The sequence below is a fragment of the Danaus plexippus genome, chromosome 24, assembly GCF_018135715.1.
Source record: "Danaus plexippus chromosome 24, MEX_DaPlex, whole genome shotgun sequence".
In the NCBI taxonomy this organism is placed as follows: domain Eukaryota; kingdom Metazoa; phylum Arthropoda; class Insecta; order Lepidoptera; family Nymphalidae; genus Danaus; species Danaus plexippus.
Genome location: NC_083552.1, coordinates 424,326 through 546,221, shown reverse-complemented (window position 1 = coordinate 546,221; position 121,896 = coordinate 424,326). Strand labels below are relative to the sequence as shown.

The following is a 121,896-nucleotide window of genomic DNA, read 5'->3' as shown; positions in this document are numbered from 1 at the left end:
TTCAGATTAACAAATGTTAAACATTAAGTGTCAGGAGAGCTTTGTAAAGCTTATTAAGTAAGTTATTGTCTTATACTAATTTGTCGTGGGAGTTAAATTTAGATTGTACAGTTTTATTTCATTTTCTAGTTATGTTATTTAAAAAAAAAGTCGTGGTGGCCTGGAGATTAAAGGTGCGCCTTGTATACGTGAAGGCGCGGGTTCGGAACCTGGCAAGCACCAATGTGATCTTTTTCAAATCATATGTACTTTCTAATTGTAAGAGTATTTAGACATGACTGACAGACGGTGAAGGAAAACATAGTGAGGAAACCTGGTCTTATAATTTCAAATTATGAGATTGAAATCGCCAACCCGCCTTGAGCAAGCGTGCTGATTAATGCTCTAACCTTGTCCATGTGAGAAGAGGCCTTTGCTCAACAATGGGCACCGATAGGCTGATGATGTTGATACTGATGTTATTGAATGATCCAATATTCACTTTGGCTCCAAGCGACAAGGGGGAGTAGAGCAAACAATAATGGTAGCAATTAATATCCACGATATCTTTTTGTCATCATGAGACATTGAGAGAAGAAGGCAGATATCGTACCATAGTAGGTAGTCGTATGTACCATACTAGCCAGTGTACCATGCACTTCAACGTATCCGGATCTAATGCGTACTGAAGAACTGATTGCAAGGTGTTATATAGTGAGGGGAAGTCTGGTGGGGATGACAGTGGGAAGGGATGATTGTTCGGTGCACATTCCACTGGCGTCCGTAAAGCCCTGTCTCTGTCAAACTTGACAGTCGCCGTCATATGACCATATTTGTATACTGTTGTTTCCTCATACAATTTTCACAAAACATTCTAATTGTAACTAGTGACTCTGTATCTTGTTTAGATGTATTATTTTTATTCTTGCTTATCGAGGGTGATTGCGATAACATTGTTTGTTATAGCTAATTATAATATTCCTGTCATTGATATACCATTTCAATTTTTAATTCTTTTTTTGTATGGAATTACCAGAAGATGGCCAGACAACTACTACACTCGTATTTGAAATCGTGTTTTTATTTGTAAAAATATATAACTCACTCGACTGTGAATTGCATCTTTCTAACACATAAAGAGATGGACTCTTAATATATTTTCAATGCGATAAGGTAAACGTGTGGTTATTTTTATGAAATAAAACTAGTTAATTAAATAATATATTTCTTTATTACACTTCGTTTTTATTGATAAAGACCATAATTGATGGGGTTTTATAAATAGTTCTATTTTATGTGACAGAAGTGACTAATATATTAAATGGACTCTTCATATAACATTTAAACTATAAATGAAACAAATAATTTCAAACCTTCTGTAAACCACATTAAATATACTATTATATTTCATTTAAAATTTAAATACATATATGTTTATCATTGAAAGAGCCCTTACGTAAGACTAACGGTTATTTATGAGTTTTATCGATATTCTTCTTACTTTCGTCTGCGTGCCTGAAAAAAAAAATTTACTTACTTCTGGGTTTAAATGACTTATATTTAGGTGTTTGATTTACACCAATAAAGTTATTTTTATATGTTATATAATTTATAAATGAAAGGGATTTTTCTTTGTTCTTACCGCTTCCTTCCTATCTTTAGTGACGCAGACGGAGCGAACCCTGAAGGGGTCGGAATAGGTGCATGTGCAGGTTTGGACCAGGTTCTGTTGTGTGAGGCGAGAGATCACTGCAGCTGCCGCTGTCTGCAGCCACTGCTTCTGCTGTCCAGGGTTGCAGGCGCGGAATGTGCTCGCTGAGAACGTGTAGCCGCCAGTCTGGGGGAAGATTATAATTTAGGTGTCAATTAAGTTTGAGGTCTTTAAGCTGTGAGGTAAATCAGATGTCCTGTTTAGCTAGCTGTCTAAACATGTGAAAATTAGAACGTTCATCAATGTTCCGTCAAGAATTTTAGAAATATCATAGTTATGGCGTTATCAAAAATATAAGATTTGAGTTTAGTAAATAAAATAATCTTGTAACACTTACTTCTTGTGCGAAATCAACGCAACCATCTTCATTTTCCAACTCAAGAGTTTCTCTCAAGGCTTCGGTGTCCTTTTGTTTTTTGTCTCCCAACAGCAGAACGGAGTGTTCTGAGAAACCTATACAAAAGAAATAGCACGTTACAATTTTTTTTCTGGGAGCTATTAAGTAACGGGTCCTTCGTGTGGCGATAAAAATACATACCGACTACTTGGTTGACAGATTTACCGCCTCCAATCTTAAGGTCCGGAGTGTTAGCTACGAGCGAGTGCGTCAAACCGATGTTTTCAAACATTTCTTCGTAAACAGCAGAACGAAGGACGGTCAGCTGCACAAAATAAATTTATTAAGGATATTCCCTGTTTACTGTGTTCATTTTGATTCTCCTGAAAAATATTTGTAAGTATCATTCTTACCAGGAAGTCCTGAGGAATGCACTTGTCTCCAACGGAGCTGATGTAGTGTTTTACAGCCGTTGGCCTCAAAGGCAGGTCGAAGATGGATTGATATGAAGCCATAACATTGGTGATACCTTTGAAATAAAATATTTAGTAACATATTCTAATGAAGGAATTTGACGGATAGATAACTAACTATATTCATTAACTAAAAAAATATGATAATTGAAAACGGTTTTGCTAATAGACTTTAATCTACTATTTTCTTTCCAACAATAAAGTTTATGATATATTATAATTAATATAAAAAAGTACTTACCAAGTTTATTCTTGATCATGTTCACGAGAGAAACAAGTTGGTCTACAGCCTTGTCGACCTGATCGTGGTGTACTCGAATCGGTTTGATGTCATTGTAGCGACTTTCGTCATCGAATTGAATCTTCGCGGTCTTTAGTTTCACTATAAAATAAATATTTGTTAGAAATATGATAAAAACTTGTTTGCATTGTTATTATTATCAATTATTATTATTACTTACTGTCGGTATCATACAGAATTGGGTACGGCATCTTGGAAGTAATTCCGACGAGGTAAACCTTAACGTCGGTAATACGTTTAGCCTTAAGACCTTCAATGATATGACCAACCAGGGGCACGACGATATCCTTGTAGTTGTTTTCGTTGGACTATAAAAAAAATATTAATTAATTTAACAGTTCTGAGAATGTAGTTATTCATCTATGAATATTATTTTAAAAATAAAAAAAAATTTGGGGAGGTTTCAAAATTTATTTATATTTTTACTGGCCCTTCAAATTTTAAAATATGGTCAACACTACTTTTTGATGGATAGTAACAAATTAAAATAATACCTTAGTGACTTCTACGGTGATAATAATATCAGCCTGTTTTTCGGGAATCTTGACTTCATAGATGTCACCGACTTCTTTTTTGACGCCAGAATCCATACACGAGACGCAAGCGGAAGGCAGAACGGCTGGTAGTAGACCGGTTAGAGCAAGAGCTGCGTAACCTCGACCCAGGTCGCATGCTTGGACCATAGGGTCTGACGCTCCTTGTACCGCGTGGATACAAGCTTGTCTGTTGACGTTTAATTTACGTTAGGAATATGATACTTTATATTTTTTTATATTCTAACACAAAAATATATAAATAATCGAGTATAAACATCTTATTTATTTAAAGACTGATGTTGGTGTTTGAAAGTCGATACTGAAAATATCAGATGATCTTACATTTTTTTCAGAGTACAAGTTAACCCCATCACGCTTAGCATTTTCTCTATTCTTTTATAATTGAAAACAAAATATCAGTGAAGAATGAAACTACATCGTAGGATGACAACATTGAAAGAATAAAAAATTCTTATCAATAACATTAGCTAACTAGGAACCACGCAGAGTAGAAGACTATATATGAGCTAACGTTAGTATGCAAAAGTTAAGCTAGACCTAATTCTATCACAACTATTTATATATTACTCACTTGGTACTTGGCGAATAATATAACTTAAATATACAAAGTGAAATCTTATAGTAGAACTCACCGGAATGGTGCAATGTCGAGCATGAGAGACAGCGGTCTCAAAGGTGAAATTCCTCCGAAAACCTCTTCACAAGCAGCAGGCAGAGCCTCGTGCATTTGATGGTGCGAGTGTTCCGGACACTTGGCTGCTGGACAGCTACTGGCCATTTTGTATGCGTTTCCGAATTCGCTTTCCGAATGAGCAATCTATAATTCAATAGGAAGAACATAAATTCAAGTCTATTATTTATTTCATGTCTTATAAGTAAGACGAGTAATGGACGAACCTTTCCGTTGGGCAGCCTGAAGTCATCGTAGGGTTCATTGTTACCATCTCCAAGGAGGCCGCGTAGTTTACCGAGATAGAAGCCAGAAACTTCAATGTAGCACACCTGATTGGAGATAAAAGTATATTAAATATGTGATTGGGATGTCAAAATTTTTGAATTGAATCCAGATTCATAGACAACATAGACACCTACCTCAAGTTTGCTGGTACAGAAAGCCATTAGTCCGTATAAGGAGCCCATACCGATACGTCCATTCGCCTGTCTAAACGCAAAAACTTCCTTTTCAATCACAGGGTAACCATGGGCAGCGCCATTTACAGCAACCTTAATACAAAGAACGTTTAGATTAAAACATTTATAAATACCAAATATTGAAATAAGCGCAAGATTTTGACAAACCTGTCCATTCTCCTTAAGTTCAATCGTCATGCCGTGTTTGTCTTCAAGGATAAGTGCTTTTGGACTGCCGTTAGCAAGTTGGATCAACAAAGTGAAATTTCTGTCAACATGGTCGTGTGCAAGGACATAGCGACAGGAGCCCGGGAACGTAAGGTGACGGCCGTCGAATGTGAAGATGTGTTGGCCATTGACGACTACAGCTCTCACTGCGAAGGTAATATTTTTTTTAAAAAAACAACTGAGCAGAAATTAAAATGTTTTGCTTTGTAAGCCATTGAAGTTTTACTAACTTTTGGATGGTACTTCGTCGAGTGGGTTCAAGCTGCGTGGACGGTATGTCTTGATCAAGGTCCAGGGGTCTGGAATGTCACCACGTATTAACTGAGAGAGCACACTCAGGGCAGCCGAGCCTCGGAACGATGGCATTGATACTGGAGAGGATCCCCACATACGGGCCTGTAAAATAAAAAAAATATATTAATACTCATCTGATTACATGTTTACTGAAAATATACTTGTTTAGTGTAAAATATATAAATAACACATATTATATGATTTAAATCAATATAAATTAAAAGAAATTACGATTAATAATATTTCGTAAATGTGTTTATTTATAAATATTTTTTCGTTGCAAAGTGCGTCTTTCAGTGTTCTGCCTTAAAATTTGTTTGTATTATAAAATGTTGTCACGTGACAAATGTTGTCAATTTAAATGTGGTATAAATTGTTTAATCTCAATAGTACTCACATCTGTAATATCGATATATTGTCCAAGACCAACTTGTCCAAGATGGCCTCTCACGAAGTTCACTAATGAAGTCACAGCGGAGACGAATTTGTCGAAAATGGCCCTCAACTCCGCGCTCTCATTGCAGGGCTTGTTGTTAATTTTCTGTAAACATTTTGAGAGTTATTTAAAATATCAAATTATAGGACTAGATGTGTTGAATAATTTTATAAAAAACATTATGTTTGTAATTGTTTTAAATTAAATACTTTATTATATTTCTATTAATTTAATTTCTGAATTATATTTTCTTAATAAAATTATTCATTATTCAAGTTAAGGAACTTGCATATGTTATAGGTGTATCAAGAGTTATTCTTTTTGTAACAAAGATACAGCATATACAAAAAATATATAGAAATACTTCTATATTAATAACCTTTTCAGCGTACTGCAGGAGTGCATCTAGGAACTGCTTCATCTCTTCGGTGGGTAGAACCGAGCGTATGGTCCCGTGGACTCCGTGTAATACGTTTACCATCTTCACTGGCACCTCCAACTCCTTCCACTGAATTATCCACATTATTACTAGTTTTTACTTCTTCGTAAAAAACCTATTTCTACTATATTAAGTCTTCGTTACTAACAACTGATTCCATGTAAAGTAATGCTTATGACAACTAACTTTTAAGGTCTGATAGTTTTTATCGTCAAAAATTTATAATAATATTTTGACTTGTATTTCAAAATAAACTAAATCTGGGTATCAGTGGAGTATAATACTATTGATTTTTATTTTTATTACCTTTTCACTAATAATGTTAAGGATTGGCATTTCTTTCAACTGCTGACTGAGTTCGCTGAAGAACTGCGATGACTTGGCACGCCATTCTTTCAGTTGAACCACGATGATGCGGGTTAAGTCTAAAGAGATAATTATAGTCTTTACATATATTCGAAATAAGTTTTGTTCAAAATTGGGGATGCCAAAAAGAAAAGAAAGTTAATAAAAGATATAAAATAACAAACAAATAAGGGCAAAGTTTATGAATTTTTCACTTTACCTTTGAAGATTTCTGTGAAAATATTAGCAAGTTCCTGAAGTTCGGGCTTGTGACGTTCGAAGAAGTCGATGACGATGGCAGAGAAATGAGCAGCCGCGTCGATTACTCCGCTCAAATACTCCTCCAGTAAATGACTTACAGCTTTGGCCAGCTGTTTCAGTTGTGGTTCGATCTAGTTAAAAATATTATTAATATATAAACTTATATATTGTGTATTTTATACAATAACATATTCAATACTTATCCTATTAAAGGACCTACCTGTTTTTCGTAAATGTCAGCAATATTTTTGGAAATATCGGTGATAGTCTCGACAACTTTGTCCACCATGGGCTTGAAGACGGTGATTGTGTCATCAATCATCTTAGCTACGAGTTTCACAATGACGTGCCTAAAATAATGAACAGGCATTTAATTAAGAAAAATAGGAGTTTAAAACGGTACTGATGATAACTAAGCTTAGTTAATTATATTATATAGTTATAATTTATAGATTATAGTACAAGCTTTCAAACTATATTTGTAGCTTAGATAAGAATGCAAATAGAAAATAAAGAACGAAGTATTCATCGACTCGAGATATTTTCTAACATAAAATCCTCCGGAATATCACGTTCCAGTTGTTTTTCAAAATTTCTCTTTGTTTCTCTTATTTTAGTAATATATTAAAATCATTATTGAATGTATTTATAACTTTATTCTTTTTAATAAAAAAAATAACTTACAAGCTTTCCATAATTTCCTTCAATGATTTGTCATTTTCAATTTCCTTAATCATCTTTTCGACATCTTGTTTGTATTGCTGTTCGATTTCCTTGTACGTTGGCTCTACTTTCTTTAAAATCTTCTTGAAATCTTCATTAGCCTTATCTCCGATTCCTTGAATCCGAGATTTCAGGTTTGCCAAATCTTTTTTCAATGCGTTCTGAAAGTAAATTTAAATGTAATATTACTTTCGTATTCTTTTTTTGCTTATAGGTAATTTTTATTGATGATAAATGAAATGTAATAGTTAATAATATATATTAAATCTTATCTACTCACCACGAAGTAGTTAAAGTTGTCTTGGGATAGCCCGTAGTCGCTTTTAACGAGATTATCTTGTAAGTACAAAGCTCCTTGAACAATGTTCTTCTTTTGTCCGGGAACAACAATGTCCACAGAGATGTCAACACGTTTCTCAGGGTTCAAATGGCTGACGATAGAGAGTTTTCGTTCTGATTCATCTGAAAGATATTTAAATTGTCACATTAATTCCTAATAATGAGGAAATATTATAAAATATTATTCGACCCATCACAAAAAACCTACCACTGTATCCTGTAGTGAATTCGTAATATTCGAAATCTTTGACAACAGCATACACTGTTACTGGTTTTCCTTGAAGCAGACTGAATCTAAGGTCAGCTTGTTGTAAATTCTCCTTAACTGTCGCCGATCCTTCTAAATCAATTACTTTAACTAACGGGGTGTCGAGCTGAAAGTGTTACATAAAAATGTTATGTAAATTATTGCAATACCAAAAAAAAAAATACTTATTTTACGTGTTTTCTATATGGAGTGCTGTTAGAGTCGGAATGTAAACAATACGTACCATTAACTTGATGTGCACCGGGTTTACTTCCAAATAAAATTTAGCTTCACGGTCCTAAAAGAAAGAGTAGTAAGATGAATTTTTTTTATTCTGTGTGATTTAATAATTTCTTTTAAATGATGTTTGTATTTTATTATATTTTTTATACTCACGCTTCCTAGGATAGAGCAAGAGACGACGCTTGATGTTTCAATTTTTAAAGCGTTCTCAGCAGGCCTCTTCATTGATCCACGGAATTTGATTAACGCTTCCTACAAGTGTACGGTAATGCTTTAGTAAACAAATATAAATTAGTGGAAATAAGGATAGTTGTTGAGTAAATAAAGGTACATGCCTTTCCAAGTCTTGGGTGGCTAAAACCAATAAGTGAAATAATTTGTCCTTGTTCATTATAATTTCCTTGGACATCAAAGCTGAACCTGGCAGCGGTCTTGGTTTGTGGCTTATTTTTGTCCGGGTACAAACATAGCTCTCCGCTAACTGGGAATGGTAGGCTCTTGTCTGAGGGATACCGGATAAGAGATTCTAAAGCGATGACTCTCTGGGGGAAGGTCAGAACGATACCAGCAGGGAATCCTGTAAAAGGCGTGGTATTTAAAAAAAAATTACTTAATTTCTATTTGAGTAATCAAATTTATGTTAAAATACTCACGGCCTGGTTCGGGCTGGCTGTAAACATGGAAATGGTATTTATCGTTTTCTTTGTTCACGTGTAAGTTCAGGTTGTACTGGGGAAGTTTCTTTTCAGAGAACTCGTTGGCGATCTGAAGACCGAATTCAGTAGCGAGACCCAGTTTACGAAGGTCAAGTCCAACGTTGAATAGATGCTTGAGAGCACCAGGACCTGAAATAAAAATATAGCAATTGATAGATTTGTGCATTCCTAAAACACTATTGTGATAAAAAAAAACTTCATAAAAATTTGTAAAAAAACTATAACATTCGAAAATATTTATTCCTTTTATTTATAATTCTCTTATAATTTTTCTTCTATGTATGTAAAAAAAAAACACAAAATAGAAATCACAAGCTTTATCTGCACGTGTATCCATTACCTAACACATAATTTTTGTTTAATTGCACAGATCGTTAAAAAAGAAAGAAAATAATTTAACCAGGCATTACTCTACTAACCTGTAACGAACTTGGAGTTCAGTTCAGCGTGGGCGCATTGTTTCTTCTCTTCGCAGTATACGTAAGAGGTCTTGTATTCGATGTTGGTGATGCGAGTTTCAACAACGTGGTTGCGGTCACCAAAAGCAAGGTTGATAAAGGTCTGTAAGAAATGTTATTTATTAATTACTATATATCCAACCGAAATACCATGTTCTTGTCGATGATTTATTAATTCTATTTCTAACTTTATCTTCAATGTAAAAATATGAATGTATAATTTTTACCTCTATTCCTTGTTCATTGCCTTCAGTAAGGATGGTTCGGATGTATTTAAAGTTGGCTGGTTTCTGTTCATCTTTGATCTTTACAGTTCCTGATCCTTCGATAATGGTCTTCTGACCTTCCTGTTTGCTGATGTATGATGTGCTATAAAGAAACACCATATTCATTATTTGTTGCTTAGTTGATAAATTTGGATTAAAGTTCAGATTTTTAAATTTTATATGTAAATGAAGTATGTAATATAATATTCTAGTATATTATAAAGTAATATTCTAGATTTATGTATGATTCTTACCTTCCACTTAGCACATTCTTGTTGTCGTTTACAGCGTGGAATTCAAGGCGTTTGCCGCTACCCGAATCCTTGCTTGAGATGTCAATTTTGTAATTCTTCAGGCCTAATTTCTCAGAGTTTCCAAGGAATTTGACGTACAGATCCTTCTCTAAGTTAGCTTCTAACGTTGACTCCAAATTGAAGTCCTTGATGTTTTCTATCTTCATTTCAAGGCGGCCTTCCTTTGAACGGATCGATATTCCCTTGAAGTAAATTCTGTAACAGACAATTTGTTAAGGAATATGTTTTGTTTAAAATATATATTACTTTTATATAGAATTAATCATTTACCTTGAGCTCTTAGGGTTTGAAGGGCTTGTATATTTAATGTCAACAACAGGTTGTGTGTTGGAGTACACAACGAAGCTCTCACTTCTGTACGAGCGACCATCTGCATCAACTGTGATGAGAGCGCTATATGTGTCGGGGGATGGACTCTGTGAAAAATTAAATTCTTATAACGGCCAACTTTATTTATTTTACTGGAGTTCAAAGTCTGTTATGGTGCTAAATACTTTCGTTGACTAAACTTTACCAAAAGAATGTAAGAGCCTTTGAAAACAAAATTTTAAAAACTTTAAAGATCTTTATTTACCTTAGCTTGTAAGAAGAGTTCAATCTTTTTGGCCATTTCACTGCTTGGGCAGTTTGATACAAACTTAAGTTCAACTTCTCTAGGGGAGGATGAGCCGTAAATTTTGTAGTTGGAAACTTTGCCTTTGCCATATTGAGCTTTCAAATCAATGTCAGCGGTGGATTTTTCTTCTGTAACACGCATTAAAAGGTAATTGTTTATTTCTAAGCATATTTTGTTGTTTTATTTTATTTATATTATTGTAAGTTAACATACTCGATTCATGAATTTTGTAGTCGCTGTCCAAGATAACGGGTTCATAATGAGGCACGATGAACTTGAGTTTGGTGTTGCCGTTCTTAGGACCGTATTTTCCACTTGATTCCAATTTATAAACATCAGCGTTGACTTGGAATACTTCAACGAGTGTTACCTGGGAATGAGCATTAATAATAAGTTATAGATATGCCTAATTACTTTATTTCAACATCTTTAATGTTAAAGGGGACTAAAAAGAATTAAATAATATTTCAAGAACATCATCATCATCATCATCATCATCAGCCTATCGGAAGCCCACTGCTGAGCATAAGCCTCTTCTCGCATGGAGAAGGTTTGAGCATTAATCGCCACGCTTGTTCAAGACGGGTTGGCGATTTCAAACTTATAATTTGAAATTATAAGTCCAGGTTTCCTCACGATGTTTTCCTTCACCGTCCGTCAGTGGTGTCTAAATACTCTTAGAAAGTACATATGACTATGAAAAATCACATTGGTACTTGCCAGGTTTCGAACCCGCGCCCTCACGCATGAGAGGCGGTCCTTTAACCTCCAGGCCACCACGACATTTCAAGAACATTTCCCATAAATATTAAACTAGGAATTAACAAACAAGGATGGCGTGACATAGTTTATTATAAGTGTAAATTTAACTATTATCAAACATTTATATTGCTGTTGCTGATCTCACCTCTACAGCCTTGTTTTCTGGTTCCAAATACATAAATGATGAAACCCATTTCATATCATGCGCCTTTTCGAATGGAAGACGAACATTGACCGTGAAGTCGTCGACGAATCTTAAAGTGAAGCGTAAAAGTTTTAGGAACATCCAAAATAAGGTGTCATTAAGAAATGTATTATTTTTGACTTTTATCATTTGTAAGGTGTATAATATATCATTTAGTGAAGCTTCTTATTCGCAATATACTAACTTCTTGTCTCCTTTATCAGGAACGATGATTTGATTGACCCCATTTAGTTCAAAACCGATGTCGTCTCCATAACTGGCTTTCACTCTGTAGGTGTCATCGGTGTTAGATAATTCCGAAGTATATACCGAACCGGCGTCAATAAGAAGTTTCTTGGGCATCATGTTTCCTGAGATTTCATTCTGCGATAGAAAATGTATACAATAAGTTTAGACGATAAAATTCATCTATTGTTAATATTGTTTAGGATTTCTCCTGTCTTAGCCAAATTTTTTTTTATGTATAATACTTTTCTATTAAAAATATAAACATATTAAGCTTACTCTGAATGCGACGTCGTATTTATCTCCCTTAGGAACATTCTTGAATGAGAACGAATCCACGAGATTCTTGCCGTCGCTCAAAACCATTTCGATCTGACCGTCATAGTCGATGCTGAACTTGTCAAAATTGGTATTGACAAGTTTGGCTTGGTATTTTATTGAAGAACCGGCTTGACCATTAGGCGTGTCCGACAAAACCGCTTCAGCGTGTCCATTGTATACCTTGAGTAAGAAAAAAATATGATCTATTAATATCCATATAGAAAGATACAATGATCAGGACAATGATATAAAAATCCAAATTTTCTGAATTATACCCTATGTTAATAAAATTATCTTACATCATTATTCAATGAAAGCTCTCTGTCAGCTTTGAGCGTGATGCATCTTTTATCTGGCAGCACTAGTTTCAGGTTGAATTGTCCTTTACCAACACCGTATATAACACCATCTCTTAGAACGTTTACTTCGAAGCCCTTTCCGCAATATTCGAATTTATTGCTATAAAATATTATTATTATTATTATTTTCATCATTTATATATTTAATTAATCACTGTTGAATTTTATACTAACTTGCTGTTCCATTGTTTTTCCGATACTTTGCTGTTTGTGCTGAAATGTAGTTTTTCATCCTTGTTTTTATCAAAGTTCAGGTAAAGATCAACATCAGCATTATAAACAGGCTCCTTCACTTGGAATTTCACGTCTCCTTTGATAATGCGTTCCACCTAAAAACAAATAAAATAAATAATTGTACTAACACATATAAAAATTCTGATCGTCTAACAGAGATTTTAATTGTCCTTAGAATTAGAATATTTTTTTTTCTTTTACCTTTTTGAAATGCACCATAATATTTCCGTTACCCTTTCCGTCCTTGTCAGTGACTTGGTATTGACCATTTGCAGTTACGGCATCTTTTAAGTTAAATTTCAGTTGTCCGTTAGCGTTAGCTCCACAGTTTATCTTAAGCAAAAAGTCCAACATTGGGCCCTTGCTGTTGGAAATGGTTGCGTGGCTTGAATATAGATTCGCATTTTCAACGGCACCAACGTCAAACCTGCAAAAACGTTGATTTTACCATATTTGTCTTTTTTAGTTCATAAGGTTATTAAAAAATAATCACATACTTTATGTCTTCTTCCTTGCCACCACCTGATACTTTAAGGTGACCGATAGCACCAACATTTACGTTGTTTGTTTTCACTCTATGTAAAACGACACCTGACAGTTCATATTTGAAGAAGTTCTTGAATTCAATATAGTTTTCTAAGTTTGATTTATCAGCAGACACGATATCCCTCTTCATCAAAGCTTCTACAGATTGTTTGTCTAGGTCCAAATTAAATTTAACACTGTAGTCCCCAACTTTTTTAATTTGAGTACGGGCCTCAAGATCTAAGTTAGCTTTCTTTTCAAAATAAACTCCACCCATTTCTAAGTCAAACTTCTTAGGATCCATTTCTAGGTCCAGATTTACTTTGATGGGCAGTGCGCAGAGCTCAACTGGAATTAAATTGATAAATCTCGTAAGTCTCATATAGGAGTCAAATAAACGTCACAAATATAATATAAGTTACGAACATTTATTTTTAGTCATGACGTTAAAACCATCAGCCGACTGGTGTCGTTTGTATAGCTGATTGAAAATGACGCGGTTACGTTGATCACGGAGGTCGCCGCCGTAGTACAGATCGATGTCATTGTGAATCATCTGAAAAAAATTATTATGGTGAATATTGGATCGAGACTTTAATATCATGAGTAAATGTTTAATTTTAAGAACTTACGTTTTGAGTGTTCTCAAAGTGACCATTAAGTTTGAAGTTAACGAATGGATTGAGAGTGTTTTGTAATTCAAGTTTAACGTCATAGCCCTTTAAAGATCCGCTCAACAGGACGTTCTGAGCTCCTAGTCTTCCCTTCAAGTCCATCTCAACACCCTTAGGATCTTGATTCAGATGACCTTCAATATTCATCTCGTTTTGCTCAGAAAGTAAAACCTGAAATCAGAATTTATTTCATATATTTACTATAATTGCTATAAAAAATATTAGATTAAGAAGTTTAGATATTTATAGTTGGAACAGACCTTAACATTTTCGAGGGTGTATTTGACAGATGGTCCATTTGATTCCTTAACGATTTGTCCATCGACCTTGAGGCTCTTCTTTTCATTTTGTCCTGGCATTTCGTATTCTATTACGGGTTTCCATACAGATCTTTGTTCGTTGCCTTGAATATCAAGTCCAATGCGACCATAGTATTTATTTTGATCCAGTTTCATAAGCGCCATAAGGGCATATTCGTTGGATTTCGTGACGAGTGAATATTTGGCTACTATAGTCTTAATAGGGGATTCGAGTTCAATGTTCACAGATTTTTCTTCGGCATTATAAATAGCATCAGCGTTGATTTGAGTTCGACGGTTTTGAGATCCTATAAAAGCAAATAATTATATTTAAAAAACATTATGATTGTGTATCAATAAAAATTCTTTAACTTCAGTAACAAAAAATAAGGTAATGTACCTTCAGCGTCGAATAACAATCCAAGCCCGTATTTGCCCTTAGGGTCAGATCTTACAACACCCTTGATGTGGTAACCTTTTAGGTCGTTCTTCTCCAAAACAAGTTTTACTTTAGACGATCCTAGTAACGGCAATGCTCCTGGGAATTGTGCGTAGGAAACTTTTCCGCACAATGTCAGACCTAGTACTCCAGATAATTGATCGAAACATCCAGAATATTCCTTCTTTTCACCTTTATTAACACAGGCCTTTTCTTTTTCAAGCTGACCTTTTTCTGCTGTTACAAATACTACATCACTGGAAGCTGTGATGATTTCTTGTTTATCTATTGGCAAGCCCCATTGTAAATCAAATCCTTTGCCATTTTCAATAACTTTTGCGATAACGTGACTTCCAGTAGAAGAGTGCAGATTAGTCATTACTTTAAGACCAGTAGATACTGAATCTGCGTCTACTGACATGATAAGGGCTATCTCAACATCAGAACTTGGGACTAACTTGATGTCAATCTTTGCAGATTCTGGGTTACGTAGACATTGGCGGATATCAACAGCAGAGGAGACATCAAGACGACCAGTAGCAGCACCAACAGCATCTAATTTAAGAGGAAGACCAGTGGATGTTGGGTAGGCAAGCTCGGCGTCCATAAAGAGGAAGTGTCCACGAAGTTCTTGCTATAAAAGAGAAGAAAAACATTCCATAAATCGTAAATATACTTTTATCGGTCCTTTTTGCTCCTTGTAAATTTAATCTCTAATTTCATGTCATATTTACCTGGAAGTGCTTCATTTTGTTAAAACCGCCGTTCACAAAGGATAGAGAGGCGTCTAGGAATTTGTTGAAATCGAATCCTTTGTCATCTCCAAGCGATAAGAAGACAGCATCGGTACCGAAGAGTTTAATGTAAATATCTAGATCTAGTTCATTGTTGTATTGTATTGATTCAGCTTTCACCTAAAATAAAAATAAAAAAGAAACAATATTTTAGGTTAGTCATAATAAAAATATACAGAAACATATTGTTCATTATAAAAAATATATTCATAATTAAAGGTTGCCCAATAAACAAAACGACAAAGGTATATGGCATCATGTAAACTTATAGAAATACTTAGAAATATAGCTTACGTGTTTATCAAAATTGTCCACTTCACTCTTGATGGAACGGCGACCACGGACACTACCTTCAACTTTGTGATAGGACTCTTCGAATTTTTTCTTCAGGTTGTCATAAATTTCCTGAGGTTCTTGTGTGCGAAGGAAGCTTCTTGGTCCAAGAAAATGTTCAATCACACGGTCCAAATTACCTTGACGACCTCCGACCTTTCGAAATAAATAGTACGTATGTTACTTAAAATATCTATGTACATATATATAAGTTTCTTAGCTATTTTTGAATAGATGTCATAAGCAGGGTATGTGTGTTTCATTTTCAATATTTTTAAATAAAGCTTACCTCGAGAATATTAACACTGTGACCAAAAACTTCAGCAGTCAGGTTAAGGCTAGCTGACCTTGGCAAAAATGAGTCTTGCGAGTATATAACAGTTTGCTCCATGTTACCGCCGACTCCGATAGCATCGACATTGTAGCTTAATTCACGGTAGAATGAAAACTTTCTAAAAAGTTTAAAATTAATTTAGATTTTGATACTTGATTTTAAACCAAATATATATTTTTTACATAAGTCCAAATTCTAAGTATATATTTTTGACATATTATCATGAGAAATATCACAATCAAAATTTTGTCTAAAATATTGGAAGTAAAATTATACCTGTCGTCAACTTTGAATTTGTTTGGGGTGCTGATAAGTCCGTAATGTTGGCGAGCCAGAAGTTTGTCAGGGTTGGCAGAGGAACGAATGTGACGAAGTGATGTTGTGATGAACCGTCCGACTATAACGATACATACAAATTAATAATTATTTTAAGGATTAAAGGATACGTTTTTCATTATATCTTGAGGATTAAATTGCTAACCTTGGTGTACTGGTTCGGTTTCAAGTAAGTGCTTGATTTCGTTAGCGGATTTACCACAAGGACAGTCTATAACAGCCAGATATGCCTTGATGCGAATCTCGGAGTCCAGGTTACGGTTTTTCATAATATCCAAAGCAGTTTTCTTGAGCTATGTTGGACATGAGAAGATTTATATTAAGTATGCTGAAACGAATTAACAAACATTTATCTCATTTTATTATTTCTACAAACCTTGGCAGCACAAGGATCAGCGGAGAATGCTTCAAGAGCGCTCACTCGAACTCTTGCTTTAACGTTATTATCAGAAGCGCACGAAGCGAGTTTGTCGATTAAGTTATTTTCCAAGTGTCTTATATTTCTAATACCTTTCAGAATCGCAACTACCTGTAATAAATATATCAAAATTAATACGATGACATTTTTACTTTGTTAAATTCTTAAATGTGGCAAAATAAAGAAATAACTTACATGATCTTCTTCTTCTTTAGATTTTGGTTTACAGTTTCCTAACTTCGCAACAAATTTTTTACTCAATTCAGATATTCCAGCGGATGGGTCGCTATGACAGTTGTGATCTCGGCAGTAGACACCAGCAAGAGCTCCAACTCCAAGGTAAACTCCATTCGGTAGGTGAGCATGATCGAGGAGATCCTGTGTATTACATAAATGTTATTTTCATTTAGGTTAAGCTTACTTAGTCAAAAAAGTTATAATTTTAAACTATTCTGGTCGAAGATCTAAAGGAAAATGAAAAACACGAAAATACTTACAGCAGCAGCCTTAATAGCATCGCTGTTAACATGTCTGGCATTGCCTAATGATAGGAGGATAATCGTTTCTTCTAATGTAGACAGTTCTTTGTTTTTCAAAATCTGGATAGAAGCGTCAATACTGTAGCCTGTTCCAGCACGAAGTAAAGCATCTAGAAACACGCGCCTGTAAAAAAGTAATTGTGAAGTTACGAAGTGGATTTCAGTTTTTCTCTCAATTATGAATAAAAATTGTGGTTAAACAAAAAAAATGATGTCTTTGTTCACTGTCTAATTAAAATGAGATAATTTACTCTAGGATATATTTAAAATAGTTTTAATTTTAAAGTAGAAGTGCTTACTTTTCTAAGCTATTGCCTTTGACTTGTGCAAACGCTTGTAGTAGGTCTTCCTTCTTGGCCGTACGGAAAATCTAATAAAAGAAAGAAGTTAGATAATGTACTAAAAGGAATAATCAGTTTTCTGTAAACTATAGATAAAGATAGTTACCCTGACAAGTTGAGCGAATGCTCCTGCTGACTTAAAGCCAGCTTCACTTCCGAGATTTTTGCTGGTTTCCTTCACAGCACTCAAAACATTCCTGGCATCACTGTGTTCCGCTTTACCTTGGTGTGGGTTTTCGAATATGATGGACCGACGCTTATTGCAAATTCCTGGAAATAATTTTGTTAATTATTATTAGTGGAAGCCTTAGGATGACTGCTCATATTATATATATTTATATATATAGGTTACCAGCAATGCCGCCAGCGTTGGTTCCTGATAGTGTCAATTTTGTGTTAACTTCAGCCTTTGCACCATTGTCTCCCACCGAGAATGGTTTGTACAGGTATTGTTCCACGGCAGATATTTTTTCAGGTACACCATTATTGACTTTGGATTCTACATTCAGAGTCGATTGAAGAAGCTGAGTGCTCTTAATTTCCTTTGAATTAGAGAAATATTTCCAATTTTGTTATCGTTTAGAGGTTAAAAAATAAAGAATTAAAAGAGTAAGTGAAAGTTAGAAACTACTTACAGAACTGGGGTTGTACACAGCGGTAACAAGGTCGTTTTTGCTTTGTTCCCGGTAGGCGCATCTGCTTAAGTCACGGGTTCTGTGGAGCAACACTGAAGCACCTTCTTTTGATGATGAAACATCCGTCGGACATGATCCAAAAACATCAATCTGTAAGGATGATTTAAACAGATTGAAAATTGTTACAAATAGAAATAAATATGAAACGTGAGTTTAAAATATGTATTTGCGTATTTATGTACCTGCGTAGACGATTTCTGTTCAGTTTGTAATAATGAAATGATAGCCCTCTTGATGTTAAGAGAAGCTCGGCTATCCACTTCTTCAGCGCAGATTTCTGGACCTACTCGACCATCTTGAAGACTGAATCGGACAACCTTCTCAATGCCCTTCGGAGCTGGGTATTTCTGCATTTGGGGTAATCCAAATAATTAAAAAATTTAGTAATTATATCGATTTTGTCATAAAGATGTTAAAGTTGTGACTTGGGCTCGCGCTATTCGCTGATCCGCCAGCTTTAGTCAGAGACTGTTGTAGATTAAGATAATAGCTTTATGAGTATTTAAATACCTTGCCATCGGGTCCAGCAATTGTCAAAGATTTAACCATAAGTGATAACTCGCAGTTATCATTCGGTGAAACTGAGACCTGTCCCGATATCTTCACGCTAGTCTCCTGTTTGTCGGCCCCGCTCAGGTAAATTGAAACGACTCCATCAACTCCATAGTTGTAAACTTTTCCTTGTAAAAAGCTGGGTCCGTTTGCTAAACACAAAAAGCAATGATCATGACCCAATTTCGTTAAAAAAATTTACTAGTACTATAATGATAATGAAATATGATTCAAAAAGTAATATTTTTAGTGAAAATAAAATTAATGATTTAAGATATCTTTTATTTCTAATGTGATAATACATTTATTACTATTATGGACTTACATCCTTTGCAAGACAATTCGCATTTATCTGAAACAAACAATATGCATTCATTAGTAATTTATTGTATCGTAATTAGAAGCTGATAATATAAAAATATACAAACACAAAATTCAATAGACTTAAAAATGCAGACTTTAATTATTATTAAAACCCTTAGTAACAGTATTATTTTTATGAGATACATTTAAATATAATATTTTAAATACGCTCTTGGCGCATTTTGTTTCCTCAGCGGAGGGTGGTAGGCTTTGAGCTTACGGACAAAAAAAATTACTCAAGTCACATGTCAGTTAAATCATAATTGGAATCCAGATTTAAAAGTAAACAATCCAATAATGCTTATTTGTTTCATAATAATATAATTAGATAATTAAGTGAACTTAATGATATCTTTATCTATTGTAAACATATTACTGTAAACAAGGTTCAAGGTTCAATACTAAGTAAGAGTTCCGTGAGATATCGGGTCAGTCCGCGCAAACATGTGATTCATATTTATCTAAGTTTGAATAAAGTTCAAAAGGTCCTGGCACTTTTCCTTTGCACCAGGATCTATGTCATCAAAATGTTTACTATGTGTTTAAAACATTGTTTTATTAGAAACAATCATTTGATAAAATCTCGATCTTGACATAAAATATAAAAGCTATAAGCAGGCGCTTTATATTTTTGAATGAATTATTACGAGTTTCCCCTTGGTGTCCTAGTTAAAAACCTCGTTTTTGACTTTATTTTAACCATTTAACGAATCCAAACCAGGCCAGCCATAAACTTATAAAAATGTATATTTTAAAGAGAAGACGTTTTCAAAATAACTAAATATTGAAGGAAAGCACTATGTTCTGTCCCAACAAATGTGCGCAATTTCAAGTGGGGCCCAAATAAAGCTATAAAGATAATCGGGTCCCCCAACAATTTGAGCACATTAAGTAATTGATCTGAAGTACTGGATGCGTCCAACCGCTACTGAGTGTCTGTTGACTTTCTTTTCATTTTATCGTCTCTTAGAAAAAGTTGGGAAAGACTGTGTATAAACAAGAAAAAATATTTGTTACAAAAATTGCTTGAATCCCTGTGGACTTCACATAATCCAAATAATCGTACAATTCAACTCATTTTTAATGTTCATATTATTGATACAAGAATATCATTAAAGGAAACCTATCACTAGCTCTATTTGACGCCAAATATTATTCAGCTAATATTTTACAATGAAACATTGCAGTAATATAAACGAATTTTCTAGTATGTTCCAATATGTCTTTCAGACCACTTGTGTACGGATGCCATCGTTTAGCAGATGACATCGAATCAACTGCCACGCCATCCGTATTGACATACAACGTGGGAATGCGTTTGTTATCATACAATATTACATTAAGAAAGTTACTTTGACCGTGGTTAACTTTTATCTTGGTCGATTTTCGACCACACAGAAGACCATTTAAAAAAAAACAAGTGTATTATCTAAAGCTATAAATATATATAATTATAATAACGATGTTTGTGTTATTTAAAAATTCGTTGTTTAAGACAAAGAAACTATTGATAATGTGTTTATCAACAATTTGCAAGAGGTTGTAAGGTTATCAAATGAACGTTCACAGTCAAGGCGTTTTGTGTTCGAAACGAGCTTTTCATTGAACTTGACACAAGGTTATAATTAACTGAATTGTGAATAGAAATGCTGTCTACGAGGGATTCAACTTTTGGATGTCATTTTTTTTTTTACAGTTTATACCCTACAGTTTTTATGTATGAGCTGATAGAAGTAAAATATTAAGGTAAACTAGGCTGACAAAAAAGCTTCTGATTTTTACGAAATCTTGTTTGTATTCTTTATAAATTTCTTGATTTCTACACAGTACATTACTTGCTTTTACTTTTTATTCGTAACACAACCTGCTAATAAATTTTAACTATAAATTTAGATAGCAATTTGTACGCCCTCCATTCCTCTGTATGGGATAATATTCTTTTGCACCCTCTGTATTGATATTGAAATCTTTTAAACAATAAAGATGTTTTTTATTGAAGCATTACTTATAGATGGTTTATGTCATTGTTGCTACGGATGATAAAACAGAATAATTGGCACTGTTTAATGATAAGGTCCCCTTTGAACTGTGATATCATTTATCATATCATTGCCAAGTTTGTACCTTGCAATTAATATACAGCGATAAGTAAGTATTGTGACGTAGCAATTAACCTACGAACAAAATAAAGGAGTACATTTTTTGTGTGCGTTTTTTATGATAGTGAAGATCTTTAGTGATATAAAAGTCCAAGCATATTATAATACAATTTAAAATAATTAGCTCAAGGTTACACGATTCAACGATTTTTACTGTTTATTTTGAAGTTGATTAAATTCTTTCATACGTCTCATTTTAAAAATGGAAAGAGCAGTTTTAAAACAAATGTAGCTCGTGTTTTAAATATAAGAGTAAATACTATAATTGTTAATAAATGAACTCATGGTACAGAAGTAACCGTTCCTTACTTATTTATTTTTATGTTTTAGTCTAGTGAAGGGAAAGAAAATTACGTAAACAACAGATTATTATTAATAATAATTATGTTGTCCTAGAATTATGTTCCCATGACGTAGACCGTGTTTTAAAGGAATTTTTAACAGCTGTATGAATTAAGTATAAAAATATTTTATAAAAAAAATTTAACACGACATAAAAATATTTGAGATATTACTTGTGTGCAATGAAAATTTAACTTTATCTTTCGGTTATTTTGCTCGTGATAGTGTTGTATCTTTCATGTTGTCTGTCCGTGATCACGGTTGCTGTTAAGTCAACGCAACGTCGGGAAGAAGTAACATAAAATAATAAAATTTCCTATTTATAACCAAAACATATAGTTAAATTATTAACAAAGAGTAAATATTATTTTCTTTTTGTTACTTTATCGTTTTTGTAAGGGGAAAAAGTTGATATAACAGCTACTGTAACATGATTTGGGACAGTTATTTGGGTTTATTTTTAACAAAGTTAATAAGTATAAATTTATTTAAACTGGTCTTCTTTGAACTATCGTAATAATGATTTGTTGTGAAAATTAAACTTTTAGATTGACATAAAATATAAATATTTATCTTCTTAAAACCTAGCTTTCTTTGGCAGTAAGTATAGTTCATGAATATTGTAAAATTCGTGACTTGAATTTAAAATCATAAATTGAATGCCAAGAAATATTTTGTACTATTAAATAGGGACGCCTCTTTTTATTAATTATTTATGGGAATTTTTTTTTATTGTACTACTATGTACTGTTCGGTATTTATTGAAATTTATAATAACGTGTTTTACATAACAGAATAAAGTTCATATATATTTAGAAAACAACTAATTCTATACATAAGTAATAAAATTTATCTTCATCTTTTCCTTTAATGAAGAACGTTTAATTATTTTATTCGTAAAGGACATGAAATAAATTGAAGTGATTTAACAGCGAATTATTTTTTTAATTTGAATATTTTTTCCTTAAATATACAAAATATTATAAGCGTTGTTTGACGAAATGCAGAGTTTAGAAATAATAAAGCATTTAAATGAATAAAACTCGCGAAAGTCTTAGATGTCGTTATAAAAAAAAGCAACTAAAAATTACAAAAGTTCAAAATGAAGATTGAGACCTCGAACTTTTAAATATTTTTTTTGATATGGAAGATAGCTGATTCCTCGAAATCATTTGCTGTTTGGAGAAAACCACATCAACACCATCACACATGACATACTTATTGATTTTTTATTATTTAATTCACATACTTATAACATTTCAGTATTTTTATTAAGTATAATTGAACAGGTTAATAATAATTTCTGTATCCAAATATATCTCATTGCAAAATCTTTTCTATTTAAAAAATACAATTAAGTTCATAAGTTACTTTAGCGTTACTTTAAGTTACAGAAAATAACTTACCATTTGAGTAAGCTGGCGTCCATAAAACAGAAAGGTATAATATAACACTAAAAATGCTTAAACTTAGTCTATATGTCCCCATGTTGGCGGGGTAAGTGTCACTACGGTGTCAGTCTGATAACTTATTCTAAGAATACTTCGAACGACTCGCTACCACCACGTCTGGATGGTAAGTGCACGGGTTCGCGCCCCTCTACCCATTATATAGATGCAGCGCCCTCTATTAACCAATCAGAACAATTCGAATTTTAATTTTATAAGAATGTTTACACACGATAAATGGACATTTAGGCGTAGCAAAGGTCATCTCTACGTTGGTTTTATTCCAATAGATAAATTTTTAGAAAGTTAAGAATTCATGTGTATAAGCCACTGATATGTCTGATAGATGCAGATTTTTAGTTAATATCATACTGCATGTAGGTAAAAGTATTTTGTTTAACAAGATACATACTTTTTTTATAAAAAAATTATTACTTATCTTTTTAAGGGCTGAATTACTGAATTGCTTTGTCATATCAAAAATTTATATAAGAGCTTTTTTGTTTGTTAACTTTGAGTAATATTTTGGAAATGAATTAAGAATAATAATGAATAAACTTCTTGATAAGGAAGTCTTTGCCATAAACAATGCGATGAAATTCAAATAATTCGTTTTAATATTGCAGCAACGTTGCTCTAATACTTAAATTAAAAATATCAATATATTTTATGCGACATTTTTAACGATTCATTATCGAGGCCTGCTCGTATTTTTCATTATATATTTTCTATTTAAAATGTTAATGTAAATATTATAAAATTACAAAATACTGTAGAGAACCTAAAAGTAATTTAGATATCTTTTTTAAATTATATTTAGGTCAATATTCAATCAAAGTTAAGATGCAGCCATCTGCATCTGAACAAGTAATAATTAAGAATTATTGCCTAACCTATTTCTTAAAATTAAAAAAAAAACACATTTATTACTTTCCTGTTAGATAAGTGAACTATTATTTAGAACAATCGCCGTTGTAATCAACAGACGTTGCTAATACCAAATCAGCTTTAAGGATTACTTCTCAGAAGAAATACTTATTTACTGTTTGAATACAATCAAAACAAACAATTGTTATCTTGTAATTAGTTAACAGGAAATGTTTAGATGTTTATAGCTAACTGGTGTTTCAGTTAAACCTTAGAATTATTTATTATAGTTTTGAGAAATTCTTAAATAGTGTTAAAACTTATTATTATTCTATTTTATATAATGAAAACGTTAATGTACCTCATGCTACGGAATGTTTGGTAGCTACAGTTTTAATATGCAAGTTTTACCACCCCAGGCTGTTTAGGCCCGAATTTAACGGGTCCGTCGGACCACCCACCTCAACCTTTAGCGCATAAAAAATGCAAGTTTAGTTTTGGGGAGTGAAAAGCTTGGTAATTTTATAATTTTTTTTATAAAGTGAAATTTGAATGACTTTAAACTATTACATTGTATTAATTAGGATATTTTCAGGTTGTTTAATTGTGAACTATTATTACAAATTAGATAGATAGATGGATAGAGACAGAGAGAGACAGAGAGAGAGAGAGAGAGAGAGATAATACTCTTGATATACGATTTTTTTTGTTTTTATTGTTCAATAGTGTTATTGAAAGAGAATACTCTTAATAGTCCTACCTACCTTACCTTACCTAGTCAAACTAGTGAACTATGATATTGGAAGTTTAATATTCCATTTCATAAAAGAACACGAGTTATTGATTTGTGCTGGTTTTTGTTTCAATATTTGTTCAATAAATGTTCTCGAAATTTTTATTCTTTCCTCTGTGATCTGTTTATATGTTTTAAACTATACTTTGGCAAAAAAAGTTTAGACATAAAGTATTTTTAACGTATCTAAAATAATATTCATACCTAACTGTAGGATATTTTATTTAATAGATTTGTTGAGTGAAAATTGATGAGTTTGTGCGTGATGTGATGTGATGTGATGTGATGTGATTATGTTTAGAATGATATCATTAAAATCATTTAACTTTCTAATGTCATATAAAAAGTAAGTCAATTTTATTTGTTACTTTGTGGGAATATGATTAATATTTTATTAACATTTGAAATCATACAAACAAAAATATGGTGAAAAGGTTCCTGTGTTAAAATTATCTTAAAAAAAAGATCAATTTAATTTTTCATAGAATCTTTTGTTTGTGATTTTTCAATGAAAATCATTATTATGAAGGAAGCAACACGAAGAGTGTTAAAATTAATTATACTTACTAACTTCAAAGGTTAGCCGAGTACCATTTATATGAAAATTTCGAAAATTATCCCTGCGAGTATAAAAGTTGCAATAGGTTTGTTTTGGAGACAATGACAGATAAGATATTAAAGAGCTTTACATACTCCATTAAATACATGTTACATTGAGATAATGGCAAATAGCGCTCGTATAATAATATTGTGCTATGTTTATGAAATAATTGGATGATATAGTCGAGAATAACTTTCTATTTAACTTAAATAATTAAATATAAATGAAGCTCTGTTTTTCGGTTACTAGGCGTTTTTTTTATCCCGATCCCGAAGCTTCGAGACCTTTACAGCAACCGTGATCACGGACAGATGAGATGAAAGTGTCTGTCAGTTAGTCTTGTTATTTGTCGTCAACCGCCCACGATTTCTTAATATCCTAGCGCCCCGCTCTGGATGCACTCGGAATGAGCTTACTGTGTTTGAGCTCTTGAAGATGTTAAATAATAAAAACGCGTATTCTAAAAACTTAATTCCATTTACATGTAAACGCAAAATTCTTACGTATATCATATTATCAATAAATACATATAAGATTTTTTTTTTTGTTTAAGTATAAACAGTCCGTCAAGTTACTTTTGAATTTATAGGAATTTATCATAAACTTAAATTATATATCAAAGTGAAGTCACTTGTAATGAAAGCAATATAAAATTATAACAGAATTCTTAATCAAGATGTTTTGTTTGAGAAAAAATATATATCGATAAAACCAAAAGTTATTTAATTAGTGACATATGTTAGGTGAAATAGAATCACAAATCGCTTGTACTCAACATTATACATTGATAAATATATTATGACAAAAGTACGTTGACCTCGCGACATAGACCTCGACGTAACTGTCTAAAAATATATAATATAATCTCGAATGTCATCTGTTACTTCATATAACTGTAAAGATGAATTAAATTAACCGACTATTAATATTGCCAAATACAAGAGACACAACCTCTCAGCGTTCCATGGATTCACCGTGCTGGTGCCTGGTCCATCGTTGCAGGGAGAGCAGCTTCAACGGCGCCTGGGACTTGCGACCCAAGTGTAGGTTTAAGGGGCCCAATCTAACGCGCGTTAAACGCTCGCCTCCACTCTCTAAGCTCCTCATTTTATTCTGAGTTCGAACACGAAAGGTGTTTTCGTTTTAAAGTTTTCCATAAATATTGATAGATAATTTAAAAAGATAGTTGATCTTGATCTTTATAAAAAGATAGTTTTTATTAGAATTGAGTGGTGCTTGGATGTTAGAGAAAAATGGTAAGTTAAAATGTAGCCGTAGTTAATAAGAGCACTATCTTACTCAGTCATTTCTATTGTAGAAAATTATCTTTAAAGTTTGAATTACATAAACAAATTGTGTGAAGCTAAAGGTTCAATATAGATAAAGATTGCACAATACGATGTGGCATTGTGTTAAGGAAACATTAGTAAAAATTCTTAAGATAATGTTTCCTTGACGAAGGTTCCGTTCCCCATCTTCTTTTCAGCTGTCCTAAAGTCCTTCAACTCCTATATGACGTCCTCCCCGTCAACATTCCCCGTCCTTTAAATACCGAATTTTGATGTCGTTGGTGTTTCGTCCCTTTAGTAAATATATTAAAATGAATAGAATTATTATTATATTTTTCATACAATATATTATATCTCCTATGTTTGAATCTTATTGAATTTGTGTTGTCTTAGATCTACTAACAAAGTTCCTAACTGTGACTCCATACGAAGCTGTTAAATTTTATTCCATTCTGCACGACACTGGCAGAATATACTGTGCACGACCTCCAACGGATGAAGGCCGCATAACCAACCAAATCCTTAAGATTAAAATTTGACAATACCGTACAAAAATAGTAAATAATAAACAAGTGTATAGTAACAAAAATGTGTGTATATCTAAATCACTTCAATAGTTACATAATCTTTATAATTCCTTAACGTATTATCTAATATAATTGAATCAATTAAATTAAAACACTTATTATAAATAAAGCACTTCTTCCCCATGTTGTGTGATTCATGCAATACAATATATTTTATTGACACGTGCAAGATAGTGTTGTATCCGCTATGGCTTGAGATAAAATGTTGCAGAGTTTGCATTTAAAATGTTTTTCTTAGCTATTATGTGTGATTATTTATAATGAATAAAGATATCTGGAGGATTGTGAAACGTGAAATAAAAATATATCACCTATATATTATCCAACGGTTGTCCGAAATTTAAAATTAGCTTGGCCTTAGCGTTGGTCTTGGATAATTTTTAAGTTGTAATAATGCTTATTTTTATTACAATTAACAATGAAATAAAACTATCGTTATACGTAAATGTATAGTTTATTAAAAATATACATTTTGTACATAACATATATAAATAAGTAATATATTACGTTGTTTGAAATACGTTTCATAATTATAAAAGAGTTAACTTAAGAAAGCTTAATGCCTTCAAGAGAAATGTTGTTTAAAAAATAGTTCATAAAAAATATTGATTCAACAAATTTTAATAATACATTTATATTTTTAATAAAAATATACTATTTTATTAATAAGAATAAAGTTATCTTCAAGAATAATTTCCTAAAGTGTATGGAAAATTTAGAAAAAAGTTGTTATTGGCGATCCAAATTAATCATTGCATGGAATATTTAACAAAAAACATTAAACGTTAATTTAAGTTTAAGTCTTCGTGACAATTCGACAGTTCAAATAATAACTTAATTTCTAAGGCTTTAGATTTGAGCATTTACAATAACTATGATATATGTTTTAAGAAAACGGTCGCAGTCATCGGGTCACATATGACGGCATCTGAAACAAAAGTCAAATAAAATAATTAATTTCAGAAATTTTCTAATAAAAATATGTTTTTTAAATTAAAATTTATCATTTTAGAATAAAACAGGTCCCATTGAACATTAGAATATGATTCGTTGATTGAGAGGGAAACGTCCAAATCAATTCAATCTTATTCCACGTTGCCTCTACTTTTATGTACGTCTTTTGATATATAGATATATAAATATGTTATTATAAGGTGTCTCTATTTCTATATACATGAAAATGTTAGTTTTTCAACAGAAGTTTCTTAGTCTGGACGAATATATAGTTTTTCTTATATTTGAAATATTATTTTACTAATATTTAAAAAAATGCAATTAAATGCAACTATTGTTTTTAATATTAAAGATATATTTAGCTAATATTTATGAGGATTTCATTGACACGAGCTGAATTTGAACCTGTAACCTCCGGGATAGCTGATTTCACTTGTTTTTCACTTTAAGCTATCGCGTCCTAACTCGAGTCGATGAATCAATCATTCTATATAATATTTTTAAAACCTAAATGAGTTTTCTGAACTTTTTTTTCAATAAGAAAATTTATATATATACAGCCAAAGTCACCTTAATATATATATACATATAGAATATACAAAATTAAATATACATTTTTATATATATCATCTTCTAGCTGTTTCCGCGAATACAGTTTAATGTTCGCAAATAAATAAATAATGGCATCACAATCGAGGCGTAATCAGTGTCCGCTATCAGTGCCGTGTAAACATCCAGTACAAATAAAGTAAGTTCAAAGTGTAATTAAGATACGAGGGTGGACGATCTCGAGTCACTCGGGAGTTCATATGAATATAAAATGATCTCTTCAGTTCTACATTTCTGAATTTTCCTCTTTGATTTTAAACTATTTAGTAAAATATTTAATTATACTAATCGATAAAATTTAACTGTCCTTTTGTAATTTTAGCGTGTTTCGTTTCACTCAATTCCTAATGTGACAAATACCTGACAACTACAATATTTTACATTTTTGTCTGCTTGTCCTTTTGTTCGGACTAATCACTGAACCGAATTCGATGGGAATTTCACCCGCATGTAGGTTTTGTCATAAAAAGTGATTTAGGTTACTCTGTGACTGATTTCAAGAAGAGGTAGTTTTGATTTCGACCAAAGTATTACTCATTTTTAAAATTATTTGTTTTTCACAGACAAGGCTTTATTCTGAGTCAGGATCTGATTAAAAGATCTTCGAGAAATTGGATGATACCTCACAAATGATAACGTGGATAAGAGAGTTTTAATATGCGAGCAAAAACGAAGACAACAGCTAGCAGAAAATAAATTGATGTGTCGTTCGGTTGTAACGACTAAAATTGATCTTCTCAAGACACTTCTACGTTATTTATTATTCAATATTAAACGCCAACTGTTTGGTAATAGTTCGCGAAGGTAATAAGAGTCAAATAATTTTGGGTTATCGTAATATATTGGCCATCACGGGGGGATAAGCCAACATGCGAACTTGTGAGCAGGATCATAAACACTATCTATGACGGCCTCCACTTGCCTGTTCCATTCTTGTGTATAAATAATTATAATAATTAAGTATTGTTTATAAATAAAATTGTTTCAACACTGAAACTATAATTTTATAATTTTTTTAATCCAATCCACATAATAAACGTTGGCAACACTGAAAACTATAGGATTTTTTTATAGTTTTATTTGTTAACAAGTGTACAAGATGTTGTGCTATAAAAATACACGTGTTTATTCTAAGTGTTATCAATAATAAACCGGTTAATTAATCCTCATTAACAAAACAACAGTGTTTTATTTGTTGACGAAATGATTTAAACATTAAGGGTTAAGGTTCCTCGTAAAAGCATGCGATAGTGGGAAAACAGACATTTAAAAGAAAGAGTTTTATACTTGATAAGGACGACAAAGGCGATGACTCAGGAGCCATAAATAAAAAAAATAATGTTAAAAATTAAAACTTGGTACTCAATTGCACAAAGCCATACGCACCAAATAAACGTCTTACAATAATTAAAGTGTAAACTAACGATCATGACATTAAAGAAATTTTTGATATCTAAGTTTTTTTTCTTATTATTTTAAGCTACACACTCGTCTGTCCGTGATCACGAAACGTCGGGAGCATGTGGGTAAAATAATAAAAAAGTAGTACATCTGAAAATATTAGTTTTATTTAAGACAAATTTTTATTTAAATTTCAATGAAAGGTCAAACTCCCCGTTTGTGGGAGTCAATACGCCCATTATAGTCCAGGCGAGGAAAACCCGTATCTTCCTTAAATTTACTGCCTTACGCCGGGCCATTTTGAACGGGGAAGGTCTTTAAGAGGCACCAATTTACGATTGCACTACGGATTTATATATTGCAGTGGACGTTGTTAGTTTTGTACTTATATTCAATAAATTGAGATTCCAACTCTACGCTTTTATTTGGAACAAATTTTAATATAAGAAATAAATATAAAAATTATAAAGAAATGTAAATATTGAGCCGATACTTAATTTTAAACTATGTCAAACGGAAAAATCGATGTATTCATTTTATTAAATGAGTTATTAATTTTTTCTTTCTGATAACATATGGCACAACGCGATAAACAAAATATGATAATGATGTAAGAATTACTTTAAAATAATAAATTAAAATTAAAATTGAAGAAATTATTTTAAATATATCTGATAATTCAAGAAACAAATATATTGAAGGATAATTTGACAGATAAAAAAAATTTAACGATTAAGAGAATACATTTAATTACGATACATTTATAACTTTAGTTAGTCACATTTTAATGAAATTAGCGCTAAATATCAGACAGTGTGTCCGTCTGGTCAAACGAAAAGCGATGAAGAAAACGTGAGCAGACCAACCGATTTACGTATAATTTAATTAGGACGTAAAATGCCCAATGGTTGTTATTTATTGAGACTCAAAATATTCTATGCACGGAAGACTGAAATGAACTATCTCATATAGTCTGGAAAAAGCATAACTAAATATTGTTATGCTTTTGTATGGTCATTGTAATGATTAAGCTAAAATTGAGAACTTTTTATGTAAATTATGTGCAGCTAATTTTGTTTATTACTACAATAGTAAGATTTTATTGCTATTAAGGCTACTAGCTCAAATTTTACCTGAGGCCAATATTTTATAGCGAATCCAACGACAACTTTCTATGTTCCTAATTGATTAAAATATGTTATACAACTTTAAAAATTATATGTTTTGGCTAAAGAATGGCGAAAAATATTATATCTATTATAAATAATATATTTTTCTATAATCAGCATTGACTGTCTTAGGAACGCTAGGCCCAAGTTTCTTGCCAATCATGTCATGTCAGGAATTTATAAAGAAGAATAGTTGTTATAAATGAGACTTGAAAATATATATTTAATATAGATGAATTCAAGATGACGTGGACTTTATTTTATATCATGATCATCATCATCATCAGCCTATCGGCCCACTGTTAAGCAAATGCCTCTTCTGACATGAAGAAGGTTAGAGCATTAATCATCACGCTCGCTTAAGACGGGTTGGCGATTTTAATCTTATAATTTGAAATTATAAGACCAGGTTTCCTCACGATGTTTTCCTACACCGTCTGTCAGTGGTGTCTAAATACTCTTAGAAAGTACATATGAAAAGATCACATTGGGACTTGCCAGATTTCGAACCCGCGCCCTGACGTATGAGAGGCGGGCCTGTAACCTCCAGGCCACCACGACTATTTTATATGCATAAAAATAAACAAAACCCAAGTTCTTGAGTCATGCTAAAACTTTTTTAATCCATTCTGCTCAATGAAACTCTTAGTCTTTTTCATTTCGGTTGTTGTATGCCAAGCGCTTAAAAAAATGTCACAGATTATTTACACCTAATAAATAAAGTAATGCCAAGTAGGATGAACTATATACAATAAATATTCGGGTTTTCGAGACGTCTTTTATTTTTTGCTGAAACTTGGCTGCAGTCATAACTCGTAGAAATTTGAATCATTTGACTGAACTATAAGAATATTCAGAGGCATTATAAGTACGCATTCTGTAAAAAGTTTAACATTGCAATTTCTTTTTTCTTAGTGGTCTTAACTACATGTTGTGTAAGATTTGACTGTTTATACATTTCGTGTTTGATTTCTATCAAATGTTTTTAAAACTCATATCTTCATTTTTTTGTCGTAACATAAACTTTTTAAGATATTATACAGAAGCGCGCGCATCGCTGGCGTCTCGCCAAATGTGATGGTTGCACAACTATATCTAGTGTACGTTTAGGGATGTTTCACAAACGTACATCCAACATTCTCGTACAGATGATCATCACGGAGCAATTCTTTATATCATTGGCTGTTTCGTTTTGATGTTAGTCCATCATCAACAGTCCTGTCATCAACAGAAAATCTTTTATGATAATCTTTACCAGGATTACTTCGTATTCGTCCACTCCTAAAGATTGTACTGATAAAGCAAAATAGCTACTTCAGGAGAAAATCAGCGTTGTCGCCATTATAAGACAGATCCTGATTATATAAGACAATTTTTAATTATTCTTTAATTTATATTGGCAGCAAAAATACGATATTTTTTTCAATCAAACGATGTCATATGAAATAAACCAATCAAAAATAATGAAGTTAAAATAAAAAATACTTCAAAGTATTATATATATATATAGTTTTATAATTATAAACATTAATGTTTAATAAAAAAATACGCATTAGACAGCGTGGTAAAAAAAAAATTTGAAGGAAAAACCGGTATTCTAATATGCTAAAAAAACAAATGAGTTATGTCCTTAACTAATTTATTTTTTATACAAGTAAAATATTATAAACGTTAAGTATTACGTAAACTTACAGTCATGTGTAATTTCTTCATCCGGTTATGTAAGCTTTGGTAGTAAAATCCTGAAATTGAAAACGATATTTAAGATTCTTATGCTTCGTATTCCCATTTTGTATAACATTACTTATATTATCTTTCAATTAACTCATAGAACAATAGTTTTTTTTTTAAGTAATTGATGCTATGCCAACACTTTTTAATCAATGTGTATTAATACGCTTTCAACATAGCCGTCTACATCGAGCGATTCAATAGAAAATGTTGGAGATTTATTTTATTTACATTTATGTTTATAAGACATTTATATATTGTTGTTATAATTTGTTGCTTTAATTCATTTTTCTTTCTAATTATATTCTATATAGAATAATGTAAATACTTACATTGTTTACGTTCGGAAACCAGTAATGTCATACCTGAAAAATCGCTTAGCACAAACTTTCAAACAAATACCTTTTATTCAAAATACACAATAAACCAAATTTTTATAATCAGGAAATTAGTCATGAGAAATAGAGTCATTTCGCCTTAAGTAATACTATCTGTAAAATAGTCGTTAATAGAATAAAAACAACACCATGTACAAAATACTTTTCAAAGGGCCTTAATATTTGAGATGAATTACTTAATTTTTTAAATAACAATAATCACCCAACAAATTATCAGCCAATAACTCATTGGGCAATAAAAATAAATTTCAAAATAAATAATTAAGTAATGTGAACTACGTTTCATACAAAATATATGCTTGGATTAGGACGAAGATAACAAAAAAAAAAAAAAAAATAGGTTGTGGCAAATAAAACAGAATTTAATTTTCATGTTTTTGATAATAATGGACTAAGCGTCAATAAAACAAGACAATAAAGCATTATAATACATTTGTTAAAATTCGTCGCTATATTTTTTAATGAGGCTCCGACCTATTGATGAGTCATTGAAACTATCCTACCAAACTTTTGGCCCTTAAAAAGTACTCTGTTTTTATACGTCAAAACAAATTTAATGTGAATATCTCGTGTAAGTAGTACCTCTGTGTGCTATTGCAATAATTTCTCTCATGCTCTGTTCCGGCTCGGGTTGGTGTTCGGGCTGGTCGTCCGCCGCCCTAGCTAATATCTGCCTCACGACGTCACGTGGTGGCGCCCCTAACGGCGTCGGTCGCTCCGCCAAACCCAGCTGCAAGACGAGATTTCTTGAATTGAGTGGCCGTCAATCAAGAAAGTGAGAACTTAATCTCATAGAATTAAAAAAATTGCTGTCAATTTAGAATTTTCATGAATACTTTAAGTGCTACCGCAATTTAAGTGTCACTGCAACTATAGTCCCATGAAAGCCTGGATATTATTTCCGTTTTACCAAAGTTACCTACACGGACTGTGTCCTCCCACCATTATCCAAAAGGCTAGGACAGGTCCCTCTGTAATTTATTAGTTGACCGATTTTTTGTCATATCTTTATAATTATATTTTATTAAACCTCTTTATTGAACTCAAAACAGTAAAATGTAAGTTAATATCAATATATTTCTTGATAATATTTATTACATAAAATATGAAGTCTAAGAAAATCATTCAATTTCATTTTTTCTTGTCGTCTTTTTATTAGTAGATGTGCTTAGTTCGGCCAACATGAAATGTCAATTCAATTGTACACCAAAATAGTGAGAACAGTCCAAAAAAATATTGTAGTAAGTGGTTTAGTATATATGCATATGCATGCAGAGGGTTATATAATGTATGCTTCTGAAATACAGCATGTCCTGAAATCAAAAAAACTTTCGGGCTGCCCATAGGCCTCATTTCCAACTAAACACATGAAGATTTGCCTCCAAATACTGAATAAAATTGTGGTTCATACTATCTATTGAAGGCCCAAATATCTTGGAAGGAGAGTAGATTACAGTTATAGTCCATTAGTTGTTAGTTGTAGTTGGTAGTCCACTTTGATTAGCCATATATACATATTTCAGGGTTTAAGTACACAAAATGTGTCGTACCCAAGATAAGAACAATGCCTACATATATTAAATAAAACCATAAAACTGATCTAGCTCTGGCCCATACATCTTTATCACAATAATTATCAGACCCACTCGTCTATATTACATCGAGGTCTACAAGTGTTTTAGAGCAAACTTTTAAAGAAATCTTATGGAAACGGAATCCTAATCACGTAGAATTGAATTATATGCAAGGAGTTTGTCAACAAAGTCGTGGTCTTCTTTTTCATCGTGGGATAACGCATCATCTCCAATATTTTTAACGGAACATGTTTAATTTTATAATGTGTGCCTTAATAAACAGTCATTACACTAACTCCACACTCGAATGGAAAATAAGTTCTATGGTTGTTTGTCACTAAATTACAAAAACAAATTTAAATATTTTAGATGTTACAGCCTAGAGGTTAATGTTTTAAAAACTTTATTCCAAAACATGATTGCATTACCTTGGCAAGTATTTGTGTTTTGATGTGTTCTAGTCTCGCCGGCTCCTGTATCTCGTGTGAGCCGTGCGTCTCGTGCGTCCCGTGTGTCCCGTGCGTCCCGTGTGTACCGTGTGTCCCGTGTGTCCCGTGTGTGTGCTTGTGCGAGGCGGCGGCGGCGCGCGGCGTGAGCGCGAGCGCCGCACACAGCAGGAGGCAGGCGCGCATGGGCGCCTAGCCGAGCAAGTTCACCCAGCGCCATCGACACCCAGCCCGGTCGACATCTCTTCGCCTGGAATTAGTTACATTTAGCAGATCTTTTATATGATCATGGTGATTATAGTGAAAGACACGTTCAATATGTCATAGTGATTTATAAATATAGTATTACTAATATGGTTATCACCGGTAAGGGTGATGATAGTTGTGACTGAGGGATTGCTTCAGTCAGTTATACTGGATTTGGTATGTAAAAAAAATCTTAATTGAAGGTATAAAATATCTTCAAGAAGTAGTTAATAAACAAACTTTAAAAGATAAAATACTCGTAGTCTTGGATTTATTTCATGTTAAATAACGACGGTCTAAATTGTTCTGTGTAAATTAAAAACATTATAGCATTTTTTCTATTCAAATACGGCCTTAATTTTCTAACTAAAAAGCCAAGAGTAAAATATTGAATGGTCATTTTTAAAATACCCTTCAATTTTTATAAAAGTAGTTCCGTGACAAACCTTCCTACTATTTATACTTATTAGATTCTGCGATCTACTTCCAATGACATTGAACAACTTTTTTATTACAATAATGTTACGTTTTGTTAAAATTATGAAGAAAATATTTGTAGTTAATTTTCCAATATTAATCCGGGTTAAAAACTTCCTGAATATACAAATTTATCTTTTATATTAGGCCCCGGTTTCGATGTTTCTTAGTTGTCATTTCTTTTCTTAATCATGAAAACGACAGACGTTACGACACGTGTTTATTGTAAGACAGTTTAAATGTTTTAATGTTATACACTAATCAGCCGTAATTGACTATAAGTGTGATAATTATATTGCAAAAATAATTAGCGAAAAGTAAATAACTTAAACCTGGTCGAATCAAATGTAAATTGCAGGGGAGACATTTTTAGCTTTGAATAGAATTGTTATATACTTTCATACTTTCTAATACAACTCTTATCACGAAAAGAAGAAACAAATTCAAAAAGATTTAAGCAAAAGTCTGCGACTACTAAAGCTTTGAATATTTCACGCTTTTACTCTCATTAGCCAAGGTACATAATATAATTCCGAAATCCTCCTTCGAATGTTCCGACAGTTTGAATAGTATTGAATGAAATATAATTTTTTAACAATTTCGATTTTTGTTCCTTTACGTATTTTCAACGTGTAAATTTACGAGCTCTGTTTTCTGTTTGAAGCCAACATACTTTGCATCAGATTTTAAAATATCTTTAACTAGAATAACGGCTGTTTCAATATGATTTTTTCAAACAAAATTTAATTAAAAAAAAATTATTCTACCATTCTCATGTTCCCAGAGAAAGAGGTGTATTTTATATATAATTTTTTATACTAAAAAAGTAAATTTATTTTATGTAAAATATATTTATTACTTTACTTCCAATTGTTATTGTTTAAAAATTTTATAAAGTTAACTTTAGTTAAATTAATGAAGAGTAAAATTAATTAAATTATGATAAATATAAAATTAACTTAATGTTATAATTCCATGAAAATATAGACCGCCACACCATTGAGGGCGTGTGGTTATCCTAACTTAATCAGTGCGACGTATCTTAATGTACTCCACACTAAAATCACATTTTAGGATTCAATGCAATTCAAAAAACACATGTCCTTTATTGAATTAAACCGTTACAAAAAAATGTTATAATAAAATAATAATAAATAAGGGAGTTCAACGACAGGTAAACTCACCCTCACGAGTTAAACCCATTACTCAAAGCCCATGAACTGGGCTTAAAGTTCAAAGGCGAAGGGCGAAACAGCGGTGACACGTGATAGGAGAAAAGCGTTTATTTATATGCGACTGTAAACATACTCATAGACAATTATTACTACATGTCTTTTTTATATAGGAGTATGTTATGATAAATTGGTAATGATTATAAAATAAAGCTGTTTCTCAAAATAACTACGAGATTGTATTATTTTATATTCATAATTTTCGGAAATTTCGTCACGTAAATATAGTTACATTTTATAAGTGTTACGCGAAAATCTTACACTTCATAATCATTATATATGGACTAAAAAAGAATTAACGAAACATTAACTAAAGAAGAAACGAAAAAGAAGAATTGATTTTGAAAATGATATTAGTTTCACTGTGAGCGCTAAATTGTGTAAGTATAAATTGTCCGCTGTTGCTCGGACGTTTTAAGTTTCGTAACATTGAACTGAGTTTAGAAAACTGAATTAGAATTATTTCATATTTTCACATACAAAGAGGAAGAAGAGAAATATCCTTCTATGTCAGTTTTATTCTAAGGCTACGTTAATAAAATTTTCAAGGTATTTTTGTACTCATTACATGTAATACACGAATGTGTTAAGCATAATTCATTCTCTTTCTAGTCTTATACAAATATATTTATTCTATACAAATATATTTATTCTTATACAAATATATTTATTCTTATACAAATATACAAATAAGATATTTGATAAAAAAATCCTTCTTCACAATTCATAGTAAAAATAACAGTAAAAATGTATAAATTAAAGAGATATGAAAACGTTCTCGTTTCTTTTTTGGGACAAACATATTATTTGCGGGCTAACTGTTATCTTTAACGGCTGCAGTGACAAATTGTATTTTTATTACGAAGGTAACGGAAGGCCGCTAACATTGCGATACCTTTAATAGAATTACTGTTTTGTGGTTAGCGTGCTTTTCAAGAAAAATATTTCTGACTTCTATGTTTTCTGTGTTTTTATTTTATTTAGAATATTTTTTTGATGTATCCCACTTCTAATTATTATACACGTACAAATATTTTTTATCATTTATTACTAGAAAATTGTTTTTTGTTTTATTTCAAAGGAAAATATGTTTGTAATATTTCGGTTTCGTAAATAAATGTAACTATTAAAAGGCTTGACCTAAATGCAACAATACGTTCGTACTGATGTGACATTTGTGTGTGACGTTCCAGATACAAATGATAGGGAAGAAGGAATGAGAAGGGAATATTTGTGTTTGAAATATTGTTAAAAGAACTATAATAATTTAAGTTCTAAGAGATAGATAAAAGTATTATTTAGGCAAACAGTTTTATTGAAAATCCAATATAATATTTAAGAAATGATGGTTACTATTTTTTATTTACACGGAAATACATTAAATTAATTGCAAATAAACTTATACGTGTGGACTTGATACGCAAGTAATTTTGAAATTCAATCCTATGCTCTGATTACGCTGAAGTGATTTAGTTCACGGATAGACGAAATGAAAATGTCTGGAAACAAAACAACAGACATTTTCTAGAGAACAGATGTACTAAGATTGATTGGATGGGCTATTGGAATTAAAACACTCCTTCAGATAGATTCCTGACGAACATCCAATATCTAGAATAACATTCAGACAATTCTAAATGTCATAGCCCACAACATAATTTTAAACCTCATTAATGAGGAATTAATTAAACAAATGTTTTGGAGGTAGATGTGAAATAAGATGGAAAACTGGTCAACGTTTTATTCTTTTAAACTTTTTGGTAAGCACTATTATTAATGCTAGCTTATTAATAAAAATAGTAACAATTAAAGTTAATAATAATATAAAAGTATGTATGTTTAGGGATGTTAAAATATATTAATTCACATTCCAGTGGCTAACGATCAAAAAATTGTTCAAAATACTTCAATTTCGAGGTGAGAAGATGGAATTTTTTAATTAATTGATAGAATATTCTTAATAAAAACATGTAGTTATTAAGACATTTATAGTTGAAATAAAATGGAATCCGTTAAAATAAAATATAATAAAAATTATTAATCATCTTTAAAATATTCACACGCGTTTGCTGTCGACTCACCTTTTTAAAAACGTTGGATTAAATTTAAAACTCCTCAAGTAATTCCTTATTTTTTATTAAACTATTAAAATAAACGTCAAGTTTTTATATGAGCACCTTAACTAGGGCTGTCCACGATCGGATCTGTTGAAGGAAGTTTGTTAACTGAGAGGTTCCAGCCCTAACGCCCAATATATACCGTTGTCATCCCACACAGTAATACAGCTTTTACCAAAATAATGTTTGATCGATACACGAACAGTCCGTATAGAATATGGAAGTGTCTTTACAAATTAGTAAAAATATAGAGTAATGATGGTTGCTTATTACTGAAGATTATGGTTCGTTGTTGGTGTTTTAAGGCTCAAACGTTTGAAAGTTTTAATTTTTATTTTATTAGGTTATTATATATATTCTTTTTTCCAAACAAATGAACTAATGCCATCAATTATGGATACCTCTAGTCCTTAGTTCCTAGTACAACTATCATACATTTTACATGGTCTTCCATGTATAACTAATTAAAAAAAAATTCAGAGATAATTTATATAACAAGTGTTAATTACTTGTAGTGAACGAAAAAAGAAGTATCTTTTCCTGTATAAAGAATCTACATTTAAATAAAAAAAAAATCTTTAATTAGTAGTAAGTATATATCTTATTGAAGCTAGTTATTTTTAAATACGTTTTCTTGTATTATTTCATTATGGGAAGAATATGAAATAATTCGCTTTATCACAGAAATATCTCCTGAATGTACGCCCACGATCTATCAATAATAATCAAGGGAATTATTATTAAGGTTGGTTGGACATTTATTTTTGGTAACAGCCTTTATAACGAGAGCTTCATTCAGAGCATTTTTAAGTTATTTATTACACTCGGGTTTTCAATGTTAACTTCATTTTAAAACTTCAAGATGGCTATTTATTTGTGTGTTTTAATTTATTTCTCAAGTAAAAATCAACAAGTTTTTTCAAACTCGCCATTTTGTTTTATGACCTCTGCAGCCACTGCGACCCAGTTCAAAACTTTTCACTCAATAAACGAAATAACTCACAACTTCAGTATGTTTTAATGTTAAACTAATGTCATTTAAATTAAAACAATTTATAAATGCGAGGTCAGATGTCCAGTTGAGGATGCTTTTATAAATATCAATTTTAAAGCAATAAAGATGTTATTTAATTAATAACTTCAACAGTGTTTATAAAAACTGTAAAATAACATAATATATACTTTATTATTTCTAAACCGAAGGGAAATCCGTGTAACTAGCATTAGCTTATACCGCGTATCTGCATTAGAAGCAGCTTTACTAATAATTTTCTAAATTTAATGACTTTCAAGGTAATTTTTTACAGAGTAATATACATATATGTTTAATTTATAATCAATGTGAAACAAAAATGATTTTAATGCAACAAGCTCTTTACTGTACTGAAGTTATATAAATAGCAAACTATTGTAATAGTGATATGTCGAGTGAGTTACGAACGGTCTGTTAGAGTAACTTACTTATGAATATGTAGTAAAGTTCCTTATCTTACGTTGAATTAATTTTATTGAAGCTCACGATCTGCTGATCTATATGTATTTTTGATTTTATATATGATGTGATTTCGTTAGATAAATGAGTTCATCTTATTTGATGCTTATGATATCAGACTAATCTATTATTGTTGCATTCTAGTAAAATAAAAGAAGCCATTTAATTTGTTTTTTAACTGGTAATTATTTTACACATTTTCTATAACTGTTTTTCACCTTGAAGTGTTATTACCAAGCGGATTCTGGATCTAATCGTGAAGTCAGGCATACGAAACGATTAATGTGTAAGGAGGTTGATTATAAAAAAAATAATAATAGAGAAGACGACTGGCAAATATTTTAGATATAACATTACTACATTAATACGTATATTCAATACGGTCAAAGTGATCAGCAGGTGACTAAAATTATCGTTTTCCAGATATCACATATGCTGTATAAAAATAATAATAAAATAAAATGACTACCTCAATCCATTCATAACGATACTCTTAAAATTTATAAGTTCTTTGACAGTCCTAAGCATCGGCAGAAATTCACCAATAATAGCTATTCCATCTAAATTTTGTAAGTGGGCAACCACGCTCGAGACAACCCAAACATCAGCTTCAGTCCTTTGACAACACCCACGAATATAACAAAAAATTGATCTAACATCTGTACAAACTAATTATTACAACGGATACTGAAATTTGTATGAAATGAATATGTAAAACAAATAGCAGCTATCGTTGTTTTATCGAAATTTAAATCCAACTTAATACACGTACAATTTAATTTCATGTAAATTATTTCCGATGTTGCTATATTGTATGTTGAATTTAGTATTTAACTATATTATTTGTAGCTTCAGTTGTTATTATTTTATTAATTATATTGAAGTATTCAGATATAAAATCACAATTTCTTAGCAAATTGGAAGAATCCAGATCATTTTAATGACATCTTTCAAGATAAGATAAGATAAGATAAGATGTACTCTGTGTATCTTTCAGTTACAAATGAACATTGAACGTGCATCATGGATTCAAGACTCAATATAACTTTGCCGCGTAACATTTCCTGTTAATGTCCGTATTGATGTGACGGTTACATGTCATACAAAAAACTTACTACATACAATATCCGTGTTCAGCGGAGTTGGATACAGGCTAAAGTTATCCAAAGTTGCTTCACCTATGAATAGCAATTCTGTTCATAATGAAATGTATGTTTCGTAATTTAACAGGCTTTAAACTAGTTGTCAAATACTATCTATATGAAAATATTACAAACACATGTAATACAATCATATTATTTTATTCACAAGGACGCTGTTATTATATATACATATATATTAAATATTTTTCTTTAGTTAGTCTTACATGTTATTACTATTAGTTCCACCTTTCACCTTTAACACTATCACCCACGCGGTATTTACTATAATGGTTCACGGCTATTGAAATCTGACAGACCGGTGTCGGAGTATTATGTGGAGAGTCTAATTTACGTCATGTTAAGGGTAGAATAAATAGGGAATATTAACAAAGGATATTAATGAAATGTTTTAGTTAGATTAATAACGGACTGGAGGGTAGATTTAATATTGTGCTATAAATAGAAAGTAAAGATTAATAAAGAAGCTTTTAAATTACAAATAGGATTAAGAATGTTGTAATTTAGGTTCTGAAATGTCGGAACTTGGAATAGTAACGAGGCATTCAAGACATGTAGGCATCGTAGTAATGTCGCTAGTGAATTTGAATTCCTTAAGCCACAGTCCTGTTGTTGTGAAGTGGTTCCTTATCACTTTTCTTAGAATAATGCTGTTTGTTCCATTTTAAATGTAAAATAACAAGACGAAGTAAACATGTTATGTTTTGGTGTTAAAGGTAATTTACAATGAAAAGAAAGAAAAAATATTATACGCTACCAACGTTTTATATACTGAGGCTCTACACTGAGTTATATTCTGATCTATTCTCTAAAACTGTATTTAAATCCGTCGATTTGCTTGTCTTATTTAGTCATATACTAATACATTTTAGTTCTTTTAAAGATTTTATTATAAAAACCAATAAAATGTTTCGTTTTCATTAACCGCTTCGTGTTTTGAGTGGTTTTAAATTTTATTCACTGTGGTTGCTACACGACTGGAATTATTTGCCTTATGAGATACGAAGAGCACCGAGTCGCAACCCGACAGCATCTGTTTAAGAAGCACTTCCTTGCTAGACGCTTCACTATATGAATGTGTCATGATTTTATAAACTTATATCAAAACTTTATAAGTCAGTATAATTACGTAATTGCAATGTTTATACATGTTTGTAAAAAGTATTATATATAACAAAATATAATATGTATTATATGTTTATTAATATAAGAAATTATTTTACGTTGTCATAAAAATTAATTCTAAAAATTGCACGCACACTTTCTATACAAGCCAGGTTGGCTGGTAGAGATTGCTGTTTTAGCCTTAAGCCCACCTTTTGTGTGTTTATCAATTTCATGTGCATGTGGAATTAAGTAAATAATAATCAAAGTAATTAATAATTAGGTTTTATTAATTTTTAGTTGTTAGGTAATGCTATTTTAGTCAATATCAACGTAAAGTTTTTGGAACAGAAGAAAAAAAGTTTAGTTTGTAATCAGCAGTAACAGATAAACCTGAGTGTTCCTTATCTTATAGTTTTATTCTACATCTCCGTATTTCCAAATCTTTCTTAAGAATATTACTCGGCTTAAAGTAATAAGGTAATCAGCTAACTACATTTTTTATGAGATTGGTGGCAAACGAGCGGACGGCCTACTTGATGGGCAGTAGTCACCGTCGCCCATGGACATAAGCAAAATCTCTGTTGTGGATGCGTTGCCAACCTTGGTTTTTAGGAAGAGGGAGGGGTGGTAGTAAGAAAATGACAGGAAAGGGTAGGAACAGGGAAAGGGCAACCGGCTCTCTCACTCATCGGACTACTAAGGTAGTTCACGCCGATCTTCTGTGAGAGGGTGGTACTTCCCCGGTCTGGCCAGCCCATGTTTGAGCTGTAGTTACTTTCCCACAGCTAGGCCCTACCATCTAGAAATACATATGTGGGTATATGATTTTGAAGTGTCGATGAAAATAACTTGGAAGGACAAATACTACGATCTTCATGATATCTACAACTTTCGCGAGTACTCATTTAAATAAAACTAATATTTTCGTACGTACCATTTTTAATTATTTTAAACTACATTCTCCCGACGTTTCGGTTACTTTGCAGCATCCGTGATCACGGACAGACGAGATGAAAAATTTTATTTACTACGATCTTTTGAATTGGAAAGTTTTTTTAAAATTAAATACGATATGCTATTGTTGCATTTAAATAAACAAAGGAGTAAATTATACGTCTAGAGATAAGGAAAATAAACATACATGCTAATACTTAGAAATAATAAAACATTTGGCTCTTTCAATTCTAATTCAAAATTCCAGGACAACAGATATAAAGAATTGTTAAATTAATTAATTAATTAAATAATATTTTATTTTCTTATTAATATTAGTTTCATTATATTTTAAAGCGTTCGACGATATTATTGCTCATATTTTGTAAGGTCATTGCAACAAAACCAGCTAGCTATATGTAAATAGTATTACCACATGCGGGTCGGAGCTGATACATAAATGAACCTCAATCTATAATAACCCACAATTATTCCAATTAATTATATTATTAAATATATTACACAATTTTAATTATTTTTAGGGCAATTGTCGTGCAATGAAGTATAAGAATTTCCTCTAAAGGTGATAAACTTTATTATTGTAAATAAATTTTACGATTAACTTCGAAGGGTTTAAAACAACACAACAGCAGTCGAATAGTTATAGTTTATAAAAGATGATCAAACAGTTATTTTTTTTATTAATTTATAACAAGACTACAAGAAAGAATTTTTTTTATACGCAATTTATGTAAATTCAAACGTATTAAGGAAAAAAAACAGAATTAATTACGAACGGCCTAATGTGGCTAATAATTTGATATTGTCCCTACAACAATAATAACATTTAATGATTTAATTTAATGTTTAAATTTAGTTTTTGTGAAGAAATTTATTTAAAATAAGACCCAATACAAACATTTTCACTTAGTTTTTAAATCATTGAAATTAATAATTGTCTTCACTTGAAAAATATTTTTATTTAACAAACTTCTCCATTAACTATATAACTGTACAGAGTTAGAAAATAATTAAAAAGTTTTGGTAAACTTTCATTTGTTTATTTGTTACTGCTTCGGCTTTCTGATTGATATATTTGTTGTCTATTTTATCGTATCCTTGATAGTTTCTGTTCAGTGTTTAAGTATATCTATGCTTAAACGTAATAGCGAATTAATTATAACTTATTAAATAAAAGAAATAATTTTTATGTAATTAATTTTATAGCCAATTGGTTAAATCGGACGTCAATGAAAAGCTTAGCTTTTTAATTAAACAATACCGTTTAACTGTCTTATGTGAGATTGATATTTAGCCGTTTTCGACAAAATTTAATAAACTGGCTGATAATATGTGAGCCGCTCGTAAAAAAAACAATACATGTTGAGACGTGCATTAGAAATACTTTATTTAATATAATCAAAATACAACATAGTAAGTACTGAGGTCTAAGACTATCGCGAGTTTTATTAATTTAAATGAAACTAATATTTTTCGGATCTACTACGCGTGCTTTATCTTTGTCAAAACTACATGCTCCCGACGTTTCGGATACTTTTCAGCAACCGTGATCACGGCTCACTTCTATTTAAAGCTTTATTCAGAGATCGTCTAATTATTCGATGGAATCAATTGAAATCATAATTTCTATTGCTCGAGTCAGTCACAGCTACATTCACGCCGTGAAGGTCGCCACACTCGATACTGTACTATTTTTCACTTAACTTTGAACGTGCGAGTTAAGTGTATAAATTGTAAATGTTATCGATCCAAGTCATTTGCCTATCTGTTTGATCTATCGGTTATCGTTCAGGCAGCTCTTTACTTTTCTTTGAAGATTTTTCTGTTGATTGGTCGGCTAATTTAGCTATTTGGCTGCGACATATGTACATATATAGGTTAAATGTAATTGGCGGAATATTGATTAAAAATAAGTTTGCTTTGCCAATTTACTTATAATAAAAATTATAATGTGAAATATTTTGAACGCATACTTCATAATATTTGCAGATTGCGTTACAGGCAGGATTTAAGCAAAAGAAGGAGAGTTTCTCCTGTATTATTCTTATTTATTAAATGAAATACACATGAAGCAGCTGATTTATGTCCATCTACATGAGAGAGAGGAGAGAGAGACTTGAATTATAATATTATGAATGAAATTAAATAGCATACAACTATATTATAAAAATTTATTTGTTATAAATATTTTGTTAAAAAAAAAAATAAACACTATGATTTAGTGATATAAATATATGTTGACGCCTATATTATAAATGAAAAGGTTTTCATCTGTGTTTTCCACCAACAAAGCAAATTTCATTCTCATTTCATAAATTAACTTAAAAACCACAAAATCGTGTTTTAATTCGAATAACGCACTCGTTTTAGAAATTTTAATGTATGTAGAGATTGGGTCACATATTTTTGGTTTTTAAAATCATAACAAACGTGAAAACAGACAAACATACTTTCCGAGTGAATTTTTATATAAAATAAATTTAATTGTTATCCCACAGCTTTCAATTACAAGATAATATGAACCAAATTGGAGCGTTTTAAATTAGTTTTATTCAAAAAATACAGGCACATTATACATTTTATCAAAAGAACAAACGAAAGGTTTCTATATGAAGGAGTTATAGCAGAAGTATTTGAGTTCTGTTTTCTTTAGTTCACATTAAGAAAGAAAAATAAAGGAACGAAATTAGGACGAGGGTACTTAAGACTGGTTAATCACTCATCAATAGGTCCTCGATGCTAGTTTTCTCTAAGATGTCTTAACTATAAATTGAGTCTGACCAGATTATAATTCTTGCTCATTAAATTGATCACGGCTAATAAGTTAACTTTTTTAACACCAGCTTCATTCGTATCTCTTTTGCGACTGCTAGGAAGAGCGATGTCTGAGTTACCCGAAAGCTATTTTAATATTGTGAATGATTCAAAGTATGTGATTTTTTAATTAAATATATCAAATAAACACCGAAGGCTGAATGTCATTAAAATGTTAAAATATGAAGTAAATTAACTTTTTAATAAAGTAACATAAATTACTGTACTGTTATGTGTCGATTATTAAATAGTTTTATTTGCTGATGTCTTTGAGTTTTTCTTGTTATTAATCAAAATAAATCATCCCAAAGCACAAAAGTCCTAACTTATAATCAAATTAACGGTAATCAAAGCTTTATCTATATAAATTATCTTAATTACACGCTATCAGGACTCTATTATAGCTTGAAGGAATTACAAGCTATTAAAACGTCACCACGTATTAGGTCCAAGCTATTGATAGTGGAGTCTCAATCGAACTGATGCTATCAAGTGACCTAGAAAACGCAGATTGTTTATTGATCTGTCTGTTAAATTAAGATTTACTCCGATTCTCTACTTTATACAAGTACAAACTACAGTACAGTACTTTACATAAAATTGTTAAGTTGATGTCTTTGATCTGTTTTTTAAAACCTGATTTTGATCAGCATCGCTCAGAAGAAGAAATATTTTTATATACGTACTGAAAAATGACACATAAAGTATGTATAGGTAAATAGTTTTTATTTTTGGACAAGAATCAAATTAATCAAAAACGTAATTTTTATAGTCATGTTAGTAAGAAAAATAATTTTATTGGTGTTGCTTTCTAATGGAAAAGGATAAATCTTAGTTCCGCAAAGCACTCACTTGCATGAAAAAGGGATTAATATTTTTTGGAAACCATTTTTTTTTCTTCCAATTCCAGTCTCTAAGTGTGCATCGATAGTTTAAAGAAAAATATTATCAATAGTTTAATGATATATATTAGTTTCCATGAAAGTATTTCAGTGTAAAAAAATAATGAAAGAAAAAACCTAACATCACTATTAGTTGCGATCAGTATAGACATGGGCCTTTCAAACCTAATTAAAAAGACAAAACAAACTTCTATAATACTCAAAAATTTATGTAATTAATTAGAATAAACCATTAACATCTTTTATAACAATATACGTTAATAATGAACACATTGCAAATAGTTTCTATATTACTAATGAAGTTTATAACACGCCAGTAATATATCAGTTTTATTTCAATACAGAAAAGTTTGGAGGAGATGGAAAAATAACAATTTAAGAGTTATCACAGAACAGGCCAACTTTAGTGTTTATATCTTAGGAGAGTAAGAAAAGATTTTATCAAAGAAAATAGATAAATTCCTGATATCTATTGTTCATGGTCCATAAAAAATCTTTACATAAGAATTGAAGAAACGCTAAGCTGAGTTTGTTACATAATAACGCTTGATAACTCGTTAGTTAATTTCTTTGGAGAGTAATACATATTTGCGTTTTTAAATTTTATATATCTAAAGACGGAAACAAATAGTTTTCTTGTTTATAGCTCAGTGGAATTGTTAATGTAAATTTACTTGTCTCATTGTTTATAATCTCTGTTCAGTATCTGCCAAGCCTGTGAGACAAAACGTATTTTTTCCGTAAAATTTTTATATTACAGAGAGACTTAATTTTGTAAGATTAGTTCTGTGCCTCTTTATTAACACTGATGTTATTTCACCTATTAGACGTGAATGTTCCTCAGAGAAGAATCTTCTTTATTTCAATGAAACTAATATTTTTCGGATTACTACGCGTATTTTATTATTTTAAAAGCTACATAATAGTTACTTTGCAGCAACCGTGATCACGGACAGACGAGATACCCGTGTAGTTTTTAAAATACAAAAATACGCGTAGTATAATCTGAAAAATATTACTTTCATTTTTTGTTCATATGGGCTCACAAAGAAGAATTAAATCCAAAAAATTTATACGATTAAATATGTTTTTTTTTATCTCATTCAAATCCTATTTATTAAATCGTCATTTTAATTTTCTATACAATTAAAAAAGTAATTTTAAAAAAGATTAAAAATAATGTTACCGTTCTTTTCGTTGCTAGTATTTGTAATCAACATACAGGGGCAATACTAATAACTTATATTTGAAACGTCCTCCACGATGTCTGTTGTCACTCGACGTATCGTGATTATAAAAATTATTGTTCTATAGGATATATAACTATATTTTTTTATGTTCGAAAAACTTATAGTTTTCAGTGCATAAGTGCCCTACCACTAACTATCCTAGAACATCGGTAGTGACTATAACATACTGGTGATGTTATATACTAGTTTTTAAAATAAAAAAAACCTTAGGTAATAAATTCTGTGTTGACAAAATTTTGTTTTCTAATTTTACTTTCAAGTTATTTAGAAAAAAATGTGACCTACCTTTTGTTAATGTCGATTTTTTACTGCTAAGTTATGATAAATAAGACTCAAAAACAAGTCTAGGAAAATGGCGCCTTCAATGACATTTTCATCTAGTCTGCCCGTGATCACGGTTGCTGAAAAGTAATCGCAACGTCTTGAACTTGTAAAAATAAAATAATATAAAAACACGCATCCGAAAAACTTAGCTTCATTTAAATATATACACGCAGTACATATAAAGAGAAAAGTATTACAACCAAAAGAGATCTAAGGTGTACAACAAATATTTATCTTATTTTTCCTATACATGTATGATGTATTTTTAGATGGCTGCAATTACTGATACTACAATATCAATCGTCCGATAAAGTCTATTGATTTCTGGTAATTAACTTACACATGGTTTGTTAGTTTTCATCGGTAATTTGCTTTTAGTTGATATTTGAATAACATTCATTAATTAAAGTATATATATTCTTTAATTTTTATAATTATTAAGATATTTTGTACGTAATAGAAGTGGGAGCGAGAGGTCAAACAGTTAAATCTACAACCTACTAAAAGTACAGAACTAACAAAATCTATTCTTAGAACGTGTTTCGAAGGCAGCCCTAGTAGGTTCGTTTCAAATTTTTTTAGGTAGAGTTTGGACGGTATAGGTGAGCATTTAACACGCTTTAGATGGGGTCCCTAAACCTACACCTGGATCGCAAGTCCCAGGCAATGTTGAAGATCCTCTCCCTGCAAGGCGATGGACCCGGCACACGCACGTTGAATCCATGGAATGATGAGAGGATTCGTCTTCGAAATTTCTATTTGGCTAAATCTTTGGCTAAATTGAACATAGAAGTAAAATCGGTAGTAATAGTAAAATTTTAAGTAATCCCATATAGTAAGGTCAATTCTTATTGTAAGCCTCGACCCTTCAAAGGGCATCCGTATATAATTTTCCGATTCCCTTCGGTTGATCCAAACGACCTTGAGTATTTGTGGATGTTCAGACGTATTAGAACCTGGCAGTCCTTAACCTTACTCTGTAGACAGCCTTGGATGGCGCCGCAGTGTCGCGGTGACGCTGAGGGTGGCGGAGTATGAGGTATGTTTGGGTTGGGACTTGGGTGTACAGTTTTATAGAGGTTGATGTCAATATGTTTAAAATACATAATAAAATAATACTAACGACAGACTTAACAACTTTTTTTTATTCATATAATTAAATCTTTGACTTTTTTTGCTAGAATTAAGAAAGTTTCTTTTTTATTAATTCTATGTAAAAAAAATATATGTGAAAAATTGTATTTTAATCACTAACAGTAGTCGCCAATTGTCTTGTTTTTTAGTATCGTAGCAAGTAATATACCATAATGTCTTATGTGTTTATTATCTAAGCATAAACCAAAATTAGAATAGCGAAATATTTCATAAAAAAATTGCAAGTCGTTTTAAAGACCAACACACGTCCGTCAGCACAAACGTTAACGTCTATAATACTTATACGACTATATATTTGAAAGGTAATGATTTTATTCATAAAATAACGAAGAGATTGTCCTGCTAAAATTATACGGAGACATTTAACTACTTTATATTTCTAATTATTTTCCAAATATATATTTAGGTAAAATAATTTCAAGGCATATCTAAGACTATGTTATTAAAATATTTCCATCTTTTAGTAATATTAGGAAGTGAATTTTGTATTTTTATCTTTTTAAATTTAATAGAAACATGCTATCGTTAATGCGATTCTTACAGATTGGCTTATAAATTAACTTTTTTAATAGCCTGTAGAGCTATATAAAAAGTAGGCTGTTCAAAAAGTTATATAAAATAGCTATTAGAAATCAAATTTTAATGAAAAAAAGAAACATTTTATGAATTAGAACAGACGTGGAATAATATTATCTAATAATGGCAAGTTTTTTAGGGTTTTCGCGTTCAATTCATCCGCTGACATCTCGGTTCTGCAGAAAACTCCGTCGTAAGACTACCTCCATACACATTCATGACACAGCCGTAGTCATCTTTTTACTGATTCACATAAAATACGGCATTTTTCTCGTCTAGACTTTGATACTAAAAATTCTATCAATACGTTATGATTTCATGAAAATATTGAGGATCCTTTGTCTATTTTATTGTTATGGCACTTCGGAAGTTATTATAAAAAAGTCAAAAGAATTTTCGCAGGTAATAAATAGTCTTAAAACTATTTAAATACATATATAAAAAAATTTCAATTGAATTCGGATCATATCGGGATGATAGTGCTTTAGATCGTAATATTATAACTGTAAAATAACTAATTTAACGATAAAATAACTAATTTAACGATAAAATAACTAATTTAAAGATAAAATAAATAAATTAAAGATAGATTCAAAGAGACGTTATTATAAAAGTTTTCAAGACTGGAATGGTTCAAAAGGGATATGCCCTCTTAGGACTTCAGTAACCACTTTAATAACTAATATTTAGTTAGATAAATATGGCTTTTATTTTATATTATTACGTATTTTTCTATAAACAAGAGATTTAGCCATCCTTCAGTTCTCCTGAGTATCCTTTATCAACTGGCTAAAACGACCGAAAAATCATCCCATCCAAAAAGTATCAGTACTAAAGAATCTAAATCAAAAAGTATATATACTCCATCATAGTTAAACAAATGCCCAAAGAAAACGTATGTTGCTATATAAATTATTTTGTTCAAGTCTGTAATAAAAATAAAACGAAATATAAAAATAATGTTCCATTGGCAAGAGCAGTCTCATTAATTTGTATCGCTAATAACTGGCCATGTTTAACCTACTTAGTGAAATATTGGTTCTAGATATTCAGAGCAGTCTAGACGATGTTGACCGCCGTTATGGTGTCGAGAGACACCAATGAAACCTAATACTTATTATATAACATATACATATATATAATTAGAAATGTAAAAGTTTGTGAAAGGTTGTTGCTTGTAAAGTTTCTATGTAAAAAGCTACTAATGGTAGTATATTCTCATTGCAAATCAGGGGTTAGTCAGCAATGATCGTGTTCACGAAAAAGAAACGAATTAAATTCATATATATATATATAGGGTTTTCCATTAAGAGCGCTTGATCTTTGAAATGCAAAAAAAAATACATGTAGGAAAGATATTTGCAAATTTTTTTTTTATTTGGAAGGTCTATCGACCCCATTATGTATGGAATATGACATCATTCAAATGACCGCCACGGCTTCGGTTGGTGGCGCGCACACGAAAGGTCCAATTTTCGATGACTCTGGCGCACAAATCGGGCTGTATTTGATCGATGGCGTGGCGTATGTTGACTTTGAGGGCATCGGTGGTTTGCGGCTTGTTGGCATAGACCTGCGACTTAAGAAAACCCCACAAGAAAAAGTCCAGCGGGGTCAAATCGCACGATCTCGGTGGCCAGTTCACGTCGCCTCCGCGCGAGATGACCATGTCCAGAAATTGCTCGTGCAGAACTTCCATCGTAGCGTGTGCTGTGTGGCACGTAGCGCCGTCCTGTTGAAACCACATGTTGTCCAGATCCATATTCTCGATTTCAGGCCAAAAGAAGTTGGTTATCATCGACCGGTATCGCTCACCATTGACGGTGACGGCCACACCATTATCGTTTTCGAAAAAATACGGACCAATCACGCCTCCGGCCCAAAATCCGCACCAAACAGTCACTTTCTGCGGGTGCATTGCCACTTGGTGAACCTCGTGTGGATTGGTATCGTCCCAAATACGGCAATTTTGCTTGTTGACATAGCCATTCATCCAAAAATGCGCCTCGTCGCTGAAGATGATTTTTTTGCCAAAATCGGCGTCAACTTCCAACTGCTCTAATGCCCAGTCAGCGAACACACGGCGCTGTCTATGGTCATTAACCTTGAGCTCTTGGGTCAGCTGGATCTTGTACGGGTGCAGGCTCAAGTCACAACGCAAAATTCGCCAAGTTGTCGTCTGCGAAAGGCCGAGTTCCTGTGCGCGACGCGGAATTGACTGCCGCGGGTTTTCGAGGACACTGTCGCGCACAGCGGCGATATTCTCGGCAGATCTCGCGTTACGTTGACGCACGGGAACCGGCTGATTGTTAACTGACCCGGTTGACTCGAATTTGTCCACCAATCAACGGATAGTCGACTCGGCAGGACGATCATCGCGACCGTAAAACGGGCGAAGTGCGCGGAACGTTGCTCGAACTGAAGACCCATTTTCATAAAACAATTTTATGATTTGCACGTGCTGCTCGACACTGTTACCTGCCATGGTGGTTTGGAAGGACGGAATGAATATAACACACCGCATTTGACAGCTGTCACTCAAACAACATGGCCGCAATCAGCTGTCAAAGTTCAAGCGTCCCTATTGGAAAACCCCATATATATACACGGGTAAACTGCTTGTTTATCTGCTGTTGGACTGTTCTCAGCATGACCGATAGTTTTGCTTTCTTACATATTTTATTATAAACAAAACGGTATTGCACGGTTTTTTGTAAATTTTCTTAGCTGGAAATAAAATGTTGTCCTGAGGATCATAGATAAGCTTCTATTCTTTTAGAAACCGAATATTTTCTGATTCGCCAATTCTCAAGCAACTTTGACTCCAACCGTTACATTATTCAAATGACTATGAGATATGACTTCTGATGGACATAAAGGTGAATCCTGCGAGTGATATTGAAAAGATTTGTCGGATATGTGCGACAAACGGGAAGATATGAATATAATGTTATGCAGACTTAAAACATTTTAACATTTTACTTTTTATGAAGGATGCTTCAGATAATACTTTAAGAAATGGTTGAATTTTCTTGTACTTTATTTGCCAAACTTGTTTTTAAACTAAACTTCAAGTTTAGTCCAAGAAGGTGCGAAAAAATCGGTTACCAATTTAGATCTATTATTTTTTAATCTCAATGTAACTTACCGTGAGGACGGATTATTGAGTATAACAAAATAGTTCCGTCTGAAATGCTTAGTATTTAAATATAGCAAATTATAAATAATTTATTTATAGGAATAATTTAATGTTATGAGCAGATTATCAGATTAAACAGAGAAGATGTTAAAATGGACCTTAAAATTTAGCTTTATTGGCCAAATTTTTAGTAAACTATTGGACAGTATTAATTTGTATTTCACATATATGTATAGTACGTGGTAAAAAAGTGCGTCCTGTTTCCCAAAAACGAATAATATTTAAATAATTTAAAGTAATCTTATTATGGCACACAACAATTAAAAGTTGCCCCTAACTTCTGTGAATAATATTTTTTTCTATTTTTTGCCTTTTGGTAAAGGAATTAAATTATTTGAAAACATTGAAATATAGAATGCATTTATTTCGTTAATTTCAAATCATAAAAGTTTACGGACAAAGATTTTATGTTACATGATAACAAAGTGGGAACTAAAGATGTTGCGTCTAATAACTGGCTGCATAAACATAATATCATCTTTTCATACCTCATTTATGACACTATTTGTCTTTGAGGTTATATGACGTCATCATTTGCAGACGGTATATAAAAAATATCATAAATTGAAATCATAAATACGCCCTAAAAAATGCGGGGTAACGTTATAGCCGACGTGTTTATTATTTATCGATGTCACGTTTGATGAAACTTGTTTAGTGGAGGAAGTTACGAGCGCAGTTTGTTTTGTGTCGATTTGACTTATTGCTCGTGACGTTTATCTAGTGTGACCACTTTTTTTTTTTAATTATATTAAAAGTTTTATGAAAATCAAGGTATAACTCGCGACTTTGTGAGTGTTTTTCATGATAACATACTTATAAAGATGTTATGGTCATTATAGGACAAAGTACAATCGCCAACTTTTGTTCCATTGAGAAATAACAAATTACACATACACGAACATTCTATCACGATTATCATATTATAATATATATTTTTTTTAATTTTTATCTATTCAGGGACTCGTCTAACTACGCATATGATATTTTTTAAATTTTAGAGAGGCTCATTCAACTATAAGATAGGAGGAAACACAAGTTTACCCTAACAACTCTAGGATCAAAAGCTAAATAATTTTAATATCATCTTAACCAGAGTTCATGAAAATCAGCCAAACTATTCTTCCAAAAAAACGTTCATCCAAGTCGAACGCAATATTAAATTTCCTTTATCCAACAAATTTCTTAAACACGATTAGTAAGGTAACACTTTCAAACTTGTCATAAAAAGTAATTTGAACTTGATCAATTATTTCTTAATCTGATTGTCTGTAATGCACGAATGGAGCTGGTCTGCGATCCCTTGTTGGGGCTTCTTTGTAATACGAGTGTTTTAGTGCCACATGAAATATTCTAATCAAACGCTCGCACCACGACGGTTTGCGAACGGCTGGTGGGAGAGACATCGATTAACCTGAACTCAAAATATACTGAAGTATAATACAAAATAATAGTGATGATATTTATCAGAGGCCAAAGAGGTCTGGTAGCATGTAATTATTGTTAGCGTACTCTCATTGACAAAAACAAGAAATATTTTAACGGAATCAAGTTATTTAATCACTTACACCCAACATATCTTAACATCAACATCACAATGGTGATAACGTACCAAATTCGTCCAATGCCTTAAGTTCTTCGAGTACTTTATTGAAGTTTTGAGATAATAAATCTAAAAGAAAGACATAAAAATTTACTAAGAATCGTAAAAACTTATTTGGACATCAGGTTTAGATTTTATAATATTCTGACCCGAATACAGTTTTCAGTTCTTACAAACAGGAATTTCAGAAAACATGTAAATTTTTCGGATAAAGTCATTAGTTTATGCGAACATTATGCAAAGTTTTTGCATGGAAACAAACGAAAATTTTATAAGTTAGTATTTACTGGATATGTATGCATAAGTAATTTTAATCTTTTTATATATAACGAATGACAAGAAGGTTTTTCTTAAGACACCAGTACTTGTTGCTTCATAGATGTTGTAACCTTAATGAAGTTTGTGTTTCGGTAGGGAAGAAGGTGATACAAAGAAAGCAACGAAGTCTTCCGACATAAATACTAATTGAAAGAGAAATAGACATAAAAGATTCTCCATGCTGGATATTTTTGATACTATAGATTTTTTTTGGACCAGGACTTATGAGTTAAATGTACTGAATAAAGAGGCTGTAAATCAAACACAATAAAATCATCTCATTTAAAATAATCAAACAAGTGTTTTAGCATTGTCAAACAGTACGTAGGTGCAAGTATTGTTAATCAGTGCAACAGACATCGCCGCCAGAAATATATCTATTTACAAGAGCAAGTGAAATGTAATATGAAGGATATTTAGTTTACAGAGTTCTTATTTATCATTTGAAAATTACAACTATGTAAGTTTACAGAAACCTACTTTCAATATGTTCATCACTGACACTTAAGCTTTCGTTTATTTTAAAACAATCAAATATATTTTTTGATTGTTTTAAGATCATATCATCATCATATAATTTGCTTCTAATAATAATTAGATCGGATATAAGGCACATTTCATACTTTATTTTTTTTTATTGTCTGTTACATTCCTAAATTTTGTTATTTCGTTCCATGAAGCAGAAGCCTTAAGTAACTTTTTATAGAGTCGAGTCAGTGTGTCAGCGGAGATAAATTAATCTAATTGTACTTTACAAGAGCCTGACTTACGGAAACGAGAATGCTAAAAGGATTCTTTGTTTCTTATTGCTGAGTTTAACAGTTAACACATAACTTTCGATAAAAACAACACTTATTTATAATAAAATTTAAGTAATGCTTAAAGAAAATATAAATTATTTGATGTTCCTTTTATAATCAATAGATATTTCATCTCTCTGTGTTGTTAGGATCAACAAAGATCAGTGTGACATTAAAGATAATTAACATTAGTGTAAATGATAACAAAAAAAAGTTTTGATTCAACCAAAATATGTTTGGTCCTTCGTTTTTTAAATTTCAGAGGCAATATTTTGTTGGAAGAAGTTGTAACGGCGCCAAAACGGGTACGATTAATAAGATACCGGATACTCTGAGATAGTGCTAACGTAGGAATTATAATTTATGTATTAGAATATAAAACTATCCACGTACATTTATATTCTAATGCTCATAATATAATATTAGAAAAAATATTGAATATCTACTCCATGGTGTGAAAAACCAAGAATTTATTTGACAGTTCTTTTTAGGAATGTAAATATCTTTTTTTCTATTTTATAAAATGTATTCCCGGATTAATGAAATGTCATTGTTAATTGTCAATTGAATTATAAAAAGAATTATATATTTTTGAAGTAAATAAAAATTTTTTGTATGGCTATTATGATAATTTATTTTGAAGTAAGATGACCTCTTAGTGTTGATAATGCAAAATATTTTTTTCATAATATATTATCAACGTACAGTTGAGATTTATAAAAGTTTCTTCATTAATTTATGGACAAGAAATTAACAGATTAAATTTATTCGGTTATTTGATAAACGATGTGAATATCTTTCATAGCGACATCGAGGCAGATGTTTTAAAACGTTATTTTTTTTTTAGTAAGAGAGATAAACGACTCAAAACCAAAGACAAGCAGAAAAAGAATCTTGTATAATAAATACAATATATATTAATATATTGAAGCCTGTAATATAGGAAAACAAATCACCTAATATCATAATAAGCGAATAACGCTTAGAATATGAGCTGATAGATTCTGATGAGTTCCAAAACTTAAACAGCGAACGCCAATTCGGTCATCGTTTTAAGATTTTGGTGAAAATAAACGATCCAACCCAGCCTCCTCTCCATCTGAGTACTTGCCAAGAGGAGAGCGGGAGACGAGAGCGGGAGGGGGAGGTTGGGGGGGCTCGAAAGAATAACACCATCACTGAGAGTACACAGGGCTGGCAGTGGCAGTTGGTTCGTAATGATATTCAGTTTAAGCCGTTAGTGACCGTTCAGAGTAATACAACATTCGAATTGGATAATTACCAAGTCATAACAATGTACTCATTTTGTAATGTGATATTATAAATGATTCCTATTTAGAATAACTTTAAGATTTTTTTTTTTAATTTTAATCTACATTGACTTTTTATATAAAATAACTGGGTCAAATTTACTCTAGTTTTTATATCGTATAACATCACACATGATTTGAACTCTAAGTCGACTCACTTAAGGTTCATTTGGTTTTGCACAGCGATGTTGGCATCAGATTTTATATGCAATCATAAATAACGTACAATACACAAAATTTACAGTAAAATGAAATGTTATAAAAATGCAAATAAGTTTCATATATCAAAACAGTATTAATGTTACAATATTATTAGGCCATCTTCGTTTGTCAGTAATAATAATAATTATAAATTTACATTTATACAAAATAATATATAAATATTTGTATATGAAAATGGAAATATTATTTAAATATAATCTGCGTGACAACCCTAGCCGGAACGCCGAGGCTCTGCAATGCAATTGTACAGTTATTGTGAATTTAATGGCGTCCTGGAGCAAAGCACTACACCATAGTAATTGTATAGCCGGCTGTAGCCGACTATAGCCGGCTATAGCCGGCTAGACTCAATCCGTTCAAGTATTGTCATTATAAGTTATGGTCAAAAATGTGGATAATGGCTATAGTTGTACAGTTTTAAATATAAACACATTGATTTAGTGGAGGCATTGAATAGTTTTCCTTGTAAGGCAATTATTGTTAGGGTTCTGCTTAGATTTTGTTTGTAAAATTATCATACATATGTTTTTAAACATTTCTTTGGAACATAAAAAACGAATTACACCAAGAATTTCGTTTCCATTTTATTATTACTTAAAAAAACTCAAGATCTTATCCCAAAACGTAGGTAGCGATGTACGAATAGTGTCTCTAGAATAACGGCGGGCTAATAACTCGGAATTGTTATTACGGTAATAGATTTTCATATGCACTTTACATAGAAACTATTAAATCGAACGATAAATCTACCAAATGAGTCTCAACTGTCAATATTACTTGTAATTTATGCTAGATATAAAATAAAAGTCTCACAAGCGTGGATGTGATATTGTAAAAACTTAACCCAAATTAAAAATTTTGTTTAAAGAATGTTGGTTGAAAAGGAAGTTCATTACTGATAAATTGAAAAGAGTATATTTTATACGTACATATATATGTATGAAGTACTAAAGTGATTTAGTAGATTTTATATATAAATAAGGAAAAATTTATCACTATATATCAGATGACTTTAAGAGTACATACATTGTTTTGTATAACTAGACAGCACCTTCCGGTCGGTAATTTAAATTAATAAAATAAATACTCCATAACAAACCTGTCATAAAAAGTTTTTGTTTGTGATAAAATTGTTATTTGAAAATGATCTTGATAGCGAGTTGGTTTGGTAGTTTGAAGAATGTAAGGAACATTTCAAATCGTAAAAATATTGAAAATACACTGAAGTATCTCCTTGAATGTGGAACCCACCGAATCTAATGCAGTGTGCAGATATTTAGTTACCTTTTATGATCAACTTTATCAGACTCTCGGTGCCCACTGCTGAGCAAAGGCCTCTTCTCACTTGGTGAAGGTTAGATTATGAATCACCACGCTCGCTCAAGGAGGGTTGGCGATTTCAAACTCTTATTTTGATATTACAAGTCCAGGTTTCCTCATGATGTTTTCCTTCACCGTCTGTCAGGGGTGTCTCTTAGAACGTACATATAATACGGAAAAAATCACATTGGTATTTGCCAGGTTTCGATTCCTCACCCTCTTTCACGAGAGGCGCGCCTTTAACCTCCAGGTCACCACGACTTTTTTATTGTATTATTTTTTTAGTATCTTGATTGAAGTCATTTTTTTTTGCGGCGTTAGTGCTTTTACTGACTTACAAAATAAACTTATTTTAGTCCTATTATCGAATTGTTATCAAACTATCCCGGACTATTCAGAATTCGTGACATGTTTGAAAAGTGCAGATAATATGAGTCACGTATTTTTTTGCTAGCGACATTACACAGACTGTAAACCCCTCCTCATTCCGATACAATCGTTTAAAATATAAAGAATTCTCTTTACAAACTTAAATCAAGCCTCTTTATATTCCTGACCGTATTTCTATTTAATCTAAATGGTATTTTTTATTCTATCTTGTCTATTATAAAGTTTTTGTGTAAAGGGATGTTTTTAATTAAAAAGTTCGTTACAAAAAGACGACTTTTTTTAGTATTGCTTTTTTTTGTAGCACAATTTCCCTAAAACAAAAAGTTTTTAAACAATAAACTCGTGCCGTGATAATATGTAAATGCAAAACATACAAATTAAATTAATATATATATATATATTAATTTTTTTATTAACTTATCGCATTTCGAAAACTATAAATATTATTGTAACTTATATTCATTACTCAAATACTAGATGATAAGTGTCAGACAAACGTTCTTATGACACCACAGTTAGATACAGTAAGTATTACGTTTACAAACGAGTTGAAATAATTATTAGGTGATTTATTTTGTTACGGATTTTAATTGAAATGCGGATTTATTGATAAATAATTAATATCTTTCATAATTTGATTAGCTATTATTTTTAAGCGCTATTTAAATGATTGTTGTAACACTGAATTATATTATTATCTTATAATAGAAAGGATTTTTTTTTAAATCGAATCATGAACTGTGATTTTCTGCTTCTTTTTAACCGAAGACTGAGTTTTATTAGTTTTTAAATTAACAGAAATTAAATATTGTAATCAGAAATAAACGTGATGTTAGAAATTAAATTAAAGCAATAAATGAGATGAAAGTAAATATAATAAATCCGTATAAATGTTGAAATTAATAAATAACCGTTTGGGATTGTAAAAAGGGATCCTCTTAATGGACTTTTTTGTTTTATCGCGATCTCCAGTTACAAGAACGTTCGCAATGTCAAAAAGGTGACCCTGAAGTAGGAGGTTAAAGAGGCTGGACAAAGGCTGGAGACAATTGTATTTGATAAGAGTAAAAGCTAAGTACATGGTTCTTTGAAAACTATTTTGACGATTCCATCAAAAAGTCTATTTGTAATAAAACTCAGGCAAAGTAAAAGGAAATATATTAAATTTACGTGAAACGAAACGTAAACATATTTGTAACTCACTCTTCTATCTGTCTTAATTGTTGGTTCTAACTCAAGGTAAGGGTGTGTGTGTAAAACTTATATGGTAAATAATTATTATGGACAAAAAAAAACATAGCTTTTATTCTGAACACTTCGTACAAAATTCAGTGTTAGCGTTTCTTATCAGTAAAGTGTGCAGAATTTGCTTAATATGGAAAAAAGTAATTTCCTTGCAATACAGGTATATCGAACAGAGACTTCATTTAGTTCGGTCTAGATAAAGTCGTAAGATAATTTTAAAACTTTCTTGTCTTTTGGTCTCTAGCACAAGTTCTGTGCATTAATTTTAAATGGAACAAAGTGGTCGAAATGGAATATCACATTACGTTGCTACTTTCTTTCCTGGTTACTTATATTTTCCCCTGGTTTTTCTCGTCAATATAATTTAAAATGTTATTCCGATATGTTTATACAAACTAACGTACACACAAGTAAGTATCGCCACTTACTCAAGAGCAGAAGGAATTTTTAAGTAAAAATATTATAGCAATTAACTTCTGATAACGTGATATAGAAAAGATGAGAAAAGAAAAGTGTAATATAATGAATTGAATACAAATACACTAAAAGCAAAGTTCATAAAAAACTAGATTTAATGTGAAACAAAGAAAATGATAACTGTAGTAACAAAAGCGATTTAATATAAAAAAATGCGTGCTTTTGAATATTAAAAAACCACATAATTTTATATTCAATATATAAACAATTTCTGTACAAAATAACATTGTATTTTTTTTTTCATCTAACAGGCTATGGAGAATTCGCTATAAAAATAAATCATTTTTACTGTTTATAACGAGAAAATAACACTGTTTAAAATAAATAAGCTTTTCTCTTATTTTTTATATTAAAATAGCAATTTAGTTTTTTTTACAGACGTCATCGTAAAAGTGGTGCACGATTGTATAATATATATCGTATTTCTAAGTTGATCACGTCTCGTAGACGTATATTTTGAAAGCTCATTTCATGATTTATGCCTGGCTAAGGTACCCGCCAATACGGACGCGTGTGACCTTGTTGTGCTAACAAGCCACCGTTGACATTACATTTAATAATCTTATTTATACAATACCTTACTCATTTAAACGTTTTAATAATTCCTTTTCATGATTTTCACTTCAAAATTAAGAAAGTTATTGAAACATTTTATTTTTTATCTGTAATTATTATGTACGTCAAAGTTTATTGAAAAAATACTCTAAAATCTAGTTATAAGACTGCTACTGAGTATATTATATTGCATATTTGATTCCAAGTCTTTTAAGGCATAATTTTGTTTACTATTTATATGTAATTATGCCCAGATCTCATTAGAACTGCACTAGCAAAAAAAGGCAATTCCAAACTTTATACGATGATAAAAGATTTTCGAAATTTTAGAAATTAAGCAGAAGTAATTTACAATGATTTAATATAATCCTTAATCATATTATAAGGATGTTACTAGACACGGCTTAAACTTAGATTAGAATTAATATGAGGCGGTCAGTTGAATGGCTTTTGCAACAATTTAATAGTGCTCCCGTTCCAATGTTTTGTAATTTTCCAATATAACATCTATAAAAAATTAAATGGAGTGATTTTTTTTTTCAATATTTTATAATATTTTGAATAGATCATCATCATCATCATCATCAGCCTATCGGAGCCCACTGCTGAGCAAACGCCTCTTCTCACATGGAGAAGGTAAGAGCATTAATCACCACGCTCGCTCAAGACTGGTTGGCGATTTCAATCTTATAATTTGAAATTTTAAGACCAGGTTTCCTCACGATGTTTCCTTCACCGCCCGTCAGCGGTGTCTAAACACTCTTAGAAAGTGCATATGACTCGAAAACGATCACATTGGTACTTGCCAGGTTTCGAACCCGCACCCTCACGTGTGAGAGGCGGGCCTTTGACCTCCAGACCACCACGACTAGATATATTTAGTGAATATAAAATAATAATGTAACAATTTAATAAAAAGTTCACGAAGTAACATAAAAAATGTCAGCGACTGTAATAAATTTCCTAAGTGTAGTTGACGACATGAGTTCCAGTCCTATACGCGGCGTCTCCAACTATACTGTAATAAAATTTAAAACTTGGGTAATGATGTCCTTGCGATGAAGGCTTCATATATATATATATATATATTTCGTGGAAAAAAAAAAACCTAAGAAATATTAAACAGTCTTTCTTGTCGATACATGAACAGAAGTGTCGCCTTAGACCTAAGCCAGGTCTTAGGCCATCGTCAATAAAGCCTCAGCATTATCCACAATCAATATATTAAAGTTATCCTCGAAGAAGCGGTAAATGGCCTGACTTTCCGTTTCCCGTGAATTAAAAATATTCTTTCCGGAAGAAACATGACGTTAAGTGAGAAAAGTGTTTGGGAAAAATGTATAAACTAATTATCCTTGTTAATCATGTTAATGTTTGGTAAGAACTCATAAGACTTAACTTTCTGATACTAATTAAAGTCAAACGTTTGTTATTATTACAAACTCAGAGTATATATCATATTTTATTAAATTAAGTTTAAGATAAAAAAACTTTTTAATTTTACTTATTTTACGCATTTTGTTTTAAATAAGTAAAATTTCTAAGTCTCATTTCCTATTCAGTTTATTTCAAACAAGAGTATAGTATTTTAGTTTAACTTTGACTTTTAACATACAACATATTATCAAATGAAATCTACGTTAACATTATGAGAGCGCTGCATAAGTAACATGGTGCCTTTCAAATGACTGTCATTATATACAGTTATATAGTTAAACAAATGTCCTTAATTGTTACTAAACATAATTTTCCCACACCCACAAATAATTACATAATTCGAGCCATGTGACTGTCATGCCTGCTAACAACAAGCGGCCAGTAGTCGGGTCAGGGGAGGCGCGGGGTAAAGGGTCGCCCGTCGCACGCAAATGATACGCGGGCGACGCGCGCCGCATCGATCGTCTTACCCGCATCCCCTCTACCCACACTAATACACCCCGCACACGCACACCCAGACAATCTCATCTAATGTGTTCTGCCAAATGATCCGTTCCGAATATTAAGTCGTCTGTCTAGTTGAAAACTGATAGTCACTGACGCTGATCTGTCGAGACTCGATATCATCTATGTAGAATGACATATTTCAAAAATTACGAATTTAAAAAACGGCCATATCTTAAGTTCAACCCATCCAGGCTAATTTGAATATCATCAAAATAATGTTAACATATATAATATTATTATTAATTCATACTCAGTGTACACAGTTATAAATACATGTTACGATTTATATTTGGTAAAACGCCATCAAAGGATCTACTTTTCTAAATTCGTGTTGTAAACGAACTAGGAAATGTTTATTATTTATAACAGCTGTTGTACAGGTCTGCTATTACAGGAAGCGTGCGCTCCGACCCCTCAAGGGGAGGTTAATTGAACTCAGAACCACGTGGTAGCAATTATTTATCAAAGGTGGCCCACGTGCGTAATGTGTCACAATACATCCCTAACAAATGTCATAAACACATCATCGTTATACATACGATACCTTAATATATATTAACATCAATAATATCTTAGTAAATAACATCAGAACTAGTCTAGACCTAAAGTTCTATGATGCATCTAAATGTGCACCTAAATGTATAGTTGCTGGCGAGGCATTGCAGAGGAACTAACTAAAAATGAAGAAATAAGATAGTAAATTTACAGACATTCGGGTTTAATGTTTCTACTTGTGGTAGATTTAGCAAAAAGTAACTCTAAAGCTGATATTATACGGACCAAAATGCATTTGACTATCTAGAATGATATAAATGTACGTCAGGCGCGACGGTAGACTCTATGTGGTTCCGTTAAAACGGCGATAGATTTTAAGGTTATTATTACGTTACATACATGACCAACGTACATTATCATTAATTTTCTATGTAATATGCATCTACTGACACTATTTAAACTTAATATAAGAATAAAACAATTACGGTTTATGATAAAATTAAATACATAAATTATGCCAATTACATACTTTTACGGTTACATACGTTTAACTTTTGTAATTGCAATAAGTTTTACTCTAAAAGTTCAATTTCGTGTAAATCTACAAAGCTCAAAATCTAGTTCTAATTATAGGAACAGTGTCGTAAATCTACAACTACAGAAAGCATTGCCTGGTAAATAAATTGAAAAATGTAGCATTCGAGCGGTCCAGCGACGACACCCCAAATCTAGGGCACGTGATTTGCAGACATACGCTGCAAGATCTCAACTCACATTAGCCACAAACGGGAACAGTCCTAGAGAGTCTTATCCTAGACGATATAAAATACACAGTGAACAGAAACAGACGGATTTAGCGTAACTGATGTACTTTCGCGTGTTTGTATTACGCGGGTTATTCATTTGGTTCACTGGAGGGCCATCACAGCGTGCGTTCCGCTCGCTCGCCACGACCGAACTGAGGCGCCGCGAGGCCTCTCCCCCCATCCCCCAGCTGCATCCTTCAAACGCTCTCTGGTAATCGGGAGAAAATACAACACAGAGTTGCAATTGGGACGCCGCATAGTGTTCTTTTTTGGCCATGATTCAGGCGGTAATTGCATGAGTTCTCATTGGCCAGTTCCTTGAACCCGACGGCCGCGTCCGAGATGCAATGTCCTTTAAGTTTCCGTTATAAAAGATGTATTTTAATAAGGATCCTTTTTTTACTAGAGGCGTTTGTTCATCTTATTTTGGATAGTTATGACCATGAATATATATGTTTCATTTTGTAGGACGTTTGACGTGAGTTATGTGGGTTCGTCGACGAGACGGCTGTCGTATCAGCTTCGTCTGCTCCCATTTAGAAAGCTATCGACATATAAATTACGAAAATAAAACCATTTTTTTGTTCTTTGAATATATACCGAAGGTACAATAACAAGAGAAGTGAAGAATATTAGGAAAATAACTATAACTCTGAAATGTTACTAAATACTATTACATTAAAATGTAAATAACGCGAAGTTGAATCATTATATACTGAACATAGTCTGTGCACTTATTTACTAATGGTTTTACATAAAAAAGTAATTCCAGATTAAAACAAGCTTTATTGCAGTGATGCGCAATCTTGATGAGTTATGTTCTAAGCCATAAAGATTTTAGCGAACCTTATTTATATGCTACGGCTGCAGCTTCGTACTGTTCGAGAAATTTTACAATTATATTGAACAATTAATATTACTCTGTTTTGAGTGCACGATATGTATAATATATTATATACGTATTTTATAGTTAAAAAATATTTATTTTTGAATGAAAATAATATAGTAATGAGAAAACAGTAGTTAATGTTAAAAAAGTTGCGGCCTACGAATCACGTAGCACCTCTATAATGGTGCGCTACGATTAGCTACGAGCTACGGTTCGTGCAACGACAGCGGTTCGTCCATCCACGTAGGAATCACAACTCTTACGGTCTTAAACAACTTATCGAAATCTTCCCAAGTGAATTTTTTCTCAAATATAATCACTTTAGTACTTCTGAATTCCTTTTTCACATTAGATATAAAAACTATTAGGTCTTAATTAGGAAATACTTTTTATTGGAAACCATTAAATTTTGTCACAATATAAAAGGAATTATTTCACGGCATAATTATTACAAAATTTTGTAGATAACGGCCATTCAAAAGAACTTTTCTAAATTCTTAAAATGCAGTTTGTACCTATCTCAAATAAATTTTAAAAGTTATCCAAAACTTAAACAGTAATTTTTGCTAACAGATATCTTTTTTTCTTGTATTCGTTATTTTTTTCTTTCAATATATTTTTATTCTCATCTATCTCTGAAGCATGGAAACATAATAATATATTTACATGCAGTTTAAAAAGTTTTTTTTTGGGTCTTAGTCTCTGAATCTGTATATTTTTTAATTTCCCTTTATGTATATGTATATATATATTGTTTCAAGTATATGAGCCATATATTTTTTCTGAACATTCTTATTCTTAACATTTAATTTTAGTTGGATGCCAAAAAAAGCTTCCATGAATTTATGACCTCAATAAATCTCGTCCAAAGTCATAATGAAGGTCATTACTTTAAGTATTTATATATATGTTTTTAAGTGCCTTTAGATTTCTATATTCATATATTTTATTCATCATCATTTCGATCGCCAAATTAAAAAACCAATCATCAATTACATCATCATCAATTTTCCTAAATAAAAAACATAACGTGTGATTCTGATAGATTTTTTCTTACAATAATAATTTCCGTGACTTTATAAGGTTTGACAATAACTGCTTTACTTCGGTAGTATTTAAAGGACGGTTTTATTATTTTGTTCGAATTATAAAACCCAGTATATCTTCATTTGACTGGTGAATAATCACAACTCCGCAAACTCATTATTAAATAAAATTTTATGAACACATAATTAAAATAATATTAACACCACTAACTACATACCTATTTGACACTTTTATCACGTTTCAAAATACAAGAGCGCAGTTAAAATTACACTCTAGCAGAGTTGAATTAAAGTTCGAATTGTTTTAAATAATACTTTCATTTCCTTCAAACATAATTCATTTAGAGATGGTCTATTATATTTCTTGCATCCACTAGATAGCGACGCCATCACGTACTTTCGAACAGACAAGTGTTTTTATAAAAAAAAACGATATTCTTTTTTTTTATAAAAACACATAGAGAAAAAATTTTATTCTAAATTTGAAACCAAAAACAATATATAGACAAAATATGTGTTAAAAATCAAGCCATTGTAAGGGAACAAAAAAAAATATATTTTATAAGCTAAAATTTAATTTTGTGATTTACTTTTATCTATATACTTTTTTAACAAATAATAAATATAATATTTCAATAATCCCAAATCTATAATGATTTTATGATATAATTATAACATTCGTGAACTCGACTGTACAGAGGCTGTAGAACTCAAGCAGAGTTCCGGCTGACACGCACTGAAGCCTTCCTGACTCTTGTTAATATCAAACTTTACATACGACACGACTCATAGCAGTGCCTCCAGTGTACGTTATAAGCTTTTACTCAGAGTTTCTGCCTGTTTCCTGCATCATTTAACTTTAATCTTTGAATATAATCGCCAGAACAGATGTTTAGGTACTAAAATATAAGGTTTTTATGTATGATCATATCTTATACTTCAATTTTGTGAATTTATTCAACGAATTAATATAATCGTTTGGTATTATTACGTCTTTGTGATCGTTGAATTAAAAACTAAATTTATTGATTATATTGCCTTCAAAAAAATAATTATATTGAAGTATATAATTTAATTTATTTTATATAAAACAAATTATGTGTAAGACTATTTCTTAATTATTACTTTAGTCTTAACATCTTTTGCTCTGTCATCAGAGACAATGTAGAAAATTCTATTTGTTATTTATATACTTCGTGTCAACTCATTTGTGTAACAGCCTTGACATACCCACTTCTGGACACAATCATTCTCCCAGGTTGAAAAGGTTAATACCCTCACTAACCAGTGATGTCTGACCCAGTCTTTGGAACACCTCCTGGTAGTTCAAGTTTCAGTATTCAGGGTTTCCCCTAAATCACTTCTCAGTCATATCACTCCAGCATATAATATTATTAAAGCGTAACAAAAGTTAGTACACCATCTGTCCGTATATTTTACGACTTTACCTTCAAAGTTAGTTTTTTGATGTGGTCATAGTAAAAGTTATGGTGTTGTAACCTCGCTTTATTATAATGATAATAATTATTTTTTACATAATGTCTCAGCTACAACTACAACCAAGAATAAGATTATAATAATACACAATTTTAAAACCTTGAATTATTAATTTACCAGCCTTATACTATGTTTAACTGAAACAGAAACCGTTTTTATTGTATTTGTTAAGTTAAAATTATAATAAAAGTACGGTTATCTTAACATTAGTATACATGAAAGTTAAATAGTAGTTAGAAAATACATGAAAGTTCACGAAAATTTTATTAGGTCGTATAATGAATTAGGATCAAGAACCAACTGAAACAACTTTGAATAATTGCTACAAAGAAATAATATAAGTTAACAATAAAACAACTAGCTACTGTTATATATTTTAGGTTCTCTTATATTTTTAATTTATTTTTATTTTTTGAAAAATGTTTAGAATTTATCTGTATATGAAAGTGTCCATATTCTGTACTTTCTTTCAGGAACACACCATACCTTCTTATTGGCCTACAGCCAAGATCAATTGATGTCTTACCTTTGACATTGTCGCGGTTTAGTGTCGAGTTAATTATTGAAAAACAGCGATGGAGACACTGCAATGTGTACTTCCAAGATCCTTAAGCCGTTTTAATCGTTATTGATGTTGAAATTAGGGAGAGGAAAAATTAAACAAGGAGACTTTCATTTTAAATCTCAGCAGTTTTTAAATGAATTGAATATATTCAGTCCAAGAAAAAAAATATGTTTGGATCAAAACAATTTGTATTTTTTTTCTGGCAGCAATAATTTTTCAAATGTGCTTTTGATAAGTTTCCAATTTTATGCAGAGCGATCGCCATCTGACCTTCGCCTAGCACGTGTACCTCCAACTAACCTAGATTTCTATTGATTTTGAATCGTAATAAATTTGTTTGTATCTCATGGAAACTGTCTATCATGTTGTCTGGCTATTTCGCCCCATTTACAAAAACGTCTGGCCGTCTCATATTTGATATGGACATACATTATTGCTGTAAAATAAAATAATAGATTTTTCATATCTGTTTTATACTGTGTTCTCATTTATTTTATAGCAACTTAATTAGGAAAATTCAATAAAATTATATAAATTAAATATTGAATGACTAAAATGACGTAAAATAATTGTTTAAAATATTTTTGAATGTAAATAACATCTTAAGTTAAATGATTTATCGATGGAGACAAATAGTATTTTGTAAACTTTTTTAGATATTGGAAAACAAGATATATGTAGAAAGTTTAATATGCCAGAGCTATAAAAATTTGAGCATAAGCATTATCCAATATGCTGTGGGCCATTCGAGATGGAATTTAGGTTTCCGTTAGATATATTACAAAAACTTTGTGTTGCAACAACTTAAATTATGAAGCTCTGTTGGGGGAATGAAAATTGCTCAAATAAAAGTCCACCTTTGATTTTATGAATAATTCAATTCGTTTCGTGGTCGAACCGGAGCTGTCAAATGTCATCTGAACAACTTGACCTTGAACAAGGGAACCGAGTGAAGAATACGGCATTTAAATTAAGGCTTCGTCCGACTACCCGCGCCGTCGGGTCGCGGAGACCTATCTAACAGAACATTTCATGTGCTTCTCACAAACAGACAGATATGAACCTTATACCAAACATACAAGATCGAGTTTCTCATTCGTTTTACAGACTGTTCTTTCATCAAACTAGTTTGATTTCTATTTAAATGCAGCTAAGGTCCAATTTGAATTAATCCAAAGAAGGGGGTGTGTAGAGGGCTCGGTCAAAGCGTCCTCTAAGAAAATGAAGACAATACGATTATAGTATAACAGTATATGTAAAAAAGTCTAGTAATCTCCTTAAAATATATAGTAAAAAAAGGAAAGGTTCTTAAAATAAATCCCTTTATTTTTATTCGGTTAAAGTTTCTGCCCTAAGATGATCAATACAAAAAATTTAAGCCTAAATAAAAAAAAATATATCTCTGTTCATAATCAATACGAGGTGATATAAAATTAAAGGAAAATTTTTCTAAATATTTGATATAAGAATTTTATCTTGGAGTTTTTCTTATACAACAATGAACCGAATATTATAACGTATAACACTATAATTTAGACGAGCATTCTCTCTTCCTTTTATTCCTTTATCTTTGCTATCTTGCATCTCTTTCTAACGACTCTTGGCAGAACTTTTTTATTTTTTCACATTTACCACTGATTGATAGAGAGGGTGGCTTTAGTTTGGTCGCTCCTCGATAGATGGCGTTGGTCTTTCTTTATCCACTACACCGGATTTCAAACCGGACACGTAATTTTCAAGAAAATATGTTACTAAAACTTTTAAATTTAAAACTACAGTATATTTATTGGAGATTTGTTTTATTAATGACATTGAATAAATTTTATTTTCTTTTTTCTCTTCTCATGGATACTGTCTAAAATAAAAAAAAGCAATAAAAGTTCCCAAAATGATGTTGAGTTCTCGCTTCATTAAATGAAAAGCTTCTCCAAGATATTGAGTGTATACTTCGTCTAAGGACACCTGTTACATATTGTCTTTGCATAGCTTTAAGGTACGAGGGGAATATATGAGGGTAGAAATAGATTTGCAGGATGAGGTTCTGGTCTATTGGTTAATCATAAAATCTTACTGCAGTATTGTGTGCACACTTTGTTGAAATCTAGTACACTGTTGAACCAGCGTTCAAATACAGAAATTAATACAAAAATACACGCTGGAATCTATGACCTACATTCGGAGTCTACAGCCTTATTATAATTGTATTCGTGTTATAAATTCCAGACACATTTTATACATCAAGAAGTATCTATTACAGAGTCTGGACTGCTTTGATCCGGGACTGTAGATTATTTTTATATCGATTAGAACATTGTTTTTTTTTAAACGCTAGTTGTCCTTACTACAACAAATCAGAACTTACACGTAGAAGAAGATTAATCTTTTATTATTAAACCAACCAAGCTAAAGGTTTTCTATAACGTAATAACATAAATAAAAAAAAATGGCGTATCATAATATTGAGATTATAATAAAAGTGCAAGGTTTAAGTTGATATATATTAATATGAAAAAAACTAAGCCGAAACAATAACTCTATAGAAATATTATGTAAGCGTTACATTGTAGACCTAAAACATTTTTTTCATAGACCCAGTCTAGACCGAACTGTATTTACAGATGACATTATTACGTCCATAAATTGCGGCGAACCGAATGATTGTGTAATATAATGACATGTACTCATTAATAATGAATACAAGAGATTAATGTGTTTGCGCGGATGAAGGCCGTGCTTACAACAACCGGAAGCCGAACTAAAAAGATTTATGTGTCAAATAACGAAATTATTATTTAATCATATGATTGACATCGCTTTAAACCGAGTAAACTTAATTATATGAACTGTTTCCTTTGTAATAAGAACTTTGATTTAGTTTGCATTTATTTTTTTCTATTTAAATGTAACGTAATATGCTTTTAACGTTAGATAAATGATTTGAAAACTTAGGAGCTGACTGTAAAATGCTGTCCAAATGTTCAATGCATAGTGTTTTGTTAAATTGTAAGAAATAATGTGTCTTTAATCTTTATAACCAAAGATTAAAGAATAAAAAGAAAGACACTGTTATTTAATCAGTATAACAATATTTTAATTCAATATATTAATAAAATATAAATGTATTTCACACATAAGATTTCAAATAAAGTAGAGTAATCCACATCTTAACATGATTACTTAATAATTATATAACAACAGTCGGCCGAATCAAAAGTTAACAAGCTTCCGAGTTAACAAAGTCAAAGTTAACTCACAAATTCTGCCAACCATTAAAACAACGCTATTAGGTCTCGTCTTGGCATCGCCAGTATAATTGAACACGAGAGGGAGCATTTATGGGCAGCTTGACCACTATGCTTCATTCATGACTGAGGTGCCCGTCGTAAATTAAATATATAATTTTTGACAATTTACATCTTCGCCGCGGCTCTAATAATTTTTGGGGCTGGCTTGAGACTAACGGAGGATATGGTTGGTATATGAAATTTTGGATGTGGTACACTCAGATTGTTATACGTCACATCTATAGAAGAAAATAAAACATATCCTTGTTAAATACTACAAATATCATTAAATATAATTATAAACCAAATAATAGGAAAGGACATTGAAAATACAACTGATTAGGCCATTTCAGCATTACATATATATATATATATATATTAATGAATATGGTATAAATAAATATATATAAAAATGCCGTGTCCATAGTGTCTGGCATCACAGTCAACTGGACATTCGCCAATGAATGGGCAAGTGGTACTGATAACTTGCCACTGCTACTGGCTCCACTTACTTAGTTACTATCTGATGCATCGCTGGTATGACGCATTAGCGGGGTACTTATATAACCCATACAGCTTTACTTAAAACATTCCGTAATTTATATTTATTTTTGGGACATTCTGTTCTGTTTCTCATACGCCGTTAAGTCTATTCCCAGAAATTGTCTGTACATTTTATTAAATAGGGCATTTTTATGTTTAAGAACCATTGTTTTTCATTTAATGAATCACGCAAGCAATTTTTCAATTAACAGCGATGACCGATGTAATTAAAAACAACGACATCCAATTAAAACGAGGAGTTTCGTGTCTAAAACAAATAACATAATTCCATGTTCACCTTCCAATTAATTTAAAATACCGGAGCGAAAAGCACTTGCGTGTTGTTTTATGCTATAACTATTTTGCACTCCTGGGACTGAGCCGGCGTCACATTACCAGATGAAATGCTATGTTAATATTTTTACCAAATACTAATAATAATAGAAATTAAATAAACATTAAGTTTGAGTTTTTAACACGTCTGAAATGATATTTAGTTTCAATAAAAAAAGTTGTAAATATATACTACTTTTAATTATTTAATCAAAAAATCTGCTGTAATAGTTTTTTTTTGGTACAATTTAATTTAATTTTTTTTTAATCCGTCCGACCGATTTATTATAGAACTATCTAATTAATTTTACAAGACTTACTTTATACAATTTCACCTTTACAAGGCCTTGTTAACCTTTACAAAGTCTTCATTGTCAGTTAAAATTATTTTTTCTATTGAGTCGATTCTGTGTAGATGCTTTACATCTGCTTTTTTAAATCTTGGAGCATCACAATAATCTCAACCGAGACTTAGCTTGTCTTTAAAGTTTTCTGAATTTTTTTTTTCAAATTGTTTGACAGAAATAAAGTTCATTTAAATAGAATATTAAGGGAAGTCGACAGTTGTTCTTTTAAAAGCGTATTACATCGTTTTTTGTAACAAAAAAAAAATTTGAACCAAGCAAAAAATTCATGAAATTTTATTAAACTTATTTTGATGTATTTTTTACATAATAATAACTGATCAAATAGTTTCCACTTTATATTAATATGAAAATTTTATAAATAATGGATTTACAATCTTTTGTATATTTTATTTATAAATATCACACATAATACTATTAGCTCTATGTATTGAACATAAACTCTTTTTTAACATTTTATATTCTCTACTGGGCGGATACCATTTTTTCTTAAAAATCTTTTAATAGTTGAACAGCTTCCTAAGGCTTGTATTAAATGTATTCTGAATCCACTGTGAAAATATTACTTTATCACTCACGTTCTCTATGTTTATAAATAGAAAAACTATTTTTTTCTTCCCCCATACTTTAACGGTCATCACAATCATATAAAGCCTTCAATCGCTCTTTCTTTATTAAAAACTCTTTAATATGTTAAAGTTGTTTCTTAGTTTAAATTGCTTAATTTTTTTTAGTTATATATTATCATATATCGTACTTAAACCGGCAGCGAAGTAGGGATAAAAAACAGCAGAAGCTAAAATGTCACGGAAATTTCTGCTAACTATATATTATATTTTCACTCGTTCATACAAGTGTTTGGTATTCGTACATTTTCATAAAAAAAGTTCCATCCTTATATTTAATGATTTTTAGGTTACGCTGAAATTCTTGCACAGATAGCAGTCAACATTGAAGGTTGTATTATAGGCGTTTTGCAATCCTACGCCCTACCAACTCGATTAAATGAAGAACGAAAAATCAATGTCTACATTGAAATATATAATACAAACAAGATAAAATGAGATGAGATACAAGTGAAGTTTCTTTTTTGGAAAAAAAATTACAAATTCTTTCTTGCGTTAAATATTATGACTCTTTAAAAAAAAACACAAAATGTTTTTAAGAATTACAACTTTTGTATTGCTGAAAAATGTAAAAGTGTGGTCACTTTTCTATTTTCACTTTTTCATACTAAAAAGCGGACGTCTATTTTCAAACATTATTATCAATTAAACATCAGCGGTTATCACAAAAACTTTATCCATAATTTCAAGGTTTTATAGCTACTAAGACTTTTCAATAATGAAATTAACGTTTAAAGTAACTTATATTTTTAAGGCATTTTTTATTATAAAAAGCAGACAGCAGGTCCGGTCCATAAGTAAAGTGGTAATAATTAAAATCCCTTGATTTTTTATTGAAATTGGGTTGTCAACCCGAAGCTAATAGCCGCCCATATGGATACTATTTCTGAAAATTAAATATTCTTTTTCTGACAGAATTGTATCTGCCTCCGGGTCTGTGCAAAATGTAGGGTAGTTTTAAATTTTTTCTCCATGGCTAGTACCTGTAAACCTTATAGTGACTTCCCGCACGTATCTCTGATGGTTGGTAAAAAGTTATTTCCATCAAAGATGCTCGGATTGTTGAAACAACTCATACGATAAGTAAGGCGCAGGTCCTGAATTAAGGGTATGGTCTTCAACATAACAATTATTGGTGTATCTAGTTTCCAGTCGCGACAACCCGTAAATCACAACATGATTACCTCAGCAATACGGTACCTCAGCAATGGAATGCTGCTAAATGTCGAAGTTGTTGGCAGCGGATGGTTAAGAAAACTTCCTTATCTTTCACGTATCCTTCACTGTATGAAAATATAGACCCAGAAGTTAAACTTATAGATGAAGCCCAGTTCGGGATAGAATTTTCTACCTAAATCGGTACTCGGATAGTATTATGATCTTATTGAGATCAGCTATTTGTGTTTCCATTCAGAAATGCAAGTCTGGTTGAACCATCTCTATGTACTGATGGATGGTTGTCGATTTGGAATAGAGTTCTGTTTGGGAATGGAGTTTTCTTACTTTTTGCATGAAATTATCTGAAAGAGGAGAAAATTGGCATCTTTAATTCTCTTGCTACCGAAAAAACTTGCTCTATCTGTGGAAAGGCAGTTGGAACTGCTGTTGGTAGAATGTAGGGTAAGCCTAGATACCGGTCAATAATCACGTCATCACGATAGGGTTCCGAAAATCATACGTGAAGCGGTTAGTCTTTCGGTAGCAAGAGCGCAAAGGAAAACAACCACAAACGAGCGATCAGTAGGTTTTGTAAGAGAAGGCTCTAGGGCTACAAAATCAGCCAAGCCTTACTCTATCCTTAAAGCGGTTTAGGATTGGACTATAATGATGGATACGTATGAGATACAATACCAAATCGCGGAGGATATTTGTGCGTCGGCCTCCAGACCAGACATAATTATGTATTCGCAAATTTTAAAGCGTGTTTTGATAATAGAGCTTACGGTTCCTTGGAAAACCAACATCCCCAAAGAACATGCCATCAAGGTCAATAAATATTACGAGCTCACTAACGAACTCACTCGAAATTTCTTCGTCGTGGATTTATACGCGGTAGAAGTGGGAGCGAGAGGTATAACGGCTAAATCTCTTTACAACTTACTAAAAGACTTGGGCCTGTCCAGAACTAATATTAATTCATTCTAAGAACATACTTTGAAGGCAGCCCTAGTAGGTTCGTTTCCAATTTAGTTAGGTAGAGAGTTGAGTTTGAGTTTGGACAGTGGAGGTGAGCGTTTAACGCGCGTCAGATAGAGGCCCCTTAAACCTACACCTGGGTCGTAAGTCCCAGGCACTGTTGAAGCTCCTCTCCCGGCAACGATGGACCCGGCACCTGCACGGTGAATCCATTAAACGCTGAGAGGTTTCGTCTCTGTCTGAATTCGGAAAGGTTTATTTATGTAATAAATTATATGTACGTGATTTCTCTGTATTTTGAGTCAAATGAAATTATGGTGTTAAATATTATTTCATATAAAATTTAATTTAAACAGCTACAAAGGTTTGTGGATTAAAATACTAGAAAAACATTTTTATTAACCCTAGAATACACATGAAGTCACCCACGCATGCAAGTACAGAAAGTGTTGTGTGATTTCTATTTCTAAAACTTAAATATACCGCAAATGTAAAGGGAGTAAATGAAACAATGTTCACCGTATAGTTAATTTATTACGCTTGACTTAATTATAATTACTCGTTATTGCTTCAATATTTATTGTACTTATTTCAATAAATAGGGAAGTATCTGTCCGGACATAAAATTGCACAGCAAAATAATGAAACGTGAAAGTTGGTATTCGATGTTTTAACAACGAGTTGGTTCAGACATTTTAAAATCACTGTAAAGATCGTTAATATAAAATTCACATAGATTAAAAATATTTTATTCTCCCGGAGACGGAAATAAAATTATAATCACAATAAAACAATATCGTATATCTGTTAACTGTACTTCAATGTGAAACACTTATATGTTCAGATAGTTTATTTTATCTTTATATGTATCTTTTGTAAACTCTCACAAAGAAATTAATTTTAAATAACTCTATAATAACAATAAAATATAATTTTGATACTGTTGTCGGCTTCAAAAATTAAACCTAAATTATCGTGCGTGGTGTGGAAACTGACGCGGAGCCGGTTTGTATTTCCTCATATTCCTATCACACATATATAGACATAGATTCAGAAATAGCAAAGACTTCGATTGTACACAGGCGATGAATATTTAAAAACATCCAAATTTTAGTTTTCGACTATACAACTTTAATATGTATTGCAGATATTACGCGTATACAACAATAATCTAGATATCCTAAACGGAGCGACGCGTAGAGTCAGCTCACCTTAATATTACCTCAGTATTCCTATTACACAAGTCAACAAGAAGATTACAGTAAGTTAGCATTAAAATATCTATAATTCCAATAACAATATCACATATATATGTCTAGACGATAATTCATTATTATTAATAACAACAAACAATGATCGTACGACTACCTCCGACGAACTATTACAAGCTTAGGGTAATTCGTATCCCGCTATGTGCGTCGTGACGCGACACTAGAGCTAGCTTACCGAACAACACTCAGATAATGGAATATATCACGTCCTAAGTCAGATAAAACACGATGAAACATTACGGGTATAGCTTAAATGTAGTAGTTTTTTTAATGGAACATACTTGTTATTTTTTATATATTTTTTTATTTTGTAAACACAGACAATATATAAATATTCAACAAATAAAAATATGTATATGTAGCATTTGATAATTTATATAGTATTATATATTTGGAAATAGGTCGGATTACAAAAAAATATTTTCATCTGAAACGGAATAAAATTGAAAAAATAACTTATTTGGGAAATTTAAGTGTTTCATTATTAAGGTGATAAGTATGGAGAAATAGATTAATGAGAAAGTTTTGAACAGTTAAGTTGAAGAGTAGACACACGATGAAGTAGAAAATATAAAAAGGTTGACAATCGTATCGATTACTATATAAGGACACAGACACAGACACACACAGACACAGACACAGACACAGACACAGACACTCTCAGGAGAAAAAACATCACAACAACTAGAAGCGCTGAATAGATTTTAGGCCAGAGAATTAATGTTAAGAACTCTTAAAAGTAGTCAACATTTAACATACAATAGCAGTATAGGGATACACATCTACAACAACAGAATATAGCGATATAAGTGTCTAAAAAGATAATGAATTCAGAATATAAACTTGTAAAGTTATCAAAAATGTCACTAACTTACGGGAAAATAGGTCGACTAACAAGCCTTTAGATTGTTTTCGAATAGGATCCGTGTCAAATGAAGCGACCACTGAGCTGTATACACTATTACGATAACCCGTCTGAGATCCGATGTGGCAGTTTTAGTCGGATGTTCGGTTGGTGCGAACTGAACCCAAGAAGCTGGTAAACCATATTAAAGTCGAAGCGGCGCTCTGGTGATGGAAGGAAGAAAGATGAGGCGAATAAAGCTATACAGCAACGGAACAGTCAAAGGAAGTCCGTCCCGAGCGATCACTCTCCTTTAACTAGAGAAGATTTACTAACTTGACGATATTGTCTTAGTCCCTGTACATTTCTACCAACGACGGATCTTTCCGTATCTAAGCAAACCCTCGAAGATTCACTGGTTTGAAAATAAAAGGACGGCTACCTTCTGCGATACAAGGGAACGGTGCTACCAAATAATGTGATACCTACGATCTTCTGAGCCATGTTTAATGTATGTTGTTGCGTCGAAGAAGATTCAAACCGAACTACAATAGAAAATCTTTTTCTCTATAAAACTTTGCAATATACTGAGAAAGAGGCTCTTTATACATACAAAGACATCAGACGTTACTCACTAATCACAAAAACTATATATATCATAATAATTTAAGTAATCTTACTTCGTTTAACTTAATATTGTCTAAATTACACGCTTAATACTCACGAACCTATACGTCTAGGGAGATACTATATGTTCGACGAAAATCAATACATGCGTATTATAATTTGATTAACTTCCGATATGTCAGCCGATAAGGTCGAGGCCTCAAAAATGAAAAAATTAATGTCAAAGAAAAATCGTTTTAAAAAAAATATGTGATACAAATGAAATCAACGTTATCCCATATAAAAATATCTCACTCGACGAAATTAAAACGTATTAACAATCTTATACTATACGCGAATATTAATAATATAGCATATCCAAGAAAAATCAGTTCAAGCAAAACATTGATAGATACAGCGATATACTTACGGCCTAATATATTTAAAGATCAAGTTAACAAATTGACAGCGTTCTCGTTCACGTTACGAGTGACGTAAACGTATGAAGGTTTATTTTATATATACTGAAAGAAATCTTTTTTTTTATTATCATTATTGTTTAAAGATAATTTTGCCATATATAATTTTTGAGCCCAAGCATAAATAGAGGGCGTGCACCGATCGAATCAGAACATCGTCTAAATATACATCGCGTACAGTACCGTGCGCTTCGATGTAGCGTTTAGTATATTTTTAATGTGCCTTAAGTTATCTAACAGACAGGGTTCAAGACATCGGTCGTTATATAAGGACGTTGAAGATATGGCCGCGTTAACTATGAAGATAGAAACGTTACAAAGACAGAATGAAATTTGATAAAATGCATTGATTAAATCTACGTTAGTATTATTAAAGATTCTTTTTATAATAAATGATGTTTTATAGATTTAGTCTTTATACTTCGTGTGAAGTGTTGAAGCCGGTTACAGATACACTAATGATTACAACAATTACATTAACGATAAACCTTATGCAAAAACTGTTATAAAATATATAAATATTTGCCCTACGTTCTGTTATAATTTTTTTTAAATTCAACAAAATATGAATGTTCAAACAAGGCAACCTATATAAATCGCGTTGCATTTTGGTCCTATGTTATTGTAGTTTTGTCATAACGGGGTCGTAAAAAAATTTAAACGCTACAAAAAAATGAAACAGCTACAATAAATCTCATACGATTCCAACGTTCCCTTTCATTACATAAAATTTCAATTGGTTCTCTTAACGTTTCGATTTAACTTCTTTAATATAGTTTTAGGCTTCTTATAAATCTCTGATACGACATACAACTACATTTCAATGAGAGCTCGTTACTTTTAATGATATCATTATACTTATTCCGTTCGTTTCGTCTGAGGTTACTTCTCTACGCAAGTCTTTCACCGAGACATAAAATTTACAACGATTACGAACATTTGATAAACAAAAACATCTCACACGAGACACACTCGCATCGAGTTATATTATTTGTGACGTGTTTTTGTAATTTCAAATATTTTATAACATTTTGGACCCCAGAAATATTTCATTGTCAATAGCTTTGTAACTAAAACATTAAAAAATAGTATTCATTTCTCGAACTAGCTCTTAGGGCAACGGAGCAATCTTACTCTATGGTCGAACAAAATCCTTTTCAAGGATAACAAGCGCTACTAACAAATGTCTTGTGTCGAGGTAATACTTCCTAACGCCTAGCAACTTATTACTTTGTGCTACGTTTCGTTGACTTCCTATCGCGTTCACATTATCATAAACTACGTACTAATATATTAGGCTATGAAATTATCTAATGCGTTATGTTCGTCATTCTTATTTTATATGTTTAAAATTTATATTCTTTTATTTATCGTGAGTTTTTTAACGAGAGAGAGTTACGTGACATATAATATAACATTAACGAACTGTGTAACTCGGACTAACCTTTAAGGAGCGTGACACGTCGGCGACATCTCCCAGCGTCGGTAACGATTAATATCTATTATAAAATAAGTAGAGACATAACGCATTCTGTAAACACATTGATCTTAAAGTAACCATATCACGCAAATCCACAGACACAATACTTATAACGAGTCGTTGAAGCTAATTATTGTATAACATTATATTTATCTAAGAGACAACCAGATAAAGTCAAAATTGTCAAAAACACACCCAAATAGACCAAAGTCTAATAATCTTGAACACTTCTTTTACATCACTTCAAAGTTTCCAACGATCCGATCCCTTACCGACAATCCGACTCTATGCAAGGAGCTGAACCCGTTTGATTGAGCACAATGAAACTTGGAAGACCCGAGCGAAAGAAATGCTTCATAAACTCCAAAATATATACAAACAGCGGCCGAGGCGATACAGGTGGAAATACAATAGCAAATATATCTTAAATAATCTAAAACGTACGCTATCGATCGAAGCGTCTCATCGCTTCACGTGATTAATATTAAATAATATATTATATATAATTAATGTGCAGTGTGACGGTTATTGGAAGAGTTAGTAGATGAAGGCGGGGTGGAGGGGAGGCGCTGGCAGGCGAGGTTGCTTGTCGAGGGGCGCGCAGCACGCCGGCTCGCAGCAGGTGGCGCTGTATGGAGCCGGGACCAGCGCGAACTGGGCCGGGGGCGCGTACAATGCTGGAGCTGCTGGAAATTTGCTACCTTATAGTTCCGTACATCCAGGTCAAGATGACCCTTCTAACTATTCCAAGTTCTGTATTGATTATTATTGCATACATGTTACATATAGGCGTATATGCTGAGGCCACTGGAACTTTGCTATGCTATAGGCTACATACATCCAGGTTAAGATGATACTTCTTACTATTCCAAGTTTTGTATCGCTTATTATTGAATACATGTCATATTATAAATTAAACTTTTTATTTCCTATGGCAGCGAGGTCCCACAGCAGGCTTTATACATAGTTGGTTTTACGCTGATTATTTGTAGGAAATTTTCGAAGTTAACTTATTGTTATTGAACATATTTTTGAATTGATTTTTGGTCATTCTTATTAAAATTACTTGAGAGATCTTTGAGTGACGTCACGAGAGGATTGCTTTAGTTGGAGAGTAATGTTATGTTGTTAGGTCACAATTGTTCCTATATGCAAAACGTAAAATGATCTTAAATTTAATTACTTATAAAGATTTTATAAGATAACTTTGTTTGTGACAAAAATTTTATATTAGTTTACACCTCCGCAAAATTTTTCATACGTATTTATTTTTTAATATTTAATTTTAATTTTTCATTTTTATCACTTTGGTTGTACGATTTTTTCTTTTGTTATTTATTTATAATACTAATAATCTAATATCCATAAAAAGCAGTGTACATTTACACAAACATTCCTTACTCTATACGATTCCAATCGTATGAAGTCCAAAACATTATCATTGCACAGATTCAAACAAACTGTTCTTAGCTATCGTGAACTTTAGTCCGGTCTAATTGAATTAAATGGAAAATGCCATTGAGTGAGCGCCTTTCCTCGATTTTAAACTCGACTAAAGTATTTTCATCGCTTTACGCAGCACCGATCAAGGCTCTGCAATGATAGTTTTTTACGATGTTTTTATTATTTAATCGTTTTCTTTTATTAGTCAATATTTTTAGGTTAAGTTCAAGGAGATATTGCTGTCATATCTTTAAAAGGATAAATTATGCCAACTTAGTGATAATTTTTGTTTACTGATACTCACTATCGAAAGGTACAGGGTACACCGCGTACGGTGGTGGAGGGATCTCGCAGGGAGCACACGTCGGCAGCGGGGCTAGTGGGGGGCAGATCAGTTGGTAGCACAGCGGCGCCTGCAACGGCGCGGCCTCTGATGTCAGCATCGGAATCTGACTCATCTGAAATAGTGACTTGAACAGTCATTTTTAGTAACATCATAATCTGTTCAGCAACTTCACATATAGGAATTTAATTGTAATCATTTTTATTATTTATTAAATGCTTGCTGTCTTATGATATGGCTCTAATAAATATCGTGTGGGACTGACGTTATATGAAATTATGAACAGTTGATCGTTGTAATATATTTTTAAATGTAATATATTCTGATTTGAAAGCAAATGAAAAAGCTTCAGTATTCTCAACGGAAGTACTCGCAGCTATTATTGAACATCGTATCGATTTGAACGTGATGTTTCAATCAAAGAACCAACCAATGGAAAGTTATCAAAAATTACAAATTTTTTAACTACCAATAATATGTTGCAGCATGATTAAGTTTATAACTCTCAGACATGCTTGCGATGTTCCGTGACATATTTAAATGGCACACATACAAGCTACTTTTGGTCCAATCAATAGACCCGATGTGATTCATCTCTGATACTTGGCCTTATTCCATTTGCGGTCACATTTTGGTCTATCCATATTTTATATTGTAATATAAGTAATAAAACATACGTTTGTTTATTTCTCATCGTATATGTGTTGAATTTAATATTTTCTTACCTGTTTTCTCACTGCCTGAGCTACTCGAAGTCTACCGAGTGGCGAGAACATCACTCCACCGCTCTGAAAATAATGAACGAATATATATAGCAATAATTTAAATTGGGAACTCTTCTTTCAGATAAAATATATAGAATGTATACAAATTTGTCCTCTCATATACTTCAATACAAGCATTAAAACACTAAAATATTGAAGTGTAGGCTCGTGATAACACATTAATGCTTAATACAGCCTCTACCTGAAAGTCATCGCTCGTGATACATAATAACGCTAAGTGGTTTTACCTGCACGCGATATCAACCCTTAACGGTTAATGTTCCCCAATGAAGTCTACCCAAATAAAATTATTTACCCGCTGTAAGGGTTTAACGAACTCAACGATTTTTTTTTATGAATTCATTTTTTGTCATTTAAAAAAATGAACATTTTCTATTGGCATATAAACAAAAAAACAAATTTATTTTTTTTGCAATCTATACAAGTATCCTTTATTTAAGTTATTAGTAAAAACTAAAATTCATCTACAGTGAAGCCTCTCTCAAAACGTTAGCAGTTTTTAACGTTTTCAAAAGCCTGGAGTACAAGAAGGTGCACGTCACCGTCTTTGTAAAAAAAAGAAAATTAAGCTGCATTTTTTTAAAAAACGCGCCACTCTCCCAATTTCTCAAGAAAACACTAAAGCTTTTTTGTGTGAATGAACACATTTGACTTGCTTTTAATATTTCTTTTTCGAAATCTTTTCTTTTGTCACATTTGAATTATTTCAAATATAAAATAGGCAATCTAAGTTCGATTTAAAAGGTTTTTTATAAATATATATGTAACATTTAAAATGGGATTCTTACAGTGTATAAAGATTACATATATACGAGTATAAACTGTTGATTAAGTTTTATATTTTCAACGTCTATTTTAGTGAATTTCTTTGAACGAAACTTTCATTATCTGCATTAAAAAAAGAAAGGAAAAATTTTAAGTAATTTAAAAATGTAGTTCTATGAATATGAGTTAATAATGTCCAAAAATAAAATAGCATTCCTTAGAGCTTGCATTTAACACTCAACATTCTAAAAGTGGCGCTCTCGACGTCTTTGAATCTTTCCTTTCCATGCCTTTTCACTTTGGCCATTGTTTCAGTAATCTTCACTATTTCTCACACCATTTTAATATTTCTTCGTTGTATAACGGATTATATGCCTCGAGTCTTTATGTACAGAGCTACTTGAATATTACGATATAGGAACTAAACACGAGATGAGATAAGTTTGATGTTACTACATAATGAGTTACTACATAATCTTTGGATTAACTATCCTTTTGCTAATATATTAAACCTCGTTATTTTACAGAGGAAAAGTGAATATAAATCTCTTATACTGTGTAACATTCAACAAGTTATTTAAAAAAGCAAATTATATATTTTTTTTTATTTAAAATTAATATTTCCAGTTACTCACTGCAACAAGCAACAGGTTCATTTGGATAAATCCATTGAAAAACGATACAAATTTAATTTTTAATTTCATACAAAACAATTTTTCACATTTCTAATTGAAAAAATATTATTTTGAAAATGAGTACATTCGTCAAATATCGCTACGGATGTTTTTTATAGTGATAAAGCTTTGAAAAGGTTCTTTCGTAATGATTTCCTCTCGGCCACAAAGCAAGAGAAGGGATCGACCCGTGGAAGGCTTTGATGATTAATACAATATTCGTGAAACTTTTAGGCCGGAGGTTGACCTTTTAATATTAGGGTTCGTCAAATCAAAACGGAAAAATATAAAAAAGTTTTTTAAATATTTTTCACAAAAAAAAATTTCATGAATAAAAAAAATGCCACCACGAAGGGTTAACCTGGGTAAGTTTTATGAGTGAAAGTATTCAGCCTGACTAATTACTGGTTTGACGATAACTGAGCGATGGTCGTCATTAAAATCTTGTATATAAGTTGGAGTCAGTAAACAGATTATTACAATCCGATATGATGTCACAAAGGGAACCCGAGACCTTTAGAGATCGTAAAAGATAATGGCAGGGAGGAATTAACCTCAGCTATATTGGATATTTACTTATACATTTTAATAATCGCTTAGTTTCAGATAAATGCGAGTTGGGATCTTCGATCTCATCTTTGTAAGATTACATCCGAATGACAAAATGTTAGTCTTTATTTCGTGTAACAAAATCGAGGATTAAATAAACGGCTGTTAAAAATAAACGAGCAATTCCTTTAACAAATTGTCTTTTCTCCCTTTCCTTCGAATTTATTGGCCTCATTTTAAAAATTATCCCCGCGAGCGTTTTCAGGTGTGGATCGCTTATGCCCTTCGTTTTAAGATAAATATCCACAATATTTGGCTGCCCAGAAATATTTATTGTCCTTTTGTGGAGCACAAAAACGATATTTCTCACAAAAATATTGTTTTCGGCTGGACAGAATGAGTAATGTGAAGGGTCCAAGCTTAGACAGTAAAATCCTATCTTTTATTTCGACCGAGTTTATTAGTTGTTACGTAACCGATGAACATAATTTTACTTTTATGAAAAGAAATTCAGCGACGATAAAGTTATAAAGTATCTTAACGTATTTTATGCTTCTTTATATAAGTAGTGTAAAGAAAGATGAACTTCGATTCTGTGGTTTTCTATTACAGTCAAGATCTATATGAACTAACTTTCATTACGAGAAGACTGTGGTGTTCATGACCGCAGCTATTCTAAACATACATGAATATTACTAAGTAGTTTTTGAGAATCCTTCAATAAATTTTAATTATAACGGAGGATAAGAAAATTTGTAAACATTAATTATCGTTAAGTAATATTTATCATATATATGTACTTTTAAAAATGCTACTATGAATAAAATATTGTTCTTGTTAACATTATTACCATCAAAATTGAGAAGTTTAGAGATGGAAAGAGGACGTAGAAGAAATTATTATTTTTTTGCTTTTACAGGACGCGGTACTTACATATGATAAAACTAACAAAAAAACCGAAACTTCTATTACACTGATAAAATTGAAAAATGTTTCAAAGAGTCACTGAATGGAAATATTTGAGATGAAAATTTCTACTTTCAAGATATTTTCCAACTATGCATTTTATTCAGTAAAATAAATTGCAAGTTTATTGGAAGGCAGAGAATGAGAGGCAACATTATGTATTATCAAAGGCCGTAATTTCCTTCTTTGAAAACGATAATATACAAGATATTAAAGTGAAGGAATTACTCGTTAATGGAACACTTGCATCTATACATACTCATTGTATAGTGATAGAGAGCTCGAGAGCATTTTAAAAACTCAAAAAACAACAGTATGTATGACATATAAAAGTTATTATCCTTCTATTACTTCTTATGTTAAGTCACTCAAATTACTGAGAAACAGTAAATAGCTAACAGTTCTTTTAACTGGTATTAAGTAAATGATTAAAATAAAAAAAAAACACAATATTTTGTTAAACATAAAAAATAGCAGACCACTAGACTATTGGATATCCAAGATAGTATTTTATGAGTACATCACTACTGATGGAAGGATTTGGAAGATTAAATTCACAATCCCCTCATAGGACAAAATAAATTTAAAAGTTTATTTGCGATTACATGTTTAAATAAAGGAAGATAATTAATAAGTCTTTTATTCTTAATGTTTATCGATATCATTATATACTACCAAATACTATATTTAACTGTACCTACCGATCAAAAATACTGAAAAATAGTGTCTGTTAAGGTGACAATTTAATTATTTTTTTTGTTTGAAACGTCTGTAATTTTTGGATTGTTGCAATCGAACATTATTTGTCAATGAACTGTGAAAACAAACGAGGAGCATTAATAGTTTTAACAAACATGACGCATTATGTTGAAGAGTTTTGAACAAACTGAACTATTTTCACAGAAAACAGAACGTTTGTATTAAAAAAACTTCAGCGAATGTTACCTGGAGTCTCTGGGACTTCATAATGCAGGCTTTGTTTTATTGAGAATCGAGAAATTTATGCAATGTTAATATTATTGGTAATCAATGAACACAAAGGCCTTGATAAATGTAACGTACTAAATATTAAAGTCAAAATTTAGCTCCCGAAGAACTGGTGATGGTAAAGAAAAGCTTGCATATTAAGAAACTTCTGGAAGCGAGATTTTAGTGGCTAACGGTACACAAAATGTGCGCCCGATGGACAAGTATTGTCCAAAGTTATAAGAGGTTTAAAACTAGCGCCAGACTTATAATATCATAATACATTATAAATTTATTTCACAGTATAATTATAACTTAATAATTAAAACGGTATTTTAATAAGCCATTATTAAAGAAAGAAAATTACAGAAAAATTATGTTTATTTAATGTAATATCGTAATAGTAGATTTACACTCGCGTAGGAGTCGCGTGACGAGGCACGAGCCGAAGCACAAGGTTAGAGTCTAAATAGTCGCTCGCGGCTCGCCTCGCGTCTTGTCTCGCGCCTCGCAGCACTCACGTCCGGAGGTGCGAGCTGTGAAACGAGACGAAGCACAAGACGAGGTACGAGGCGAGAGTGTAAATGTCGTATTAGTAAAGTTGTAATAATGACGTGATTACAACCTGGTTATCTTGACATAGATCGCATATATACATACTGCCAAATCTAAAAAGTTATAACTTATTACTTAAAGACTTAAAAATAGCTTGTTTCGCGAGTAATAACAAGGGTAGAAGATAAAGTTTATTAGATTTATAAAGAGAAACGTAGAGATGAAATGCCACTACGAAAGTAATATAATGTATTAAAAATAAAAATAATGTCATATCAAAATTATTAAAAATAATTCTCGAAGCCGAGAAGTTCTGGAGGTAAAATTGCAACTAGATTAAAAACTGTTCCTAGGGAACTTGTCGGAGCAACTTCGACGCTATTTTAATTAAAAATAACAGATTTAAATTTTGTAATATTTTAATAACCAAGCAGGTTAAGACGGATGTATTTTTATTGCTGTATGAAATCTCTATGTCCCGGATGTACTCACGTGTCTCGTATGATATCGCTCTATATTAATGTTTTCGTAATATTGTGTACCCAAATAAAATCAACGATCAATTCCTATCGTTTATTCATTTTTAACAATTCATATAGAAATATTTGCATTTTAATTCGTGATTGAATTTTACATTAATCATTCGTAAAATATGTAAATGAAGTATATACATTTTAATGTAGAAACGGCAACGAGGCACGAATTATGAAATACAATGTAACTGACCTTTGAAAAATAAATACGTTTTTCAATATTTAAATGCACTCGACTCTTGTGAAAGGTTGAAGTTGAAATCTCTAATGAAGCTGGATTTTACTTTGAATAATATTTAATGTAATGGCATTGAGCTTAGAAAGAAAATTATATTGTAAGCATATTTTAACGTTTTTTTTTTCTTCATATTATTTTTGAAAACATAAAAATTTTAAAAAAAGTTTTTTAAAAATATCAATTATCGTCAACGATATCTCTAATTTATTAAATAGTGTATAGCTTTCCATCAATAATATATATGTATATATAAACTATAGTTTCGTAAAAATTCAAATGGACGGTTTGCATAAAACGGTAACAAACATACACACATAATTATACAAAAAATAAATAGTTTTAAAAGCATTCCTATAAACACATCAGTAGAATTAGACCAGACGAGACGAAAGTGCCCGTTGTCACGTTTGCTGTGAAGTAATCAGAGCGTCGAAGAATGTAATAAAATACGCTAAGTAAATAAGAAAAACATAATTTTATTTAAAAGCATACTTAAAACTAATGGAGATTGTACATAAAATATGCTTTTTCCATAAACACAAATAGCGCATTCATATAATATATATTTATAATCATAATACAACTTAAATAAATGAATAAATCCTAAATGTAATCATGAAATTCCTATACAACATTATTTGTATCACAACGGATAAGTCTTAAGATTTTAATTTAATCTCTTGTCTATACTCTTTATCTTTTGTAGGGTATATTTGGATATTATTAATACACTTATAGATTAGCTTCGTGTGCAAGAAAAGAACGTGTACTGTGAGTGTGTCCCAAAAATGTTTAGTTACAATTCATTAGATGCACCCTAATACACTAACCAATGCTTGCCTGCTTATTTTACATGTGAAGACAGACAGAGTTATTAAAGTAATAATATTTATATTTTAAGTATGATAGTTATAAAGAATATTATCTGACGAAAGCTGTACAAGGTAGGAAATGCGAAGGAATGCACGGTAAAGACAATAAATTCATATCCTAGTGTTACAAAATAGTATAATGTTTTAGTTGAAGTGATATCAACATGACCTGGGCCTGGTCGGTTGGAAAATTTGTTTAAAATTTCGTGACAAATAAAGAAATAAAAAGTACACGTTGTAACTCTTTCCATAAAACTGTATGAAGGATTTATTAAGAGCATAAAAAATATTTTATTTTATTTTATTTTAATAAGCCGTATCAGCAAGACATCAAAGGTTAACTGAGGTCAAATATTTTTTTGTTAACATCAACAAAATACGTTTCCAGTAATAGATTGTTCTCGCAAATTAAAATGCCACGACAGAGTCCTTTGTGTAGCGGCGGGCTCGAAAAAGTCCGATAAGCTTTCATGTTGATAATGTCGGAGTTTTTATGAAACATGTCAAATTATTTTTTTGGTTATTCAGAAGCTTGGAGTTATATCTATATCTATATATATATATATAACTGTATATAAGAATGGTATATAGGATTGTATATAAGTATAATTTTTTATGACAAAAAGATTTCATCGTTTAAAATTATATATAGAACCGCTAGTTCCTGATGTTACTTCTTCAAAGCATTCCTATCAATGTAATATATGAGAGTACTTTAATAATTTTATGGAATAAAAGAAAAAGCTTCAAAATTACTTGATTAAGAAGCTCGTCGTTTTTTTGATATTATTTAACAAACAGACATTGTTTTGTAAACAACATTTTTAGGACTTGTTACTTTATCTGTGAAATTGAATTTAATCAAATATCCTAGTGAAATGACGAACGTAAAAACTAGTTAAATAAAGAGATGTTCACTGCCGGACAATGATTTAGGCATCGTTTACGTCTGACTATCAACAGGGCTGGCTACTAATGCTGGGACTATAAAGCTGGAACTGCTGCACCCACTGGAATAGTTCTGGAATATTTCACCTACTGATGAAATAACTGATGATTGGTTGTTGAAAAATTTGTTTAAAAGAAGCAGACCTATTATATTTTATGAAATCTCGTAACTCTGAAGTGTGAACCCTTGGTTTACAGATACCTCTACATATGTATACGCAAAACCTAAAACCGAATAAGGCTACGTTTAATTACTTAGTCTGATCAAGCATTGAATTCCTTTGAAGGGATTCACTTTTAAAACCGTGACGTAAATAATCTTTGTTACTTATAGAAAGCTTTAAAAAGCTTACCTCTCCTTAAATCTATATATATGCCAATGTCAAACGTTTTGGGTACGATGAGGGTTGAATTGGGGGATTAAAGACCAAAGCAACCCTGAAATTATAAGGATTGTTGAGGACAAAGGGAGAGACAGGTGTCGACCTTAACTTATGTAATCTTTGAATATTGTAGAACTGATATTTTATAAAGAACTTTTTATACTATTACTTATTATAAAGATCTAGTCTGGAATAATACAATTAACTTATTATGTTGTTGTAATTAATATTTATATCCTACGGCCAACTTTTTAATGAATATTTTAATGAATTACGAGATGTTTTTCATTTTCATCGGAATGCGGCAAAAAAAGAAAGTGGACAATGAAATCTATGAATGTAATTAATGCTTTTATTATAAGGAATGTGATTTTATTTATAAATCCATGGAGTTGTTCATAAAAATTAAGGAAATAAAAAATTTATAACAATAATGTTTTAAAGTTACACGTGATGTTTTTAAAAATATATTGAATTAAATAAACAAAAAATCGATTGATTGGTAGGCGAACTGAAAAGTCAGAAACTAGATTACAATAGAATAACCAGCCTGAGTCATAAAGGGATCTTAGAGGCACAAAAATATCATACAATTGTTTGGTATATTTGTTTTTGTATAAAAATATCATCTTCAACCGAAAAATAGAAAAGAAAAGCCTGTTTTTTAAACAACCTAACTGTATCTCAGTATCCAATCAAGGTCTTAATATCTTTCAGCCGTCCGTCAATGCTGCCTGCTGACAATAAAATGAGACCAATTTCCAATATGTTTCATGGCAACACAGAAACACCATTATTCACGAAATTAAAAAAAACAATAGCCTTGGTTTTTTTTTTGTAATTTGGATGTTGTTTAAAAAAGTAATGTTTAAATTGATACCTTTAGATGTGTCTGTGAGTGTTGTTGTTTGTTTCCGTGTACTAACGCGATTACAAGTAGGTGTAGGTAGGTTTAGTATATAGTGTCCACGTTTATAAAGAATATCCGTTTATAATGGCACCTCCGCGTATAATTCTAGAAGTTTCTCTTTTGGAAACATTTGCCTGAAAAACTTTTAACATTCTTACATTGAATGTTAGAAACAGTTTTGCGACTTCAGCCAGGCGTAAGATCTCAGTTTGACTTTCAGCCAAGACAGTTTGTGAGAATTCGGTCAAGTGGTTCTTACAGTAAAATACGGACAAGTAATTTAGTAAGTGATAATTGAGGGAAACTTTTTCTTTCATAAAATACACGCTTACTTAGTTTACTTGTTTGTTACAGAAAAACATATGATTATAATACTGAGATTATTATAACTTTGTTATATTTACTTATTTTATTTATTTTTAAAATTTACATTAACACACCTCTTATGTACATATGTAGAAAACAGTTTCTTCAGAACTTACTTATACTTCAATACCAATGCAATTTAAGATTTGCCTTTTAAATTTCTAATTCAGTTAAAAAGACAAAAATATAAATTTTAAAGGAAAAATAAAATATAACGTATTTATATAATATGTACATGCATTAACGTTGCCTAGGGATATTTCATTTCTACCTTATTATATGAAATTCTATATATATTTTGTAAAAACAATTATATATGGAATTGAAGTTTATATTATGGTTTATACTTGCAATAAAAAGAGATGCATCAAAGATTTTTAATTAATTTTTTTGTGATTTTATTTTTGGGTTTAATTTTTACTTTGTATATAATGGATTTTATGGAGAAAATTATGGAGATTGAAGTCATAAAATAACAAAAAAGGCATTTAACTAGAGTTAATAATCAGTATTTCCTCCACTAACATTCATTGAAGTTCGGCATCGGTTATTCATTTCCAAAATTAAGTTATCCAAATCGAGCTGTACTATCAGGTTCCAGGTTCTTTTCTAGTGCATGAAAAGTTGTTCTTCTGTTATCAAATTTGGAGAAAAATTTACCATAGCTCTTCGTTGTAACATGTTCCATGCGTATTCAATGAGATTCATGTCGGGGGACTGAGCAGGTCCGTCCATAACCCTGATTCCATGTTCCCTAAGCACAGTTTATACCAGCTCAGCCGTATGGGCACGGGCATTATCGTGCATGCGTGGGAACTCCTGACCCATTTTTACCCTGCGTGGGATAATCACAGGTTCCACCGCCTCATTGCGGTATTTCAGTGCATTCATGTTCCCTCTTGTCCAAATCAGATCAGGTCGCGCACCGATATAAATATCAGCCCATACCATAATAGTGCCGCCTTGATATGAATGGATTTCTTGTGAATGCTGGAGACGGCTTTGTCTACCAGGAATTCGCCAAATCCTTAACCTTCGTGAATCCGAATGAAATATAAACCGAGGCTCATCAGAAAAAAGCACCATGCCACCAGTCTGCGAGAATGAAGACCAGCTTCATATAATCTTCTTTTTACATGTTGGTCACTAACCAACAATTGGTGGTCAGATTGTAGTCTTTGATCCATTTGCATAGCTGTAATATTGGGTTGTCTCCTAGCGATATTTTGAAGAAAACGGTCCTGTCCAGGAGTGGTGATGTGATATCTGCCTGAATGCCGTTCAGCAACATCTTCTGTAGCACGATAACGTGACCATATCCGGGAGATTACATTTTGGCCGGTTTGCAAAGTTTCAGCAACCACGCTTTGTATAGCGCCCGCTTCCAGTATGCCTACAGTTCTAATCTGCTCTTCCCTTGTCAAATGTCTACGTGACATAACAATAAATGTAACACACATTGAATTTAGGAAAATTAAAGAAAAGAAGAAAATGTGTAATCACGTTTAATTTTTTAGAACTCCACTGTTTTATTTAACATGAACTAACTTTTCGACGGCCAAATTCGAATAATCGACATTCTTTTTTTTCAAAATGAGTTTTTTTTTATTTTTTTGAATTTGGAAACAAGTGGTGGAGAAGAAAATATTTTATATACAAACTCTTTTTATACAGTACATATTTTTTAAGTTAAGAAGTCTTTCATGTTATATCCCGAGACATTGTTGATGTGTATATTAATGACTCGTTTATTCTGTAAATAATTTATTATTATAATCATCGTAGCTACTTCTAATTTATTCGTATGTGCAACCAAAGATCACGTTTGTTAGTTCGGGATTATATTGTTTTGATGTGGCATTACTATTTATTTTAAGTCAACAATGCGTTCCAAATACACAAATTAATGACATGAAGGTCTAACAGAGATTATCACTCATACAAAATGTGAATTGTGTGAAATTAATGAAAAAAGTTTTCCTGATACTAATCTTTTTTATCATATTACAGCCTGGTGTCAGACATTTACAACTGATTTCATCATCAAAATTTTTCCTCTTCTTTGCCCGCGATCGTGTAAATATAAAATAATAAAAAATGCGTTGTATCCAAAACATTTAGTTTCATTTAAATGAGTATCCGCGGAAATCTTAGATACTTAGATCTAAGACGCATCTCGTCTGCCCGTGATCACGGTTGTTGAAAAGTAACCAAAACGTCGGGATTATGTAGTTTTTAAGACAATAATATAAGCGTAGTATAATCCGAAATATGTTAGTTTCGTTTAATCTTAAATACCACTATTTTTGTATAACATTTTTAATTTTTTATTAAATAGGTCTTTTTTTTTTTGCACGAACAAAAAATATATTTAATAAAATTAGAAAACATGTTAATTCAATGGAGACAGAAAAAATTAGATTAATACGAAATTTTTAAAAAAATTGGAAAAGAATAATTATTTTAATTTTGTTCAAAATAGATTGCATTTTGATTCAATATATTATTAATAAATTAAGAACAACAATAATCATTACTTGTTAAGATACAAACATTATGTAAAATATAAAAAAGCGTGTTAAAAAGGCATTTCCTAGCGAATGCGGGATATAACTATTGACTGTAAAACACCGCGTAAGACTTCACGGTTTAATTAAAACATACAAGTCGAAGTTCTATTTAACTTAAACGAATATAACTGTTAAGGATCCGACTGAGACGGTTGCGGATATTTGGTTACGAATTTTCAGTTCCGTTATTTCGTTTTTATAAATATTATGAAGACTAAAGAAAATTCTGTTCTCTTGATCTTTATACAGGAAAGGAATGAAAATGTATTTTTTTCTAATATTTTCTATTAAAATGTTTCCTCTCAAAACTGCTTACAAACAATAATATGAATGGTATTATGTAGTGTTGTTTTTGTAATGTAATGTAAAGGTAGTGGAAAATTGCATTTTCATGAAAGCGATTTAAACATATTAATATCGCGCACTAATTGCGAAATTGTCTGCTATCTTTAACAAGAGGTTGGCTTTTCATTTAGGCTATTGGGCGAACGCCGAGCAGATATTTCATGTTGTTATAAAAATAGGGACCGTGGTTTCAGGAATTCCTGTCCCCCGGACCAATGTTGCTGTAGCAGGAATTTTAGGCTGACCTTCCAAAAATTCCACTTATTTACCCTCCTAGCTTCCCCGTCTGGGAATATCAGGTATTGGAACAAAAACAGGGTCAAACAGGATTCAATACCTCCAGCAATGCTTTTCGAACTAAGTAAGAACAACCTAGATTCAAAGATATCTCGAACGTTCAGACTCCAACAAAACAAACATTCAGGAACATAAATTGATGATGTCATTTGAGTCCACATACAATCGATTGAATGGTTAAGACGAGTGTACATATTTACATATATATAGTCCATATCAATAGAATTTGACAATATTGTAAATAAAACAATTGACCACGATTACTCCGTTCTACGTACAACTGATAAAAACCACATAATAATCACATATATGTACAATTTATTATTCAATTTATAATCATTATTATTTGAACTTTAACCAACTCACAAATATTAAAAAGATCTGATTATAACAAACGCTACAGTGTACTCAACAGGCTGTGAAATGAAAATCAGCTAAAACTGAGCCGTAAAATTGCATTTTTAGTCCTGGTATTTAGCAGGTGGAACTAAATGTACGAGAGCTCGTAATACTTATTGACTTTGATGGCACGGTCTTTGGGGGATGTTGGTTTCCCAAGGAATTCTCAGCTCTATTTACGTCAAGCGCTTTAAAATTCTCGAATACAGAAATATGTCTGGTCTGGAAGCCGAGCACAAATATTCTCTGGGATTTTATATTGTTTCTCATACGTATCCATCATTATAGTTAAATCCGGGGAGGCTTTAAAGTTAAAGTAAGGGTTGACGTTTGATTTTAAAGTTATAGTGCCTTCTCTCACAAACCTATTGATCGTTTTTTGTGGTTAATGGTTATTTCTTTTGGCGTACCGGATATCGAAAGACTAAGCGCTTTAGGTATGATTTCTATAACCCTAACGTGACGACGCGAATATTGACCGCTATCCAGGAGTAACCTACAGCCCATCATTAAATGCCTAGTAGTTCCAGCTGCCTCCCCGTAGATACAACAAGTTTTTTCGGTACCTTTACATCTTCTCACTAAATTACTCTAATTTGAGAGTCATTTGGAACGCATTGAGATATAATTTTTACAGTGCTGCCAACCAATCATTAACTAAGGTGCGCCATTTTAGTGCTATTGGGAAGCAAAAATCTCATATGTGTAACCACTCGTTCTGCATTTCCAAACTCATTTAAAAAACGAATAAATACTTAACAAAATATGAATATTACAGTATTTTTTTTATAAATACTTTAATATAATAATTAAGTCAAGTCTCTGTCAATATCAGCTGATCACGTTTGTTTACAAGATTGTTAAATTCTATTAAAAGGAACTATATGTACGTATAATACTTAGTCTCGTAGACTAAAGGAAATAAAAGCCCTTTGATATGGAAGCATGTCATCATCAGCCAAACCATTAGACAAACTGAAGGTATTAAAAGTTTACAATATTATAGAAAAAAAATATTATAAAGGGGGCTGAATATTGCTCTATGAAATAACAAAGAATTCTTAACATTCCCATGCTAATGAATCTATGATGATATTTTTATAAATTTTCAAGTTCTTATTTTTTTATACAAAAAAATTTAATAAAAACATATATATTTAATAATAACAAAGACTTAGTTTTATTCAAACAGAGATAGGTTTCATTTCGTTTTTAGATTTTTCTATAATTTTTAATATATTTAATATTACTTGGGTATATATTTAAACCTCATTGAAGTAAAATTTTATACCAAATATTCCTATTTACTTCCTTTCATCAAAGTTATAATACAAGTAGTAAAGTAAAACGGAAAATTGTTATCAATTTTAGGCTACGTTGAGGTCTTCATAGTGAATAAGATACAAAGGCAACTGCGACACTGAATTGCCAATTAGATAACCAAAAAATTCCCAAAAACTATCAAATGAATGCCTAGTTAGCGGCGATTGAAACTGAAAAAAATGCGGAAAAAGCTTCCCAGTGACGTGGGGGACTTCAAGAGACACTCCAATAATTTCCAGGGTATTTTATAAAAATGTCAAGTATTTTAAAATATGCTGCGAGATCACGTAACGTGGGATGCCGCCATTTTTAAAATGGTTCTTTGTAAAGAAATATATAATACAGACAATTAAAAACGTCGGAATATTAAAGTGAATTGTTTGATATTTCATCTACACTTCATTTTACGACTTTCCGAGGCTTAGAAATGTCCCTTTATTTATTGAAGAATATCTTTTCATTATCATTTTCTTATATAATATAATCTCAATAATAATACAACATCAATTGTTCATTCCATTCTTCAATCTTGGCTCACGATACAGGTTTTATATGAAGAATTATTAAACAAACTTTTGGCCATGATTTTATAACTTTCATTTACTTCCAGAATGCTAATGAAATGCCTTCTTATAATTTTTGCCATAGTAGATAGATATTTTTTATTCTTATTGAATTAAAGTAATCGAGAAAAAGAATTTAATATATATATATATATATATATATATTTATTTATATTATTTATATTTAATACGTGCGTAATGAATAAAACAGGAAATATTCAAATGACGAAACTCTTTTCATATCGCCTTCATCGTATAATAAACGTAAGCAATCCTTCAGCTTATGGGTAATGACTAGTTCACGTGACTTCCGTGAAGTTAAATCATTGCCAGATTCTCAATATTTTTATTTCAAGAATTTATATTTCCCCCAAAAAAATCAAAGATAAACAAGTCGCATTACAATTTTCGTGAAAAGAAATAGGAATATAGGCAAGACTTAAAGAGATTATTACAAATATAAGCAGTTTTTAAACTTAAGATCTGTTGTAATGAAGTATTAAATATACTACATAATAAATATGAAATACAAAGTCAATGACTTAATTTCCCTTAATTTCCGAATTCTAAAATTCGCGCCACGTGCGTCCCTCGGGATAGTAGGCGTTCACTTTAGTGTCTTTGTTACAATAAACATAAAATTATGTCTTTAATTTGCCTAAAGGTTAGAGGCTGGCTCCTTTGTCTGAGATGTGGGTCGAACAGTCGTTACGAAAATTAGGATTGCATGAATATTATTACAGAATGATTTCAGATGAAGCACAATTCAACAAGGACATAACAATACGTTTATAAATAACACCAAAACCCCAGGCTACCATTTTATCAGATATCAAAATGAGATTAGATATAAAATCTCGAGTGTGTAAAAAAAAATCTCAACATTAAGTTCAATGCCAAATCTAAAACTAACCTGTTTGACTATTAATCTGGCGACCCTCTGGCTCGCGAAGGTGACGAAGCCGTAGCATTTGGAGACACCAGCTCGGTCGTAGATGACCCTCGCCGCTGTGACGGTTGAGAAGCCGGAGAAGAACTTCCACAGGTCTTCATCGGTGGTCGTCAAAGAAAAACCTCCTACGAAAATTCTATTATGAATGACAGTTCCGAACTTAGGAGCATCACAAGGTGGCAGAGTATCGTCCGTGTCTTCTTCGGGGGAATTCAACAAAGCCTTCAGCTTCTCGTGGGGGTCAGCGCTCTTTCTGTTGTTGGACGACCCATCCTCGACCATGTGAGCGCAACTCGCTGAATCACTTCTTATATATCTTTTAACACTGGCATCCATGGCTAAATCTTTCTTTATATTTCTTTTAATTTAAAGCATGTTCCCTTGTTTACTACACTAAAAAAATTCTAGCGACAACTATACACACTACGCCCGCCCGAAAAACAACGTGTACTGAGAGCGGTATCGATTTTGAAGGTAGTTAATAGTTATACATATATTTTCGTGCGTTGCGCTGTACGGCGGTCGTGGTTTGATTTTTTAGCCCATGTTAAAACACCGATGACAATGAGATAAGGATCCGTGGATAGACAATTTTGTGATATGAACTAAAAATAGTGTTTGAGCTATTGTCGACCGCTATTTTTACTAGTCGAGGGAACTAGGTCATTAGACCTTTCATCTTGGCATTTGATAGTAGCTTCTTATCTTGCTACTAATCTTATTGTTCGCGGGTAATAGGTGGCGCTGTATGTCAATTTAATTTAATTGCTTAAAATATTCTAGCGCGGGAAATGTTGTATTGAACATATTATTAAGTAATGTGTTCAGAAACAGTTTTATCAGTTTTGTAAACTTAGAGTTCAAATATAGTCAATGATTCACATTTATTTATTTATTTTATTGACTATTCTAAACTATCCACAAAATTATATGATTAATAGATATTATTTAATAGAAACAGCAACAAAACTTTAGCCTATTATTTAGTATTTTTATTATAAAGTTGACATACTTTTTATATAATGCAAGTACTAAACGTTTATTTGTTATCATTTTATACTGGGTTACTACAAATCTTATAATAGCTCTATCGTGATGGATCTTTGAACTAGTTTATGATAACTCTTGCTTATGCAATTAAAAAGTAAACATATGAGAAAACTATAAGATAAGAAATTTAATTTGTAGGCTTAACTTGAGATAAATTAAAATTAAATTAAATCACATTTCAGAAAATTTATCTGCATTAAATGTATTTTTCTATTAATATTAGAAACAATATTAAAAAAAGATTTATTTGTGACTGCTAGAAAATAAACTTTTTCTTACTTGTATTGGCTCTATTTATATGTACCGTTTTTAATCGCTTTATTTTCAAGGATATAACTAATAAAAATGCATAAATAAAAATATTTAATCGCCTATTATTTAAAGTTAACAGGTGAGATATGGCAATAATTTGAACGTCATTCATATACGTCAAACTGTCAATTCGACATTTCACAGATGCGATATCGGTGTGTGCAAATAGGTTTTCACTGTTTACTGTTGTTAATTATATGTTGTTGGGTGTAATATATTGAGAAGTTTTATTGCTAATTAATAGTTGTCATTAGAAATATTATTAGTTGTTGAAGTTGTTAAGATTCGTGTTAAGAACTATTACAAAGCAAGTTTTGGTTTTTACAAGTGTAAGTATTTTATTTATTTATGTCTTATTGTGTGAAATGCTATCCACAGTGTGCACTTGTTGTCCTGTTTGTGTTCATTAGAGCGGTTCGTTTCATAACTTTATTATTAACCTCCTATTAGATAATTCGATGTACCCTCTATAACTTTTTATTCACGTTTTGTATGATATCGTTATTATTTTAGTGTTAATTTAGTTTTAATATTTATACATACTTGTACAAATATTTGTTTGCGCACATACAGCCTGACGACAAGTGTTTATTTATTATACATATATCTAAATTGAAATGATAACTGCATGTTGGTCTCAACTGTAGGAACTTTAGTTTCACCTAACTTGATACAGCATACAAAGTGTTAGGATTATTGAGACCTGATCTTTTTTAAAGCAGTATTAATTACCTGTAATTTGATTGCCTTAATCCCAAGAAATCCTATTATTTGGATATAGATAAGGAAAATTATTCTTGAGACCATCATTATTTGTATCATATGCCAGAAAATATTGATTCCTTAAGATAAGTTTAAATGTTTATCATATTAAAGAAAGATAGAAGAAGAGCACTATCAATTTCTTTATACAAACATTAAATAACTGGTAATATGTTATAGGGAGTAGTACACATTGATGGTTTTATATTTTAAAATCAAAATTATATATATACATGTACATATATATATGATAAATTTTAGAACTTAACATTGGATGTAATAGTTCTATTGGAAAGCTACGTGAAATACAACCTTATGAATGTTTCGTGTTTAAATCCTGTTTATATCATTAAATAACTAATTATAATTTTTATTTTATTCTAAATACAAACACTGCAGTTTATCCGGTTCAGCATATTTTTGTTTATGGAATATAATTATTGACATATGTCAAATAAAATTTTCTAAATACTTTACATTGAGTAACTATCCTTTTATAAGTCTTATATATATATAAAATCTTTCTTTAAGTAGCCTTATTTTATATTTCTTACCAATATGCATACCTAGTTGATGAGATTGTGTATTAAAAAAATATACATCTATATATTTAGTTTGCCCACATTTTATATTTAACGAATCTCAAGATTATTTTGACCATATGATTTTTACCGAATCTCATTGAGTTTTTAAATCAAACGCTTAAGAGTTGTTCTTGGCAGCCTTGAGTCTTATAAACCATAAGGAAGACATTTTATGAATATTTTTTTACTTTGTGGTAAAAAAAATTATACTATATCTTTATGACATTGTTTATAAGTCATTATGAAAGTTAATGGATTATAAAGATTAATTGATATTACCTTTAACATATATTACCTTAAATTTAAAATTAGTTTAAACATAGTATATAATATTAGTATATAAATTAAGTCTTTTTAGTTATATACTTGTGAATATGTATGTACACACACACACACACATATATATATTTATATATATATATATATTTAGTATATATATACTAAACTTAACTGAACTGAACACAAACATAATAGAAAATTCTAATTTCATTGTAAGCTTACTAAAAGCCAATAAGAAAATTATATGCATAGAAACTGGTTCCGTGAAGACATTCAAACTGGATGGACAACCTTTAGACCAACTTTTGCACCAGAAATGTGTTCAATAACAAATAACGAAATAAAGTTTTTTTATATACACTGACTTCTTAAAACATGACATGTACAATAAACATCAATTAATTAAATTATTGCTTAATTTATGTTCAAAAAACTGTTATTAAAGTATGGCTTTGCTAATATACTATGGATTTATTAGAGACGAAACTTCTTAGCATTCCATGGATTTACAGTGCGGGTGCCGGGTCCATGTTGAAGGGAGAGGAGCTTTAAGTGTGCCTGGGACTTGCAAACTAGGTGTAGGTTGAAGGGGCCCCTATCTAACGCGCTTTAAACGCTCACCTCCTCTCTCTGCCTAACCAAATATATTATGCCTGATGTTCCAATCACAGCAATCATTATAATCAGACGAGTGTTACAGTGTCTTTCTTACTATAATATAGGTCAGTAAATACCTATGTCATAGTTTAATTTAAATGTGTACTGGCTAAACTCTGAGTTTTCATTATTCGAACTTGATTTGTTTATAGTGAAGAATTAGTCATAAGAATAATTTGTCGTCAATATTCACGGTTAGAGAAAGTTTATTTTCTTAATAACACATGATATTCATATTGGCAGTGACCTTTAACCTTCATATTCAAAGTCATCGAAAATGCGTTGTCTTTTATTTACATAGCGTATTACGCATTACAAGAAATTAACATGGAATTCATACTTATATAGATTATTTGGATCCGTAAAATTAATTAAAAACTTAGATGACGAAATTACGTAAGATAATACGTACATATTAAACTCGTGTAGGGCTTAAGTTGTGGTCAAGAATAAATGATGTCCTCGCTAAGGATAGTAAACAAAGCTGTAAAATGTGGTATCTTTCATTGTAGGGTTATCAGTGGAACCTTGTCTCGGACTGCCCTGTTACTAGGGCTGTTAAAATATTACAAAACTAATTCCAAGTGCTTAATTTTAAAATACATAGTTTTAGTTTATGTCGTAAATTAAATTACTAATTTGACAGTTGACTCTTGTCTATTGAATTTGGCGCCAAATTCACAAACTGTCAGCTGTCACAGTTTTTTCATATTCAATCTTTTTTTTCTGCCAAAATGTGTTTAGTATTAAATTCACCCATCTCCATTCTACGTGATATTTGATATATATGCTGCTCACGTTTATACAAATGAAAAATTGAATTGTGTCTATGATATTTTGCTTATATTCAGCCTCTAAAAATCAAATAAATGTAACGCTCGTCAGTTAATTTTTATTTATCACGAATTTGTAAATATTCCTTTTCATCATTATTTTTTTTTATATTGCTAAATCCAATTCAATGTTCGTTCATCCCTAACGTTATGTAATTAATACGCGGTCAAAGGCCTGAGGAAGCCGTGGGCAATTATTGAAGTTTATACAGAACTATTAATTTTGCTATAAAATTAATGTTATTGATATTTCTTCTATTGGTAATAAGTCAGTAGTTAATTTTTATTCTTCTTTGCATATAAATTTTAATGATACATATATGACTTTGTTAAAGATTTTAACGCTAATAGTCTGTATAAATAAATCTTAATTACTTTATAGATAAAGCTTTCTTATTTTTAATAACGTAATTTGTAATTAATTTGATAACAGCTAGTATAACGTTAATATTATTTGTATCAATTAATTATTTTGTTTATTTTATTATTTTGTAAGATTATTTATATGCACCTTTATGGATGGTGATTGTTTTAAATAATTTAATCAGTTTAAAATAGAAGAGAAAAATACTATTTTGAGGACTACTAAAAATTTACTTTATCTAATATGGTGAAATAATGTTTTTTTTTTATTTGAAGCAATGATCAAGTAATAGTTAAATCAAAATAACTGGATCGTTATACTACGGAGGCCGCAGCTTCAACCTGCTCATCTCAATGAATTCATTGTGTATTTTTTAATTAAAATTTTAATCTATTGTAATATGATAACTGTTATAATAGTATAATAATCAATTTTTAATTCATTCATTCAATTAAAGCATGTTTTAATAAAAGTACGTCTTAAATATTTATCGGCTAGTGATGTGAAGAAACCGGTTTTTCTTATCGAGTAACAGAAAGTAAGTAAGTAACTTAGGAAATGAAAATACGATTACAGTACAACACACCGACCAAACTATTCGTCGGTCTTATTATAACGTTAATATTCGTATTTCTAAACAAAAAAAGTCCTTGTTCGTTTCACAACATTTTATATAATGCGTCACTCAGAATGACATCACTATTTCGAATGTCGTACGATAATAATATAGAAGAATAAAATAAAACCTTTATTTATTATTAACTAAAGTTCGTTTTGTTATTTGAATTCCGATACATAGAAAATTTTTTTCGTCTCTCTGTCTTGTAATATTTGATAAAATCTGAATAATTTTCTTAATTCTTTGTGTTATTGAGAGAATATATCTTATATATTGCTAAGTAAATGCTATTTGATTCATATCACCTTTAAAGTCACTAAAATTGTTGTAAAGTTGCATAGCACAGTTACTTAAAAATATATACCTATATATATTTTTGGAAATGGAACGCGTACATTATTATTGTATTTCCGACTCAACATTTCGAAAGACACTTTCATCTCGTCTGACAATGATAACGATCCGCGAAGCAATCGAAATTTAAAAGGAACACAAAAATTATACAATTTAAGAAAATCCGAAAAATATGATTGTATTGAAATATTTTACTAAAGATCTTAGATGTCTATAGTACTGTTTTGCATTCAGTTTTTTAAATTTCTTTGATTGTATGTCTGTCTTTGTGTTATGAACTAACCTACATACTTGACTATGTAACTGACTATCTGCTAGTCTTATTGCTTATACTATTTACGTACTTAGTTTGTAATGAAGCTCGCGTTTCGATAAATGTAAAATAATATAATAAAAATTAAGATATTTGGTTTCATATATAAAGTTAGTATGTGTTATTCATGTTTATTCTGTCTTTTACATTTTTTTTATTTATAAAGAAGTATGCTTTGTATTTTTTTTAATATTTGCTATAACTCGTCGAAATAACAAAAACTCTTCTGTTTTAATAAGTACTGAGTCCTAATATATTTAACGTAATTTCAATCAATAAAACCTCTTTGTTTCAAAATAATATCTTTTTAAAAACATGATTTCTATACATACTTTATGTAGATAATACAACATTTAAACTATATGCAGCGAGCTAGTGTAGTGTGCACTAGACTTTACATGAGGTATACTAATTTACAAATTGGTAAATCCATCTTGCATCATCCAAATAGTTGATTGTCCTAATAAGTGTTATAATTCGATATCTTTTTCTGTTACTAAAAATAAAATAGAAATCAATCAAGTCTTTGAATCACATAATATAAAGTTCCTGTATCATGAATGCGAGTGCTTTGCATGCATTCATTTTAACAACTCAAACCGGTCACTTATGACTGCGTAATAATAATTGCAACTTAATGACGTGTGCGCAATTTTCATACCTGATGGTATATAAATGTTTTCTCTTTAAAAAATCGCGGTTAAAATATTAGAATGCACAGCATTTGTTTTCCTTATTATAGAAATATATCATCATCATCGTCGCAAGAGTTTTTGCAGACTCGTCGTGGTCATCACGTATCACTGATCCGTATACATGATGACTTTCTTGGGAAGATAGTTGCAGTGGTTTCCCCTTGCCTTCTGCACCAGAAATTTTTGGGGCTATTTAAACCCAAAGGCTTGCTGTAGCCTATTTCAGCCAGTTTCCCCGCTGGGCTTGTGGTTATCCCACCACTGCTCGGTGACACCGTCCGTCAGTACATACGACCCGGAAAAGATCACATTGGTACTTGCCAGGTTTCGAACCCGCGCCCTCACGTATGAGATGTATATAAATGTATTTTTTTGCGGTCTCAAAGCTCAGTAACGAGTAAGCAAAAAAGCAATCATTTATGAATACTAAAAAAAAATTTACCAATTTTAAATTAACGGCCCCTAAGAACTTCTTGGTTTCAATTTCGTAAATATTTTCCGTTTTTCACTTCACTGTACACCGTAACTGTTCAATCTCAGTATATGCATAATAAAATATAATATTCACACACACACATTTCGTCTGCCCGTGATCACGGTTGCTGAAAAGTAACCGAAACGTCGGGAGCATGTAGTTTCATTTAAATATAACATTTTTTTCTTTCCTAAGACACAAAAGTTATTTTCTTTTATATCAATTATCGTGTTATAAAAAAGTGTGGATATTGTACGTTATTGATATAAAAATTTCCCTAATAAGTTTGTGGCGAGTAAGAAAAATAAGTTAGTAGTATTCGGAGTCCATACTACTAAACTATTACGGAGTTACTTAACTTAAAATACAAAATTGTGTAACATTAGAAAAAACTAGAAATAAAAATAATTTAGAAAAAACTTATACCATTTTTAACCAAAAGCAAATATCATCTGTTATTCTTGACAGCAATCAGTTGCTACCCAGAATGTTGTGTGAAAATTATTTGCATTTAATTAGGTCATTGATAACTAACTGCACTCGTATCAATACAATCGTGGTCATATTTAGTGTAGTGACCAGTGAGGCTGGTTCCTAGCAAAACTTCGCTATTTCAATAACTATTTGCACATCTATACACAGGATATTGGAGTTTTAAAAATAGGTGCCGTGGTATTTCGATGATTATAGTCAATTTGACTAATTTTTTCCTATTATTAACTATTAGGTTTAAATTAAATCAAACCAAGCAATACTATATTAGTGATTGGGATATTTTGTTTAGACAAAAATAATATCGCATCAAATCGTTTAAATGAGCACCCTGTATAAATATTGCTAACATTTTATTCATAAATAATAGTGTTATATATTAATGTGTATTGTTAGTAAGGCTACATGCATACATGGCGGGCGGCGCTTGGCGTCGCAGTGCGGCCCGCGCTCGCACGCTCCGGAACCTATTGCGCGACACGACACGCGCCTTACAAGAGATACAGGATGTGTTAACCGTCGGTCAGTATAATAGTTATATTATAGTTTAAAAATTAACTCATATAAAGTAACTTTGTCCCATATCCCACCATCAAACTACATTTGGAAAGACTACAATGTCTTTCAATCTACATAAATACTATTTGCGAACATAATTAATGAACAATATAAAAGTCCCTACGTAATTTAAGGACGCAAACTTGTTATAACAGAAAGTGATAAAGAATCATTAAAATCATTTACAAAAAAATAATATTAGTTTTCATAAAATAATTATTATTTATGTAACGACAACATATATAAATATATGAGAGATATTTAACACGCTTTGTAAATTCAAGCACGATATATTCAAAGGGTATATGACATTAATTTGCAGCTATAGAAGAGAATGTTTAAAATATTGCATATGGTAACGACGGTTGCTGGTTAGGCTACGTCCTAAGACGCTAAAATTGTTTACTCTTATCAATACTTTTATATTTCTAGCTTTGTATGTCTCGTAGCTTTTGAAGTAATTACAATGGACAATATATATAACGATTATTACCTGTCTGCCTCAATTATATTTTATGCCACGATAGCTTGTTTATTATATTTATATTGTACGAGTCTATACACGTACGTAGACCCAGAAGTGGAACGCACGATTCAAGACATCACTTCTCAGTCTTCGCGGCCAACAGCGCTGGTGGTGATGGGTTGTTCTCCCAGTGCTAGGGCCAGGTTATTGAACTGTTTGTTGGGTAGAAGGCTCCTACCTGAAAATCTCCCCCGAGGGTCCAAATGGGTGAGTTGCAGTGACAGATTTAGTTGCAATTTATTGAACGGCCTTTGATCTTTGGTTTCTCAAGTATTTAAATACGAACGACTATAATACGAAATAGAGTTCAGTAAAGATGAACAGGTTTTAGCATTCGAGGCCCTATTTTCCCCGGGACAGTTAAAATGCTGCTCTAGCTATTTTTCCAACCAGGTTATTTTGAATTTGCTTCATAATTTCCGATCTGAAGGAACTTCAATTAAACAAAACAAATATGAATCCAATGTTTATAGAAAAAATATATTTTTTTCTACCTACTTACTATTTCTCAATAGTTTTTCAATTACATTTTTTTTTAATTAGGTACATAAAAATTCACATGATTTTGATATATCATATAAAAAAGGAGGTTTTAATTTGTTTTTTATCATAAAGTGTTTATTTTCAAAGTGTATATTTTTATACTTTATTATTTATTCAGTTACACATACAATACGGGGCTACCACTCAAGCGCACTTGACCGTTGGTAACTCTGAATTCGAGCTTGTTGAGGTCTTGGAGTGCAATCAGGGACCATGGGATACTTTACCTGTACAGGTAAGTACTTCACAGCTGCCTTTAAAGGTAAAAGAAATATATTATCGCTATATAGCACTATACTTATTACACAATATTATTGAATGACCTTGACATGGTAACTATTTCGGTTCTTAAAGTATTTTTATACAAAATCCTACTAATATTATAAAGGTAAAAGTTTGTGAAAATGTATGTGTGTTTGTTATTCGTTCTCTCAAAAACGATTTGACGGATTTATATTGAACTTCACTATTATGCAGCTTATACCTCAGAATAAGATATAAGGTATAGTTTTCGCCGAATTGCGTGTAGTTATCGGTTCCATGGTGTATAGAGTTCGGCAACATAGACTGTAGATGTCGCTGCGGGTCGATTACCTTAGCCATGGTTTTAACACACTATACATTCCTCTCGGAGCCCAAGTCCGATGTTTACGCCGATACAGTCGCAGGAAATGACTAGTTTTTATATAAAATGAGAAACATTAGCCACGTAATTTCATTAATTAGTGACAAAAGGTAATTTTATACGCAATTTTCAATGAAAACAAAGAACAATGGTTCATATCGTGAACAGATACCAGATGTAATAAAAAGTCAATCAATGTAAGCCCTGTCAGGTTTCTTTGGATTTAACCTTTTTTATTGATAAATTAAATAAAATTTAGAATTTAGCGAAACAATAAAGTATTTTCTTTATAAAGGACATCGCTCGCCAAGATCACACAGACTTAGGGACGATGCTTGAAGTGGAGATAAACAATTCATTCCTAAAAGATGGCCTCAAAATCATCGTCCCACCAGACGTCATGGACCCGGGGATGTCTGATTACGCGACTTTGAAACATTTAAACGCAGATTTATACCAGAGGAGAGAAACAATACTGAAGTCGTACAGTCCCGTGTACTTGTACGCGCTGGACAAATTCGGTACAAACATATTCAATGATAACATCTGCAACAAGATGGACTCTTCGAGGAATGAAGACGACTTCTGGTCGACCTTCAACCTTTATTACATGTTGAACAATGAAAAGGTCGAGAAGAAGGTGGAAATGTCAGAAGATCTTTGGAAGGAAGCTGCCGATTCTGTCTTCAGTGCTGAGGTATGATCTTCCTGAATCTATACACAAATCCTTGATTTTGTCGGGCTACACCGACATCTAAACTACCAAAAATTTAATCATTTAAGTTGACTACCATTTTAGGTTTATTTCTCCAAACTTTAAGTCATTCCTATGAAATCCGGATACGCTATAAATATAGGCTACATGTATAGGATACCAATCAAAAGACCGTAATTATTTATCATATAAATTTTACGCAGAAGATATCATATAAAAATGTAATTTCTCAATTACGTCAAAAGAAAACGTAGTAAAAGTGAGCCATACAAATTAGTGTTGAAACGAGGTCGAAGGCCATATAGTTGTAAATCATATGTGACAGTTTAATGTGTACAATATTCAATTCATCGAAAGCGTCATTAACAAAGCAATAGCTGTTTTATAATTGGCAGCAGGTTCGAGTCCTTCGCCTATCGACGAATTTTTCATTTTCTGCTTTCGATATGAATTTCAACTCAAGTAATATTAATGAGATCTAAGATTTTCGCGAGTTTTATTCATTTAAATGAAACTAGTATTATTCGGATAAACTACGCGGATGACGTTTTGGTTACTTGAAACCTCGTCTGCCCGTGATCACGGTTGCTGCAAAGTACCGCGTAAAATACCGCGTAAAACGTCATCCGCGTAGTATATCCGAATAATACTAGTTTCATTTAAATCAAGTAATATTATTTTTATCATTTATTATTTCTACAATTCTGCAACTGACTCGTTTAACTAAAAATGTATTTTGGGATGAACAGAACTGCCTTGATCTCCATCAAATCAAGGACATAGACAGCAGTTCTCAAGTCTTCTTCGTTCTCTTCTCGGACAGCAGAGCAGAAGAGAAGCTAAGAGATCCCCAAAGTGATGCGACGGAATCGACTGAGTCCGTTTACAATAGCGAGGAGTTACCAGAATCTGATCAACTGATGAAAGTCGTTGGGTGAGGCTTTGAAGATTTTAATAAGAAATAAGCAGAACATGGAAAGTACTGTTGAAATTAGTTACTGTGACTGGTTAGAAAAAGTGTTCGTATGTCCTATATTGGCCTAATATTATATATTTTTTGTGACAGTATTATTATTACATGGATTTATATGAATGCTCCAAACCTTCCTTTTCTTCTCCATAAAGCAAACATCTGTTACGTCAATATGAGTCTTTATTTCTTATACGTGTGTTATTAATTACGTTTGTAATGTAGCCGGGAGTGTTCCATCCGTCGTCTGCACGAGGAACACGCCGCCTTCATGAACGATCTCCTCGACCAGTGGGAACTCATCAGTTAGTATGGCATATTTACTATTTAACTTACTGTAAACCAATAACCCTGAACAGTTTTCCTCTATATTAAAGTAACTTTCCCGATTGCGAATTGTTCAGTTATTTGAAGGTTTTGAATGTAATGCGTAGATTATTTGTTAGACTTAAACATATATGCAAATTCGCAAGGAAAATTAGAGCAAAAAAATCACTTGATAAAGATAAAAAAGTATAAAGCTCTTTGAACTATCAATAGAGTCACTAAGTTTATAAAATATTTAATGCAAAAAAATATTTTTAAAAATAAATAATAATAGCTATACCCGATAAGGCGCTAACTATGAAAGTGAATGGAATATCTTTTCATTCGACTGCCGACTTCACAGCCAGTCCGCCAAAGAAACACCACGTGAAAAGCCAATGGACCATCCTGAACGACAAAGAGTTGTTCAGGACCGTGGACAAAGAAGACAATAAGAGGAAGAAAGACGACAACGATGTAACCGTAAAGAATAGAAGTAGCTTACTTAACTTGATCCTCAAGTTCGCGACGGAGACTTCACAGACCTACTTGTTGGATCAATGCACTCGGCTGAGTGAGGTAGGTCGTAGTACTAGTCGTTCTTGTTTCAATATTTTTATCCATTTCTTCATTTTTGTATAGGACAAACACTAGCTGATACGTTCGAGGACGTTCCGTACATTAGTCCATTACGTTTTCGCGTGATTGAGAAACAAATTCTTGTCTTGCCTTAAATGATTAAATAAATTAATTTAATCTAAATTGATCATCATTTAATATATGATTATTTACTTCTTGGGTGCATTATATTAAATCCTATTGATTCCAAAAATGTTATAACCAATTCTTCTGTATATTTTTTTGTATATCATAAATCACGTCCTGTCCTATGTTTGCAAAGTAAAGTAATATATATTTCTATTTTTCTTAAAAGTTTTTGCAAGTTAAAGACAATTTGTGTCCTATTGTGCTGTTGATGACCGGAAAGTGTTACGTTTGAGCTACAATTGAATGATTTGGTCGTGAACGTTAAGCTAACAAAGAAGCTACTACTCTATGCCTTGCATCAGTTGAGCAGAAATATAAAATTGTAACGAATAATCCCAGTACCAAAATCGAAATCAAAACATTCTACATTGAGACGAAACCTCTCAGCATTCCATGGATTCATGGAGAGGAGCTTCAACAGTGTCTGGGACTTGCGAGCCAGTTGTAGGATTAATGGGCCCCAATCTAACGCGCGTTAAACGCTCACCTCCACCGTCCAAGCTCCTCTCTCTACCCAACCAAATTTGAAATGAAAGAACTAAGCTTTCAAAGAATTATGAACCGTCAAAGTCTGCAATCTCTTAGTATTATAAGACTGTTACGAGATATAGTTCTAGAGAAAATCGTTGGTTATTTTTAATAAAACCGTTTCATCCCTAACTATCACAAAAATCAATCTGTTTTAAATATGAAAGTAATATTAAGCTAAATACTTGCAATAAATTAAATTAAAACCACATTCATGGCATTCATAAAACACGATCCCCACTAACTTAGAAGATTTCCAAACAAGTTATAATTCTAAGCCGTGTATTTTCAGCTGCACGTGAAGTTACTCCAGCAGTTCATCCTGGCGTCGTTCGACCTGGCTCGTGAGTTGCAGGTGGTGCCTCGCAAGATACAGTACGTGGCCCAGCAGGAACAACAGCTGTACGAGGTGAGCAACTTCTGGACGCTGAAAAAAATTTGAAGGAACCCAATCTTTGTAAATTATTCTTCTATGCGTCCAAATTTTCGTAGCGACTTTCTTTGGCGCATATTCAAGCAGATGCTTCAAAAAAAATTACAAATTACTTGAAAGTATATTTCAAACATGATTACCCGATAATATATTGTTCTTATAATAGTCTATCTTATATATAAAATTTTTTGGTTCCCAAACTCAGACCATATATCATATACATATAAGTATCACCCTTTCATGTTCGTTGCAGTACATAATTTAAATAACCCCGTATTTTGTCCACAGACTATAAATGATAAATTCTCACAGGGCGATAAAAAACGAGAGCTGGTTCAGATGATGCAGGAAGTGTTGGACGAAATACAGACAGACATCAACGACATGGACTGGAGCGTGGACGGTGAGACAACACGGTACCTTGATAATACTACAGAGGATGATACGGCTATAGACAGAGATAGACATAGAGGGGTGAATGAGAGGTGTAGATAATATATCTGTTATGAACACAAATTATGACCAATGTGATTTAAGCCCTCATCATAACTACTTTCGTTTCTATTTAAATTTGTTACCAGCATTCTTTAATGAAATGCCAATGCTGAACTTAAATAATCCCATAGTCTCATTTTATACAAACACTGACCAGTCGTTCGTCTGTTTGTTTATCCCAATATCAAAAAAGCATGTTGTATGTATGTATGTTGGTAATTCCTTTCAGACCTTCCCTGTCACCAGGACAAGCGCTTCACTCTATCCAGTTCAATTTTTCATTCAACCAGAAGCAAGTCTCTATCAATAAGGTTAACAGAAGTAGCGAAGCCATCAGACCTCATGGTGCCAGATGTTCCAGAAGTATCTTCGGATGTCGAAGAGGCCGTGTCCTATGATAGTTATAATTTCGATGACTTCGAAATCATACACTCCAATGAAGAGAATCCCAGTAGCGAGTGGAGTCGGGTTAGCGAACTAGTACAGAATGAAACCCGGATAACTTTTATCCTTTGAACCGTTCAGTTGTATAATCTGTCATAAGAAAAAAATCCTGCAATAAAAAATAATACTCGGATTTTCAGTTATAACTTTTTAATCTAACAAAATATCTTCCTCCTTATTAGAGTTCGTTAGGAAAACAATATTAATACATAGTAATCAAAGTAACTGCCTTTACATAAGTTAATGATATCGTTTCGTGTCATGGCTGATTTAGCCTTTTTCTAACAATGAAATCAACTCAGGATAAGTTATTTTCCCCCACAATGTTTTTTCCATAGATTAAACTAGTGATTAGTAACCAAGAAGAAGCCAAATAGTTATTCCATATATATATATATATATATATATATATATATATGTTTTTTTTCCAGATGTCACCGTCAAGTTGTACGTCATCGTGTGCTCGTGTGTCCACTAAACAAGCAGCGTTGGACGTACAACATACTGGTAGGTCACAGGTTCATGAATTTGGAAAGTTATGTTCAATAGTCCCCCCCCCCTCCAACCAAACAAAAAATACTAAAATGCTTACATGTTACGTTATCGGGTAGTTTTATATTTCTCACATTACATTATATTTATACTAAGTATGATTTTACGTATTATTTAATTTTTATTTTCAGTTCTTTCAAGACTGAGTCAAAAAATAAGTTTGAAGCTAGTGAAATTTGTTGACTGCTTGAAGGTTAGCTACTTCGGTACTTTACAGAGGTAAGAATATATACATACGTTTATATGATAGCAGTATACGGGACATTCTGCATGATAGATCTGGAGCTGGCGAGTTATTGTCGTCTCCCTCTCTCACTATCTCCCTCTCTCTCACCAGATGTCTCGAGTCACTAGAGAGTTCGTGTCGCAGTGAGCTGGGAGGTCGTCCAGCGAGCGAAGCAATGCTGCAGCTTCTGTCCGTAGCTCGTGACGTAGACCTCGGGCCCTGCGCCTCCGTTTCAGCCCTCAGAGACCTGCTAGACTCACTGAGGAGATTGTTTAGTCGGTGAGATCATTTTGTCAATAACACGTCCCAGCGATTGAATAAAATAAAAAAAGTCGTCTTTTAAACATATTTTGTAAAAGCCGACGTTACTATAGGCATCAAATATTTTTGGGCGAGAAATAGCCTGATTTCAGAACGGTAACGATAATAGATAACTTTGATCTTTGAAAAATATATCCATTTTTGCAGCCAAAAAACGCTTGCGAATAAAGAGATGTATAGTAACTGTTTAAGTTTTTGCTGATTATCAAATAATACCTGGGTTGAAGAGCTGCTTGTGAGTGCTGAATACATTACTTAATATTTTGTCATATAACTTGCTTATTTACTGGTGAAGAACATAATATTGCGACTGGCGTGTCATCTATCTGAATGTCTCATGTGCTGGTGTAGTCTCCGTCTGTCGGCCGCTCCCGAGGCGGAGTGCTGCGCTCTGAGCGCTGCCTGGAGACGACGTGCTGCCTCCAGGGCGGCGCGGAGACTAGACACGCACACACTGGCACGGATCATATCGGAACAGGTGACTAATACGCGTGTGTGTGGGAGTTTGATCCCCACACCACAGATAAATGTGTTTTTCATGTAAAGTTTATCTATATTTTTCTGATAGATATTAGAGAGACTGAGCGTAGCCCACGAGCGGTACCAGTCAGCGCTGAATTCGCTGGAGACAGCGCTGGCAAGTCGCTTGCATCACACCGAGGACGTCAAACTTGCTATACGAAAGAAGTAAGTTACAGTTGTATTTGCGAGACAATTTCTTTAATTTGTTCATATAATTTTATCTTAACTTTAAGGTCTGAAGCAACACTTCTAAAATTTTAACTTTCTATCAAATTAAATTCCTTAACCATCGGCTTTCATAAGCAATTTTCTGTATATCGAGACAACAAAGTTATACTTAATGTCATTAGATTGTCAAAGAAAGGCGGTAGTTGAATAGCTCGGCCTTGAGATGACGTAACTCAAAATTCTTAACAAATAATAGAAAACATTCACTCATTACACGTACTGGTTACTTCGAGGCGGATGTTTGTATTGTCACTATTATTTTTTTTGCGAGTCAATATTTAGTCGTTATACATTTTTGAATATTTTTTTAGCCTTTTCTATTTCTATTTTCTTTCAGATCAGTGAATCATTTTTTTAATATGTTTTTTTGCCTTTTGATGCTGTTTACATTTTTAAAACACAAGTTAGCCTACAAATTATGTACTCAAATACATACATATATATATATACATGTAATATATAATAATACGTATTCATATAATATATATATTTATATTGAACGGATTTTAAGCGTTTTTTGCTGTTTTAGGTTCGCTCCATCGTTCGCTCGCTTGTGTCTGGAGAGCACGTCGATGTGCGACCTGCTGATGTATGGGATGCCGGAGCTGGGCAGAGAGATCGGTAACTGTACTAGTATTATCAATGCGAAAGTCGGTGGGGCTGATTGTTGCTCCTTAACGATAAAACTGTTAAATAAATATTCATGAAACTTTAAATTAATGTAGTTTACACTTCACAATATAATATGGCCTATAAATTATTTCTGAGTTATGTGCAGTTCTCGCTGAACTACGACGTAACAGTTATAGTCAGTGATATCATGTCACTGGCGATAGATGGCGCTGGCAGACATTGCATTTTTTTTGGGAACTATTTCAATTTTATTCGAAACGAGAATCAAAGATTTATTTTATGCTATAGCTAGCCCAAATATCAGATCGTCTCCAGGCGAGATAGGTTGTATCATATACATAAGCTAAGAGAAAAGTTGTAAATACACACAAGTTAAGTCCTACGATTATAAAGCAGAGAAATGAATAAAGTTCAGGTCTTTAAAGTTTGCTCTATATGGAAATACTTAACATATAGTGTTTACATTTGTTGCAGGTCGCGGTCAATACGGCGTAGTGTACTCCGTGAGAGGGTCCTGGGCGGGTCACAGTCCGGCCGCCGTGAAGTCGGTTCTCCCGGCCGACACGAGGCACTACCGAGAACTCGCTATGGAGTTCTTCTATACCAGGTGCGACACATGGTCTCACTAATAACCTCTTGTGGAAATTATGAATGTCATATCAGGAATTGTTCCTAGTGAGGTCGTTAGTGAGCTCGGAATATTATTGACCTTGATGGCACGGTCTTTGGGGAAGTTGGTCTGACAAGGAAAATATCCGGTCTGGACGCTGACGCACTAAAATCCTCTAGGATTTTATATTACTTCTCATATATAAAATCCTTAAGGATTTTATACTGGGACTGAATTCTCTGCCTTTGTATACAGATTTTTTTCGGTTGTGTGACCGTCGCTTAATAAAAATATTCTTTATAGTATTTACATATTGTGTAAGTATTGACGTAATTATCACTTCCACCGCGTGTCATCGTGTCACTCTGCATACATAGTTTTGCGTTTATGATCTCATAGAATATCAATGTAGGTTTACTATAGATGGATTGGAAACGTCGTGGTGTACGAGCGTGTGGTAAGTTTAGTGATGTACTTGGTCGCAGGTCTATACCAGCACATCCGCGTATTGTTCGTCTGCTCGGGTCGTTGGTTCAGCGCGGGACTTCCCCGTGTGTGTTGCTCGTCTCTCAAAGGTTCACCAGAGATCTCCACGCCGCGGTCAGACACGGCCTGCCGTTTGATACCAGGATGAGGATAGCCTGTGATATCGTTGAAGGTATTTTTCAATAAACATTAAGTCTATTTACTTTACGACATATCATTTGACTTTGCGATGATTTTTTCTGCAAAAAAGTATTTTTAGTAAGTAGATTTATTTAGATGTATATTGTTCTGTTTTCACTGATAGATGTATTAATTTAATGTGTAGAACTTAAGGTAGTGATCAAAGTAATTTTAAACTATGAATATTTGTATTACGTATAAACGAACATTTTTCAAACTAACCTTATTACAAAGAGCAAACAATTATGAAGGTTGCAAATATTATATACCATCAATATATTAATTTGATAAATTTGATTTTAAACATTTTTGGTTAAATTTTCAGGGATCCGTTACCTACACTCGCTAGGTTTAGTTCACCGGGACGTTAAACTGAAGAACGTTCTGTTAGACTCGTGTTGCCGCGCGGCGTTGTCCGATCTAGGTTTCTGTACAGCGGGCGCGTTGTTATCGGGCTCTGTGGTTGGAACCCCAGTACACATGGCGCCTGAACTATTGGCTGGGAACTACCACTCGGGAGTCGATGTTTACGCTTTTGGTGTGTTGTTTTGGTGAGTATTTTGATTCTGGGAATTATCAGATCTAAGACTATAGCGAGTGTTCATTTAAACGAAACTAATATTTTCGGATTACAACGAGTTATTTTATTATTTTAAAACTTCATACTCCCGATGTTTCGGCTACTTTGCAGCAACCGTGATCACGGACAGACGAGATGAGAATGTCTGTCAGTTGGTCTTGCTATTCATCTTATAAAAAATAAATTTAACATTATATTAGATGAAATTGTGTAAAATATAGAGAACGTGATATAGTAAGTAAGCTTGTCGCGATTGAATTCGCATATCATTCGTCCCATTTTCGTCAAAAAATAAAATTCATTCACAGGTATCTTTGCGCTGGCAACATTAAACTACCCTCCGCATTTGAGGCTTTTCAAAATAAAGAACAATTGTGGAGCAAAGTAAAGAGAGGTAAGAACTGTTATTATAAACGCGGGGCGACAATAAAAACGTACTTTTATATCAAAATCTGTGCGGAAAGCGTGGAAAGTTGTTGTGACAAAAACAACAATATATTCTGAATTATAAAGAAAAATTAAATTTTATTATTTATCTATTTACCTTAAAACGAATACGCAAACAACAATAACGCGTTATTAAAGGTGCCGGCATAAACTCATCCGGTTTTGGTCCTGTGATGACAACGTAATGTAGTTACTACTCATTAAACATTAACTACCACAATTACATAGAACTAAACTATAACTCAACTAAACATTGAACGAAAACATGTTTAATATTTAACTCACACTTTTCAAAGTATTATTACCGATCACGTGATGTGAAGGTCTCCGGCCGGAGCGCCTGCCTTACTTCTCGGACGCGTGCTGGGATCTGATGCAGGCCTGCTGGGCCTCCGAGCCGGAACAACGCGCGCTGTTAGGAGACGTACAGCCGCGGCTCGAGAGGATATTGGAAGAAGCGAGGGAGAGGGGCGAGGGGGAGGAGAGGGATAAAGACGGGGGGAAGAGATACGACGAGGAGGAGGACAGTCTTGATATGACAGGGTTGGAACAATTTAGGTATTGAGAAGCCAGGGCAAAGAAAAAGAGAGCGTATAAAAGTCCAATGAACCTATATATTTTTGTAAACAAACTATCCCCCTATTTTGTTAATCACATCATTTTATCATCCCCGTGATATTCAATTCACGTATTCATAATGTTTTGTTAGAAATAATGATGATTTTTCTAATAATTTTGTTTGTTTAGTTGATCTTAATAGTGTGTGTGTCTTAATCTACGCTTTGAGTTACCTCTTTTTATAACCGAGATAGGATGAACCAGTAGCTGATGAATAATTTCCCGAGCGTCAATCTTTAATAGATCTGTTTTCTTTGGGAAAGATTTTTAATGTATTTCTATGGAATGGATGTCCAGCATGAAGATGAGTGCTTTAGAACTGTGAGTGCCTTAACAGAGTGTGAATGTGAATTATGATATATTCACAGTAAATGATTAATTTCCTAATAATTGCTAATAAAATTTTATGAGATAAAGTTTTTGTTTTTTATATCGCGTCTCTGGTGCCGGAATTCGATTTGAGAATGTCAACAGCTGTCGCTATCTGAGAAGATTTAGAATGTATATATCTTCTTTATTTATTTAAGTATTGCATGAAGTGCCAAACTTTCCAAAAACGTTGTCGAAATTTGTTTTGTTTTTTAAATTATTGTTTGTTTGTGAAAATTTATCTTTTTTTACGTCTTTAATTCACTCGACATAGCTCTAAGAGTTCTATTAAGTTTTAAGTTTATTTATACCCGTTTGGAACATATCCTTGAAATATATCGAAATTTTTTATCATGTCTGGCTTTTTATTTCAAATATTCAACAGAATTCTAGAGTGGTGGATTTATCTACACAAGTTATTAAGGGTTCAGGAAATAAGAAGGTGGAAATTAAAGTTTTTTTAAATTTTGCTTTCTTAGGACTGATGCATACTTGCATGTACCAGCATACAGACATGATGATATCATGCTCTTATCAGTTGAAAATTTCATATTCTATATAATGTGGACTAATTTCCTCATCAGCAATGAGATTATGTACTTAGCATATTTTTTATCGCAGTCTCCACTGCAGTCCCCCACCGTCTATCGTGAAAGGAAAGTTCGATCACATCGCAGCCTATTCATTTAAAAAAAAATACAATTCTTATAATAAAAGTGGTATAAATTGTCTTCGCTTTAGATAGGGACCCCTTAAACATACACCTGGGTCGCAAGTCCCAGGCACTGTTGAAGCTCCTCTCCCTGAAATGAGATAGACTCGGCGCCCGCACGATAAATCCATGGAATGCTGAGAGGTTTCGTCTCATTACAGTGTAATTGATAACTGTCTATTTTATTTGAATAATAATAATAAGAGTTAAATTCATTATCCTTTTATCAACTCATAAGTATTTTATTCAATATTGAACTGTGTCTTCGCAAATTGATCATTCTGGCGAACAAAATTATTCTCCTTTTTGTCAGTTTTACAATTTACAACAATCCGTCATGCAGTTAAAAGATTTGATACTAATTTGTCTTAGAGCAGACAGAATTGGGCAAAATAAATATTTGGTTATTTCTAAGTCCATTCTCGATACACGGTAAATGTCCAAGCAGAATCAGATGTCGGATGTTAACAAGACAACTGTAACATAACCTGATAAGGTTGTCATTTGCAAATTGTTTTTCGTCTCGGTCATATAAATATCAAGTTGTTGGAAAAAAACAAGCGGAGTTAAAAACATTAATGAAAACTTTACATTAATTTATGTGACTTTTCTTTCATTCTTATTTAAAAGGCTAATGGTTTTCGTTTCGGTTTGATATTAAAGGGAAAAACTTGATGAATTTTATACTCTTAACCAAAAACTATTGAATAATATGAACTATTAATTGTACTTTTTAGTTAATAGTCCATTCCATGTGCCCGACTTCGCTAATGAGAATAAAATAACCGTTTATATATTGAGTCAAAAAAACCTTCTTTTAAAATTAAAATTAAAAAATATTTCCAAGAGCCAGTAACTTTATATTTCTTTTGACTTCAAGACGTTGCTTAAAGTCCAAATTACTTAGTTCTCTTGGGAAGCAACAATTACGTGACAGTGGTTGGTTGCTTTGAAACTCCTCATGATATCTCCCAAAGGCTTGT

The 121,896-nt window shown here is 31.9% G+C and overlaps 4 protein-coding genes across 8 annotated transcripts; 1 reads left to right on the top strand and 3 right to left on the bottom strand.

Annotated features, from left to right (window-relative positions):
- Positions 1-1,191: 1,191 nt before the first annotated feature.
- Positions 1,192-23,247, bottom strand: LOC116775868 (apolipophorins). Its single transcript, XM_061524439.1, has 58 exons — positions 23,070-23,247; positions 19,125-19,151; positions 18,758-18,951; positions 18,430-18,594; positions 18,188-18,337; positions 17,905-18,094; positions 17,659-17,822; positions 17,511-17,581; positions 17,170-17,335; positions 16,868-17,050; positions 16,631-16,783; positions 16,400-16,547; positions 16,195-16,315; positions 15,874-16,036; positions 15,546-15,740; positions 15,192-15,371; positions 14,419-15,091; positions 13,980-14,326; positions 13,678-13,890; positions 13,472-13,601; positions 13,018-13,393; positions 12,722-12,947; positions 12,461-12,615; positions 12,227-12,386; positions 11,886-12,107; positions 11,566-11,744; positions 11,322-11,430; positions 10,628-10,784; positions 10,373-10,542; positions 10,069-10,214; positions 9,739-9,993; positions 9,446-9,587; positions 9,180-9,321; positions 8,698-8,889; positions 8,376-8,621; positions 8,198-8,292; positions 8,046-8,099; positions 7,763-7,928; positions 7,496-7,677; positions 7,177-7,376; positions 6,713-6,842; positions 6,452-6,623; positions 6,193-6,311; positions 5,827-5,955; positions 5,409-5,552; positions 4,948-5,113; positions 4,658-4,863; positions 4,451-4,582; positions 4,256-4,360; positions 3,991-4,175; positions 3,296-3,524; positions 2,962-3,109; positions 2,742-2,882; positions 2,441-2,556; positions 2,229-2,352; positions 2,028-2,143; positions 1,622-1,816; positions 1,192-1,494 (listed from the first exon to the last, which is right to left on the bottom strand). The coding sequence occupies exons 1-58, from the start codon at positions 23,149-23,151 to the stop codon at positions 1,477-1,479; spliced, it is 9,864 nt and encodes a 3,287-aa protein (XP_061380423.1). The 5' UTR covers positions 23,152-23,247; the 3' UTR covers positions 1,192-1,476.
- A 4,589-nt stretch (positions 23,248-27,836) lies between these two features.
- On the bottom strand, positions 27,837-66,158 carry LOC116775988 (uncharacterized). Of its 2 annotated transcripts, XM_061524329.1 has the most exons (6): positions 65,989-66,158; positions 35,513-35,780; positions 34,093-34,240; positions 33,445-33,477; positions 33,074-33,123; positions 27,840-28,176 (listed from the first exon to the last, which is right to left on the bottom strand). In XM_061524329.1, coding segments are annotated over exons 2-5 (387 nt in total). In that variant the 5' UTR covers positions 35,717-35,780; positions 65,989-66,158; the 3' UTR covers positions 27,840-28,176; positions 33,074-33,121. The 2 variants fall into 2 exon arrangements, 1 of the variants encoding a protein (XP_061380313.1); XR_009753101.1 differs by having other exon boundaries at positions 27,837-28,176; positions 33,074-33,477.
- Positions 66,159-77,818: 11,660 nt separating this feature from the next.
- LOC116775849 (protein boule) lies at positions 77,819-100,368 on the bottom strand. 4 transcript variants are annotated; one of them, XM_032668845.2, is made up of 4 exons: positions 99,691-100,368; positions 84,496-84,558; positions 83,732-83,897; positions 77,819-82,670 (listed from the first exon to the last, which is right to left on the bottom strand). In XM_032668845.2, exons 1-4 carry the CDS (start codon positions 100,063-100,065, stop codon positions 82,522-82,524), a joined length of 753 nt encoding a protein of 250 aa, XP_032524736.1. In that variant the 5' UTR covers positions 100,066-100,368; the 3' UTR covers positions 77,819-82,521. The 4 variants fall into 4 exon arrangements, with proteins under 4 accessions (XP_032524736.1, XP_032524737.1, XP_032524738.1 ...); XM_032668846.2 differs by having other exon boundaries at positions 77,819-82,667; XM_032668847.2 differs by having other exon boundaries at positions 83,732-83,885.
- An 866-nt stretch (positions 100,369-101,234) lies between these two features.
- On the top strand, positions 101,235-120,555 carry LOC116775848 (dual serine/threonine and tyrosine protein kinase-like). Its single transcript, XM_061524339.1, has 22 exons — positions 101,235-101,420; positions 107,915-108,040; positions 108,649-108,809; positions 109,264-109,380; positions 110,066-110,467; positions 111,235-111,419; positions 111,681-111,760; positions 112,126-112,340; positions 113,350-113,466; positions 113,779-113,893; positions 114,215-114,453; positions 114,861-114,936; positions 115,113-115,200; positions 115,319-115,486; positions 115,880-116,006; positions 116,097-116,215; positions 116,808-116,899; positions 117,386-117,518; positions 118,007-118,179; positions 118,513-118,738; positions 119,076-119,161; positions 119,538-120,555. The coding sequence occupies exons 2-22, from the start codon at positions 107,932-107,934 to the stop codon at positions 119,777-119,779; spliced, it is 3,270 nt and encodes a 1,089-aa protein (XP_061380323.1). The 5' UTR covers positions 101,235-101,420; positions 107,915-107,931; the 3' UTR covers positions 119,780-120,555.
- The last annotated feature ends 1,341 nt before the right edge of the window (positions 120,556-121,896 follow it).

Coding starts and splice junctions, on each gene's coding strand:
- LOC116775988 (XM_061524329.1), bottom strand. CDS start 35,716: ATGCGCGCCTGCCTCCTGCTGTGTGCGGCGCTCGCGCTCACGCCGCGC. Junction 34,241..35,512: donor AAACACAAATACTTGCCAAG/GTAATGCAATCA, acceptor CTCGTCTTGCAG/CTGGGTTTGGCGGAGCGACC. Junction 33,478..34,092: donor TATTGCAATAGCACACAGAG/GTACTACTTACA, acceptor GCGATTTTTCAG/GTATGACATTACTGGTTTCC.
- LOC116775849 (XM_032668845.2), bottom strand. CDS start 100,065: ATGGATGCCAGTGTTAAAAGATATATAAGAAGTGATTCAGCGAGTTGC. Junction 84,559..99,690: donor CCAGATTAATAGTCAAACAG/GTTAGTTTTAGA, acceptor CATTATTTTCAG/AGCGGTGGAGTGATGTTCTC. Junction 82,671..83,731: donor GTACCCTGTACCTTTCGATA/GTGAGTATCAGT, acceptor GCAAATTTCCAG/CAGCTCCAGCATTGTACGCG.
- LOC116775868 (XM_061524439.1), bottom strand. CDS start 23,151: ATGGGGACATATAGACTAAGTTTAAGCATTTTTAGTGTTATATTATAC. Junction 7,929..8,045: donor CGGTGCACATCAAGTTAATG/GTACGTATTGTT, acceptor TAACACTTTCAG/CTCGACACCCCGTTAGTTAA. Junction 4,583..4,657: donor AACTTAAGGAGAATGGACAG/GTTTGTCAAAAT, acceptor CTTTGTATTAAG/GTTGCTGTAAATGGCGCTGC.
- LOC116775848 (XM_061524339.1), top strand. CDS start 107,932: ATGGCGGGCGGCGCTTGGCGTCGCAGTGCGGCCCGCGCTCGCACGCTC. Junction 109,381..110,065: donor GGGATACTTTACCTGTACAG/GTAAGTACTTCA, acceptor TTCTTTATAAAG/GACATCGCTCGCCAAGATCA. Junction 118,180..118,512: donor AGCCTGTGATATCGTTGAAG/GTATTTTTCAAT, acceptor TTAAATTTTCAG/GGATCCGTTACCTACACTCG.